This window comes from Zootoca vivipara, chromosome 6 (genome assembly GCF_965207765.1).
Source record: "Zootoca vivipara chromosome 6, rZooViv2.hap1.1, whole genome shotgun sequence".
NCBI classification, from domain to species: Eukaryota; Metazoa; Chordata; class Lepidosauria; order Squamata; family Lacertidae; genus Zootoca; species Zootoca vivipara.
Window position 1 is genome coordinate 12171574 of NC_142589.1, and position 144179 is coordinate 12315752.

The 144179-nt window shown below is 44.4% G+C and overlaps 3 protein-coding genes and 1 long non-coding RNA gene across 16 annotated transcripts; 2 read left to right on the forward strand and 2 right to left on the reverse strand.

Moving 5' to 3' along the window:
- Positions 1 to 46682: 46682 nt before the first annotated feature.
- CORT (cortistatin) lies at positions 46683 to 49536 on the forward strand. Its single transcript, XM_035121048.3, has 2 exons — positions 46683 to 46842; positions 49312 to 49536. The coding sequence occupies exons 1-2, from the start codon at positions 46741 to 46743 to the stop codon at positions 49534 to 49536; spliced, it is 327 nt and encodes a 108-aa protein (XP_034976939.1). The 5' UTR covers positions 46683 to 46740.
- Positions 49537 to 58894: 9358 nt separating this feature from the next.
- Positions 58895 to 98802, reverse strand: TARDBP (TAR DNA binding protein). Of its 13 annotated transcripts, none has more exons than XR_015950440.1 (10): positions 98663 to 98802; positions 95556 to 95809; positions 94294 to 94457; positions 92791 to 92931; positions 91269 to 91439; positions 90239 to 90341; positions 89065 to 89242; positions 87353 to 87450; positions 60023 to 60101; positions 58895 to 59296 (listed from the first exon to the last, which is right to left on the reverse strand). XR_015950440.1 is itself a non-coding variant. In XM_035121044.3 (8 exons), exons 2-8 carry the CDS (start codon positions 95791 to 95793, stop codon positions 59266 to 59268), a joined length of 927 nt encoding a protein of 308 aa, XP_034976935.1. In that variant the 5' UTR covers positions 95794 to 95809; positions 98663 to 98802; the 3' UTR covers positions 58895 to 59265. The 13 variants fall into 13 exon arrangements, 3 of the variants coding, with proteins under 3 accessions (XP_034976935.1, XP_034976934.1, XP_088527664.1); XR_015950436.1 differs by having other exon boundaries at positions 90224 to 90341; XR_015950433.1 differs by having other exon boundaries at positions 89065 to 90341.
- On the forward strand, positions 63551 to 86139 carry MASP2 (MBL associated serine protease 2). Its single transcript, XM_035121039.3, has 11 exons — positions 63551 to 63987; positions 65107 to 65329; positions 66090 to 66267; positions 66985 to 67116; positions 73219 to 73415; positions 74531 to 74678; positions 75947 to 76065; positions 77929 to 78007; positions 80982 to 81119; positions 82086 to 82160; positions 84885 to 86139. Exons 1-11 carry the CDS (start codon positions 63983 to 63985, stop codon positions 85661 to 85663), a joined length of 2073 nt encoding a protein of 690 aa, XP_034976930.3. The 5' UTR covers positions 63551 to 63982; the 3' UTR covers positions 85664 to 86139.
- Positions 98803 to 128785: 29983 nt separating the features above from the next.
- Positions 128786 to 131591, reverse strand: LOC148685254 (uncharacterized). Its single transcript, XR_015950368.1, has 3 exons — positions 131496 to 131591; positions 131044 to 131115; positions 128786 to 130526 (listed from the first exon to the last, which is right to left on the reverse strand). It is a non-coding gene; the product is annotated as an uncharacterized LOC148685254 (long non-coding RNA).
- Positions 131592 to 144179: the final 12588 nt, after the last annotated feature.

Consider the following 144179-nt stretch of genomic DNA (forward strand, 5'->3'; position numbering starts at 1 on the left):
AGTCTCTCTAATGCTTTTGGTAGTGATTCCAAAGGATTTTCTACTGTTAAAACTAAATCATCTGCAAATGGCTTCAGTTTATATGCCCTCGTTCCAATTGTGATGCCAGCATTTAGTATTTCTGACCATGGGATCTCACCCAGAACAGTGGTGAGGGAAATGCACCCTTTTTGTGCTCAGAATGTCAGAGGGATTTCCTGGGAACTGGGAGGGAATGAGGTTCCTTGTGGCTTTAACAGATATGTGTGTCTGGGAGAAATTAACAGGTTATGCTTTTCTTTTAGGAGATTCAGTTCTGGAGAAAAGGTCCACCTGTCCTCAATCTGTCTACAAGGTATAAAAACTATCAGTGTGGATAGACACAGGGATATTTTTGGGCCCCCAATGCACCTTAAAAGGAAACTCAACTTTGAATATGACATGAAGCATTTGCAAATTCTCTGCACATCTCTGCCCTCTTTTTAGAGTATGTTGGAGGGCCCAGTATATGGGTGCACCTCTAGATAGACATCTTGTAGGTTCACATTCAAAGACACTAAACAACAGGATTCAAGGCCATGATTTATTTGCAGTTGCTGGTTTTTGACAGGTCCCTTGAGGCAACTGGGGTGACTGCCCATGAAATCTGGATTCAGGGCTAAAGGAAGATGGGAGTGGAGTGGAGGTATCAAGCAGTGAATGTGTGCCTTTGAGATCTTTTGGTGAACCTGCTGAGCATCTGGGTTGAACCCAATCTGCTTCTCAGTTTTCTTCAGCCACAGCCACCTCTTCATCTGTGAAAAGAAAGTAGAGGGCAGGCGATTCATTACTCTGAAAGATCAGCCCTCAAAAAGGCAGGAATCATAGAATTAGAGATCTGAGAGGGACTTTGGAAGTCATTGAGTCCAGTGCAGTCCCTTTCATTATAAGCAACCCCAACATGTGGCTTTCTAAAAAAGGGAGGGCAGACTAGCTCTCTCACTCCCAAACATGACTCTGTAAGGATTCGGCCCATGGTAACACTGTATTTAACATCAGGAATTACTAAAATCTACCCTCTGGTAACTTAAGCCATAAGACCAACTCCTCTCCTCTGGGGCAGCAAAGGATGATTTTTTGCCATTTTCCAATTGACAGCCCTCCAGGGAGGTAAAGAGTGCTCTCCTCTCCTCTCCCCCTTCACCCTTCCCTTCTCAAGGCTAACCCAACTCTGTATTGTTTACCTGCATTCAATGTTAGTCATAGTTCAAGTAAGGCCATTGAAATTAATGAAAATGCCTAACTTACGTCCATCATTTCCAATGGCTCAGATCGGAATAGAACTCAGTTGGATATAACCTTTCATTGCTATACCATTTCCACCTAGGGCATTTTTCTGGGGTCTCTGCTCATCCTTATTGCTTGCCCTCCCCCAAACTCATCCCGAGTCCTCTACTGATTGCCTTCTCATCTTCCTAGAGCAGCATTCACCTTGTTGAATATTTGAGCAAAAGACAGGCATTCAGCAGGTCAGTAACTTCCCATCATAGATACTTCTTTGTTAGCAAAGTTACACCTGCTGAATTCTTGCCTGCTACAATTAAAGGATGTGGGTGGCGCTGTAGGTTAAACCACAGAGCCTAGGGCTTGCCGATCAGAAGGTCAGCGTTCAAATCCCTGGGACAGGGTGAGCTCCCGCTGCAAAACCTTCCCCTGCTCTGCCATGAGCCCTCAAGACAAAGATGTGCAGTGCCCCATGAATGGTGTTGATTTCATTTTTCAATGAGGAATGACTTTTAAAAAATTCATTGAAGGAGAAAGGAAGGTTTACAAAACACAGAGACTATCCAAAAAGATCACCATCCTTTTGCCCCATCCCCCACAATCTTCTGGTCCATACCAACCATTTCTGCGCTTTCTGTCTCCTTCCGGAAATGTTTCCTCAGCACACCAACATATGTTTCCATGCTGGAAATAGAAAAAGATGCAGCTTAAGATCTGAGTATGAATCTCCAGCACATATTTAAAATGACTGAACATCTATGAAGCTTCCTCCACCGCAAAAACTGTGCCTCTGAATCCTGCTTTGATTGTTTGGATATCAGCCGAAAAAACTATCCTTAAAAATTCTTTAGGGGAATTCATGACACTAAGAACATGACTAAATAGATTCTATGAATCTAAGCCAACTTTTTTCAGTGAGTGTCCTCTGAGGTGGATGTAGGCTTACAGTGAAGACGTCGTCCATCATTGATGAGCAAGAAATCAACATCCATCGAATTAGTTGGTATGCAGGGGGATTAGCCACGATCTTACATGGATGCAGAGTGGTTGATTGTACAATGGCACGAGCCTTCCAGAATGTACAAAGTGCCCTCCAGATGTTTCAGACTACAGCTCCAGCCAGCATGACCAACAGCCAGAGGTGGTGTAGGATCCAAGAATCTGAAGGGCATCAGGTTAGGGAACCTGGATCACACTAATAACAGTAATCATCATGATAATAAAAGAGAATAAAGAATAGCTTCCTGCTTTGAGTGGCTCTAAAACCAGGAGAGCCTCTATATGTTTTCCCTGCTGAGAAATTTCCAGAAGGTCAACTCTATACTGTACATTTCCCCTGCTAAGAAATTTCCAGAAGGTCAACTGGGTGCCATTTCCTGTGTCCCTGACCCTCCACCCTCTTTGAACTGCTCCTTGTGGGATGCCAGCCTTCCTTCATTTAGGATATTATGATCTGCTACACACCAGTCTGCCATGCCTCTCCAGGTACAAGGATGTGTTCTGAAAAGATTTGCTTTCCCTTTCATACTTACGGACATATTTGTACAGGCCATTCGACCCGGGCAATCAAGAGCCCTTGCACAGCAAATGAGTGCCATAACAGACAGCAAGATCACAAGATGCTTCATGATGGATGGAGTGGGTACTGGCTTTGATCAACTGAAAGGAGAAGGGGGAGGAACTTGTAATTATATTTTTACTGAGCTCTAGAAAACATACACTAAGCAAGAAGCAATAGAAGCCACTAGAACAATATCTACAGAAGCTTTTAGAGTTGTACTACAAAGTATAATTATCACAAAACATCCAAGGAAGTGAATCAAAATCAGAGAATAGTAGAGCTGGAAGGGACCCCAAGGATCATCCAATCCTCTGCAATTCAGGAATCTCAACTAAATCATACTTGACAGATGATTTAGACTAAGACTTAGAGCACATCTATGATATGAGCAAATGTTCTTGAGGAGCCTGTAGGCTACTGAGAGATGCCCTCCACTGTGCAGCTGGACTCATTGGAGGTTGTAGTCAATGTTCATTCTTGTTCACGTAAGTTGGCCAACATACTGTATCAGATTTGTCTTTAGAAACTTACTCCTCAATCCTCCGGATTCGGATTAATTAATATTTCTGAGAATGCCACGCCCCATGTTTTGTCCAGCCACCCAACCCTTCATAGAAAGTCCAGCTGACTTCCAGCAGCTCTCTATCTCTAGCAGTGCCATTGCTCCCCCAAAGGGCCTTCAGGCCAGAGGGACAGAGCTGAGAGTCACCAGGAAATTGAATCATTCAAAGTGCTAGTGCTGGATCAGGTGGAGAGAGTTTCCTAAACAGGCAGCATCCCCTGAACTGACCTGATGCTGTGCAACTGTCACACTGAGCTTAAAAAACCTGGCCTGGGCTGCTCTTCTGCTTACCTAAACTCCAGGGAGAGTCAAAGTAACGTTTAATCTGCAGAACAAAACACAACAAGGGGTTGGCAAAATGGAGAAACTTTTTGTTGCAGAGAATCACAATCCTAATTGCTGCTGAAAACAGGAACCATAAGGAAACACACAAACACCCTCTTTTGAATGTTTTTTAAAGATTTTCTTGGATTAGTACCGTATATACATCAGGCAGGTTCTCTTTCTTTTCATTTATTAGTTTTCATTGGCATTGGGAGGCGTTAGTGGGGCTAGGGCATGGTTGATGGCCCCCTTCTTTAAAAAAAATACTGACCCTCTTCTGGTGAATTCTCAGACAGACATGCAGACAAAAATTGACTAGGTGCTTCCCTAAGCAAAAGGGACCATCTTTCATTAAGGAGTATCAACAAAGGCAAACTTAAAAAGAAGCATACATAACATATTTAAATAAGAAGATGTTTGAAAGATATGCTGTTATCCACACATTTAAAACACAATTATACATATAGTTCCATGATAAAATCATTTTCAGATTAAAAGAAAGGCCACTAATAAACACATCTGGCATTTGTTGTTGTTTAGTTGTTTAGTCGTGTCCGTCTCTTCGTGACCCCATGAACCAGAGCATGTCAGGCACTCCTGTCTTCCACTGCCTCCCGCAGCTTGGTCAAACTCATGTTCGTAGCTTCGAGAACACTGTCCAACCATCTTCTCCTCTGTCGTCCCGTTCTCCTTGTGTCCTCAAGGAGAAAACTGCCATAAAACCAAACACTCCACCAAGGAGATACTGGCCCAAATTTCCTCAACCCTCAGAGGATTTCTGTCTGCAATTTCATTTTCCAGGTATTTCTGGTGGTGATGGCAAAGAGAAAATGGGATTCTTACCAAGCTATTGGTCTTTTACTCTTCCTCCCAGGATGGAAAAAGCTCTCTTTCAGAGAAGTCAAGGGATGCTTTGAGCAAAAGAACCCCTCTTTGGCTGGTTTAAATAGCCAAGCGATTGGTTGGTATCTATACTTGAAATCAAGATTAAGATGCTCATTGAAGTTTGGAATTCACACCCTCTTTCCGCCAGGGACAAGGCATTACAGGGCACAGGGAGTTACTTCCCCAATGCATTTAATAATTTTCATCACCTCATTGGTTCTCCAATGACAAGAGACGTTAGTCATGCAACTCTGTCCTTGAGCACAAGGTGGGGGTTAATATTCTCCCACCAATTCACAAATTGTTTCAAATGCAGCACGAGGCACCCCTGATCTGAAGTGGGAGATTAGTGGGGAATTGTGAAGATGATGTCAGGAGGTTACGAGTTGGTGTTTGGGGCTTCAAAGTCCTGCATTGGAGAGTTTCCCCTGCCCCTTTCCAAAAGCCCTTTGCTTCTCATTGAAGCTCAGCACTAGGGGCTTCCAGAGGGCCACCGAACAGCTGAGCCAGTGTGGTGTAAAGGTTAAGAGTGGTAGACTCATAATCTGGGGAACTGGGCTCGAGTCTCCGCTCCTCCACATGCAGCTGCTGTGTGACCTTGGGCTGGTCACACTTCTTTGAAGTCTCTCAGCCCCACTCACCTCACAGAGTGTTTGTTGTGGGTGGGGAAGGGAAAGGAGAATGTTAGCCGCTTTGAGACTCCTTCGGCTAGTGATAAAGTGGGATATCAAATCCAAACTCTTCTTCTTCTGATCAGAGACCCCTTTTGGCCCTGCCCAGCCACCTTTGCGCCTGACCACACCTGACCTCAATAGGATGTCAGGTGATCGGGAAGTGTGTGCAGTTTGCCCAGAATTGTCTGGTGGGCGAAATGGGAAGGTCTGCTGGCCTCCTTGGGGCCTCCTTGGCGCTGGCACAATAATGTTTAGAAGAGAAACACACGTTTTGTGGCATGGGATGAGATAGCAAAATACCCTGCAAAGTTTAAAGTGAACAAGTAGGGAAGAGCATGATGCAGGCACACAAGGATGCTTTATAAAGGCAAGATAGGCCCAATCTCTGTGTGAACTTTGTTGGAGGCAATTGGGAAGAAGCCTCCCCGAATGTTTCACCTGCAGGAGACCCCTCATCAAACTGTCATTGGAAGGCACCAAGGAGTCCATGCCTGTGGGCTTCCTGGAGGCATCCAACCGATCCCATGATGGAATGTAGGTTCCAGTTTATCCATGCTCTCCTCAGTGCTTCCCTTCACCACCATTGAGTGTCAGGAAATGCCCTGCTCAATCCGTGAACAGCTCCAACCAGTCCAGGCTCTGATACCCAACAGAGATTGGAGGGGGAAATGGATACACTGGAACATACATTCCAGCATTGGGGGGGGGATGGTTAAGTTGAACCATGTGTTCCAGCTTATCAATATTCATCTTTAACTGTGTATCCCAGAGCTAGACGCCATCCAAGAGGTCATCTTGGTCACCCTCCTCTGCACACATTCCAGCTTATCAATATTCTTCTTGAACTTCCTGAACTAGACACAGAACTCTTAGTGTGGTCTGGTCAAGGAAACATAGAGAAGTGCTATGACTTCCTGTTATGTATTGAGCTTTCAATTTCTCTGCTGCAGCAGCACGCTGTTGACTCTAGTTAAGCTTGTTGTCTACTAAGACCCTGAGATCCTTTTCACCTGCACTACTGGCAAACCAGGTGCTCCCTGCATCTCATGTTTGTGCAGCTGGTTATTCCTGCCAAAGTGTAGAACCTTAGATTTGTCCCTATTTAAATTCTTTTTGTTAGTGTTCGGCCATGTTTGCCAATCAGTTAAGATCATTTTGAATCCTGATTCTGTCTTCCTTGGCATTCTACCTCCCAGTTTGGTGTTGTCGGCAAATCTGATGAGCATCCCCTAAGTTCCTCCCCAAAAGTCATTTATAAATATATTGATCAACAACATGCCCAGGACAGAACCCTGTGGCAGCCAGGCATTGCCCTTTTCCCAGGATGATGAGGAAGCATTTGTTTGGTCAGTCAACCAGCTACAAATCCACCTGACAGTTACTTTATTCGGCCCAACATTTACCAGTTTCTCCACAAAAATATCATCGGTGATTTTGTCCAAAAGCTTACTAGAATCAAGATACACTATGTCCATAGCATTGCACTGATCCACCAAGCAGATAACTATTAAGAAATGGAAAGAAATATATGAGGAATGGAAAGAAGCTCGCTTTCAGAGAACTCAAGGGATGTCTTCAGCAGAAGAACCCACCTTTGGCTGGTTTAAATAGCCAAAAAAATCGTATCATAATTGTAATCAAGATTCAGATGCTCATTGAAGTTTGGAACTCACACACTCTTTCCGCCAGGAACAAGACATTACAGGGCAGAGGGGGTTACTTCCCCAAAGTACTTATCATTTCTCTTCACCTCATTGGTCCTCCAATGACCAAGAGAGATTAGTCATGCAAGTCTGTCCCTAAGTACAAGGTGAGGGCTAATATCCCCCCCCCTATTTATGATATTTCAAATGTAGCATGAGGCACCCCTTATGTGAAGGGGGGATTAGTGAGGATTTGCACGTATGATCATTTCCCTTTTATTTCCATTGCTTTCATACTACTTTTTGTATCTGCGTTCATCATCTGATGCCCTTCTCTGCGTGCCTCCCCCATGTGAGGTTCTGAGGGTGGGAACACGAGAATGGGCCTTCTCTGTAGTGGCTCCCCAAGGTTTGTCTGGCACCTTCATTATATATATTTTAGGCGCTGTGCCAAAAGGTCCCTCTTCAAGAAGGCCTTTAGCGGATCAATATTCTACAGCCTTTTTACATTTATCTGTGGGAAGGTGAGTTTATTGTTTTGCAGTTTTGTTTTACTTATTTACTGGTTTTTAACCCTGTATTTTATTCTGTGAATTGCCCTTAGATCTTACAATGAAGGGTGGTATATAAATCTAATCAATAAATTATAATAATAACAATAATGTTACTGGTTTCTGCAGCCACAGCAGGCACTGTGATTCTCCAGCGGCTTGGCTTTACAAGTGATTTGAATGTGTTGTTTGGCCTTTGGGGTGCAGAACCAACAATGAGAAGACCTTTAGACCAGCAAGTCATGGGAGGCTCCCGATCATGTCTCCCTGGTTGAGTCAGCACCAACCTTTGGCAATAGTATTTGTTTTGATTTTCTGTAGAGATAACAATTGCTTGGCTATGGAACCCAGCACTTTGGTCTTCCAAAGGGCCACTGATCAGCTGATAGTTGGACCCCTTTTGGACACACCCAGCCACCTTTGCACCTGCCGACATCTGACCGCCACAGCATTCCACTGATCTACCAAGCTTACTCATGGTGGATCTTAGTAATAACAATATATTTTTCTAAGACCAACCATATGACTATCTGTTCTAGGAACTTTCTCGCTACCAACATAATGCTGACCGTTCGGTATTTACATGTGTCTTTCTGAAGATGGAGATAACGTTTGCCCACCTCAAGGATCCCACATGTCAAAACTCAAAGAATATAGACAGAAGAATATAGAGAATACAGACTGACATTACTTAAAGTTGAGATCATCCTTCTCTCTGTCATCAATAACATTCCCAAATCTTCTTCATGCAGAGGACCTACTACTTGCGTTTTCTTCTTCCAGCTTGAAACATAACCCCAAAACTGTTATTATTATTGTTCTTAACCTCTATTGCAAGCTTGAAGTCATTCTTAGCTTTAGCCCACCGGACTTTCTCCATGCGACTGTTGGCTACTCCATCGCGATTTCCCCCTTTTCCAATTTCTTATACATGCCTTTCTTAATTCTCATCTCATCTGTAATTTCCTTATGAATCCATCCTGATTTCTTTCTATGCCTCCCACTTCTTTCTTGTCAGAATTGCCTGCATTCGTGTTCTCAGTAGTTCACCTTTAAGAAATTCCCATCTATCTTGGACTCCCTTCTATTTAAGTACAATGTTAGCTGGGTTTCCGAACGTAAACCATTCCAGAAAACCGTTCGCATTCTGAAACATTTGAAATCTAAGCTGCGGTTTCCCAGCTGACAGGACTAAACGGGCTACAGTATCATGCATTTAGCAGAAGCCATGTGGCATGTTCGACTTCCGAGGCATGTTTGAAAACTGAAGCATTTACTTCTTGGTTAATGGCATTCGAAAACCAAAATATTCGCCAACAGAATGTGGCCTTTTCTACCTTTTACATACCCTGTTTCCCTGAAAATAAGACATACCCATAAAATAGGCCATAGCGGGATTCCTAAGCATTTGCGCAATATAAGCCATACCCCGAAAATGAGACATAATGATAGGCACAGTCCTGGAGGGCGCCAAGGAAGAGGTGAGGCTGGACGCGTAATAAAAATAAGGCCTTCCCTTGAAACTAAGCCATAGTGTGTCTTCTTGAAGAAAAATAAATATAAGACAGTGTCTTATTTTCAGGAAAACACAGTAGTGCATGTGCAAGGTTTTGGGCAAGTGCCATGTGGATAGGTTCTCTTTCCTTTCAGTTATTAGTTTTCGTTGGCATCGGGAAGCGTTGGGGGGGCTAGGGCATGGTCGATGGCCCCCTTCTTTAAAGAGAATACTGACCCTCTTCTGGTGAATTCTCAGACAGGCATGCAGACAGAAATTGACTTGGTGCTTCCCTAAGCAAAAGGGACCATCTAAAACCATTCATTAAGGAGTATCAATAAAGGCAAACATTAAAAAGAAGTATGCTCAACATATTTAAATAGAAAGATGTTTAAGTAATATGCTGTGAATCACTCATTTAAACACAATTATGCATAAAGTAACATGATGAAAGCATTTTCAGAATAAAAGAAAGGCCACTAATAAACACATCTGGCATTTGGGAGATTCTGGACCAAATTCCCTCGTCCGTCAGAGCACCTCTGCCTGCAATTTCTGTTTTCCAGGTATTTCTGGGGAACAGCTGGGACAGCACTGGGTTGAATCTAACTGCTGCAGGGGAATGAGAAAACGGGATTCTTACCAAGCTAGTGGTCTTTCACTCTTTCCCCAGGGATGGAAATAAGTTGGCTTTCAGAGAAGTCAGGAGATGTGTTGAGCAGAAGAATCTACCTGTAGCTCGTTTAAATAGCCAAACAATCAGTATCTTAATCTTAATCAAAATTAAGATGCTCATTGACGTTTGGAACTCACACTTGTTCCGCCAGGGACGTTACAGGGCACAGGGAGTTACTTCCCCAATGCACTTAACATTTCTCATCACCTCATTGGTTCTCCAATGACAAAAGACGTTAGTCATACAACTCTGTCCTTGAGTACAAGTTGGGGAAGTGATCGGAAGTGGGAGATTAGTGGGGAATTGTGAGGGTGATGTCAGGAGGTTACAAGCTGGCTTTGGGGGCTTCCAAGTCCTGCATTGGGGATTTCCCCCTTCCCCTTTCCAAAAGCCCTTTCCTTCACACTGAAGCTCAGCACTTGGGGCTTCCAACGGGACACGGATCAGCTGATGCTTGCTCCAGAGACCCCTTTTGCCCCCGCACAGCCACCTTTGTGCCTGCCCCCACCTGACCTCAGATTGAATGTCAGGTGATTGGGAAACTTCCCAGAATTCTCTGATGCTAATGAAACAACCCCTGTGTTGCAGACTTGAGTCAAAGTACCAAAAAAAAGAGGCAACACGTCGACCAATTCCAACTGGTGAAATGTCTGTTTTTATCTTCATAAACTATAACGACTTGCGAGACAGTGATCCAAGGTAATCATACTGTTTCGGTTTGGTCCTCTTCAGTTTTTTAACTACAAAAAATAAATAAAATATATATCATTAATTATGTCATACATTATATTAAGGCCAATGGCCAGCATGAACATGAGTCTATACAGTCCACAATATCTTAACATTGAAAAAATACAGACAAATACAAAAATAAAACATACCTTAGTGTTTGTATACAATCTGCGGAACAGGGGTCATACACATTTGTAAATGAAAATCTTAATATACAGTTCCACCACAGGTAACACCCTGGTTAATCAAGGCTATTGGAATTTTTAAAGTTACATGCAACCTCACGATCCTGAAAGTAATATAATTAGATGAAACAATTCAAATCCAACTCAGAGTTCAATCCTTCTGAATGAAGTGTTTTGAACATAAAAATGAATTGTGATTCTTTTTGTCATAATAATTTTACATAGTCATGTTTAGCATTCACCTTCCTCCTGTTAATCCACAATACAGTGTAAAGCAAGTCCGAGTCTGAATGATTGTTAGCTAAAAAATGCTCAACCAGGGGTGCTTCCCAAACCGCATTCCTAATTCCTAGTTCTTAAGACAATTAAATTGAAGTCCTATCAAAGGAAAATCCGAGCAACCTGGCACATTCCAAAGGATGTGCCAGTGCTTCCGTATCAGTCTAATGATTCCGTATCAATCTACCCTGTTTCTCATATTTTAAGACATTCCCATAAAATAAGCCATAGCAGGATTTTTAAGCATTCAAGGAATATAAGCCATACCCCGAAAATAAGACATAGTGATAGGCGCAGCAGCAATGCCAGCCGCGGCAGGAGGAGGAGGAAAAAAATAAGACATCCCTTGAAAATAAGACATAGTGTGTTTTTTTGTGGAAAAAATAAATATAAGACGTGTCTTATAATATGAGAAGCACGGTAATTGTGAAGAAGGCGCAGCAGAGACTGTATTTTTTGAGAATTTTAAGGAAAAACCATCTCCCCCAAAAGCTGCTGCTTGCCTTCTATCACTGTGCCATACAGAGCGTGCTCACGTACGGTTTATGTGTGTGGTACGGAAGCTGTACTTCCCAGGACAGAGCAGGGCTGTGCAGAATTATTAAAACAGCAGAGAGCATTATTGGCTGCTCACTCACCACCTTAGAACAAATCTACACCACCAGGTGCCATAGAAAAGCACTAGATATATCAAGAGATCCAACGCACCCTGGTCACCATTTCTTTCAGCTCCTGCCATCGGGACGGAGATATAGAACAATGCAGGCAAGAACGAGCCGTCTCAGGAACAGTTTCTTCTCTAGAGCGATTTTGGCCTTAAATGGAAAGCCTGGACTTTGAAGTCATCTTATTTTACTTGTTATTTTGTATTATATTTACTGTTTTTAAAATTTTGGATTATGCGGAATGCTTTATCGGAGTGGATGTAGCAACCGAGTAATTTCGTTGTTCCCGCAAGGGGACAATGACAATAAAGATATCTTATCTTATCTTATCTTATCTTAATTGTCTTAAGAACTTATTAGTGCATACTGACATCAACAGACCATCTTTTGATTTACAAATTCTCCCTTATCCTTCCCGTAAACCGATAATATTTTAATCTGTTTACAATGTGTCTTCAAATAGGCTATAAATTTATCCCATTCTATTTAAAGAAGTCTCTCTTCTAGATTTCTTATTCTTCCAATGAGTTTTGCCATTTCTGCATATTCCCTTAATTTTAATTGCCAATCTTCCTTGAGAGCCACAATGTTCTGGTGAACATCTAGATGATGTCCATGGGTCCCTTCCGGGCATGTGATTCTGTACACAATGAAGATTAGAATCTAGAAGAAGAAGCTGGACCAGTCAAACCATCTTTAAATATGTGACTCACAGGTATTAAGTGATATCTCTCCTTACAAAGGGTTGTCCTTTTGGTACTTACCGAAGATCAGCTGCTGAGGGAGAAGATATGAGTGACATTTCAAGGGCTGAGAATGACAAGGACCTCAAGTTCTGATGGGAGCTTGGAGCAGGTTGGTTTGGACTGGTAGATTGTTCGGAATGGGATACAAGGGTGATGAGTTCACTGGATAATCCCCATGCATCCGTAAATCTTCTGTCACCTCCCATGATTAAAATTGAGGCCAAAAATTGTTCCTTGAAATTCTAAAGGGCAAGAGTGCATCTCACGGGGTTAAGTTATTGGTGGGGGGTGATTTTGATGGAATGCTAGGGGGCAATGTGTGGTGGTAAAAGCAGTGAGACAGTGGATCCAATTCCCTAAGGATGGATGTTTGGGGATGGGAGGGCGAGTCTGCACATAGTCTGGTTGACCAGCTGTGAGTGAGGGTATCATGCTACAGATTTCTGCCATGGGAAAGCATTAGACTAAAAGTCCCTCCCAGATCTCAAATTCTGTGGTTGCTGCTTGCTTGGTAGAGAATGTTTCAGCTGATCTCTTTGAGGTCTGTCTCCCCTCCCCTCTTCTTTCTCCTCACAGGTGAAGAGGAGAGTCTGGTCATGGAAAACTGAAAAGCAGACTGGAATCAGCCCAAATGCCAAGCAGGTTCACCAAAATATCTCAAAGGCCAAATGCATGCCACTTCTGCTCCCGTATTCCTTTAACCTAGAACCCAGATTTCATGGGTGCCCCAAACAACACCCCCATTGCCTCAGAGGACCTGCCAGAACCATGAAGTTGCAAATAAATCATGATCTTCAAACCTGCCTTTTGGTGTATTGAATTTAAACCTACAATATGTCTGTCCAGGAGTGCCAACAGGTTTTTCTGGACCCAATATGTGGGTTGGGCCCTTGAACCCACTCCCACATCAGGACACAGATTTTCCTCAAATTTGCTTTTCCTTCGTGTCATATGGAGGTGGTCAGGGGAGGTGGACCACAAGTTCCTAATTGGGCCCATTGGCATAGCTGTCAACCCTCCCTTTTTTGCGGGAAACTGCCTTATTCCAAGCCACAGCTGTCAACCTTCCCTTTTTTGCTGGAAATTCCCTTATTCCAGTGCCGTTTCCTGCTGCTATCGTGGATTGTTAGATATACCGTAGACGAGGCATAGGCAACCTTGGCTCTCCAGATGTTTTGGAACTACAACTCCCATGATTCCTAGCTAACAAGGTCAGTGGTCAGGGATCATGGGAGTTGCAGTTCCAAAACATCTGGAGAGCCAAGGTTGCCTATGCCTGCCATAGACTGTCCCTAGGACAGGTGAGGCTGCTGATCCCTTAGTTTCAAATCCGAAAGTTGACAGCTATGCCCATTTTGGGCATCCCCTCTGGGTCATCAGACCATTCTGAGCATGTCACATCCAGCTGTCAATCACTTGACATCACATATGCACTTTTATTCTGTGTAACTTCCCCAAGGAGCCCAGGGAGAGCATCTCCTTCCCTCCCTTGCTCTCCAACTCCCTCTCCCACTCGCTTGGCCAATCCCTTGCCCTTCTTTCCTCTTTCATTGATACCCCTGTGAGATTAGGCTAAGGGCAGCAGGAGATTAGGCTGAGGGCTGACAATTGTGCATCCTTCTTTTCTTGAGGTCTCCTTCTGCTCTGGCTGGTCTCCTGCACTCCTGGTTGGTTGGCTGTGTGCTAATTCAGAAAGAAAGGACCATGCGCTGGTGATGTGGCTTGAAGCAGGGTGGTGATGTGGGGACAGAACTGGGGAGGAGCAGATCTGAACCGAATTCCGTATCCCTCTAACACCACAGCTACACCACAGAACTTTGCATCTGCTCCACAGAATCTCCTTAACATTGATTGCCTACTGCAGGTACCCATGAAAGAGTTCTAGAACAGGCAACTTGAAACGTACTTTGTAAAATGGGCAGAATGGGTGTGTGCATCAGGTGGGTTGGAAACTTTTGCAATCCCACCTACCATTGAACCCAACATGTTTTGACTCCCTCCCATTTGACTTTAGGCACTGTCACTGGAACTTATCCCCATCATAAGTTGAGAGTCACCTGTACCTCCAAATGAGACATGACATCTGCTGAGGAGGTCTCATTCCAAACAGCAATGCAATTTAACAGACAAACCATAACACAGGTAGAATCAATAGCCAGGACAACCTTGGCAAGATGGGGATGATATGGGGTGTCTGTTACAGAAAGTTTTTGCAGCTTCATTGGGCCAGGAATCGGGTTTGTTCCCTGCCTTGTGGTGCTTGAATGAGCTGGAAATTGTCTCCACTTTGCTGCACACAGGGAAATCCAGCAGAACTGAGAACACATTGTCTTCTTCCTTGTCACCAAAGAGAGGAGCAGAGGCTGTGTTGATAGATACCCCATGGACTGCAGGTGGGGGAGGACCTTGGGGTGAAGGAAGACTCCAGCCCTCGATCCTATACATTGCCCCTCTGCCTGCCTTAAGTGCCCATGAGGAGAGCTGCTCAACAGCTCCCAGCCAATTCATGGACTCTCCTTGGTGCCTGCCAATCACAGGTTGGTGGGGGGTCTCCTCCAGGTGATGCATTCAATTGGGGCTTCCTTGCAATTTCCTTCCACAAAGCTCACACAGAGGTCAGAGGATATCTGGCATTTATTAAGCATCCCACTGTGGTCTAAACCATGTCACCTTTTGCAGGGCATTTTCACCACAGCTGTCAAGTTTTCCCTTTTCTCGAGAGGAAGTCTATTCAGCATATTGGAATTTCCCTTTTAAAAAAGGAGAACTTGACGGCTATGATTTTCACATTGCAGTTCTATCCACTAAAAGTACATTTCTTTTCTAAAAGTTGTGTATGTGTGTGTTTGTGTGCCAGGGCAAGAGCAAGGGCAAGGGAACATACATTCCAGCTTATTGATATTCTTCTTTAACTGTGTTGTCCCAAACTAGACACCGTACTAGAGATCATCTTGGTCACCCTCCTCTGTGCACATTCCAGCATATCAATATGTTTCTTGAACTTCATGAGCTAGGCACAGTACTCTAAGTGTTGTCTGACCAAGGAAAGATAGAGCAGTACTATGACTTCCCTTGATCGGGAATATTGCACACAAGGATATCATTCACTTTTTCTGCTGCAGCATCACACTGTTGATTCATGTTAAGCTTGTTGTCTGTCTTCCTTGGCATTCTCCCTCCCAGTTTGGTGTCGTCGGTAAATCTGTTGAGCATGCCCTGGGTCCCTTCCCAAAAGTCTTATTTATTTATTTATTATAACAAAGAAAAAAGGGGGGGGGAGAAAATACAAAACAATACATAACACTGTACACAATACTATATGCAGACTTATATACCTATTTTCCGCAATAAATTCTAAAAAGATGATAGCAAAAGACTAAGAAGTGGGAAAAAAGAAGGAAAGGTGGATAAATAGACGTATGATATACAAAGGGAGAAAGGAAGGAAGGAAGGAAGGAAGGAAGGAAGGAAGGAAGGAAGGAAGGAAGGAAGGAAGGAAGGAAGGAAGGAAGGAAGGAAGGAAGGATAGAAAAAGAGAAGAAGAAGAGAAGAAAGGAAAGAGAAAATGGTAAGTTACTTCTCTTCACCAAAAACCGTTCTGTATTCATACTTCAGTCACTTCAATATATATATCTTATTTAAACTCTTAGTAAAGGACTTCCACCGCTTTCCCGCACAGTTCTTAGCTATCTTATTCGAAAAAGCATCTGTCATTCATTAATTTCTTTTCCTTATACAGTACTCTTTCCTGATCTGTCAATTTTTGGGGTTCTCTATATTCTTCACAAGGTTAATCTAGACACAACCAAATTTTTGTACTTCAGCCCTGTTTGCATAAATATTCATTCAAGCATTCCCATTTTTTTCTGAATTACAGTCTTTGGTTTTTGCCTCATTAAGTCTGTCAGTTTTGCTAACTCCAAGTACTTGCATAATTTACTTAACCATTCCCCCTTTGTTGGAATATAATTTCCTTTCCAATGGCTTGCTACTCACGTTCTCGCTGCCATTGTTGTGTACATAAAGATATTAATTTTATCTCTGAGGATATCATTACTCAAAATTCCTAATAAATATGCTTCTGCCCTTTTGGTATATGATGTTTTTATCAATTTTTTAATCTCTTCATGAATCATATCCCAAAAATTCTTGATTTCTGGACAGGTCCCCACATACCGGTATGATATAGTGTACCAGTCATTCTTTTTTTAAAAAAATAATTTTTATTAGTTTTACAAACAAAAGGCAATAATCTTTAGTTTTACACAATAAAGTACAACAAGACATACATTTCTTATTCTCTCGTCCTCTTCCACCCCACCCCCCCAGGCCCCCTCCTGCCACGAGAGGTTCCCATGAAGGCTGGACGGTCGAAGGTGTTTCATTTTATAGCCGGGTTTTATCTCCTCCCCCCTTCCCCCCCAGAGCCCCCCCTGCCACCAGTGCGCCCCAGGTCGATGAGAGAAGACAGAGGAGGACAACTGCCCAACTATCTATCCAGACATGTCTTTTGACCAAAAACAGAAATAAAAAGACTCTCCCCCTTGATTTTCATAGCTTCTCAAAATCATAATCATTCTATTGCATTTCCAGCATTTGTTACTAACTGATTTTTATTTTTTTTATTTTTTTGCCAATCTTGTTGTTTAGTCGTGTCCGACTCTTCGTGACCCCATGGACCATAGCACGCCAGGCACTCCTGTCTTGAACTGCCTCCCACAGTTTGGTCAAACTCATGTTCGTAGCTCTGAGAACACTGTCCAACCATCTCATCCTCTGTTGTCCCCTTCTCCTAGTGCCCTCAATCTTTCCCAACATCAGGGTCTTTTCCAAGGATTCTTCTCTTCTCATGAGGTGGCCAAAGTATTGGAGCCTCAGCTTCACGATCTGTCCTTCCAGTGAGCACTCAGGGCTGATTTCCTTAAGAATGGATAGGTTTGATCTTCTTGCAGTCCATTGGACTCTCAAGAGTCTCCTCCAGCACCATAATTCAAAAGCATCAATTCTTCGGCGATCAGCCTTCTTTATGGTCCAGCTCTCACTTCCACACATCACTACTGGGAAAACCATGGCTTTAACTATACGGACCTTTGTCGGCAAGGTGATGTCTCTGCTTTTTAAGATGCTGTCTAGGTTTGTCATTGCTTTTCTCCCAAGAAGCAGGCGTCTTTTAATTTCGTGACTGCTGTCACCACCTGCAGTGATAAAGGAGCCCAAGAAAGTAAAATCTCTCACTGCCTCCATTTCTTCCCCTTCTATTTGCCAGGAGGTGATGGGACCAGTGGCCATGATCTTGGTTTTTTTGATGTTGAGCTTCAGACCATATTTTGCGCTCTCCTCTTTCACCCTCATTAAAAGGTTCTTTAATTCCTCCTCGCTTTCTGCCATCAAGGTTGTGTCATCTGCATATCTGAGGTTGTTGATATTTCTTCCGGCAATCTTAATTCCGGCTTGGGATTCATCTAGTCCAGCCTTTCGCATGATGAATTCTGCATATAAGTTAAATAAGCAGGGAGACAATATACAACCTTGTCGTACTCCTTTCCCAATTTTGAACCAACCAGTTGTTCCATATCCAGTTCTAACTGTAGCTTCTTGTCCCACATAGAGATTTCTCAGGAGACAGATGAGGTGATCAGGCACTCCCATTTCTTTAAGAACTTGCCATAGTTTGCTGTGGTCGACACAGTCAAAGGCTTTTGCATAGTCAATGAAGCAGAAGTAGACGTTTTTCTGGAACTCTCTAGCTTTCTCCATAATCCAGCGCATGTTTGCTATTTGGTCTCTGGTTCCTCTGCCCTTTCGAAATCCAGCTTGCACTTCTGGGAGTTCTCGGTCCACATACTGCCTAAGCCTGCCTTGTAGAATTTTAAGCATAACCTTGCTAGCGTGTGAAATGAGCGCAATTGTGCGGTAGTTGGAGCATTCTTTGGCACTGCGCTTCTTTGGAATTGGGATGTAGACTGATCTTCTCCAATCCTCTGGCCATTGCTGAGTTTTCCAAACTTACTGGCATATTGGGTGTAGCACCTTTGCCAATCTATCTGGTGCCAAATACCACCTGTGATGCATCTTCATATAATTCTCCCTTAATAGGTAACAGGCTGTGAAAATTATATTTTTTGTCCAGAATTTTTTCCAGTCTTTATATTCAGTTGTGTAACCTAAATCTCGTTCCCACTTTTGTATATTCTTTCCTTTAACTTCTTGTTCTGAATCAACATTATCTAATAATCTATACATTTTTGGAGAGTGTTTTTTGATTATTCTGAAGAACTTCTTTTTCTAGTTTTGATATTTTATTCCTAAACCCCCGGTCTTTATATCTTTCTCGTATGTAGCTTTAAAATAAAATATTCTAGCCAGTTTATTCCCATTATTTTAAGTTCTTCATATTCTTTTAATTTAATGTTTTCATTCGTTCCTTTTACCAAATCTCTGTAAATTGGCCAGAAAGTTTTCATGTTATATTTTGATGTCGAGGTTGCCTACCTCGACATGGGGAAGTCTACCATGGAGTTATTTCTATAATTCTCTCTTTTCTTCTCTCTCATACCTCAAATAAGGCCTTTCTCACTAGAGGATTTGTGAATCATTCATGCATTTGTATTTTTCCGTAAAATAGATATCCATGCCAACCATAAATTTTGTCCCAGCCCTCCAATTCCAAGATTTCAGTATTTTTTAATAGCATCCACTCTTTCAGCCAACTCCAGCAGGCCGCTTCAAAATATCTTCTTAAATCCGGGACCTCAAAACCCTCGGATTTTTTTGGCCCCATCATTGTTTCTAATTTTATTCTGGCTTTTTTCCCTTGCCAAATAAAATTGGCAAGGTCTTTTTGCCAGTCTTTCAAATATTTTGTCCCAATTATTATTGGGATAGTTTGGAATAAAAATAAAATTTTCGGTAATATCACCATTTTTATCATTGATACTTTTCCCCATATTGAAATTTTTAATCTTTTCCATTTTCCTATATTTCCTTTAATTTATTTCCATTTTTTAATATAATTAACTTAAAACTTGCCACTTGGCCAAATTCATTTAGTCTCTCTAATACTTTTGGTAGTGATTCCAAAGGATTTTCTACTGTTAAAACTAAATCATCTGCAAATGGCTTCAGTTTATATGCCCTAGTTCCAATTGTGATGCCAGGACTTAGTATTTCTGACCATGGGATCTCACCCAGAACAGTGGTGAGGGAAATGCACCCTTTTTGTGCTCAGAATGTCAGAGGGATTTCCTGGGAACTGGGAGGAAATGAGGTTCCTTGTGGCTTTAACAGATATGTGTGTCTGGGAGAAATTAACAGGTTATGCTTTTCTTTTAGGAGATTCAGTTCTGGAGAAAAGGTCCACCTGTCCTCAATCTGTCTACAAGGAATGAAAACTATCAGTGTGGATAGACACAGGGATATTTTTGGGCCCCCAATGCACCTTAAAAGGAAACTCAACTTTGAATATGACATGAAGCATTTGCAAATTCTCTGCACATCTCTGCCCTCTTTTTAGAGTATGTTGGAGGGCCCAGTATATGGGTGCACCTCTAGATAGACATCTTGTAGGTTCACATTCAAAGACACTAAACAACAGGATTCAAGGCCATGATTTATTTGCAGTTGCTGGTTTTTGACAGGTCCCTTGGGGCAACTGGGGTGACTGCCCATGAAATCTGGATTCAGGGCTAAAGGAAGACGGGAGTGGAGTGGAGGTATCAAGCAGTGAATGTGTGCCTTTGAGATCTTTTGGTGAACCTGCTGAGCATCTGGGTTGAACCCAATTTGCTTCTCAGTTTTCTTCAGCCATAGCCTCCTCTGCATCTGTGAAAAGAAAGTAGAGGGCTGGCGATTCATTACTCTGAAAGATCAGCCCTCAAAAAGGCAGGAATCATAGAATTAGAGATCTGAGAGGGACTTTGGAAGTCATTGAGTCCAGTCCCTTTCATTATAAGCAACTCCAACATGTGGCTTTCTAAAAAAGGGAGGGCAGACTTGCTCTCTCACTCTCCCTGGGACAGGGTGAGCTCCTGCTGCTCGGTCCCAGCTCCTGCCAACCTAGCAGTTCGAAAGCATGTCAAAGTGCAAGTAGATAAATAGGTACCACAAAAGCAGGAAGGTAAACAGCATTTCTGTGTGCTGCTCTGGTTCGCCAGAAGCGGCTTTGTCGTGCTGGCCACATGACCTGGAAGCTGTACGCCAGCTCCCTCGGCCAATAATGTGAGATTAGCGCCGCAACCCCAGAGTCAGTCTCGATTGGACCTAATGGTCAGGGGTCCCTTTACCTTTACCTTTACAATTAAAGGAACAGGAGCACCTGGCATGAACAGAACAGCCAAAACAGTCAGCCATCTTGACCAGGAAGTTGCCAACAGGGTGCCGGGGCCTAGGTGTCCTCTTTCCTGGCCCAAATCATGCTTGAAAGGAGAATTCTACTGAAGCCCATAGAATGTGTTGCAGTGTGCAGGTGGCCTTCATTTGTGTGTAATGCCTGCAAAACCTTCCCCTGCTCTGCCATGAGCCCTCAAGATGTGCAGCGCCCCATGAATGGTGTTGATTTCATTTTTCAATGAGGAAGGACTTTCTAAAAATTCATTGGAGGAGAAAGGAAAGTTGACAAAACACAGAGACTATCCAAAAAGATCACCATCCTTTTGCCCCATCCCCCACAATCTTCTGGTCCATACCAACCATTTCTGCGCTTTCTGTCTCCTGCCGGAAAAGTTTCCCCATCACACCAACATGTGTTTCCGCTCTGGAAATAGAAAAAGATGCAGCTAAAGATCTGAGTATGAATCTCCAGCACATATTTAAAAAGACTGAACATCTATGAAGCTTCCTCCACCGCAAGAACTGTGCCTCTGAATCCTGCATTGATTGTTTGGATATCAGCCGAAAAAACTATCCTTAAAAATTCTTTAGGGGAATTCATGACACTTAGAACATGACTAAATAGATTCTATGAATCTAAGCCCACTATTTTCAGTGAGTGTCCTCTGAGGTGGATGTAGGCTTACAGTGAAGACGTCGTACATCATTGATGAGCAAGAAATCTGCATCCATCGAATTAGTTGGTATGCAGGGGGATTAGCCACAATCTTACACAAATGCAGAGTGGTTGATTGTACAATGGCACGAGCCTTCCAGAATGTACAAAGTGCCCTCCAGATGTTTCAGACTACAGCTCCAGCCAGCTTGACCAACAGCCAGAGGTGGTGTAGGATCCAAGAATCTGAAGGGCATCAGGTTAGGGAACCTGGATCACACTAATAACAGTAATCATAATAGCTTGCTGCTTTGAGAATAGCTTCCTGCTTTGAGTGGCTCTAAAACCAGGAGAGGCTCTATATGTTTCCCCTGCTGAGAAATTTCCAGAAGGTCAACTGGGTGCCATTTCCTCTGCAAGCAGGCCTTTAGCGGATCAATATTCTACAGCCTTTTTAAATGTATCTGTGGGAAGGTGAGTTTATGGTTTTGCAGTTTGATTTACTTATTTACTGGTTTTTAACCCTGTATTTTATTCTGTGAATTGCCCTGAGATCTTACAATGAAGGGTGGTATATGAATCTAATCAATAAATTATAATAATAACAATAATGATACTGGTTTCTGCAGCCACAGCAGGCACTGTGATTCTCCAGCAGCTTGGCTTTACAAGTGATGTGAATGTGTTGTTTGGCCTTTGGGGTGCAGAACCAACAATGAGAAGACCTTTAGACCAGCAAGTCATGGGAGGCTCCCGAACATGTCTCCCTGGTTGAGTCAGCACCAACCTTTGGCAATAGTATTTGTTTTGATTTTCTATAGAGATAACAATTGCTTGGCTATGGAACCCAGCACTTTGGTCTTCCAAAGGGCCACTGATCAGCTGATAGTTGGACCCCTTTTGGACCCACCCAGCCACCTTTGCACCTGCCGACACCTGACCTCCGCAGCATTCCACTGATCTACCAAGCGTACAACTATTAAGAAACTCGTGGTGGATCTTAGTAATCACAATATATTTTTCTAAGACCAACCATATGACTATCTGTTCTAGGAACTTTCTCGCTACCAACATAATGCTGACCGTTCGGTATTTACATGTGTCTTTCGGAAGATGGAGATAACGTTTGCCCGCCTCAAGGATCCCACCTGTCCTCCAAGAAATCTCTCTTTAAAGAAGGGGGCCATCGACCATGCATTTATGCATAAAGTAACATGATGAAAGCATTTTCAGAATAAAAGAAAGGCCACTAATAAACACATCTGGCATTTGGGAGATTTTGGACCAAATTCCCTCGTCCGTCAGAGCACCTCTGCCTGCAATTTCTGTTTTCCAGGTATTTCTGGGGAACAGCTGGGACAGCACTGGGTTGAATCTAACTGCTGCAGGGGAATGAGAAAACGGGATTCTTACCAAGCTAGTGGTCTTTCACTCTTTCCCCAGGGATGGAAATAAGTTGGCTTTCAGAGAAGTCAGGAGATGTGTTGAGCAGAAGAACCTACCTGTAGCTCGTTTAAATAGCCAAACTATCAGTATCTTAATCTTAATCAAAATTAAGATGTTCCGCCAGGGACGTTACAGGGCACAGGGAGTTACTTCCCCAATGCACTTAACATTTCTCATCACCTCATTGGTTCTTGCCTTTCTTTCCTCTTTCATTGATACCCCTGTGAAATTAGGCTGAGGGCAGCAGGATATTAGGCTGAGGGCTGACAGTTGTGCTCCCTTCTTGTCTTGAGGTCTCCTTCTGCTCTGGCTGGTCTCCTGCACTCCTGTTACAGTTTAAGAGAGAATTATATGAAACTTCATTATCGCTGGTACCTGACCCCAGGCAGGTTAGCTAAAATAAATAAAGTTTTGAATAACAAATGTTGGAGGTGCCAGAACACGATTGGCACACTGTTCCACATGTGGTGCACCTGCCCAGTAATTCAAAGGTTTTGGGAAATGGTGCATGTAGAAATTCAAAAACTAATAAAAATATCATTTGTTAAAAAAGCAGAGTCATATCTCTTAGGAATTATAGGAGGTGATATTCCACGTGATAAAGTTAACATCTTTTTATATGCATCAACGGCCGCTAGAATAACAATTGCCAAAATCTGGAAAGATACATCTACACAAACAAAAGGGGAATGGTTAAGCAAAGTATGTGAATACCTAGAGTTGGCGAAACTTACAGCTATAATAAGACAGAAACCAAAAGAGAGGATCAAAAAGCAATGGGAATGTCTTAATGACTATTTAAAGAAGACGGAAATAGGGAACAGAATATGGTTATGTTTAGACTGACCTTGAGGGATATGGAAAGGAAGAAGATAATGTTAACAGATTAATTGACATATGTGAAATATATTATATATTATATAATCCAAGACCGGGGGGGGGGGGGGGAGTGAACTGTAGATTACTGTGTGGAAAGCGGTGGAAGTGTATCCTGCAGTGGATTCTTTTGCTGTATTCTTCATTGTATTTTCATCGTTTTTCTTTACTTCTCTTCTTTTATTATTTTTCTTATTTGTTTTACTTTTTCTTTATGTTTACTATTCTATATTTCAATTCTTTAAAGTGTATATATTCTTTATTTCTTACTTCATATACAGTTATATTATTTACATTTATATTATTTGTATGTATGTATTTGTAATGTAATTATTGTATGATTTTTTAAAATGTAATTTTATGATGTATAAATCGTTGCTGAAATAAATAAAATTTAAAAAATAATAATAATAAAAAGCTCTGCTGAACCAAGAATCAAGATACACTATGTCCACAGCATTCCACTGATCCACCAAGCTGATAACTATTAAGAAATGGAAAGAAATGTATAAGGGATGGAAAGAAGCTCACTTTCAGAGAACTCAAGGGATGTCTTGAGCAGAAGAACCCACCTTTGTCTGGTTTGAATAGTCAAACAATTGGTATCTTAATCATAATCAAGATTAAGATGTTCATTGATGTTTGGAACTCACACACTCTTTCCGCCAGGGACAAGGCATTGCAGGACACAGGGTTACTTCCCCAAAGCACTTATCATTTCTCTTCACCTCATTGGTTCTCCAATGACAAAGAGACGTTAGTCATGAAATTCTGTCCCTAAGTACAAGGTGGGGGCTAATATCCCCCCATTTATGATATTTCAAATGTAGCATGAGGCACCCTTATGTGAAGGGGGGAAATAGTGAGGATTTGCAGGTATGATCATTTCCCTTTTATTTCCATTACTTTCATACCACTTTTTGTATCTGTGTTCATCATCTGAGTTCTTCATCAGCTCTGCTGAATGAAGTTGATTGCGTCTCAGTTTTTTTTTGGGGGGGGGGTGGAATCCTGCGATGTGTTTAACTTTGTACTCTGCTGACTACACGTTGGGATTAGCTCTGGATCGATATGGAGCAGCATCATGAAAGGGCCTGCTACTTCACCTAAAGATAAGGTAATGACTTTGAATGTGACATGAAGCATATGCAAATTCTCGGCACATCTGTGTCCTCTTTTCAGAGTGTGTTGGAGGGCTGAGTATGTGGGTGCACCTCTAGATAGACATATTGTAGGTTCACATTCAAAACACAAAACAAGAGGATTCAAGGCCATGATTTATTTGCAATTTGCTGGATTTTGACAGGTCCCTTCAGGCAACTGGGGTTATTGCCCAGGAAATCTGGGTTCAGGGCTAAAGGAAGACGGGAGTGGAGTGGAGGTGTCAGGCCGTGAAGATGTGACTTTGAGATCTTTTGATGAACCTGCTGAGCAACTGGGTTGTGTGCAATCTTTTCAGGTTTCTATCGCTTTTCATCACTGAGGAGAAAGTAGAGGGCACGGGATTCATTCATCTGAGCGGCCAGTTACCAAGAAGGCAGGAATCACAGAATTTGAGAGCTGTGAGGGACTTTGGAAGTTATTTAGTTAGTCCAGCCTCATCCCAACACAGGAGTCTTGAAACTCCCCAAGATGTGGCTGTCTGGACAATTTGCAGCCTTGTTTTCTCACTCCAAAACACCACTCTGTTTTGATTGAGTCCATTGTCCCACTGATTTTACTATCAGGAATTGCCTCCAAATATTCCCCCCAAATCAACCCTCCTGTAACTTATGCCTGCAAGATCCATGCCTCCCCTTTGGCCAGGAAACAATGATTTTTTGCAATCTTCCAACTGAGAGCCTAGAGGACGAGGATAAATTGAGATGAGCAGAGCAGTGCAAACAGATGGCCACATTCATCAAGATGCTACCATGCCTGGGTTCTGGTGTCCTTTCCAACGCCCAACAGTATGCTGAAAGGACATTTCTGCTGAAGCCCAAAGAATGGATTGAAGTGTGCCGGTGGCCTCTGTGAGTGTGTTATGCCTGCAACACTTTACCCTGCTCTCTCATGTGCCTTCAGGACAAGTATATTTGGCGACTCATGATCAGGACCAGAAGGGTGGTGCTGATCTCATTTCTCAATGTGGAAGGGCACTTTTGTTAATATTATTATTATTCACTGGAGGAGAAAGGAGATATGCCAAAGCATGGAGACTATCCCAAAAGCTTACTATTGTTTTACCCCATCAACCTACAATCTTCCAGCCAAAACCAACCTTTTTCCACGTTCTCTGTATGTTACCTTCGCCATCAAGCAAATAGTACTTATCTGCACACCAACATAGGTCTGGAGGCTAGAGATAGAAAGAGACACATCTTAAGTCCTGAAAATGTAGGTTTACAGTGGATATAAATTTACAGTGAAGACTGATGAGCAAGAAATGGACACCCATCGAAATAATTGGTTTGCAGATGGATTAGCCACAATCTTACACTGAAGTCGAGTGGTTGATTGTGCAATGGCACCAGCCCTCCGGAAAGCACAAAATGCCCTCAAGATGTTTCGCGCTATGGCTCCAAACAGCTTAGCCAACAGCCAGAGGTGTTGTTGGATCCAAAGAATCTGAAGAGCACCCGGCAAGAGAGCATGGCCAAACTAATAGCAGTAATCACAATCGATGATAACAGAAAATAGTAGAGAATGGAGAATAGCTTCCTGCTTTGAGCACACATATGTCATGAAGACGGAGTCTACCTGGAGCTCAACAAATCCCTACTATTGTCCTTTTCTTAGCTTTGAAACCAGGAGAGCCTCTGTACCATTTTGCTGCTGCAAAAGTTCCTGAAGGCCAACTGACTCCAGTTTCCGGAGTCTCTGAGCCTCTACCCTATTTGAACGTCTCCTTGCGGGACTCTGGCCTTCTTTTGTTTTGGATTTTATAATCTGCTACACACCAGTCTGCCATGCCTCTCCACAGTGCTGTCCTTCTAGAAAAAGAAGTGCCAGAACTCACCAAGAAGACCTCCCTTGTTCTCTTATAGTGGCAATGGCACCCACCTGAGAGGTGCCGAAACTGAGTTCTGGTGAGTTGTTGTTATTATTTATTTATTTATACCCCACCAATCTGGCTGGGTTTCCCCTGCCACTCTGGGCGGCTTCCAACAAATACCAAAATACATTAAAATATCACAGATTAAAAACTTCCCTAAACAGGGCTGCCTTTAGGTGTTTTCTAAATGTCAGGTAGTTGTTTATCTCCTTGACCTCTGATGGAAGGGCGTTCCACAGGGCGGGCGTCACTACCGAAAAGGCCCTCTGCCTGGTTCCCTGTAGCTTTGCTTCTCACAGTGAGGGAATCGCCAGAAGGATCTGGATCTCAGTGTCCAGGCTGAACAATGGGGGTGGAGACGCTCCTTCAGGTATATAGGACCGAGGCCACTTAGGGCTTTAAAGGTCAGCACCAACACTTTGAATTGTGCTCGGAAACGTACTGGGAGCCAATATAGGTCTCTTAGGACTGGTGTTATGTGGTCTCGGCGGCCGCTCCCAGTCACCAGTCTAGCTGCCGCATTCTGGATTAATTGCAGTTTCCGAGTAACCTTCAAAGGTAGCCCCACCTAGAGCGCATTGCAGTAGTCCAAACGGGAGATAACTAGAGCATGCACCACTCTGGCGAGACAGTCTGCAGGCAGGTAGGGTCTCAGCCCATGTACCAGATGGACCTGGTAGACAGCCGTCCTGGACACAGAATTAACCTCCATGACAGCTGTGAGTCCAAAATGACTCCCAGGCTGTGCACCTGGTCCTTCAAGGGCACAGTTATACCATTCAGGACGAGGGAGTCCCCCACACCCACCCGCCCCCTTTTCCCACCAAAACAGTACTTCTGTCTTGTCAGGATTCAACCTTAATCTGTTAGCCGCCATCCATTCTCCAACCGCCTCCAGACACTCACACAGGACATTCACTGCCTTCACTGGTTCCGATTTGAAAGAGAGATAGAGTTGGGTGTCATCCATATACTGATGAACACCCAGCCCAAACCCCCTGATGATCTTTCCCAGCAACTTCATATAGATGTTAAAAAGCATGGGGGAGAGGACGGAACCCTGAGGCACCCCACAAGTGAGAGCCCAGGGGTCTGAACACTCATCCCCCATCACCACTTTCTGAACACGGCATAGGAGGAAGGAGCGGAACCACTGTATGATAGTCCCCCCAGCTCCCAACCCCTCTAGACAGTTCAGAAGGATGTTATGGTTGATTGTATCAAAGGCCGCTGAGAGATCCAGCAGAACTAGGAAACAACTCTCAAATGTGGCCCTAGCCCTCCCTGATCATCAACCAGCGTGACCAAGGCAGTTTCAGTCCCCTGAAAAGGCATGAATCCCCATTCGAAGGGATCCAAATGGTCCGCATCCTCCAGGCGTGCTTGGAGTTGTTCAGCAACCACTCGCTCAAGTTCTTGTTAAAAAGGTTCCTGTTAAAAAAGACACCTGGCTCCTCAAGTACAAGGATGTCCCCACCAAGCATGTGAAAGGATCTCTTTTGCTTTTCATACTTACAGGTGGACTTGTACAGCCCAATTCCTCCCCCCCCCTCACATGTTATATTTGGCACACAGTTCACGAGTGCCAGAACAGACAGCAAGATCACAAGACGCTTCATGATGGATGGAGCTGGTGTTGGTGCTGACTTTGGATAATCTGAAAGGAGAAGCAGGAGGAACTTGTAATTATATTTTGACTGAGATTCAGAAAACAATAAACAAGGAGCAATGGAAGCCATGAGAGTAACATCTCCAACAGCATTTAGGATAATATCACAAAACATCTGAGGACGTGAATCAGAATCAAAGAATTGTAGAGCTGGAAGGGACCCCAAGGATCATCCAATCTTCTGCAATGCAGGAATCTCAACTAAATCATATTTGACTAATGATTTAGTGTAAGATGCAGAGCACATCTCTGATATGAGCAAATGTTCTTGAGCAGCATGTAGGATACTGAGAAATGCCCTCCACTGTGCAGCCTGACTCATTGGAGGTTGTAGTCAATGTCCATTCTTGTTTGTACAAAGAGTAGAAGGCAAATACGCTGTATCAGATTTGTCTTTAGAAACTTACTCCTCAATCCACCTGATTCCGGTAAGCTAATCTTTCTGAGAATGCCACATCCTATGTTTTGTCCAGCCAGCCCGCCTTTCAAAGAAAATCCAGCTGACTTCCACTGGCTCTCTAGCTCTAGCAGCGCCATTGCTCCCCAAAGAGCCTTCAGGCCAGAGGGACTGAGCTGAGAGTCACCAGGAGATTGAATCATTCAAAGTGCTAGTGCTGGATCAGGTGGAGAGCGATTCCTAAACAGGCAGCACCCCCTGTGCAAGGGTCGCCTGTGCAAGGGTCGCCAACTGACCGTAAAAGATCTGGCCAGGGCTGCTCCTCTGCTTACCTAAACTCCAGGGAGAGTGAAAGCAACATCTTATCTGCAGAACAAAACACACTAAGGGGTTGACCCCTTGTTGCTGGAGAGAAGCTCAGTTCCAATTGCTGCTAAAAACAGGAACCGTAAAAAAAACCCCACCCCGCTTTTCAATGTTTTTATTAAAGATTTTTTGGGGTTAGTGAAAACATAATTTCTGTTTTCAGATCATAAAGTCTGTTTTGCAGTTCAGTGATATTCTTTGTGAGACTTTAATGTATTCAGCATAAGTTGGGAGAGAGATGAAGGGGTAGTGAATCTTCCTTCTTTTACATAGTGTATGAGCAAGGTGTTGGGTAAGCATCATGTGGATAGTTTCCCTTAATTTTCATTAATTATTTTTCGTTGGCATTGGGGGACCTAGGACATGGTTGATGGCCCCTTCCATAAAGAAAAGACTGACCCACTTCTGGTGAATTCTCAGACAGGCATGCAGACAGAAATTGACTTGGAGCTTCCCTAACAAGAGGGACCATCTAAAACCATTCATTAAGGAGTATCAATAGAGGCAAACATTAAAAAGAAGTATGCTTAACATATTTAAATAAAAAGATGTTTAAGCAATATGTTGTGTGTCAGAGATGGCTGTGGCTACTCTTGAGTAAAGACGCTCCACTCCGTCTTGTCTTTCAGAGTTTTATTGTGCATACTATTTACAGTGCAAGAACATCAGCAAAGATGACTTCTCAGTCCATGTCAGAACCCTGCAATGGCTTCTTGCGGGTTTTCATCCAGCATAAAAGCCTGGGCACCCCAAAGCGCCGCCCCCTGGCCCTACGGGTGCGCGTGTGCCTCAGTTCGGGCATCTCTGTGCTCCTCCTCCCCTACCCCTCTCTCAAACCGGCGCTGGGGCTCTGGTACATGAGATAGCCCTCTCTCCACTCCGCTAACTTCCCCATTCCTTTCTCCTGACTCGCTGCTTGTGCTGACGCTGGGCAAGAAGCTGGTGAGGATGATTGGTGGGGGCTCTCTGTAGAGAGACCCCCTGACACTGTGAATCACTCATTTAAATAGAAAGATGTTTAAGTAATATGCTGTGAATCACATGCATAAGGTTACATGATAAAATCATTTTCAGATTAAAAGAAAACTAATAAACACATTTATTTAACTTATATGCAGAATTCATCATGCGAAAGGCTGGACTAGATGAATCCCAAGCCGGAATTAAGATTGCCGGAAGAAATATCAACAACCTCAGATATGCAGATGACACAACCTTGATGGCAGAAAGCGAGGAGGAATTAAAGAACCTTTTAATGAGGGTGAAAGAGGAGAGCGCAAAATATGGTCTGAAGCTCAACATCAAAAAACCAAGATCATGGCCACTGGTCCCATCACCTCCTGGCAAATAGAAGGGGAAGAAATGGAGGCAGTGAGAGATTTTACTTTCTTGGGCTCCTTGATCACTGCAGATGGTGACAGCAGTCACGAAATTAAAAGACGCCTGCTTCTTGGGAGAAAAGCAATGACAAACCTAGACAGCATCTTAAAAAGCAGAGACATCACCTTGCCGACAAAGGTCCGTATAGTTAAAGCTATGGTTTTCCCAGTAGTGATGTATGGAAGTGAGAGCTGGACCATAAAGAAGGCTGATCGCCGAAGAATTGATGCTTTTGAATTATGGTGCTGGAGGAGACTCTTGAGAGTCCCATGGACTGCAAGAAGATCAAACCTATCAATTCTTAAGGAAATCAGCCCTGAGTGCTCCCTGGAAGGACAGATCGTGAAGCTGAGGCTCCAATACTTTGGCCACCTCATGAGAAGAGAAGAATCCTTGGAAAAGACCCTGATGTTGGGAAAGATTGAGGGCACTAGGAGAAGGGGACGACAGAGGACAAGATGGTTGGACAGTGTTCTCGAAGCTACGAACATGAGTTTGACCAAACTGCGGGAGGCAGTGCAAGACAGGAGTGCCTGGCGTGCTCTGGTCCATGGGGTCACGAAGAGTCGGACACGACTAAACGACTAAACAACAACAACAATAAACACATCTGGCATTTGAAAAGTGCCGTAAAAACCAGCACTCCCCACAAGAGATTCTGGCCCAAATTTCCTTATCCGTCAGAGCACCTCTGCCTGCGATTTCTGTTTTCCAGGTATTTCTGTGGAACAGCCAGGACAGCACTGCGTTGAATCTAACTGCTGCAGGGATGGAAAGAAGTTGGCTTTCAGAGAAGTCAGGAGATGTGTTGAGCAGAAGAACCCACCTGTAGCTCGATTAAATAGCCAAACAATCAGTATCTTAATCTTAATCAAAATTAAGATGCTCATTGACGTTTGGAACTCACACACTCGTTCCGCCAGGGACAAGACGTTACAGGGCACAGGGAGTTACTTCCCCAATGCACTTAACATTTCTCATCACCTCATTGGTTCTCCAATGACAAGAGACGTTAGTCATGCAACTCTGTCCTTGAGTACAAGTTGGTGGGGGTTAATATTCCCCCACCAATTTTTGATGTTTCAAAATGCAGCATGAGGCACCCCTGATCGGAAGTGGGAGATTAGTGGGGAATTGTGAAGATGATGTCAGGAGGTTACAAGCTGGCTTTGGGGGCTTCCAAGTCCTGCATTGGGGAGTTTCCCCTTCCCCTTTCCAAAAGCCCTTTGCTTCACACTGAAGCTCAACAATTGGGGCTTCCAACCGGACACGGATGAGCTGATAGTTGGTGCTTGCTCCAGAGACCCCTTTTGCCCCCGCCCAGCCACCTTTACGCCTCCCCCACCTAACCTCAGATTGGATGTCAGGTGATTGGGAAGCTTGCCCAGAAATGTCTGATGGGCAAAATGGGGAGGTCTGGTGGGCCTCCTTGGGGCTGAAGTTTAAGCATCCTTGCCATGGCACAATAAGGGGCAATAAGAAACACATGTTTTGCAGCAAGAAATCAATGTCAAAATACCCTGCAAATGTTTTGCCTGAAGGAGTGTGGAATAGGAAGATGCAGGAACACTCTGCAAAAATATATATTCATAAGGAATGCAGGATGAATGCTCCTTGTCGTGTAACATCAACACAACATGCACACCAAGGATGTGTCATAAAGGCCAGATATGCCCAATCTCTGTGTAGAGCATGATATAACAAATGCCACCCCTGATCTGAAGAGGGAGATTAGCGGGGATTTGCATGTGTGATCATTTTTCTTTTATTTCCATTACTTTGATACTACTTTTTGTATCTGTGTTCATCATCTGAGGCCCTTCTCTGTGTGCCTCCCCCATGTGAGGTTCTGAGGGTGGGAACACGAGAATGGGCCTTCTCTGTAGTGGCTCCCCAAGGTTTGCCTGGCACCTTCATTATATATTTTTAGGCGCCGGGCCAAAAGGTTCCTCTTCAAGCAGGCCATTAGCAGATTAATATTCTACAGCCTTTTAAATGTATCTGTGGGAAGGTGAGTTTGTTTTGCTGTTTTGATTTACTTATTTACTGTTTTTTAATCCTGTATTTCATTCTGTGAACTGCCCTGAGATCTTACAACGAAGGGTCAGGGCCGGCTCTAGGTAGAGCCCCGGTGGCGCCCTGTGAGGGGGGGGGCGCCGGAGGAGGGGCGCCGGAGCAATCAGCACCAGGGCGCGCGACCTGCTTGAGACTGCCCTGCGAATGGTGGTATATAAATCTAATCAGATGATGATGATGATGGTGTTACTGGTTTCTGCAACCACAGCTGGCACTGTGATTCTCCAGCGGCTTAGCTTTCGTCCCGGACAGATGCCAGCAAGTGATGTGAATGTATTCTTTGGCCCTTGGGGTGCAGAACCAACAATTAGAAGGCTTTTAGGCCAGCAAGTCATGGGAGGCTCCCGAACATGTCCCCCTGGTTGAGTGAGCACCAACCTTTGGCAATATTATTTGTTTAGATTTTCTGCAGAGATAACAATTGCTTTACTTGGGAATCCAGCCAAAGGTGCATTTACTTGTTTGAGAAGTCTGCTGGCTTCTACCAAAGCAGTTGTGTTTAATCCCTAGAGAGACAGCACTTGCTTGGTAAGAAATCCTTCCTTCCTTCTGCTTGCTCAACTAGTGATGTGCTGAAAATTCCTCCTGCCTTCCACCCATCCCTATCCCAAACATTCCTCAGAACTGCTGAGAAAAGGAAATCGCATTAGAAAACAAAGGGAAGACGATATTATGATTATGATTATATGATTATGATTATTATTTTGCAAAATCCTCATGGGTGGGGTGCAAGGCTTTCATGTCCTTACTTTAAAAGTGGCCCAGTGGCGTTTGGTGAGCCTCCTTTTCTTCGTTCTGCAACCCCTTTTATAATGCTGTGGTGTTTTTATTGATTTTATTATCTGTATTTTGTTTTAATTCTATTGCAGTTTAATATCATATGTTTTAGTTCTCCATATTTTATTTGTGTTTTGCATTTTTATCTGTAAACTGCATTGAGTCCCGGTCTTGGGGGAGGGGGGGAGGTGAGATGCAAATCATCAAATGAAGACTCCCCCCGCCTCTCCCTCTTAGCTTCCTTTCAGCCGATCTGAGGCAGGATCCAGTTCCATCCACTATGGAGCATCTGATGATCTTGGTATTTGTTCTGGCTGTCATCTGCAGTGTAAGGACTCTGGTTACCCCAGCGCCAGTGACGTTGAAAGAGAAGAAGTCAGTAAGTATGAAATAACCAACCAACATTTTCCTTGAGAGGCACAATATTCTTTTTCAAATATAATTTTATTTTTCAGTTTCAGGTTTTACAAATATTTTGACAAGAAAAACAGAATCTTTCCGAATAAAATTTACCTTCTCGACTTCCCTCCTCTCCTTTCTGCCTTTATTTATTTCATATATTTGTATTACTGCATATCCAATTCAAATATATTTACAAATTCTCCCTTATCCTTCCCGTAAACCGATAATATTTTAATCTGTTTACAATGTGTCTTCAAATAGGCTATAAATTTATCCCATTCTATTTAAAGAAGTCTCTCTTCTAGATTTCTTATTCTTCCAATGAGTTTTGCCATTTCTGCATATTCCCTTAATTTTAATTGCCAATCTTCCTTGAGAGCCACAATGTTCTGGTGAACATCTAGATGATGTCCGTGGGTCCCTTCCAGGCATGTGATTCTGTACACAGTAAAGTTTAGAATCTAGAAGAAGAAGCTGAACCAGTCAAACCATCTGTAAATATGTGACTCACAGGGATTAAGTGATATCTCTCCCTACAAAGGGTTGTCCTTTTGGTACTTACCGAAGATCAGCTGCTGAGGGAGAAGATATGAGTGACATTTCAAGGGCTGAGAATGACAAGGACCTCAAGTTCTGATGGGAGCTTGGAGCAGGTTGGTTTGGACTGGTAGATTGTGTGGGATGGGATACACGGGTGATGAGTTCACTGGATAATCCCCATGGGTCCGTAAATCTTCTGTCACCTCCCATGATTAAAATTGAGGCCAAAAATTGTTCCTTGAAATTCTAAAGGGCAAGAGTGCATCTCATGGGGTTAAGTTATTGGTGGGGGGTGATTTTGATGGAATGCTAGGGGGCAATGTGTGGTGGTAAAAGCAGTGAGACAGTGGATCCAATTCCCTAAGGATGGATGTTTGGGGATGGGAGGGCGAGTCTGCACATAGTCTGGTTGACCAGCTGTGAGTGAGGGTATCATGCTACAGATTTCTGCCATGGGAAAGCATTAGACTAAAAGTCCCTCCCAGATCTCAAATTCTGTGATTGCTGCTTGCTTGGTAGAGAATTTTTCAGCTGATCTCTTTGAGGTCTGTCTCCCCTCCCCTCTTCTTTCTCCTCACAGGTGAAGAGGAGAGTCTGGTCATGGAAAACTGAATAGCAGACTGGAATCAACCCAAATGCCAAGCAGGTTCACCAAAATATCTCAAAGGCCTAATGCCACTTCTGCTCCCTTTAACCTAGAACCCAGATTTCATGGGCACCCCAAACAACACCCCCATTGCCCCAGAGGACCTGCAAGAACCATGAAGTTGCAAATAAATCATGATCTTCAAACCTGCCTTTTGGTGTATTGAATTTAAACCTACAATATGTCTGTCCAGGAGTGCCAACAGGTTTTTCTGGCCCCAATATGTGGGTTGGGCCCTTGAACCCACTCCCACATCAAGACACAGATTTTCCTCAAATTTGCTTGTCCTTCATGTCATATGGAGCAGGTCAGGGGAGGTGAATCACAAGTTCCTAATTTGGCCCATTCGGCATCCCCTCTGGGTCAGTCAGGTCATTCTGAGTATGTCACACCCAGCTGTCAATCACTTGACATCACATATGCACTTTTATTCTGCCTAACTTCCCCAAGGAGCCCAGAGAGAGCAATTTGAAAAGCAGAGCAACGCAAAAACATTCTAAAACAGTGAAAATATCACCCAGTCCTCCAATGCCCTGGTATGCTATGAGCCCCAAGCTTGTGGGTGGGGCAGTTCCCTTTCTCTCTGTTTATGCCAGGCATCCCCAAACTGCGGCCCTCCAGATGTTTTGGGCTACAACTCCCATGTTCCCTAGCTAACAGGACCAGTGGTTGGGGAAGATGGGAATTGTAGTCCAAAACATCTGGAGGGCCGAAGTTTGGGGATGCCTGGTTTATGCCATCTCCGTCCCTCCCTTGCTCTCCAACTCCCTCTCCCACTCACTAAGCCCTTCTTTCCTCTTTCATTGATACCCCTGTGAAATTAGGCTAAGGGCAGCAGGAGATTAGGCTGAGGGCTGACAATTGTGCATCCTTCTTTTCTTGAGGTCTCCTTCTGCTCTGACTGGTCTCCTGCACTCCTGGTTGGTTGGCTGTGTGCTAATTCAGAAAGAAAGGACCATACGCTGGTGATGTGGCTTGAAGCAGGGTGGTGATGTGGGGACAGAACTGGGGAGGAGCAGATCTGAACCGAATTCCGTATCCCTCTAACACCACAGCTACACCACAGAACTTTGCATCTGCTCCACAGACTCTCCTTAACATTGATTGCCTACTGCAGGTACCCATGAAAGAGTTCTAGAACAGTCAACTTGAAACGTACTTTGTAAAATGGGCAGAATGGGTGTGGGCATCAGGTGGGTTGGAAACGTTTGCAATCCCACCTACCATTGAACCCAACATGTTTTGACTCCCTCCCATTTGACTTTAGGCACTGTCACTGGAACTTATCCCCATCATAAGTTGAGAGTCACCTGTACCTCCAAATGAGACATGTCATCTGCTGAGGAGGTCTCATTCCAAACAGCAATGCAATTTAACAGACAAACCATAACACAGGTAGAATCAATAGCCAGGACAACCTTGGCAAGATGGGGATGATATGGGGCGTCTGTTACAGAAAGTTTTTGCAGCTTCATTGGGCCAGGAATGGGGTTTGTTCTCTGCCTTGTGGTGCTTGAATGAGCTGGAAATTGTCTCCACTTTGCTGCACACAGGGAAATCCAGCAGAACTGAGAACACATTGTCTTCTTCCTTGTCACCAAACAGAGGAGCAGAGGCTGTGTTGATAGATGCCCCATGGACTGCAGGTGGGGGAGGACCTTGGGGTGAAGGAAGACTCCAGCCCTGGATCCTATCCATTGCCCCTCTGCCCGCCTTAAGTGCCCATGAGGAGAGCTGCTCAACAGCTCCTGGCCACTACATGGACTCTCCTTGGTGCCGCCAATCACAGGTTGATGGGGGTCTCCTCCAGGTGATGCATTCAGTTGAGGCTTTCTCCCAATTTCCTTCCACAAAGCTCACACAGAGGTCAGATGATATCTGGCATTTATTAAGCATCCCTACAGGGGATGCTGTGTGGACAGTGCATGACAATTAGCATTCATCCCACATTCCTTCCCTTTTTTTTTTTTGCAGGGTATTTCTACACTTTCCATTTCCATTATTTGTCCATGTCACACTTTGCAGGGCATTTTCACGTTGCAGTTATAGCCACTAAAAGTGCATTTGTTTTCTAAAAGTTGTGTGCTTGTGTGTGGGTACCAGGGCAAGGGCAAGGGTGGCTACCCTCCAGTATGGAAAGACATGTGAATCTGACCTTTGAAGAGTTTGCAAGTAAACAATTTTTAACTGTGGAAGGAACTTTGGAAGGAACTTGGTAGGGGGTATTTTAAAGGTCTAACAGCCCTTTTCATGCTTGACTTTGCTGTATATTTTGCTATTTTAAATCTCTGTTGGTATTCTCTTGCCAAAGACCTGGATCTAGGCATTCAAGGAATGCTCACTTTTATTATTTTAACAAGAATCTTTTTTTAAAAAAAAAGCCAGCAGCAACAACACTGAAAACATACTGTACATCACAGGTGTCAAAGACCAGGGTAATAAGAATAATAAGAATAAGGGAAGGGAGTTCCACATCTTAAGGGCTGCCACAGAGAAGGCCCTTTCCCAGGCCACCACCCCACAAACCTCTGAGGGTGGTGGAACTACTGATACCAAGAGGGCCCCACTGCAACTGAGAGTTTCTGTAGGGAAGGAGGCAGTATTTCAAGTATTTGGAGCCTGAATCATTTAGGGCTTTAAACACTAACATGTGCACCTTGAATTGAGCATGGAAATGAACCACCAAACCAATGCAGCTGTTGTCAGATGGGAGTTATATGTGATTTAAACAGAACTCCAGCCTGTAATCTGGACACTGCATTTGGTTACACCCTCAACCCAGCCTCTGTCTAATGCTCCTGTCCTTATTATTTTTAAACCTGCATGTCAAATGAGAAAAAAATGCATTCAACTTGCTCATCTCGTCAACAAGAGCTTTCTTCCTCTCTTTTGGGAGGGGGAGTGAAGCAGCTCTCTCCAAGGTGCTGAAACGCTGTAATTTCAAAGACTGCCATCACATTGCCTTTGGGGCATCTTAACTGTGGGAGTCTCTTATCTTGACACTGCTGTGGAATGGAACAGGAGGCAATATGCGACACAACTGCACAAATCTGACTCTAGACTAGGGCTGGCTAGATTGACATCTGGTACAAAATAACATCATATCACAAAATCAGCATCACATTTAGTAGAAAGTTTTACCTCCAGTCTACTCAGTGCTTCAAATACTCTTCTTTTCAACCTTGTTTCACTGTGTTAAAGGATGGATGTTTGCATTTTCATGTTTGTTATAATTCATAAATGGCTCAGAACCCTGCTTTGCCATCAAGTGATATATACATTCATAAATTTATTGATTTATTTCATCTACCAAAATTTATATATGGCTTGGCTGTAAAAAAAATAAACAAGCCTCTAGGCAATTTGCAACAATATGAAATAAAACATTAAAGTTATTGATTAAAACAGGTATTAAAGATATCTAAAAGATTATTAAAATCGACAGTGGCTAAAAACAATAACAATGCAGCAACAACGGCAACAATAACCCACCATGTATCCTTTATATTTCTGGATAAAGGTAAAGAGACCCTTGACCGTTAGGTCCAGTCGCGGACGACTCTGGGGTTGTGGCCGAGGGAGCTGGCATACAACTTCCGGGCATGACTAAGCCGCTTCTGGCGAAACCAGAGCAGCGCACGGAAACGCCATTTACCTTCCCACTAGAGAAACTATTTATCTACTTGCACTTTGATGTGCTTTCGAACTGCTAGGTTGGCAGGAGCTCACCCCATCGCGGGGATTCGAACCCCCGACCTTCTGATCGGCAAGCCCTAGGTTCTGTGGTTTAGACCACACCGCCACCTGCGTCCTAGACATCTGGAAAGGCTTGCCTTTTTTAAAAAAGTTTTAGGTGCTGAATAAAACACTGTGAAGGAACCTGCCATGTGTCAATGGGCAGGGAGTTTCAAAGTGCAAGTGCTGCCACACTAAAAGATTGGTTTCTTACAACTGTAACAGTAATAATTTTGGGTTTTGTCCAACCAAATCTTACGCTGAAGCCCATTTAAATTAATGGGCATAAGTTAGCCATGGTCCATAAACTTCAGTGTGTTTACTCTGAGTACGATCAAAACTGAATACAGCCCCTTCTTAGCAATGATTCCCAAAGTCTTCATTCCTTATGGGTAGCATATTTTTTATATGCATTGAGCAATCCAATTATTTCCCCCCTGCTTAGCTGGGAGGCAAATTTGCAGTTGGTCACCCAGAGTTCCCCTTTGCTGACTCAAACAATAAGCTTGAAGGTAAGCCTTGCAATTAATTAAATATGCTAATTAACCCGCAGCCCTTCATCATGCCCGTTATTACGGGGAAAGGCGGGGTTCTCCAGAATCGCACAGCGTAGCTATGCAGTTGTGAACGAGCGAGCTTCCTGGTGCGTTGATGTCTCGGGAATTGGCATGCGAGAGGGATTCCCCGTAGCACACGGGTCGTGGCAGAGTTCCACATGACACATTCAGCCAAGCCAGAGGAAGGACTGAATGCTATGGCAGTGAGAGCACATCTCCATGCTTTAGCTGAAGGCTAGAAAAGACAGCAAATATACATAGGATGATATATGCTTCCTTTTCATATAACAGGCTCAGTATTATCAATAATAATAATAATAATATTTATTTTGTTTTTCAAATTAAAATTTTACAGAGATATATCAAACATAAATCATAAAAAAACAAGATTCCCAGGAATCTCCTGGACTTCCATCCACCCCTTTGGGGGGGTCCTATTATTTATCATTTCCTTCTGCATCTTTTATGATAGTCCAAAATCTTTTACATCTCCATTGTATCCAGAATTCACCCTTAAACTACAAGTGATATTCCAATCCAACTAACGGTTTTAACTGTTTACAATGGTCTTTAGGATAGGCTATACATTTTTCCCATTCCTTATTAAAATTTTGGTCTTCCTGATTTCTGATTCTTCCCGTCATTTTAGCCATTTCAGCATAGTACATCAACTTCATCTGCCATTCTTCTCTGGTGGGGATTTTGTCTTCTTTCCATTTCTGGGCCAATAACATCCACGCAGCCGTGGTTGCATACATAAATAGTCTTTTATGCTCCCTTGGGATTTCGGTACCAGGCCCAGTATTGTCTACATTGACTGGCAGCAGCTCGCCAATGATTCTTCCACAGCACTACCTGGCTGCAGACTACAGGTAGGTAGCCGTGTTGGTCTGAGTCGAAGCAAAATAAAAAAATTCCTTCAGTAGCACCTTAAAGACCAACTAAGTTTATATTTTGGTATGAGCTTTCGTGTGCATGCACACTTCTTCAGATACACGAAGAAGTGTGCATGCACACGAAAGCTCATACCAAAATATAAACTTAGTTGGTCTTTAAGGTGCTACTGAAGGAATTTTTTTATTTGGCTGCAGACTTTTAGCCTACCCAAGGGATAAGGCACCAGCAGTCTCCAGCCAGCGCCATATAGGTGACACTGACTGGTAGCAGCAATCCAGGGGATCAGACTGGGGTGCTGAAATGCTGAGGGTTGAACAGGAGACGTTCTGCATGCAAGGCAGGTGGTCTACCACTGAGCTCTGGCTCTTCCTTGAGGAGGCGTGTGCTGAATCAGACCATTGGTCCATCTAGGTCAGTTCTGTCTACCCTGGTTGGTGGCAGCTATCCAGGATTTCTGATCCTTATCCCAGCCTTACCTGGCAAAGCCAGAGATTGAGCCTAGGGCCTTTTACAAGCAAAGCAGAGGCTCTGCCACCGAGGCACAGTCCTTTCTCTGAATAAAGGAGGCTGCCTCCTCCTACCTACCTGAGTCCACCATTGGGTTTGCAGGAAATGTGGGTCGCCAAGAAGGCTGCAGAGTCCAAACCACCAGCGAGGCGGTTTATAGAAGGAAAGGCAGGACATTCACAAACACCCCTTGGCCATTTTGAAAGTAAGGCAAGTGCAACAAAAACTTTGCACCCACCCATAATAATTTCGCCAACATTTCCTTTCCCCTTTGATGGTTTCGGAATGCAACCTATTTTAACAGCAGTTGCTGGGCGGAGGTAGGGTTGCCACATTTCAAAAAGTAAAAGCCAGGGCACTCCTGGTTTTAGACAAACCCCAAAGTTGTTGAGCCAAAGAAATGTGATTTTTTAAAATAAAATAAAATAAAATTGACTTGCCTAAGATCCAGGACAAAGTGTCGCCTTTCGGAAATTACGTCTTTGAAATCCCTATGCAGAGGGTTGCAGAAGAAGGAGAATGCCGAGAGAAGTCTTTGGGCACAGCACTGTACTCCATCAATCCTCCTCTCCTGTGTACCTGTCATCCAGTAGCCACTTGCCTCCATAGGCTCTCGGTGGTAAGCAGAAGGCTCGTGCCACCAGCTCTTCTGAAAGACCACCTCCATCAGGGTCCTCTTGCTGCTCAGCTGGTTTCCATCTCAGCTGTTCATTACAAGAACTGCTATTTTACTTTAAGAATTGGTGCTTGAGTTTGATTTTTTTTTCCTCCCTGTCTCTCTTTCCTTTCATGCTGTGCCCTTTAGATAGTAAAACTGCAGAGAATTGTTTTGCTCAATTGCAGGTAGGCTGGTCTGGGAGTCTTTTTGGCTGAAGAGTCCAATTTAAGTGCTCTAAACAAATACCTTGTTAAGTGAAGGATCTTTCAGAAGCACAACTAACCCCCCCTTCAGACTTCTCTGGTTGGGACACAGCCAGATGAGCAGGCACAATATCAGGACTGGTGCCCCACTCACTGCAAGCAGATTAAGGTTTTGCACATGGAATAACTCTCAGAAGGCACTGCAATATCGTGTGTGTGTGTGTGTGTGTGTGTGTGTGTGTGTGTGTGTGTGTGTAAAGAAACTCAATTTAACATCCTACTGGGACATCTTAGGTAACTTCCTCTCATTTCCAGGCCTCCAGTTATTGAGTATTTTTAATATTTACATTGCAATCACGAAAAGGGCAATATTCTTTAAAACCTCTATTTATATGCAAGTGCAATTTGCTTTCATACACTCTCTTTTAATAATTAAAAAAACAATAACTTCAGCAGCCGTGCCTTGGATATCATTTGCTTCATTTTACAACAGGAAGCACAGTAGTAATTTTATAAATAAAAATAAAAAAATAAAAAGGTGTCATCATGGTGCAGATGAGGAGGGAAGCAGGGGCCAGTGGGGTGTTCATGGGTGCAGAAAAACAAACCTAGGCATTGCTCTCAAAAGATTTCCAGCCTAAGGGGGAGATTGACAGATTATAGAGCCTTTGTTGCACATTAAAGGGAGATGGTTTGAATTGTATATGGGTGTTATGTACTGAGCTGAATCCTAGAACAATAGGATTCAGAATCAGCGGGAGCTGATATATGTATATGGGGGTATATGGGGGTCCCAAACTAAGGCCGGCCCCATTCACCCTCCGGGACTTCCAGAAACGTAAGGTCCCTACTATGGGGGTGGGGACCTTCAGGGTGCAATATCGAGGGCGAAAGCAACAATTGGACTTGCTGGTAGTTAAGGGCCCCTACGTTAGCTTACTGGGACTGGCATGGTTTGGACCTCTGGGGCTAGCCGTTACCGGGGTGAACCGCACTAGCTTACAAGTGGACGTGGACGCCATATGCAAAGAGTTTCCAGGGGTTTTCGATGGGGCATTGGGACGATATACAGGACCCCCCATTGCCCTACAGCTGGACCCCGCTGTACGACCCATCAGGCACAAGGCCCGCCGGGTCCCGTTCGCCCTGAAACCCCGCATAGACGAGGAATTGGACCGGCTCGTGGAGCAAGGAGTGCTGGAGCCGGTGCCCAACGCCCCCTGGGAAACTCCAATTGTCACACCCGTCAAGCCTAACGGTTCGGTCCGCATCTGTGCAGACTACAAATGCACCATAAACAAGGCTCTCACGGCCCATGCATACCCAGTGCCAGTGGTCAGCCATGTCCTCGCCACCCTGGCTGGGTCAAAAATCTTTGGCAAACTGGACTTGGCCCAAGCGTATCAACAGTTGCCTGTGGACGAAGCCACAGCAGAGGCTCAGACGATTGTGACGCACAGAGGGGCATTCAGAGTTAAGCGGCTGCAATTTGGCGTTAGCGTGGCACCAGGCATATTCCAGAATCTAATGGACTCTCTCCTTAAAGGGATTCCTGGCGTCACCCCCTTCTTCGATGATGTACTGATCGCCGGGCCCACACCAGAGGAATTTGAGGACCGCCTCCGCTCCGTCCTGCACCGTTTCCAGACGGCGGGCCTCAAGGTGAAGCGGGAAAAGTGTTTACTGGGAGTGCCGCAGGTGGACTTTCTGGGATTTAAGGTGGACGCAGAAGGGGTCCATCCAACCGGTGACAAGGTACGGGCCATCTGTGAGGCCCCAGCGCCCAAGAGCAAGCCCGAACTTCAGTCATTCTTGGGACTATTGAACTTTTACCATGCCTTCCTTCCCCATAAGGCAGCGGTAGCGGAGCCCCTACACAGACTCCTAGATAAAAGGGCCCCTTGGGCGTGGGGCCAGCGACAAAGGGCCGCATTCCAGGCAGTCAAGGACTTGCTCGTCTCGAACTCGGTCTTAGCACACTTCGACGAGAGGCTGCCAGTGGTGCTGGCATGCGACGCCTCTCCCTATGGCATCGGCGCTGTCCTGGGACACCAACTCCCGGATGGAAGAGAGGTGCCGGTGGCATACTTCTCCCAGACGCTTGCTGCAGCCGAACGAAACTACTCACAGATTGACAAGGAGGGTCTGGCAATCGTGAAGGGCGTAAAAAAATTCCATGATTTCTTGTACGGGCGGCCCTTTACCATAGTGACTGACCACAAGCCGTTGCTTGGCCTGTTTGCCCCTGAGAAGCAGACCCCCCAAGTGTTGTCTCCACGTGTCCTCAGGTGGTCAATTTTCCTTGCCGGCTACCAGTATGCACTAATCCACCGCCCTGGGAAGGCGATGGGCCACGCAGACGCCCTCAGCAGGCTACCACTACCAGAAACAGGCCCCGACCCAGCGCCTGCACAAGAGGTTATGACCCTGGAGCTGCTTCCCGACCGACCCATTCAGGCACAAGAAGTTGCGCACCATTCCACAAAAGATAGGGTCATCTCCCGGGTCCTGGACTGGGTGTGGCGAGGATGGCCCAGCAGCAGCCCCGGGCCAGAATTCGCTGGCTACACAAACCGCAAACATGAACTGTCGGCCCACAAGGGGTGCCTGTTATGGGGAAGCAGGGTCCTCACAGCAAAAGGGTCCTCACAGCCCTACACGAGACACACCCAGGGGTAGTGAGGATGAAGGCCCTTGCCAGGAGTTATGTGTGGTGGCCGGGGATTGACAGAGAGATAGAGGCCTGGGTCCAACACTGCCAGACCTGCCAAGAATCCCGCCCGGATCCCCCAAGGGCCCCAGTCCAGCCCTGGGAGTCCGCCCGACATCCATGGTCACGCTTGCACGTGGACTTCGCTGGCCCCTTCCAGGGAAAAACATTCTTCATAGTGGTGGATTCCTACACCAAATGGCTGGAGGTCGCACTGGTACCATCCACTTCTACGGCGGCAGCCATCCGGGTACTACGTAAGCTGTTTGCGACCCACGGGCTCCCTGACACCCTCGTCTCGGACAATGGAACCGCATTCACGTCAGAGGAGTTCCAGACCTTCACAGCGCAGAACGCCATCCGCCACATCCGCTCAGCACCATTCCACCCTGCCACCAATGGCCAAGCGGAGCGCATGGTGCGGACCACCAAGGACAGCCTCCGCCGCATGACACAAGGGGACTGGGAATACCGCCTTGCCGCATTTCTTCTAGCACAGCACAGCACCCCAAGCACAACGACGGGCCGGAGCCCAGCTGAATTACTAATGGGCCGGCGCCTTGCAACTAGACTGGACCGACTTCACCCCGACAGAGCTCAGGATGAGGTAGTGGTGGGGAAAGGCAGGAACCCCCGGACATTTGTGGCCCAGGACCCAGTGTATGCAAAGAATTTTGGGGCAGGCCCAGCATGGGTACCCGCCACAGTCACCAAGGTGACCGGTCCCGTGTCGTACGAGGTACTAACGGAAGGGGGGCAATGTTGGCGCCGCCACTGCGACCAGCTACGACGACGATTCCCAGGAGGAACCCGGGAGGAGAGCGGGACAGAGGGGTCCCAAGGGGACAGCAGGGCAGTGAGGCCTGTAGAGCGAGAGGGGTGGGCAGGGGAAGCAGAAGCAGTAGGCACAGAGGGGCGCCCCGAGGCTGGAAGGACACCGGAACCAGAGCTACAACCTAGTGGTTCAGTGGCGCCAGACCAGACAGCCCTGGCACAGCCAGCAGCCTCGGAACACGAGCCAGAACCAGAACCCCTGACCAAGGAACACCCCAGGCCACAACGCACACGGAGGCGGCCAGCAGACCTTGGGGACTACGAATGCAACTTCCCGGGCAGGACTGGAACTTAGAGGGGAGGGGTGTTATGTACTGAGCTGAATCCTAGAACAATAGGATTCAGAATCAGCGGGAGCTACCCAATCCAACTCCAGGTGGAAGTGAATCCGCAACCTGATTGGTCTGCTGGAGCAGCCAATCAGGCGGCTGGCAGAAGTGAATCTGCTACCTGATTGGCCTGTAGGAGCAGCCAATCAGGCTGCAGGCAGAAGTCAATCCATAATATAATTGGCCCACAGGTGTAGCCCTGAAGTAGCCAATCACGCAAGGCCCATTGTGTAAATAATGTATATAAGCAGATGGTTTGGGGAAAAGAGCCATTCGTCTTCTCTTCTCCTCCTTGATGACTATGAGCTGAATAAAGAGCATGAAATTCACTCTTGACTCCGAGTATATTTCAATGGGCTTAAAGCTGTCTTCCCCAACCAACCTCCTTCCCTGGCCAGATCTTTTGGACTACTGCCTCCATCCGCCCCAGCCAGCACAAGCATCTGGAGGGTGCCTGATTACCTAAGGCTGATGCAAAATAATGAAATATGTTTTTCTCAGGAAGAAGAAGAAGAGAAGAGGAGTTTGGATTTGATATCCCGCTTTATCACTACCCGAAGGAGTCTCTAAGCAGCTAACATTCTTCTTTCCCTTCCTCCCCCACAACAAACACTCTGTGAGGTGGGGGGGGCTGAGAGACTTCAAAGAAGTGTGACTAGCCCAAGGTCACCCAGCAGCTGCATGTGGAGGAGCAGAGACGCGAACCCGGTTCACCACTACACCACACTGGTGGAGAGCGTTGTGCTGTGTCCCATTGGTGTAGTAGTGGGGGCACCTGCCCTTCTTCTGATAGGAAATGCTGTGCAGGGGGGGGGGCAAAGAAATGAGGGTTGAGGGGGGTCAGTTGGGGGTGAGTGAGAAATGTCCCTACAGTGGTACCTCTGGTTACAAACGCTTCAGGCTAGAAATGCTTCAGGTGACAGACTCTGGTAACCTGGAAGTAGTACCTCAAGTTAAGAACTTTACTTCACGATGAGAACAGAAATCGTGCGGGGGTGGTGCAGTGGCAGCGGGAGGCCTCATTAGCTAAAGTGGTACCTCAGGTAAAGAACAGTTTCGGGTTAAGAACGGACCTTCGGAACGAATTAAGTTCTTAACCAGAGGTGCCACTGTATTTTCATCTGAGCAGTATTGGAGGGCATGGCTATGCGAACTCTTTCCAACTTCAGATGTATTTTAGGAGAGGCTAAGTAAAATAAAATGATTGCACATCTCCCTCTGTTGTTGTTGTTGTTGTTTTCCCTTATTCTTTCAATTCAAAATGTGCCCCTGGACTTGTCTTCCCTCCGGATCACTAGTCTTCACCCACGGAGAGGCTCGTGCTGACTATCCACCAAAGTGCCATTGGATTTGACTGCCTGCGTCACTCAGGCACCGCTCAGGGAGGGCTTTATAAAAAGCAGGTGCTGCATCCCACTCTTGAGGACAAGACCAGACTAGGGAACAGCTCTGTCCCTCTCAGCCTTAGAACCAAGGAGATTCCAGGGGAACCTCCGCCATGCAGCTGGTGGCCAGGCTCATCGCTGTTCTGCTGCTGGTGTGGAGCATGAGAGCATCCGCCTTGCCCGGGGAGGATAAGTTTTCTGTACAGAGCAGCAGGGTGAGTTGAAAAAGGACAGCTTTCCTTAAAAAAATTCTAGGGTTTTGTGCAGAAGACTTTTGATGTTTCTGGTGCTTTAAAAGATGGGCAAAGCCGCCTGGTGGAGGAGAGGAGACTGTACACAAGAGGGAGGCTTTTGGAGGGGATGGAAAGGGAATGGGAGAACGCACAGATGTAAATAATGGAGAGATCTGAGGAATAAAGAAAGTGAACAAAAGGGGAGTAAGTTAAATAGCAAAGAAGGGTGTTTTTTTTTCAAGGTTGTTATCTTTTTTCTTGAGTACATAATACCAAACTCAAACTAAGGACTAGCTGCGGAATGCAGAGAGAACGAAATATTTTGCAGTGCAACCCCAGAGTTCTGCCTGGCTCAATCAACAGGACTTATTCCCAGGTAAGTGGAGGCTGGATTGCAGCCTAAAAGGCAAGGAAGGAGAGGAGAAGAAACAGAAAGAAGGAGAGGGAAGGTGAGTGGGTCCATCAAAGCAAAAGAGAGGAGAGAAGGGCTTTTAGTTAAATGCATGCCTCTTGTTTAGAAAGGATGTCAACAGTGGCAAAACAGTCCTCTGGGGAGGTGCTGCAGCTGAGTGGAGTTCCCAGGTTCAATCTCCGGCATCTCCAGGAAGGGCTGGGAATATCCCCTGCCTGAAACCCTGGATAACTTCTGCCAGTCAGTGTAGACAATACTGAGCGAGACAGACCAAAGGTCTGATTCAAGATAAGGTGGTGTTCTCCTAATGGCTGCTGTTTGTTTGCTCCTTTTCCTGACCAAAATCCAACAGGCGTGGTTCCCCCCAAAAATTGTTTAGAGAGGTGGGGACTACACCTGTTACATTTCTCCCTGTGGTTAAATGCACTGCTAGGAAGTGTGTAGGAAGGGGGGGGGTACACAGTACAGCCCTAAACATGTCAACTCAAATGTCCTATTGAATTCAATAGGGTTTGCTCTCAGGTGTTTGAGATTGCAACCGTAATTTACGAAGGCACAAAGGGCTAAAATAAAAATTGACTCACATATACTGAGGGTAGTGATATTAGCTTACTGTTGTGTGACAGGGAACGAGCTAAGCTATTATTATTTCAATTTTAAATACCTTTTTCACTGTTACGCTGCACAATTTAGCTCTGACTCTTATGAGCTAGCATCTTTATTTGATCAGGGAGATTAAACCACTAGGCAGTGAAGCCTGCATTCCATTTCCCTTCCACCCCACATGCATTCTTTGCTAAGCGCAAGTCTATGAGCCCTTAACAGCAGGGTTGAAATGCAGAAAACCCATCTATGTAGCTTCCTGGGGCCATTGCCTGTGTCGAATCCCTGTCTGCTGTACTGTTCAGAAATTTTATTTATGTTTCTAAAAACCATTTGCATGTTTCTTCTCAGTCCAAAAAAGCAGCCCCCACCAAAGTGGCTCAAGTGAGGTGGGGGGAATGGATATATTCTATAGGATAAAACCAGAAACAGGATAAAACAAGCAAAGCATGAATATCAGGCACAAACGTCAAAGGAAGCTAAAAGCGAGGGGGGGGATGAAGTCTTGAGGGAGGGCTGTAGCTCAGTGGTTAGAGCAGAGCTTTTCAAACTAGAGCATCTGCTTTACATGCAGAAGGGCCCCAGCATCGATGCCTGGCATCACCAGGTAGGCCTGGCCCCTTGTCTGAAATTGCTTGAGAGCTGCTGCCAGTCAGTGCAGACAATACTGAGCTAGGCAGGCCAAGGATCTCACTTGGTATAAGGCAGCACCCAATGTTTCTGTGTCATCAGGGAAGGGCCATAGCTCATGCTTTGCTTGCAGAAGGTCCCAGGTTAAATCTGTGGCATCTCCAGGTATATCCTCTGCCTGGAGAGATGCTGCCAGTCAGTGCAGGCAGTACTGAGCTAGAGGGACCAACAGTCTGATGTAGTATTGCAAAAGGCTGCAGTTCAATAGTAGAGCACCTGCCTTGCATTAAGAAGGTTTCAGATTCTACCCTGGCACCTCCAGTTTAAAAATATCAGGCAGAAGGAGAAGTGAGCATCTGGTTGATGACTATTATGAGAATATATTTCAATCCCACCTTCCTTCCAAGTAGCCATACCTGGTTCGTCTCCCCACCCTATTTCATCCTCACAACAACCCTGTGAGGGGGGTTAGGCTGAGAGAAGACAGGTAACCTAGTGAGATTCATGAGCAAGTGGGAATTCGAACCCAGGTCGCTCACGGTCTTAGTCCAGCACTCAAACCACTACACCGCACTGGCTCTCAGCCTTTGTATGACCTGGCTGACCTTTCTGAGAACTGGGTGCCAGACTGTGATGGATCTTTGGTCTGATCCAGCAGCCAGACGCTTCTTATGTTCTCCATGTATTTTATTTCCGACGGTGACTCTCTGTTTTTAAAACACCTTTACACTATCCGGCAAGGGGGGGGGACTCACTTTCCTGCTTTCTCTTTGCCCTCTGCCCTACTGCTTGCTTTGTGATTGCAGGAGCAAACCAAAGCCCGAAAAGGTCTGATCCTGAAAATGCTGGCAGATCTACTGGACGGGGTGGACGTGGGCCGTGATGGGACGGCTTCCTCCGATGCGGAAGACCTGCTCGAAAGCAAACTGGAGGAAGAGCCCTCCATGCTGGGGAGGTTGCCGCAGCTCACCCAGAGGGATCGCAAAGCCCCCTGTAAAAACTTCTTCTGGAAAACTTTCACTGCTTGCTAACAACACCAGCACCAAGCACTCATTCCCTAGCCTTCCCCTTGTCTTTGCTCTTGGATCGGGGGGCGTGGCTCCAACTCTTCTCTCGCTGTGTAGGGTTGCCAACTTGGTGGCAGGGGTGGGTGGAGATTCATAGGCCTGGCCTGCTCCTGTCCCTTTAAGAGAGGTTTGATCTGCAGCTCTTCCACCTCCCCCCTAGTCCCTCTTTCCTTTTGTGCTATGTATTTAAGACTGTAAGCCTGAGGGCAGGGATTGCCTTGTTCTAATTAGTTCTATGAAAGCTGTTCTTGGAAGCCTTCTTGGCTGGACAATGCTCTAAAAAAATAACAATGATAATAAATTGTGTCCAACATTAACTCCGCCCAGAGCAGCTCTAATTTGCACTTTCCAAAACAATGTGTGACCCAAAACACAGTCGTCTTTCAAAATACGCACTTCCCTGAATTTTGGAAATGCAGTTCTCCAGCCAAGAATTCTTGCAAATACATTATATTGGGGCAAAGTGTGCATTTAAAAATGTGTTATGTTACTGGGGAATAAGCATATAAAAATATTAGGGACAATGCCTAAACTGGATTTCTTTTAGCTGGCATGCAGCAGAAAATAACCGGCCACATGTCAGTCTCTGCAGATCAAACAGGACTGTTGAAAGGGACATGGAAACAAGGGAGCAGTTGAGACACAGGCCCTTCCCCACACTGTGCATCATTGTTTTGAAAAGCATCTGTCCATCTTTTGCTCTCTCACTTTTTTTTAAGAAATAAAAAATCTTCATCAAATGTTTCAAACTTTTGGTTTCATGATGGTTCCATCCACAAATAAAGCATGACCTATAGGTGCTTTGGGAATATGACCTGATATTTGTTTTTTTCTTATTTTTCCTTACTACCGCGGCATGACCTTCGAAAGCCTGCTTCCCGGCTTGGATTCCGGACGGATCAAAATGCACAGAGTATAATGATAACATTTGCTCCCATGAGATGGCTTTAAAAGACATGACAAATTCATGGAGGAGGGAAAGGCTATCAGCTCTGGCTATGCTCTACTTTCCAAGGCAGTTGGACTCCATTTGTCTCACAGGACAATGGAGTACGCTTCTGCAGGTGAAGCCAAACTGCTGCATTAGCAGCACCAAAGTGACCTTCCTGGGGTGTGGGCCTGGGCAGTGTGTATGAAGGTCCTGGGCTGCTCAGACAACAAGACCCCCTCTCGGCCTCACTGATGTGGTCCAAAGGAAAGCAGAGCCATACATTTGGCACCAGCTAGGCTGCAGGACTTGCTGGGAGGAGGCGTACAATCATCTTAGGGACTCCACTCCAGATTTGTGAAGGTTTATGCATTAGTCTTTTCTTCTCCCGAAGATATCCCTCAAGGCAGCAGAGGTTTAGGATCAGAGTTTTCCTTCTTCTATTAGGGCTTTCCTTACCTTAAGGAAATCAGCCCTGAGTGCTCCCTGGAAGGACAGATGCTGAAGCTGAGGCTCCAATACTTTGGCCACCTCATGAGAAGAGAAGAATCCTTGGGAAAGACTCTGATGTTGGGAAAGATTGAGGGCACTAGGAGAAGGAGACGACAGAGGACGAGATGGTTGGACAGTGTTCTCGAAGCTACAAACATGAGTTTGACCAAATTGCGGGAGGCAGTGCAAGACAGGAGTGCCTGGCGTGCTCTGGTCCATGGGGTCACGAAGAGTCGGACACGACTAAACGACTAAACAACAACATTAGGGCTTTCTTCCCAGGTTGATGAGACCCATCTGCCCCCCACTTCCCTCTACAGCATGTTGGTCTTGTCCGCTCAATTCTCCAGAGACTGTCTTCACGTGCAGGGGAAGTCCCTAACTCAGAGAGTGTTTGAAACCCATCAGATACCCCTCACCTGGTTTAGCCGGCCACTCAAAGACATTCCCAGGGTGTGGCCACTGTCACATGCTAACAGCTTCTTGGAGCCATAGGTGAGTGAGAGCTGAGTGCAGGGTGATGGCCTAAAGTGGACCAACTACCCCAGAAGGAGCACAATGCGTCCCCCACCAGAGTTACTATCCCTCCCCTAACATCCCATACTGCCTCTGAATACTAGTCGCAGGGAGCTGTTGCACTTATGTGCTGCTTTCAGGCTTCCCAGAAGAGGCACCTGGTTGGCCACTGTGAAAATAGACTGCTGGAACCGGCAGCCAGGCTCTTCTTAAGTTCTTAAGTTGGCTGGCTTTTCTGAGCCTCTCCAGACAGAAGGCTGAAAGAGATTGCTCGTCCTCCCCCATGCTTGGGAGAAGGGCCTTCCAAGGTAGCTACCAGAAATAAATGGACCCTCCTTAGCCATAGGCAGCCCACCTCCAAATTCCAGTTGTTGGGAATCACAAGTATAGTGTTAGTTACAGGTAGGTAGCCGTGTTGGTCTGAGTCGAAGCAAAATAAAAAAATTCCTTCAGTAGCACCTTAAAGACCAACTAAGTTTATATTTTGGTATGAGCTTTCGTGTGCATGCACACTTCTTCAGATACGTATAGTGTTAGTGTGACAAAGTTTCATCTTTCCCAACATCTGGGTTGCAGCTGCAAAGAGCTGCAAAAATACATAGTGTAGGGACTTTCAAAGCATATCCCGAGGACTAGGAAGAGGGAGGGATGGAAGAACACATTTTCAGCCATGGCTGGGATAACTTCTGGCCCTCCTGATATTGCAAAACCCGCCATCCCTGACCATGCTGGCTGGGGTTAATTGGAACTGTAAAGGGTGTGCTTATTTCACATGCATTTAAGCTCCAATTATCACTGTGGGTTAAACCACTGAGCCTAGGGCTTGCTGATCAGAAGGTCGGCGGTTCGAATCCCCACGACGGGGTGAGCTCCCATTGCTCGGTCCCAGCTCCTGCCAACCTAGCAGTTCGAAAGCACGTCAAAGTGCAAGTAGATAATAGGTACTGTTACAGTGGGAAGGGAAATGGTGTTTCCGTGTGCTGCTCTGGTTCGCCGGAAGCGGCTTTGTCATGCTGGCCACAGGACCTGGAAGCTGTACACCGGCTCCCTTGGCGAGATAAGCGCCGCAACCCCAGAGTCGGTCACGACTGGACCCAATGGTCAGGGGTCCCTTTACCTTTATCACTGACTGTAATTTTTGTATTCCATTGCCATTCATCTCCCACCTGAGTTTGCAATCAAAGTGAACGATACTGATGCCAACAAAGGAAACACACAGAATGTTAATTCACTGCGGACAATGAAGCAGCAGCTGAAGACAAAGGACATTACACACACACACACACACACACACACACACACACACACACACACCAACAGCAGCAGCAGCATCCCCACCACTTTTCCCTTGTCCCTATCATGCTTGCCTAAAAACCTACACAGAAACCAGTGCAAGGATGGGAACGCTCTCCAGCAGCCTCCTCCTGAGAGGCACAGCCAGAATCTTCAGCAGTCAACGATGCATCAAAAAAGCAGCCTGACAACCAGCAAAGTGCCAATGAGAAATGTGCCCTTTGCAAAGGAAGATGGGTGGTGTGTGTGAGGGGAGGTGGTCACATTAGTAGGAATTGCTCATCAGCCGAGGGTGAGGTCAGGAGCCTTGCAGCCAACGCAGATGACACTGAAGGTGACGGAAGCCTTGTGCCGACCCACCCCTCCCTTTGCCCAGTGCTGGGCCATAGGGCTTTTGCATAGTCAGCCTAGTTTCATGTGAAGAGAAAATGCTGAAGAATTTTTATTTATTTTTTAATATGCACTCCCAAGTTGCTTTCATTTTCAAAGTGAATTTCTCCAGATCATTGAACAGTTATAGCTCCCGTTGGTAGAGCATGATTCTCTTCATCTCAGAGTTGTGGGTTCGAGGACCACATTGGGCAAAAGATTCCTGCATTACAGGGGGTTGGACTAGATGGCCCTTGTGGTCCCTTCCCACTCTACAATTCTATTATTCTAAGAAAACTCAGCTAGTATCAGGTTAAATGTTTTTAGAAGCATTTAAATATGTAAGGGGACTGAACATAGAAATATAGGAAGCTGCCTTATCCCGAGTCAGTCCATTGGCTCCATCTAACTCAATAATGTCAATTTTGACCGGCAGCAGCTCCCCTGAGTTTCAGACAAAGGAGTCTCTCCTAGCCCTACCTAGAGATGCTGGTTATTGAACCCGGGACTTTTTGCATGCAAAGCAGATGCTCTGCCACTGAGCTATTACCCTTCCCTGAGAAAAGACTTCCTCTCTCCCCATCACTGTATCCATTTCCAAACTCGTCATAGTCCCAGGTGAGCAAACGAATTACCAAAATTATAGGGGAGGGGGGCCAAGAATCTGATCTCTAACCTGTGCTTCAGCACAAGGCCTGCGAGAGGGCAGACTACCTGACCCACCCACCACTGGGAGCTGGCAGAGTGGGGAAAGCTGCCTGCTTGCAGAAACAGAAAATCCAGGCCAACACTGAGCCGGGATTCAGCTGGCAAGGATGTGGGTTGGTGAAATCCAGGAAGGGCTGAGCTGGGGAAGGCTGTGTAGTGTCCCCAGGAATGCAGCTTGAATCACAGGCGAGGGATCCAAAGGGAAGTGCACAACAAAGACATAAACTTCTGCAGCTTGTGAACGCAGCAGGATGGAGGGAGGGTGGAAGGGCGCCCCTTCGCGTTATTTTTCCCCCAGTATCATGGCTGGAGAGCCGGATCTGAATAGCAAAAGGCTTTCCAGATGACACAGGAGTCTCCCTTTTGCGGGAGCAGGAGAAAACAAGAGACTTGGGTTATTACCGAAGTCATCCTGCTGATCTGTTCTCGAAGCTACGAACATGAGTTTGACCAAACTGCGGGAGGCAGTGCAAGACAGGAGTGCCTGGCGTGCTATGGTCCATGGGGTCACGAAGAGTCGGACACGACTAAACAACAACAACCTGCTGATCTGAAAGGCTGCACGCAGAGCGAGCTCCAGGCATGATATAAGACCAGAAGAGGAGCCCTGCTGGATCAGCTCGGAGGTCCAGCATCCTAGTCTCAAAGCAGCCAATCGTGGGGTGGCCCAGAAGCAGAAGCAGAGTACAACCGCAGTGCCCCTGCCTGCTGCTTGATGCTCCTTAAAAGTCATAAGAACCTAAGAAGAGGCTGGTCGATCAGGTCAAGAGAACATCGGAGTCCAGCTTCCTGTTCCCACAGTGGCCCACTAAATACCTCCTGAAAGCCCAGAGGCAGAGCATGAAGGCAAGAGCCCCTCTCCCACAGATACCCATAAGAAGAGCCCAGTTGGCCCATCTAATCCAGCATCCTGTTCTCAGAGCAGCCAGCCAAATGCCCCCCAAGGGAAGCCATCAAGCAGGACCTGAGTGGAGGGTCACAGATACCCCCATCCTTACCCTAGAGAGACTCATTCCCGAGGGTAACCATATTAGATTTCTGCAGCGAGCACAAACACCTTTTTGCCTCTCAAGGAGCAAAAAGCTTATTCCTCCCTGTGTATGCATGTTTGCTCCTTTGGATAGTGGAAAGAGGGTGGAAAGAGGGTGTCATTTTCTACCAGGGATGGGACAAAGGGGGGGTTTGGAAAAAGAGAAGAGGAGAAGAAGCAGCTAGACCATCATTCTTGTTGACACCAGATTAATCTCTCCCCGCTTCTCATCTGGGCTCTACTTAACAGCACCGTAATGACCAGAAATTGCCTCTGACAAATCAGTGGTGAAGTTTGCCTAGTCGCAGCTGCCATGCCAATGGACGAGTCATTATTCTTTCAATTTAGCCCCCTGATGCCTCTTAGCATGCCTTTCGGGCTCCCTACATGGTGCTCCTTAGCCTAGCTTGCAGGGCAACTGCCCAAGGCTGACCCCCTCCACCCACACCCTGGAGAATGGCCTAATGAGAATGAATGGAAAGCCCTTTCACAGCAAATGGGAAGCAGATGACTCAAAATGGCTTTTTCTCTTGGCCACTTTAAAACCGGGAGAGGGGGGAGGGGGCGGGAGGCAAAACTATTCACACCATAGATTTGAAGCACTCAGATACCACTTTAACCAGCAATGGCCTCCCGCCCACCCCCTGAATTCTGGGAGCTGCAGTTTGTAAAGGTGCTGAGAGTTGTTCAGAGGCCCCCTATTCCCCCACCATACCCTCCAACATTTCTCTGCTGAAAACAGGGACGGCCTAAGGAAAAGTGGGACATTCCGGGATCAAATCAGAAACTGGGGTGGCTTCTGTAAATCCGGGACTGTCCCTGGTAAAATAGGAATACTTGGAGGGTCTGCCACCCCAGAGCTACAATTCCCATAGTGGTTTAACAATCAATCCCTCTTCATGGGGAACTCTGGAGACTGTAGCTCCATGAGGGTCTCCTAAGAAAAGCACAAACCCTCACCTATGGATCATAGCTGCCAAGTTATCCCTTTTTAAAGGGATTTTCCCTTATGCTGAATAGGCTTCCTCGCGAGAAAAGGGAAAACTTGGCAGCTATGCTATGGATTTGTATTAATATGACTAGCTCATCACCAATGAAGTTTTACTCAGCATAGACCCACTGAAATAAAAGGAACTAAGTGAGGACACATTCACCCCATACATTTAAGGCACTATACCACGTGTTCTCGAAGCTACGAACATGAGTTTGACCAAACTGCGGGAGGCAGTGGAAGACAGGAGTGCCTGGCGTGCTCTGGTCCATGGGGTCACGAAGAGTCAGACATGACTAAACGACTAAACAACAACAACAACAACACGTTAAACAGCCATAGTTCCCTGCTCCCACAAAACAAAACAATCCTGGGAGCTGTGGTTTATCAAAGGTGCTGAGAGTTGAGGAGACACCTATTCCCTGGAAAGAGGGATTGACTATTAAACTAGTCTAGCTGCTAGTCTAGGGAGCCATGGCTGTTCAAAGCGGTATCGTAGTGCTTTAAAAGCATGGGGTGAGTGTGTCCTGAGTTCCTCAAGCGTCCCTAGATTGCTCAGCTCCCACAAATCCTTTTGGCAGTCCAGCAAGCAGCACCTAGCACATGCCTAGCACAGGCTCCTTTTCAACAGCAACGGGATCAACAGTCATTTTGTGACACAGAATCCCCAATAGCTACGGAGTTGAAGCCCATCTTATTCCTCCTGCCTGTGACACTTCATTTTCATCATATATATTCCCTGGGAAAACTTCTGCATCGAAGGTGCAAAATTGCAATTATACACTTCAGAAGTTGTTTTGAGCAGCAGCAAAGTGTGTGTGTTGGGCGGAGGGGGGGGGGACGATGGCTCTCAAATCTTTCAGATTCCATTATGGTCCTTCTGTGAAAACACATCGACTCCCATTAGAGAGATGCCACTCACCCACAGAACCTCCATTTCAAGGCTGAGAAAAGTGATTAAGAAAACTTGAAAGAAACAGCCTCTTTCTCAGCCAGTCTGGATCTCCTCCTTGACCTGCCAAATGAAGGTGGTGAGTGGTAGGGTAGTGGAACTTTCAGAAGTGCAGAGCCCCTTGAGGGTGATTTTAATATTTAAATGCCGCCCATCTGACTGGATTGCCACAGCCACATACCCTTACAGGCGAAGCCAAGACCAGTCCTGCCATTAGGCAGTGAGATGATTGCCTCAGGTGGCATATGCTGGGAGATGGTGGTGCTCCTCAACTCTTCATCCTGAGCTCATTAACCATACCTTTCTGTTGGAGAAGAGAGCGGTGTCTTGCATCTTGCCCTCCACCTCCAACTTGCTGATCTCCCCTCAGGGGCAGTCCAGTGCCATGCTCCTAGTATTGAAGTAGGATACACAACTATAGGTGCGAGTGGGGGGGGGGTGTCATTCTTTCCTTTGCCTCAGGCAGCAAAATGTATTGGGCTGGTCTTGACTGCACCCTTTCATAACTGCACCCCCTTCTAAGATTATACAACCTTCAAAAATTATACAATATTCTTAGAATTATACAATAACTAGGGATGCATTGCAACAATCAAAGCAGATCGCCACGTGTTGCCTTTCGGCTACAGCTTTTATTTTTCTCTGCGCACACATAGGCAAATGATTCTGAGTGCCCCAATATCTTCTTCTGTTGTGAATTAATTTGTGTTTTCCATTAAATGCCATTGTGCATAGCAGAACTCACACATCATTTTCTTGAAACTGAAGGATCCTGTGTTTTCAGTGTCCTTAATTGCTTAGCTTTGGAGCAAAGCTTTGTTCTAACTCTTCCTCAGTGTTTTCTCTGCACACCTATTCCCCTCCCAGAGCTACAATTCCTAGAGTTCCCTGTGAAGAGGGTTTGATTCTTAAATCACTCTAGGAACTGTAGCTCTGGCAGGGGAATAGGGGGCTCCTAACAACTCTCAGCACCCTTAACAGACTACAACTCCTAGAAATAGGTGGAGCAATGGAATGTATCCAATGCTAGCCTTGCTTAAAAGCAGGCCCATCAAAGCTAATAGACATGGCTAATTTAGTTCAATTAACCTCAGGGGTTCTACTCTGAGAAGGACTTAGTTGGATACAACCAAGTTGCAGGCGGGCGGGCGGGAGTGTGGGAGTGAGTGATATGAAATCAGGCACAAGTGTTAGTCTGAATCCTACCTCCTTTGAAATTTTGCACTACATAGCCTGGCTTCTCAGGCAGTGATCTATAGAGTTTGCACATGAAGTATTTATGTGACCATCAGGTACTTGGCACTCCAAGGCACATCTTCCACATGCTTCAATGTTACGACTTGCTATCAAAAGCATCCATCTGTTTAAAACCTGGATGCCAAGTCTGGTGTGGAAGCCAAGTCAACAAATCAAATGCAAGTGTGATGTTTGCTCCTCTGCTCCACTTTATGATGATGGAACGATTGGGATGAAAGCTTGCAGAGCTGGATTCTGACTTACAGTAGCAGATCATAAGAGTACAAGGCTTAATTTGAGTCCCCATGAACTCAGAACCCAGAGGAGAGACAGGACAGGCTCAGTTTCTAGAGTCTGCAAGCGCTCTGCTATCTTGGTTGCGTCTAGAAAGGGCAGAGATTTCAGTAAAAATATATAGAGGATTTAAACTACATCGGGAGGGAGGAGTTAGAAACAGAATCAATAGCAAACCCCTACCTCAATAACAACTCGACAGTTTGGAAAATCTGGAGTAAAAAAAATAATGCACATCAATCTCTGACTTTTGTCTTCTGGGTTTCTGGGAGTTTCCTGTTGTTATTCTGTCTCTCACAGCTACAACAAACCTACCATTAAAGTTATGGACTGGTCATTTCTTCATCAGAGGGCAAACGGGCAAATTTAGCAGGGGGTCAAATACTTTTCCCCCCTCCCTGTAATTCTAAAGCTAACAAGCTGTTAGAAACCTTGTTAAGGAATAATACAATTACCAGGTTTCAATTACATCAAGTCGAACATTTTATAACAATACCCAGTAACAAGCCGAGCCACTAGACCTCCTCTCAACTTGTGAGACATTTATTGCTCAGCAGACCACAAAGAATGGAAAGGGTACAGTTTCAGCAATCTATAACATTTTGTTGGGTGAAAGTATAAGCATTCACAATGGATTTTAAGTCGTCTGGGAACAGGAGTTACAACTAAACACTGATGAAACTTTATAGAGGTGTAGAAGGGGAAAGGCGCCATTTAAATCTGTCTCTGCCAGTTGAGAGAGAATGCCTTAAAAACAGTGTTCCTCTGGGACCTCATTCCCCACACTCTGAGCAGAATAAACAATATGCTTTCCCCCCCGGCATTGGAAGGAGGTGTGGGGAGCAAGGTGGGGAACGAGGTATACCTTTTTCCATATGTGGTAGTCATACAATGGCATTCTTCCATTCCGGAATGCTGTATGTGAAGAAATCAACAAAGTCGCCAGTCAGTCACTGCAGCTATATCCACAACTAGCTTTGCTGCTTATATTTGATGGTAATCTAAATCAGCAATACACAAAGACTTGGTACTCTGTTAACTGCTGTAAGACTTTTTATGGCCCCAAATGAGAAAGTCCTTGAACTGAACACGCTATTCCCGGTCCCCCAACTTTGGAAATGTCATTATCTGCATGGGACCTTCCATGTTAGTTTCCACCATCACCACCACTACCCAGTTTGTGTGCGGTTTGCATGTGTGAGCGGAGACTGTGAGCGATGATGGAATGCAAAAGAGACAAAGTTTCGCATTGCAAGTTTCCTACACTAGAGTGGTATAGTGCTTGCAATGTTTGACTAAGACCTGAGAGACTGTGGTTCTAAGTCCCCTACTCAGCCATGAAGCTGGGTGACCTTAGCCCAGCCTCTCTTAACCCTAAACTTATAGGGTTGTTGTGAGGATAAAATGGGGAGAGGAAAAACATGTATGCCTTTTTGAGCTCCTGGAAGGAAAGGTGGAATATAAATACAATGAATGAATGAATGAATGAATGAATGAATGAATGAATGAATGAATGAATGAATGAATGAAACAAAACTGGTGCCAATAAGCGTGGAGATCAGCACTAACACATAAACCAAAAGCACTAATCAAATGAACAGAGGCAAGCACATTTCAGAAGACTTGTTATTGCTTTATTACTTGTGCAAATAGGGAAGAAAATAGTTGGCAGCCACTGGCAGCTCATGGACAACTTTGGCTGGGAGATCAGGGGCGATTCCTGTAAAAACACAAAGAGATGCACATGAATTTCTAAACTGAACTTTTGACGCAACAAGGTCATGCCAATGTTACATTGTAAGTCCCTCTCTCATAATGTGTTGTTGCTGTCAATGTTACAATTCAGATAAAAACATCCTCCCCCCCAAAAAAAATTTTTTTTACTATGTTCTGTATTTAATGTAGACCCGTTGAAATTAATGGGCATGACTAACTTAGGTATATTAGTTTCAAAGTGTCTATCTGAGTAAAATTTAGATACAACCCAGTATCTGCCCAAAAACCCACAACTGAAAACTGCATCCTTTCACAAAAATATTGTATATGGGCTCTATTAGCTTCCCCCCCCATCACTAGTTGCCTTTCAAAAGTAATGCAATGCTACAAACAGCAAAAGCAAATAAATGAATCAAAACCCAATATAGCAAGACACGCAAAATAAAATTTAAAATGTGCTTAGAAATGTACTTTGAGAAAAAAACATTTGAAACACTTTCTTTTTAAAGGAAATGTCTTTATTGCTTCAACAACAGAACAGAATAACAAAACTTAAAATGCCCACATATCTCATTGCAAATGTTACAAATTCACAGATTATTGTATTGTCGAGGGCTGATGGGAGTTGTAGTTCAGAACATCTGGAGGGCACCGGGTTGCGAAAGGCTGCTTTAGGCATGAAAATTATCTGGAAATGTATTCCTCTGTATGCTTGTAACGGAATCTTCTGCTTATCATCGGCATCATTATTACGGTAGCGATCAGTTCTCAAATATTTTCTCTCTGGTGAAAAATATCAACTTACTTCTCCGAGTTGAAGGGCAGAGGAGGCTGGCACAAATCTGCAGGTGACAGGCAGTGTTTGCTGCCTCACAAAACAGACACCTCGGATAACAAGGGCTGACTGTGATAAGCTGGAAGTGTAATTACAGGATATCTCGGTGCAATTCATCTTTGGAGCAAGGCGGTAGCTGTCACTGTAAGTCAGAATCTCTCTCCATCGGACCTTCTGAGCATGTGGGCGTAGAGAGGAAACAGGCGATAATGCACAAGAGATTATGTTCAAGTAATTAGAAACGTGGCCTCTGTAAATAAGAAGGGGTGTGGGGAGAGTGGCGGAGGAGCACCTGCTTTGCATGCAGAAGGTCCCAGGTTCAATCCACAGCATATCCAAGTAGGAGTGGGGAAGTCTCCTGCCTTAAACCCTGGAGAACCATTGCTACAAGTCAGGAAAGGCAATACTGAGGTGGACGGATCTACTCAAAGCATGGCAGCTTTTTGACATCTCAGGGGAAGGATCATAGGTGTCCTGCAGATCACACTTTGCACATAAAAGGTCTGTGGTTTGATCACCAGCATCTCCATGTAATGTCCACTGAAGAGCCACTGCCAGTCATTCAGGCAAATGGATCAATGGTCTGACTTGGTATAAGACAGGTTCCAGTGTTTATTGGACGTATCCACCGCTCAATGGTAGAACATCTCCTTTGCAGGCAGAAAGCCCCAGATTCAATCTCCAACATCTCCAAACAAGACCTTGGTCATCCTTGACTATTGGCCACAATGACTGGGGATGATGGGAGTTGTAGTACATCAACATCTGGAATGTACCAGGCTAGAGAGGACTGCCACAGGGATGTGGAGCCTCTGACATGCAAGAGAAATAGACTAACATATCCATCCCTACTCAGTATAAGGCAGAACTAATATTTTCACTTTACCTTTTCTTTTGTAAGTATGTACGCATATAGACATGTAATTATGCTTAATTTCCAGCTAGATTTGTGATCAATGGTGAATAAAGTAGTTAGTACATTACATGTAAAAAGGAACTGTTAATATTTACACTGTCTACTCAGTTTTCAAAACCCAGATCATAGCTATACATTGCCAGTATCACTGCATAGTTCCTTATTAGTTCTAGCTTAATACCAACTGATAGCCCCAAATACTACCAAGTACACTACAAGCATAATGTAGTAAAGTGTCATATAGGCCAAGATTATAAATGCAATCATTGGACGTAACAACCCATTAATACTGTTTTAGTTAGCTTGAAGAAATTATGGCAGTTAGTATCTATTCCATATCTGATCGTCAAAAAGTTTATAAATCAGGCCCAATCACCCTTAAAGCATTGGGAAGGGAGCTCCCTGCTACCTTGTAACTGAATGTGCTCTGTATCTTTTGCCATTTCAACAATATCCCAGGGTTTAACCAACCCATTTTTAATGATGGTGTTACACTGCTCCTATGCTTTGTAGCCTTAAGACTTTTTGCAGCTGATCAGAGGTTCCATACTAGTTCATCATGTTCTTTATTTACTGTCTTTCAAATACACTGTCAGCACATAATTAGGGGACCTAGTGCAGAATTGGGGAAACCTTTTTTCAGGCTGAAGGCCACATTCTGTTCTGGGCAATGCTCTGGGGGGGCCACATGTCAAGCAGTGGGTGGGGCTAGAGGCAAAAGGAGGTGGAGCGACAAATGTAAATGCTACCTTCATACAACAGGCTAGTCTCTAAACACACATACACACAAATCCCCCTCTGTCCTCCTTCCAGGCAAGCAGGAGGCATTATCAAAGTTCAGGGACACATGTCCACTCGTGGAGGGTGTGAAGCTGAGGCAGTGAGGAGCATGGCCTGAGGTTAATTTTCAGGCAGGTTTGCCCTGTGTAGGAGAAATTAGCCATGGTTTGCATCCAATCTTGGGTCATACGCAGAGCAGACCAATTGAAAATAATGGACATGACTTAGTTCCGTCCATTTCAATGGATCTGCTCTGAACCGGTGCGGTGTAGTGGTTAGGGTGCTGGACTAGGACCTGGAAGTCCAGGGTTCAAATCCTCACTCGGCCAAAAAGCTAGCTGGGGTGTCCTTGGCCTGGCCACTCCTTCTCAGTCTAACCTACCTCACAGGGCTGTTGAGGGGATTACTTGAGGAGGGGGGAAACCACATACACCACACTTGGGCTCTGTGGAGAGAGAAAAGAGAAGATACAAATGTGATAACTAACTAACTAACTCACAGCTGGATTCAATCCCTTTCTTCCTTTTTCTCAATTCAGGGGCTGAAAGTACTCTGTTTAAAATAGTTAAACATGCAAAGTCTGCCTTCCAGTTGTGAAGAGCACAGCTGAGGCTACACAATCAGCTTCGCCTCCCCTATTGCCCATTAAAACAGAAAAGTCATGGTGGTTGAAAAGATCAGGGCTTTATTCCCAGGCTGCGTGAAGGGAGTCAACTTCTTGGGTGTAAGTGCACAGAGAATCAGATGTCAGGTATATTTGTCTCTTTTCCTTCATTTTTTTTTCTTTTGCTTTTCCTGTACAGTACTTGGTTGCAGAAGATTGGATATATTTCTCCCTGTATTTACCCACATTGCACAAGAATGGGGAAAACCCGGCTGGCGAAACACAGCTGCTATTGCCTCATACGCCTCTGCTCTTGTCGTCTCTCAACCAACCACCAGAACAAATAACATCTCTCCCCACCTTTTTACCCTTCTGACTCTGCTTTCCACTCCAACACAAACAGTGCTCAGCTCAACTTTTCTCTGAAAACTTTTTAAACTCGGCACTTGCCCTTCGACTGTGTCCTACCTGAACTTTTCATTTTCTAAGAGAGAGAGAGAGAGAACAGATTGAGGAGTGCACATGCTTACTTCCAACTATCAATCATGTTTCATGGAACCTATTGGGAAAGGGAAAGGGAGCCTGATGGGAAAGGAAGAGATAAAGGTTGGAGTTCAAAAGAAAGATAAATAACTGCTGAACAAACAGAAGGGTGGTTTGGTGTGTGTTTTCCCCCCAAACAGTGCAAACATACAAGAGACAGCTGTTGATTCAAGAACACAAAAGGACATAAAGAGGGGCATTGCAAGAATGAGGTAAGTTCTATCCTAGATGTAATTTTGACAGCAAAGTGGAATTGATTCTTGTAGGATTGCCAAAAAATTATGAGACAATCAGGACTTTGCAGTCTGCTCTGTAGCAAATTGAAGTATGGGTTGCACGGTTTAAATTCACTCAGATTTCTTGGGCAAACCCTTAATCTGAGAATCCTGCAGAGCAGTGGTCTGTTTCTTGAAGTGAAGGGATGGACTGTATCTCTGCTGTAAGAAGCACACTAAAGAAAGATCCAATTTCGCAGCTCAGCATGCAGTTTGCAAAACGGAACTGGTAGTTCAAATCTTTTTGTTATCATTATAAACATAGTTCATCAGAACCCACTGACCAGATGTTTACTTAAGAAATAACCGACATAGCTCCTTTTTTTGTGAAGTAGAAGCCTATTAATAGCTACTACTGGTCATGAAAATTATGGTGTATGCATCTGAACACCAGATTCCCCACAGTTGGGAGACTTGTTGCTGTTGTGCTTAGGCCCTGCTTTGGGGGCTGATCCAGAAATCAGGTTCTTTTAATATTCTTATTGCTCACCAAGTTGGGCCCTTCTGCTTTTTTTTTAAAATCATAGTCACAAAACAATAGAACAATATTTCAACTTACAGAAGGGCAATATATGGCAAAAACGATAGGTTTGGTGGCAGTTGTAGTCCAACATGTTGGCTACTCCTGGTGTAAACAGTTCCAAAGAAATGCACGTGCATATAAGGAATGAGGAGCAAATCCATTTGGTTCACATTTTAATTGTTCTATAGATTTCACAGGTCTGTAGGTCGGGGCACTGCATTTTGGGCAGCCACCATGGGTGAGAGCTTAGCTCAGCTTCCACTTAAAGCAGCACTGCTAAAAGGCTGCCGGGGGGGGGTGGCAGGGAGGGTGAGTGGGGGGTTGTTGCTGCCATTGCAAGAAAATACTGCATGGTCATGTGCCCATGAAGGGCCCTGCAGCAGCACCATGCTGGGGAGCCCCTGAAGTCCGTTGTCAACTCTGCCGAAGTCTGGGTACAATTGTACGGTGTTGATAGGCCAACCTATTTGGATGTGCATCTTGGGTTGAGTCAGTTTAGCCTCACCACTCTTTCTTCATTGTCTCCCCTGCAGACTTTGCCTCTTCCTCTTCACCTTTTCCCATGGGGTGCTCAGTGACCTCGTCCATCTGGAGAAAATGTATGGAAGGATTGCATCCCCCGACTTCCCGAACGTATACCCCAATGGCAAGGAGAGGACGTGGAACATTACTGTGCCCCCTGGCTATGGTATCCGCCTCTACTTTACCCACTTCAATCTAGAGCTTTCCTACCAGTGTGAATATGACTATGTGAAGGTATGTGACGTCACAGACATGTGAGCATGCTTTTAACAGGTAGTGTCAGGATTGCTGCTCAGGAAGCTCATTCAATTCAGACCCAAGCAAGCAACCAAAGTGATATCCTTCAAGCCTGGTTAATTTCCAGAGGACTCTTGCTTTCTCTGATATCTTGAGTTCTTGCAAATTCATCCCCCTTCAGGAGCACCCTCTTTGTGTGCAGAAGGTCCCAGGTTCAATCCCAAGCAACATGTCCAGGCAGAATTTGCCTTGCCATCTGTAAGTGTAGATTATTCCATGCTGTATGGTCCAATAATCTAACTCAACTTCTTCATGCAGCACGTATTTAAACTGTGGAACTCGGTCCCGCAGGAAGCAGTAATGACCAACCTGGATGGCTTTAAAAGAGGATTGGGCAACTTCATGGAGGTGGTCATCAATGGCTACTAGCTATGCTGTTTATGCTCAATCTCCATGGTCAGTGGGAGCAATGCTTCTGGATACAAGCTGCTGGAGACTACAGGAAGGTGCTCTCATGCTCAGGTCCTCCTTGGTTTCCCACAGGCATCTGGTTGGCTACTGAGAACAGGATGCTAGACTAGATAGGGCATTGGTCTGATCCAGTAGGCTCTTATGTTCTTATAGTACAAGGCAGCTTCCCATTTTCCTGGGATAACCACTGGCAGGTCCACTTAAGGGCAGGCAAAGAATCAGCAAAAAGGCAGTATCATTGCATTTATATATAGGTATGTATCTCATTCATCTCCCTGCTTTCCAGTTGCATTCAGGAGGGACAGTCTTGGCCACCCTGTGCGGACATCAGAGTACAGACACCGAGGAAGCCCCAGAGGACAAGACATACCACTCCATCAACAACAACCTAGCTGTGACCTTCCGATCAGACTACTCCAATGAGAAAGAATTCACCGGCTTTGAGGCCTTTTATGCTGCTGAAGGTGAGAGGTTGGAGGTGACATTCCTCTTCCATTCAAGCAAGGCAGAACGGGCATGTCAACGGCAAGAGGTCATCATAGCAGTGGTAGAGCACATGCACTGCATTTAGGAGGTCCCATGTTCAGTCCTCAGCATCTCCAGGAAGGACTAGAATTTTCTTCTTGAAACCCTAGAGTTTCACTGGCATCTTTAGGTAGGGTTGGAAGAGACACCAATATGAAATCCCAGATTTCATCAGCGTAGATTTCATCAGTTCGTCAGTGTAGACAATACTGAGCTAGATGGACCAATGACATGACTCAGAATTCAGTACTCAGACCCAGCTTTGGGTGTTTGTATATTTTTCTTTGCCCAGAAGAGGCCTGATTCTGGCATTACCCCATTTCCAAAGGGACCTGAGACACTATTCTCATGTGGTCCGAGACGAAAAGATGCATGCACCATGTTTTCCAGGGCTAATGCAGATCTAAACGTGCAAAAAATGCCTCAACTACATACATTTTACAGAGTAGACCCATTGAAATTAAAGGCCATTAGCCATGTCAGCCCTTAGTGGGGCTGGCATTAGGTGCAGTCCTTGGTCTTTGCACCTGTGGCACCATCTCAGCCCCTGCGTCACATGTGTCCACACCCGCTCCCAGAAATCCCACACCAAAATGGTTGCAACTTGCTTTGGGAGAGCTACATCCAAGCCCCTGTTTCTCCTCCCTTTCCTCCAGACATTGATGAGTGTGGACAGCTCCCTGACAGCGAGCCACTTTGCGATCATCGTTGCCACAATTACCTGGGCGGCTTCTACTGCAGCTGTAAAATCGGCTACCGTCTACACAAAGACAAAAGGACCTGTACAGGTGAGTCTCTTGGAAGCTGGTGAGAGATGCTTACAAGAGGGGTTTAAAAAAAAAACACAACCTGTTTCCTTGATCAGCTTAAGTTAGAGCTGTGCTTTAATGTATTTAGGTACTTGCCGGTTGTTTACTTGTTTTGTTTAAAATTAAGGTGAGGAACTTTAGACCTGGGGGCTAAATGTGGCCCTCTTGGCTGTTCTGTCTGGCCCTTCAAATTTTCCCTACACCTCTCACTGGCCCTGCCTTGCACAGCAAGTATATTTGCGTGGCTGGGATGTATTGTTGGATTCTGATAATGCCTTTTGCTTGACAGGATGGATAGAGACTGGGGTGTGTGAATATGTCTATAACCTGGCCTACTGTACTAAAGTCAAACATACAGTTGTTGCTCCACCCACTTTTGCCTCCAGCCCTGTGTGGCCCCTGGAGGGTTGCTCAGAAGGAAATGTGGCCCTCAGACTGAAAAGGGGTTTTCCACCCCAGTTTCAAAATTGTTATATGGTGCCCCCCAGCAGAGCTTCCAAGGCGCTCCACAAAATTCAAATAAACTAGCACAAATAAAATCTTAGCATTTAGAAAGAAAATACATGAAACTACACTAAAACCCACAGGTGCATTACCAGTTCCATTTTTGTTTTATAAATCTAGTTTCTAGGCCTTAAGACTGTAGGGATATTTTGAATACCTGAGGTCCAGAAAAAGAGCTTTGAATTGTGTCGGGAAACCAATCAGCAGCCAATAAGTTACATCTTACAACAGCCCTATGTTTTAAGTCTGCAGTATGCTAGGTGCAGTCTTTGATTTTTCTGCCACCCACTCAGGAAGCTTCACTAGCTCTTTTTTCTCTTTCCTTACTTCTCCCTCTCCTCCCTTCTTTATTTTCCAGCATGAAATAAATAAATTCGCTTCTTCGCGGCTTAGGGAGAGATGGAGCTAGACGTGTCAACATTCCCTCCTGAACTGCCTGTAGCCTCGTGCACAATCATACGGAGCGTTATGCTTGATCCGTGACTAGCTTGTGTCCTCTTCCTCTTCCTCCTGCCTAGCACTGTCTTCTGCAGCAAATAAAATGGCTTTCTGTGTTTCTCCCAAGCTTTCTGCAAACCTTTCCTCTGCAGCCTCCAAAAGAACATAGGAAGTTGTAATATACTGAGCCAGACCCATTGGTCCATCTAAGTTAGTATGGCTTACACTTACGGCTGTTCTCCACTGTCTCAGACAGGGAGTCTCTCCCAGGCATACCTGGCACTCTCTTCCAGGAGCTATGATTCAGAGGCAGACTGCCTCCAACAGTGGAGATGGAATGCAGCCATGGTTAGCAGACATTGTTTGCCAAACTTTTAAAGTCCATGGGCACACTGGAATTTTTGACTGCCTTGGGCATCACTTTTCTCCCCCCCCCCTCCCCTGGATAAGCCACCCTACAAAGAGACAAGTGTACAAGTACAACTTCATTTCCCCAAGAGATCTGGGTAAAAGTTGTATCCAGTAGAATTAATCTAAGCCTTGAAAAACACAAGGAGCCAAAAAAAGGAAGTGGGAAAGGGCATCATTTTTTCAACTTCCTCTTTTGCATGCAGGTGGTCCCAAGTTCAACCTCTGGCATCTCCAGCTAAAACAGGGGTGGTGAACCTGTGGCCTTGTTGGGTCCAGCAGTTAGGGATGATGGGAGTTGTAGTCCAACACCAGCTGGAGGGCATGAGATTCCCCTATCTGTGTTAAAAGGATCAGATTAACGGAAATACTATTCTGATGTCCTGGAGGGTCCACTGCAAGCTGGAGTAAGTTAATGCTCGCCTATATGAACAAAAAGTCTGGTCTAAGGAAGCTTCTGAGTAGCAGTGACCCTTTTAAAAATGTAAAATGTGATCATTTTAAAACTTTGCTCCTTTTCATGAATTGGTCTTCAGGGCAACAGGTGGAGAATCATGTCTTTAAACAGAAGCGCACACACATAGAAAAGTAGCATGTCAAGGAGAAGCCTTTTATATGCACCAGCTATCTATATCAGACAGATAATTTAAACATGGAAGTTCTCCCTGCCTGCAATGAAATGGCAAAAGCCATGCACGTCACCCACCCACTCCCACTTTGCTTCCACTCTTCAAACTCACAGCAACTTCCCAGTTACTCACTAATGTAATTCACAGCCTACTGTTAATTTTGGACCTAATGATCCAGCCATCATGAGTTCACCAGTTGAGGCGGGCTCCTTCCTCAGAGTTCAAGTCTCTCGTGGGCAGTATAGCGTTACTCTAATAAAAATATAGGCCTAAGTGTAATTGAACACTCTCCCGGTGCCCCTAAAGCCCAGCTAGAGTTTACAGCCGAGGACGGCATGAAAAATTGTCCCATTCCTCCTGCGCAAGCCATTTTTTCTTTTTCCTTTAAAAAAACTGCTTTATAGATTTTTCTCGCCTGAAGATCTGTGAAATAAAAATACAGCCCTTAATAAAGGCAGCTCCCTGTGGCCATATCCAAAGAGCTATAAAACATAGGAGAGTCAGTTCAAGCCGTTCCATTGTCATGACCGCAATAAGCTGTCTGTTCTCACTGCGTAACAGCCGGGGAGAGCTCGTCCCACTTTGTCCCATCAATTGTGACAAGGAGTGCTCTACAGAGCATGGCAACATGAGCATCACAGGCAAATATGGGGAATGCTGTGACACCACTTGTGCCAACTGGGTAATATCTGTGATGTCCCTGCCTTATTAGTGCCGGTTAAAGAATGACTGTGCTGGAACAGGCATGTATTGCACAATTGCTACAAACTATGATGGCTATGTTCTAACGCCACTGTCAGAGGTAGAATACCCTCTGAATACCGGATGGTGGGAATCCCAAGTGGTGAGAGCTGATGTTGCACTCAGGACCTGCTTGCAGGCTTCCTATTAGAGCATCTAGTTGGCCACTGTGAGAACAGGATGCTGGACTACATGTGGTTCAGGCCTTCAGGGCTCTACTTATTATCAGTATTGTCTACACTGACTGGCCAGTGACTTCTTTAAGGTCTGGCTGGAGAGGCTTTCAACCCTACCTGAAGATGCTAGGCATTGAACCTGAGGCCCCCGGAAAGTTGCACAGAACAGAATGCAGCCCTCAGGGTGAAAAAAGAGATTCCCAAACACTGCACTAAATCCTCTTGTGATGTTGGCAGCATATTTGAAAGTCACAGTAAAGAAAGAACTGTCTGACTGTCGACTGTCAGAAAGTCAGAGACAAAACAGAAGCTAACACCAGCATTTAAAATGTGGTTGGGTAAAGCTTGTTGAAATGGCACAAGTTGCAGAATACATGCAGTTACGCAATAGCAGGGGGGGGGGATCTCAGAAAGTTTGAAGGACTATTGGGCCTTATTTACAAACGCTATGATGAATAGATATGGATTAGATATCAACTGCTACAATTCATTGAAACTAATTCAAAGCAGTATTAATGAGTTGCTATGAAGGCCAGTGTTTGCACTTACAGATTTCAGTGCATATCTGCATTGTGCCAAGTTGCTGGAGGAGCTACACCCCTACCAACAAGAAAATGCAACTTTTTCTTTCCAAGGTTATATGGTTAAGGGGGAAAGAAGCAAAATAGAGGGAGTGGGGGGGGGAGAGAAGAGGCTTAGTACTTGAATGCCTTTCTGATTTTGAGTCATCTCGAGCTGCACCACTGCGAAGGCAAAAAATATTCCTGGCCTACGTGTCAACCCCTCGCTCCATCCTCCTCCATAAATCAGCAAGGAGGTTGCTGCAGATCAGATTCAGAACCTGCAGCTGCCTGGCCCTAGCCAAGTACCAGGCGCTGTCAACAAGCAAGAGTTCCTTCAGGCACTTGGTAACCGATCAATCCTGCCTGCTGTGTCCAGCGGGAGATGCCATGGCTCTGAGCATGCCAGCCAGAGTTACAGCTGGATTTTGCAGAGCAAGGATGATTTCCACTCCTACACACGCCTGGCGACCAAGAGAGCCGCTGAGGGGCGGGTTGTATTTTTGAAAACTTTGGGAAGGAAACAGGGAGGGCAGCTGCCATCAGAATTGCACATGTAAACCAGAGTTGGGGAACCTTTGGCCTTCCAAATGTTGCTGGTCTCCAACTCCCATCAACAACCCCCTGCCTGCCAGCATGGCCAATGGATCAGAGATGATGCAAGCTGTAGTCAGACCAAGATTTCCCCCCCACACCCCTGATGTAAAGAGAAGGCTTTAGGAACTGCATTATAGAGTAAGACCACTGGCCCATCTCAGTGCTGTCTACACTGAATGGCAATGGCACTGTGGAGTTTCAGACGGGGGGGGGGTCTCTCTCTGTCTACCTGGAGATGCCAGGGATTGAACCTGAGGCCTTCTGCAGCCAGAGCAGGTGCTCTGCTACTGAGCTACAGCCCTTCCCCTTTAAACAAGTGGAAGGCCGATTCAAAGATGACAGCCACATAGGTAGCAGGGTTTGCAGCTATAGGTGCTGGTAGCTGGTGCCCAGCTGGAAAAGGTGTACCAGAGGTCAATTAAATTGGTCAAAGAATTAAAGCACCTTCCCTACATGGGAGATGCTAAAAGCATCTGGAGCATTTTAGTTTAGGGAAACTTTGAGCAAAGTCGGATAGCCCAGGTCCACCATCGTTGGAGCTGATGGTGTAGATCACAACTCCCACCTGGCAGTCGTGCTCCAAGCCAATTGGAAAGCACAAGTTTGGCAGAGGCTGCTGTAAGTGTTTTTAGAATTATGAAACTTTTCTCCTCCCCTCCCATTTTAAGATTTGGATTGGGATGTGCTCAATCAACTGATAGGCAATAAACTGGGGGTAGGGAAAGTGACATCCTTCGCACAACTTACGGAACTCGCCACCAAAAGGTGTTGCAGCAATGGCCATTGGTTAAATTGATTTTTTTTAAAGGTTTAGGTAAGAACTAACTGAAACCCCATTGAGAAGCAGTATATTTCTACCCTGTGCTAAGGCCAAAATGAGGAGGACTGCTTGATATGCCACACAGCACAGCTATCTCAGCAAACGCTTAGTTATCTTATTGCTACTGACTGTTTGGCATGGGGTTATTTATGTGTTCGTTGTATGTTTTGTTGAGGGGGTAGGAAAATAGGGAGACTAAATTTCAATTAGGGAGAGGGTCCCTAGCTCAGTGATAAAAGGATCTGGTTTGTATGCAGGAGGTCCGAAATTCAATCTGCAACCTCAGCAATTTAAAAGATCGGCAAATAGATGATGGGAAAGGGTGGCTGGGGAAGCCCAGCCAGATGGGCAGGGTAGAAATTATTATTATTATTATTATTATTATTATTATTATTATTATTATATTCTCTGCCTGAGACCCTGGAGAATCGCTGCCAGTCAGAGTTGACAAGACTGAGCTAGATTATCTAGTCACCATTATTAAAGAATTTATAAATAATCATTTACCGGTACCTGCATCTCAAGGTGATTTCCAAATATACCATTAAAACAGATGAAATTGTTTGAAAAGCAGTACAAGAACAACTAGATTTCAGAAATTCATCAGACCTGCTATAATACTGAGGCCTAGCCCAATTCTTCAGAATTGAATTAACAAGTTCATAGCTTTCTCCCCTTTTCCTTACATTGAACAATTATTTGCTTATTGTGGGGTCTTCAGATGTTGTTAGACTACAGCTCTCATTAACTCCAGTCAGTGTGGCCAATACTTAGGGATTTATTATTTTTACTGCCTTTCATCATAAAATAGCAAGGCAGCTTTCCAAATGAAATCAAAACAATGTAACTCTCAGATATTTTTAAAAAGGAATGGTACATATCCAGGAACTCCCCAAAGAACTAGCACTAAAAATCAGTGCTTGGGCATGCCTTCAAGATTAAGGGAAAATGAGAGTTGTAGTCTGATAAAATCTGGTGGGCATTAAATTCCTTGTGTTCAAAACACATTCGGAATCCTTGAATACATTTGTACAAATGCATTTGAACTGATGGAAGACACCATGGGGGGGGGGTGTGCAGGCAACAGAAAAGCAGGGTAAAAATGGCCTTATTAACAAACTGCTCTTTTGATAAATAACTTTATAAATGCATTTGCTTTCCTGAGAAGAATTTGGGATTTATTTATTTTCTCTCTCTTCACTTTTCAGCCAATTGCGTAGATAAGGTGCTGACTGCAAGATCTGGAGAGATTTCCAGTCCACTTTACCCCAACCCATATCCCAAACTCTCCCAGTGCAATTATGAGATCCAGGTGGAAGATGGATACATGATCGTCATTGAATTTGTGGGAAGCTTTGATGTAGAGACCCACCCAGAAGTGGAATGCCCCTATGACATCCTTAAGGTCAGTTGGAGCTGCTCAGCACGTCTTCTACTACTAAAGAAACTTGTTTTCTGTACAGTCGGCACCAGTTAAGTTGCATCCAATGCTAGTAGTCCTATTCAGAACAGGCCCAATGAAATTAATGGGCATGGCTAACTTAGGCCCAATCAGTTTCAATGGGTCTACTCTGAGTAGGACCTGGCTGGATACAATCCTACACCAATAAAGAGCTGAGGACACTGCAATGCCCCAATGCATGGCAGCAAATTGCAGTTACTTCTGGGGGCACCTAACTGGAATGCTTGAACTGTTGTCGGATTTCACATCCATCTCCCATTCCAAAGAATTCAGATACTCTTAGATCCACACTAAATCCCCATCCAAATAAAATACTATCCCATGTACTGAGAAAGTTGAAGTTGGTTGCATGTATTTATGGACCAGGTAGCTACAAAATTGACTTGGGGTAGATGGCTAAACTGGTACTTTGTGCCTCCAGCCCAATATCTACTCTAGCTGGTAGTGGCTCTCCAGGGCAGCAGCCCCCAAGCATTCCCCTCTTGGAAGCCCAAGTTATGTCCTACCATAAAGTATACCCTGGACCCTTTAAGCTAGTCTGCTGTCCCCTCGGGGGGAGGGGGGATACTGTCCCACTGCCAGTGTTTCAAGATTTGGGTGACAAAACAGGAAGTTTCTATATTTGGAACTAGTAGTCTCATCCCCGGAGTTGCTCAGGAACTTTAACAAGAAAAAAGAAAAGAAAAAAACACAAAAAATCAGTGCAGGTTTGAAGGGCTCAGTCTGCCATCTTAATTCAAAACAGGCACCCAATTTTATCTAATGTAAAACCCTGCTCATTAATCTCAGGAACCATCGTTCAAAACTTGGTTATGATATCTTAAGAGGTGCCCAAATGCATAGCGAACAAGCCACTTTCCAAAATAAACAGTAGATCAAAACGGGGGAGGGGGGATACTATCCTTTGCCTCTAGCAAGAAAGTACTACTGGGTCACCCCTGACTGCCTGACAACAGCTGTGGGCCTCTTGAGGCATGGAACTTAAGAGCCAAACAGCTGGTACTTGATCAGCCCATGATGGAAGAAAGGTTGGGATGTTTCCCCTTTCACTGTTTCAGATCAAAACATCCAAGCAAGAATTTGGTCCATTCTGTGGGGACACCCTCCCTATGAAAATTGAAACCCATAGCAACACCGTCAACATCCAGTTCACCACGGACCTCTCTGGAGATCACACAGGATGGAAAATCAGATATACCACAACAGGTAAGATTATCACTTTTAACCAAAGAGCAGGCAGCAGTAAAAGTTCTATTGGGTACACATATCATTTCCTGGCTCCTAGGGTTCCCCTGGGAATGGGAGCTCTGTGAGGGGGCTGAGTTATGGTCCTCCAGCTCTGGGGCACAAGGATGCCAAGCTGCAGGAAGCCAAAGGGTCCTCAGGAAGCTGCTTCTTATTAGCTGTTGGCCAACTGGTTCAGTACTATCTACCATTGTGACTGGTAAGACAGGAGGTAGGGATACCAGCAGTAAGTGCCAATGGCAGGCAGAGCCACCTGCTAACTAGCTGTACGTAAGGAGGAAGGCAGGTGTGGGCTGACTGAGAGCAGACCGAAGCTGTTGGGGCTGGGCCCTAATAGATCAGCTTCCACTATCTGTTATCAGCTCTCCAGGCTCTCAGGAAGATGTAGTTACCCATCATGGATGTTTTAATAATGCCAGCTGGAGACTTGTCTCATCCCTGCGCCTTCTAAGGATGCTCATTTTCCTCCCCAGTTCTTTAACTATCAACTGGTATAGGACCTAAAGAAGTTGTCCTATATCCAGTGCTATTTTTCTAGAAAAGAGGTGCCAGAACTCACCATCAATGCCTTCCTTGTTCTCTTAAAATGGAAATGGCACCCACCTGAGTTGCCAGAACCTACCTAAGAGGTATCAGAACTGAGTTCCCCCCAAGTTCTGGCTGTAAACCCCCCTGGCTGTAAACCCAGTCAGAGTTTATCAAGATTAGTAATATCTATGTTGGGTGGCAATAGTTCTCCAGGGCATGCCCAGGAATGAACCTGGAACCTTCTGAATACGAACCACGTGTTACATAACTGAGCTAGGTCCTTCCCTACACAGTCCAAAGTCCATCTAGCTCACTATTGTCTAATCTGAGTACTGTAGTGGGCAAGCTCCAGCAGGGCTCTTATTATTTATATTTGCTCCTGCATTTTTTGAATTACAGCTCCCACCATCTCTGACCATTGAGTCATGCTGGTGTGGTTGATGGAGTCCAACAACAGCTCAAGGGCCACAGGGGAGCCGCAATCCAGAGCTAGGTGGACTAATGCTCTTCTAAGGCACCTTCCTATTCACAACACAAGCAACCACAGGAACAAATTAGCCACTATTTCAACTATGGGATTAAGCAGGATGTAGTGTGAGAACACCACCTCCCCCACATATTAGTATGGAGGCAGGAGATTTGAATTCACTTTGACAGGAAATGGCAAAAGGATTTTGTTGTTGTTGTTCAACGTTCTGCAGCACTGCCATGCCCCAACCCTGAAGCGCCACCCAATGGCCACATCTATCCAGCGCAAGAAAAATATATTATGAAAGAGTCCTACAATCTCTCCTGCGATATCGGCTACGCACTCTTGGAAGTAGGTAAAACCATCTCTTGCGGTGCACACATGAGCATATGGGTATACTATTCATCTGAGGAACCAAAGCAGTTTTATGTACTCACAGCAAATATGACTCTCTGAGTGCCATGGCCAAAACAACGTGAGGGAACGCCAGCCTTGGGAGAGGGGGAGAATACTTAGTGGGCAACTGGGGGTGGAAAATCAGGGGGTATGGAATGGAGTATCCTGGAAGAGAGCATGGCTGGCTAGATAGCATATCTGCACCTAAGACTGATGCATAAAGGCTTGCACTGGCTGCACGTTACCAGGCAAGGTTCAAGTTTCTTGCACTAATTTGCAAGGCCCTTAGCAACTTGGATCCAGGATACCTCAAGGACCGCCTGATCTCTTATATCCCTCCCAGATCTCACGAGATATTTTGGGGAAATCGCTGTTAGCTGGTCTCCCCGTGGCTCCAGGGCCGTAGCTAGGGGGTGGCAAGGTGGGCCCTTGCTAGGGGCGCAGGCAAGGGGTTGCACAAAATCAGCTAAAAATATGTCCATTACTATGTCTATAAATAAAAATATTGATTGTTGCCTCGTAAGAAAAGGTTTTTAATAGAGGGTGAACTGAAAGGGGGGGTTGGAGGAGAGGCGGAAAGAAGAGCTAAATTGTCAGTGGCTAGGGGGCCCAATCTGGACAGTTCTGCCAAGGGTGCAAGATCAGCTCTGAATGACTCAGAGGAAAAGCTTGCAACTATCGCAAGTCACACATTTAGTATTGTGGGCCCAAACCTATGCAACTCCCACTGTGGCTGAGTTTGGACAGGCTCTCCCCTGCTGAACAAAAGGCACTTGACAAACCCCCTCTAAGTGTTTGTCATATTGATCCAACCAAAGCATATTTAGAGTAGAGCCATTGGTTCTAATCAGTGCTTTTTCCGGGGGGGGGGGGTTTACACTGGTGGGCAGTATTTCAATACGAGTAGGAAAATGAAAGTACCCCTAAACATTTGGGAGGAACACTGGTTCTAATACAGGCATCCCCAAACTTCGGCCCTCCAGATGTTTTGGACTACAATTCCCATCATCCCTGACCACTGGTCCTGTTAGCTAGGGCAGTGTTTCCCAACCAGTGTGCCTCCAGATGTTTTGGGACTACAACTCCCATCATCCCTAGCTAGCAAGACCAGTGGTCAGGAATGATGGGAGTTGTAGTCCCAAAACATCTGGAGGCACACTGGTTGGGAAACACTGAGCTAGGGATCATGGGAGTTGTAGGCCAAAACATCTGGAGGGCCACAGTTTGGGGATGCGTGTTCTAATGGGTCTACTCTGCATTAGGGGTGGGCAAATACTGTTTTCTGTTTCTCATTTTTTCAGTGTTAAGTTTCAGTTGGTGATTAATTTAAAGGCCATTGGAACATTCATCAGCATTTAAGTATGAATTTCCCAATACACACATTTTTTTTAATGCAATTAAACCCAAATGTGCATTTTGCAAAGTTATTTTCCTAATGCAACGTGTTCCTTTGCATTATTTTTTAGTAATTAGTGTATAAGCACCCTTTACATTAGTCTGTGCATTTTATTGGCTGGAGAACTACATTCCATAATTCAGGGAATTTAAAGGAGAGCCATGTTTCAGTTCACATAGTGCTTCAGAAAGTGCAAATCAAGTAAGTCTGCCATTAAATGAAAAGTGAATCAAAATTCTCTCTGAACCCTATCTTGGACATAACACTGAATATCACCCATTACTGAAAACTAACGGCAAACACATTCTCGCAGGCTGAACTAGCATATTTCCCCACCAGGGAAAATCCATTTGGGCTGTCAAAGCTATGATTGTTTTCAAGAAAATAAATAGGATTTCTGTTTTCCTCTTTCCCTCCCACAGAATGAGATGGTTGTGGAATCCTTCATGGCGACGTGTCAAAAGGACGGTTCTTGGAACAAGCCAATGGCTCAATGCATCAGTAAGTCAATGTGAAGGAGTGGGTGGGTGGAGGTCTTTGGATTTGTAATATTCTGATGGATTACTGGTTTAATTATTTCTTGTGGGAATCCATATTGTGTTTGACAGAATGAAGCAGTCTTGCACACAAAAAAAGCGTGGGAGGCAAAGCATGTTTGAATCAGAGCAGAATAAAATTTGTTTTAATTGGAATATTCTCAGTGGGAGTACAGATCAACAGGCACCCAAAATTCAGCTGTAGAGTTGCTGTCAGGGCTTTTAAATTTTCCATCGTTTTCTTCTGGCAGGGCTCCTACGCTTTTAATGGAAAAACCTGAATTTTTCCACTTGTTTTTCTTCTTTGATTTTAATATCCAAAAGCCACCTTGGAGATGGGAAAAAGTAGGAAGTTGTAAACTATTTTATTGACAATATTTATAGGCTGCCCAGGAACAATAGTTCTCATTGCAGCTCCAAAATGTTTTATATTTTAAATACTTTATGTAGGCTTGCCATATGTCTGAAAAATTCCTGACATGTCCTATTTTGGGGGATAAAAATGACGTCGGGGGAATTTTGCAGCATCAGCAACATGATGGGAAAAGCAGCAGAAAGAGCTCAAAAAGTTTAAAGGTAAAGGGACCCCTGACCGTTAGGTCCAGTCGCAGACGACTCTGGGGTTGCGGCACTCATCTTGCTTTACTGGCCAAGGGAGCCGGCGTACAGCTTCCGGGTCATGTGGCCAGCATGACTAAGCTGCTTCTGGCGAACCAGAGCAGTGCACGGAAACACCGTTTACCTTCCCGCTGTAGTGGTACCTATTTATCTACCGTTACTTGCATTTTGACGTGCTTTCGAACTGCTAAGTGGGCAGGAGCAGGGACCGAGCAACGGGAGCTCACTCCATCGCGGGGATTCGAGCTGCCGACCTTCTGATCGGAAGCCCTAGGCTCCGTGGTTTAGACCACAGCGCCACTTGATGTTAGGTTTCCCCAAAAAAAAGCTCCAAAAAGCAGGTGTCAGGAATTTTACTTTTTGAAACATGGCAACCCTACTTTATGAACTGCAGCCTTAAGAATGAAGAAATCCAAAGATTTTGGGTCTTTAGAATATATCAGCGGATTCCCCTTTGCATTTGAATTCTACTGGTTCAGTTGCTCTGTAAGGACAGGACTCCGGGGTAGACATCAAGGGCACAATTCAGCAAAATGAGCAGGAATAGACAGAGGTTTCTCGAATTCCCATCCAGAGCATGATAAACAAGAATTGAGGCAAACAGGCCCCACCACCAGCACCTGGGTCAACATGGGCACACTAAGAACCACTAAGGCTAACATTGATTGCCATATATTTCCCCCCAAAATGTTTTATAGTTGAGGCAGCCCTCTGGGCATGTGCATGGATGAGTATAGATACTTTAAAATATGTTTTAGCCCTCCCATCAACAAAATGGCTGTTTATTCAAGTTGAACGTGATTAGCATGAGAGCAGAAGCAGCCAGCTCCTCCATTTTATTCCTGTAGTCATGATGGTGCTCACTGCAGCAAGTTTAAACTACATGTGCTCAGTGTTCCATTAGGTTTGGAAAACTTTTTTAAAAAATCATAATCAGAGATGTAGGTGTTGTTGCAAAGCATGAAATGGCAGTGGAGAAATGTTAAGTGTGTACTTCAAGACATGACCCTTCAATTGAGAGTCTTGTAAGATCATTGGGCAGTAAGCAATGAAGGAGTTCCATTAGCCTCCTCCCCTCTTGCTGACTAGCACTTCGCCCAGTGAGAGCAGCAGCAGTGAGTCAGGTGAGGGGAATCAGGAACTGAGCGGGACGGAGATGTCAGGGCTCAGCGATGTTGGAGAGCCCCTGCGCCGCCAGGACCAAGAGGTGCAGGGGAACAGGCAGCCTCTTCCAGTGCCCGAATTAAGGCGCGTCACCAAAAGAAAGGTCAGGAGGAGGCGTTTCAGGGTGCCCAAACTCTTATGCTGGTCCCGGAGCCGGAAACGTCCACTTCCGGATTCTGCGAGTGACTGAGACGTCATGTTCTTTGCCATCTCTGCACTGTAAATACTATGCCAGGCATCCCCAAACTTCGGCCCTCCAGATGTTTTGGACTACAATTCCTATCTTCCCCAACCACTGGTCCTGTTAGCTAGGGATCATGGGAGTTGTAGGCCAAAACATCTGGAGGGCCGCAGTTTGGGGATGCCTGTACTATGCACAATAAAACTCTTAAAGACAGAGCAGTCTTGGACGTTGTTACTCAACAGTAGCCACAACAGCACCCTTACAGGTAACTTTAGACAATGGACCCTAGGGGTAGTATCTAACTGTACCACTTTCTTCAGAAGACTTTTAATCTATTTAACTTGGATGTGTAGCTCACACTGCAGAGAACAGTCTGCAATGCTAAAGGATGTGCTTGCAAGAATACAATGGTCCCACAAGCTACGCTCACTCACACACGCTGGAGGTCTACTTTTGAATTCAAGGGTTGACCTGATAACGTGGTAAGTGCATCTGTGAACCCACCACAAGTGTAGGGAGTGAATGCTCACATAAAATGTGTTTGTGAAATTGCATTTTTACTAGCACCAGTTCATACTGTACTGGTAAGATACAGGTTGAGTTAAAAACATAGGAAGCCACCTGATAGTACTTCTGTTTATCCATGTAGCTGAAGATTCAAGCAAGGATATTTTTTGTCAACTGCTATCTGATTACTTGCACTAGGACAGCTTGCCTCTATACAGCATCCTCCAGAGGTTCTGAACTACAATTCCCATCAGCCCTGATCAACACAATATGGGAGCTGTAGTCCAAAACATCCATAAGGTAGCTAAGATGCAGAAGGCTGTTCCAGATACTAGGGATTGAATGCACATACAAAGCAGGTAACCTGCTACTGAGCTTTGGTTCTTTACCAGTCTAGCTAGTCCTAGGTTTCCCTCACCCAGTCTTACAAAGCATTTTAAAACTGTTGCTGCTCCATTCTTTTCAGTTGTTGACTGTGGTCCAGCCGAGGACACAGCAAACGGTGCACTTGTGTACATCACAGGACCTGATAGAACTACATATCAAACTGAGATCAAATACAAATGCGAGAGCCCCTACTATGCTCTGAAAGCAGGATATTCTGGTAAGAGAAATGAGTTTTAGGGAGCATGGCCTTGATACACACATCTTTAAATGTAAACCCCATTGTCCCAAATGGGACAATCACACTACGGTAGGACCTACTGCACCATTCTTGTTTAGCCAGTCAGTATCCTGAAAGAGGTCATGTGTTCTATCTCCCCCTGCAGTCAGCCAGCATTCCATGCCCACTGAGCCTTCTTCATTGGGCTGTTTTACGGTGATTTTCCATTTAGAGCAGGCATCCCCAAACTTCGGCCCTCCAGATGTTTTGGACTACAATTCCCATCTTCCCCGACCACTGGTCCTGTTAGCTAGGGATCATGGGAGTTGTAGGCCAAAACATCTGGAGGGCCGCAGTTTGGGAATGCCTGATTTAGAGCTTTCTCCTCGGTTTCTGCCTACTTCTCCAAACATTTAGTCCTAACAAGCCTCCAGCTACCTCCTTCTCTTGAGCTTGTATGGTGTCATTTTGGCTACCAGTAAATCAATACTTGAGAGCAGAGTTCTCTATTGGCCTTTTATGATATTGCATCAGAGTTTAGTCATGCCTCTTGACTGAAAAGCAAAGGGCCATAAATGTATTTGTAATGGGCTCAACAGTGGCTGACATTTGCATGCATACCCTCTACCCAGCAAGTGGTTGTGCTGCTATGATGTCACAGCATGTTCACACACATAATCCAGTGTCACTGCAGCATACCTGAGTATTCCTCAACCAAGCAACTCAAACAAGACACCTCACAGGGTTTAGGGAAGATAACGGGTAGGAAATAGATTTACACACACAGGAACAGCAAAATGTCTGAAAGAGCTGGATTTTTCAGTGATTTGACAAAGCCAGCTGTATATTGGGGGCGCATTTAACAACATTTATATACCTCTTGATTGTAGTAAAACCTCCAAGTGGTTTTATTGTAAAGTGCTTTGCTCTGTGCAGACATCTCAACTACTTAACTTTTTAATGTAGGCAGGTACATGTGCACCCCTGATGGCTACTGGAGAGATTCCATGGGAAACAAAGCACCTCCTGGATGTGAACCAGGTAATGTATGAAACCACAGGTTCCCCACTCCTGCCATACATAGCCAGACAATCCTTCACATGATAAATGGCCTGGAAACATCTTGTTCTCACCCCCTCTCCAAATTCACTTCAAAAGTCAGAATATTTTTGACTGATATTGAATGTATGAAGTACTGTATCCCATTTTGTCACCCTCCCTCCCGCCTCAGTTTTGACCAGGAATGGAGAACCTGTGGTTCTCTTCAGCCCCATCCAGCATAGCCAACAGCCAGGGACAGTGGAAGTTACAGCAGCTAGAGGACCTCAGGTTCCCCATTCCTGACTTTTGTCTTCACAGAATTTAAAATGGTGCAAAGTAGCATTTGTACCCTATTCTACCCATCAGCCCCCGTTCTCTTAACCCGTCCAGAGCTAGAGGTCCAACATCTGGAGGGCTGCATCTTCCCCATTCTTGACCAAGGACCATGCCATGTCCCAAAAGAGAAAGCTACAGCCGTGAGTTAAGAGGGAGATGTTGCAGGCCATCTAGCCTAGTGCAGAAGATCAAAAGGTAAAGCATCTTTAACAGATGGCTGCCTGGCCTCTATATGAAAGACTTCCAGCAAGGGAGAATCCATACCCCTCCAGGGAACTGGTTCCATTTTTAAATTGCTTGTACCATCAAAGAGCAGTTGCTTAATGTTCAATTAAAATCTACCCGCCAGTATAACATAATACCATTAGATCTAGCCTTGCCCTCTAGGGTAACCAAGAACAAATCTCCACTCTTCTATACAACCCTTCAAGGTATCTGAAGAGAGCTATCATGTTCCACTCAGGTGGAATATAGACCATATAAACACTGTGAAAATGCTTTTTAAAAAAAAGTTTTGAAAAAAATATATTGAATTTGCCATAGCTTGCCATCACCATCTAGTGTCACATTTCTATAATGCAGTTTACAACACACTCAAAATGTTATATTTGCAGCTGTATGTATAGCGGACTCCATAGTCTTCTGCTGTTCAGGCTAAAAAGTATTCAGTTACCAAACAGTTCTAGGTAATACAATTTTTCCCCTGCAAAAAGGGAGAATGGCCTCTCTTAAATTGTTTGTGTGCCACCTTTCATTTCAAAGCAATGCCAAAGAGATCTACAACAAAATGAATAGCATATATCAAAAACATAATGAAAAAGTCATCACCAAAACTGCAGTAAAACACCCATTGCAATCAGTTAATTAAAGTAGCCAAAAATGCCAGGAACTGGCATTAACACGATAAGGATGTTACTACCAACAGGAACACACAAAAATCAGTATCTCCCTTATCGCCAAGAGATTATTCTACAAAGTAGATGCCACAATGGAATTAGCCCTTATTTTACATACTACAGTGGTACCTCTGTTTACAAATGCTTCTGGTTATGAACGCTTCAGGTTACGAGCTCTGCTAATCCAGAAGTAGCTGCTCCTGGTTGCGAACTTTGCCCCAGGATGCGAAAGCGCGCTTCAGGATAAGAACGGTTTCAGCTTAAGAACAGACCTCCAGAACAAATTAAGTTTGTAACCAGAGGTACCACTGTACTGCAAAATTGACAGCTTGAGGCTGGGTTTTTTGTTTTGTTTTCAGGCATACTGCATCTTTTAAATGAGATCAACCTTCCACAACTTGCTGCCCTCCAGATGTTTTGCACTACAGCTCCCATCAGCCCCAGTCAATCTGGACAAGGGTCAGGGATTGTGGGAGTTGTAAATTCAAAATGGAAACGTGGGATTACCATGAAGTGTTCTTCTGGTCAGCAGGGAGAGCAGAAAATGCAAGATATGATTAAATCCTCTTCTAAAAGACAGAATCAACAACAGACAAGAGTTTACTGTGGCCCTCAGGAAGAGGGAACCTATTCCCCAGTCCTATCTTGGCCATAGCTTTGAGGAGAAAACCTCCACACACTAACTACAACAAACACAAATTAAAACCAGAAGAGAAACAAAAATGAAAGTCAGAAAATGCCAAGACCCTAAATAAAGAGGAACTGTGTACTGTAAATTTGAGCATATAAGGCAATTTACGTTACATGAAGTTTAACTCAGATCTATATATTTCACTGACTTCTTTGCCTGCAGAGGTTCTGAGATTTAAGCCCCAACACATCCAAGTAGATATGAGAAGCCTCCTGACAGAAACCCTAGAGTCACTATCAGACAATGAAGGTCTATACTAGACTAGACGTAGGGAAACTGTTTTAGGCTAATGACCATGTAACCTTTGGGTGGGTGCACTCTCATTTTGACCCCTGGCCTTGATACTCATCCCTGCTCCAGGCAATATTGAGTTAAATGGACCAAATGTCCAGCTGCACACAAGGCATAAATATTATTCCTATGAAAATATCCCAAACCCACACATGATGCAGCCCTCCCACAATTGTGTTGAACACAGGTAGGGAAAACACCAGGGTTGACTACTCCAACTCAGAAGCTCCCAGCATAGGGTAAACTAGCCTGTTAAGAAATTGGCCTGACATGCCAGTCTTCTCTGGGCAGAAAATTTGAAAAGGATAGAGCACAGGCTGTCCCTCACCCACCCAACCTACTCCCCCCTTTAGATCAGGCTACCGTTCTACAGCTGTTCACTTCAAATTCAGGACTTCTTTCAGAAACACATGCATTTAGAACTATAAGCAATATTCTTGAGTTAAAAGTCTTACTTCTCTAATGACACCCTAACACTATTCGCTCTCTCTTCCTCCCCCCCCCCTCAAGTTTGTGGAGTCCAAACTTCAAAAACTCTGAAGCGCATCTTTGGTGGAAAGAGGGCACTGCCTGGCCAGTTCCCTTGGCAAGTTCTGATCACTGATGGACAAGGAGCAACTGGGGGTGGAGCTCTTTTGTACGATAACTGGATCTTAACAGCTGCCCACGTCATCCCAGATTCAGCAGCTGCTTCGTCCTTGATGCTGAAATTGGGGCTTCTAAGAAAGAGAAGTACTCGCTACCACCAGGCCTGGGCAGAATCTGCTTTTGTGCATCCAGGGTTTACCAACGATGGCATCAATTTCAACAATGATATTGCTTTGATCAAACTGAAGCACAAAGTCCCCATTAATGCAAACATCACTCCCATTTGCTTGCCAAGACAAAGCAGCAGGTTCCACATAAACACAACCAACACTGGTGTAGTAGCTGGGTGGGGAAGAACAGAGAAAGGGATGCCGTCACACCACCTGATGTACACTGAGCTAGATGTGGTTGATCCAGAGAAGTGTAAAGCTGCTTATGCAAACCAGACTTTGGAGGGGAAGCAACTAGTGTTGACAGAAAACATGTTCTGTGCTGGATACGAACAAGGAGGAAGAGATTCCTGTAGTGGTGATAGTGGTGGGTCACTGGTGTTTTTTGATGCCGAGACAAAGAGGTGGTTTGCAGGCGGCATTGTGTCCTGGGGTCCTACAGAGTGTGGTTCTGCAGAGCTGTATGGCGTATATACTAAAGTGATCAACTACATTTCATGGATTGAAGACATCATTTCCCAAAATTCTTGATTATTTTTTACCATTTCATTTGTATCACGTTACCAAGAAAAGCTTTACATAAAATTACAATTACACAAGAAATAAAAAAATAGCACATTAACTGGGACTTAAATTTTAGGTAAATATCCCCAAGATCAAGCAGTAAAAGCTTCCAGGTTATTCAATGTGCAGCAGAAACCTGTGCATGTTTACTCAAAATCATATGCTACCGAGGGAATTCAGTGTTGTCAGCTACCGAGGCAGGGAAGGTGTTAGGAGATTCATTCCCCGTCTGCAGTCATAGGGTTATTGTGTATCGTATGACCGTACGAGTTTTCATTCCCACAGAGTGGAAGTGACGTAGACAGGATGTTTGTCTTACTGTGTTCCTAAGTAGGACTGTTGTTCCTTTGTTCTTTCTCTTTACTGGCTGTTATGCCAAAGAGAGGGAGCCATGATGTAGAGCTCCCAGTTTGTTTATATGTAAATAAAGCAGTTAAGCCTTATTTACTGACTTGTGTGTTGTTCCTCAAGTTTGTGAGAGCAATCGCATATTTGGCCTGTGGGACCAGTCTAACAGCTGGCCCCCCGAGATGGCCGAATTCCTGACAGAAGGCAGCATGTATTCAAAGAAAATGAAACACACTCCATGTAATATATTGATCATCTAGAACCAGATGGTTCATAGAGGTGGTAAAAGAATCCAGTCCCTAAAGTCACTTAGTATCTCTTAGTGACATGCTCGAAGATTTTAAGTTGTGTTTTTTCTACCACTTCAATTGCCACTGACAATACTACCTTCTACAAATTCCTCCACTCATTGTCCAAACTGCAGGCATTGGTCCTAATGGTATTAAACTTCCTTCCGTAGCCCAATCTTAATCACCAGCCGAGGCCTTGGTTTTCTGTTTTGTCAATCTACATCTAGTACTGTAGCTCCCCAAAATTATGCAAACTCTGACAAAGCTGTAGCACCCATGGAACCCCCCTGTGCCCTACCTACTACTGAGATGATTTCAGAAACTATTCTGTTCTTATAAGCAAGATGTACTGACAGCCAAAACAGATACATACAGCTCAGAGGAATAGGACAAGACCCCCAGAGGTGCTGTTTAATCAGCTGCAACATTACATTTGCAACTGCTGAGACCAAAGCATTCCAAGACTCAATTCACACCCACACAAATTTGGACTGCAAGAAGAAATTGTCAACACTACATCTATTTGAGTAGCATCGCCTCAGTAATTAAGAGATGCTCAGTAGGTAACCGAAACACACAAACACATTTGCTCACATAGGGCCTTTGTTAAATTACTATGCTGTTTATTACTAAATGAAGCTCATTAGCAATATAATCCTTCTAGCAGTGTTAAACTGACTGTGCTCCTTATTTGACACTTTAAATCACATTAGCATAATAGATACAAGTCTATTGAAAGTTAAAGCAAAACAAGACTCCAGACACTCAAGTTATGAGAATACCTTTTATTAACTTGCTTTAACACACTGGTGGAAATAAAAATTAAAGATATGAATAATGTTTCTTAATACACTTAGGTATTAATACATTTAGGTATCTGAGGGAGGGGAGAGAAGAACCCTTAGTGATCTAATGGGATTAAAATATCACAGCATGTGTTCCCCCTTGGCCCTAAACTTTTTTTAAAAAAAACAAGTTAAAAAAAATTTAAACCATGCCAGTGATGTATTAAACTTACCCTTATGATCCTTCCCGAGATGACAGTTTAGCCTTTGGAGGTCCGAGAATACCATATTAAGTGTTACTCAGCAGCAGTAGCTGGTATTATTGCAAGTGCTAAAATGCAAAATTCAGATGGTACAGAGTTTGGCAATGGATGTGACTTAGGTGCAGAAAAGGTTAATCAATTTACTCAAGAATATCTGTTCTCTGGAATAGTCAGATTTGTTTTACAATGAGAGGCAGGTGCTGGAGTATATGTGGATTTTAGCATTAAACAGCAATGCCAGTATGAACACCCAACAACACGTTTTAAGTGTCCACATCAGTCTTTTAAAAAGAAAGAATATAAACTGCAGATTGAAGGGGAAAATGGAAGCTAACTTTCCAGGGTTTGGGGGAAATTCACAATGAAACAGCACTATACCAGTTTTCCAGAGTCTGCAAAATGGAAGCTGTAAAATTTAAATCAAGTAATGGAATGACCCTCGTGATTTAACAAATTTTTAGGACTACTGAGTCGACAAACTTGTCGATTCTGCTCCTTCACACAGGAAAACCTAACACTTCTACTAACACATGGTTAAGTGGATGTCCTTTATGGTGAAACCAACTGAGGACTTAATACTGTAACCCACCAATTCAGTCACATAAACAGAATACACTGGAGCCTCAATACCACAGGTATGCTGAGAGTTTTGGCTCTTGTCTCCAACACTCAGTCTTCTAAAGGGAACTGATCAGGGATGGGATACCTCATTTGGCAGAACCGGATTTCAGATGTGTATCATCACAAAATGCTACGCAGATGGGACTTGAGTGGAGCTACAGGGTTCAACTACATTGATGGAACAGCAAACTTAAAACAGCAAATAATTTTTTACAACAGTTTTATCCCAACATAAGATATAAAAAATGAAGTTAACTGCTATGAACTCTTTGCATTTGGGGGCTGTCAAACACACACACATATTACTTAAATCAGTTTTATTTAAGAATGTCCTACATTGACAAATCTTATAAAAAGCATCCAAACACAGAACTGCAGCAAACAGCATTCATATGGATATCTTACAGACAGAAAAAAAAAATCTTCCACCCATAAGGGAACCCCCAAGCTCGGAAGTGAGCTCTGCTACAAAAAAAAAAAAAGACCCACAAAGCACACAAGCTGGATGTTCCCATCAAAAGCCCCACCTTCAGTTCACGTTACCACACTTACAGGATCATTAAACAGAAAAGAACACACACCATACAGCATTCACAGCAGAGTTGACATAAAGGAGAAAAAATATATATACAGATATTCATTTCACTTAACACATCCAACTAATCGGTTAACTAAGTAAAAAGCCCCCCCACTTAAGTTCTTCCGGATCACGATGTCCTTCTGAATGAAAGAAAAACACTCGTACGTCCGCTCCCAATGCTCTCTCCGCACACTCTCACCAAAGCCACAGGATCGAGGGACATCGTGCCAAGAATTTTTGTTTTTATTTTTAAAAAATCCCAAAATGCACCACCAGGTCTCTCTCTTGCATGCGCCTCCTCCTTTTTCTCGCACATACCAAGCCCTCACATGCCTCGGCACCACCAATCCAATCCAATCCCACACAAGGTTTTTCAAAAGTTCAAACAAGCCTTCTGGTTCCATCTCACAGCCTTGCGTTCATAGCGTTGAATACGACTCCATGAAATAAAAAGAGTAGCGGATAAAAATGGAACACCCACCGTCTTAAGACGTAGCATGTGCAGTGTGATGAAGGAGTCTTGGATGAGGAAAGCATGGAGACAGGAGTATTCCTAAGGCAGGTTTTTTTTTAACTGCACTGCTTTCAATGAAGTGCTTCTTCCATACACATTTGAAATGAGATGAACTGCAAGGATTAAATGAGGTCTTCATACCGTACTTTAGTATGAGGAGGGGAGACAGTGTTAAAAGGAAAAAAAGCCGACACCAACATTGCATTCTCCACACAGGACATTTGGGGGAGGGGGAGGGAGAGAAAGAGAGAGAAAAATTCTTATGGCGGGGGATCAAATTAAATTTTTAAAGAAAAAAAAACTAACAAGGAAAGGATGCTGTTTCTGAAAAATGGCTTCCATTTTTGAAACATGCAAAGATCTCAGCTGACTAGGAAATGAGGAATCAAATTTTTACGAATTCCTATCAAATTGCAGAGCGTCTGTTTACCAGTCAGGCGAACAGCAGTTCACTTTCAAACCACTCAATATCCCAACTCATGTATTCCAACTCATTGTAACAAAACCTATAAAACTCCATTTAATCTTACTTTTATTCCCCATTAGAAAAGAAAAATTTGTCAAAAATATTGTTGAAATATACTACACGCTGAACAAATTTGGATTTTTTTTGTTTAGTTTTGTTTCAGTATATGCATCTTATAATATACTTACCAGGAGCTCTAGAAAAAAAATCTGATTTCCCACCACAGAGTCAGTTATTAGGTTGCCTACATTCCCCAGCCAGATGATTTGGATTCCATGCTTGAGCCAAAACCTCCATTAAAACCACTGCTAGAGCCTGTATTTGATGAGCCCCACCCTATTGCTGCACCCGAGTTAGAGCCTCCGTAAGAGTTACTCCCTGAACTGAAGCCCTGGCTCTGCTCCCTCTGCATGTTGCCTTGTGGCTGGTTGTTCCCCGATGGCCCAGACTGGTTTTGCTGGCTAGCTAGCATGCCCATCATCCCCCAACTGCTTTGGAGCGCTGCCTGAGCTGCTGCCATCATGGCTGGGTTGATACTAAAGGCTCCAAAGTTCATCCCACCACCCATGTTACTGCCCTGGTTGTTCCCCAACCCTCCACCTCCACCACCTCCCCCCCGGTTAGGAAATCCACCCTGATTCCCAAAGCCTCCTGGATTACCACCAAATCTTCCACCTCTTTCTAGTTGTCTACTGCTATTATGCTTAGGTTCAGCATTGGATATATGGACGCTGATTCCTTTTATGATCAAGTCCTCGCCACAAAGGGACTGGGCAACCTATAAGAAATAAGGTATACAAACTGAGTAACTTTGAAAACAAAAATCAGGCACAAGTAACTTTAAGCAGAAGCAACATACAAAACTATAGGGCTTAATTTTATGTACACGGCACCACTTCAAAAGTAATATTGGTCCCCTCATTGCAATGGACAATTCAGTTCTCTTAAAGAATGATGCTGTAGAACGAGAACATTCCATTTTAAGTGCCCTGGACCTCTTTACTGTTTCTGCTCAATATGAACAGCCAAGGAAAGAAGCAGCACATTTGCTCACATCAACATTGTATAGTTTACTGTTCAGTAAGATTACTTTGCACAGACTTGTAAACAGTGACTCAACAGGTGGTCTGTGGCAAGAACATACTGCTTCTCAGCAACAAGCCGAACAAAAGGTTCTGAAACTACGAGTTTTTTTCCTCTTCTCCCCTCAGTCTCCTTTCAATCAGTTGGTGTGCTACAAATGTGTAATATGTATACTTAGACAATTAAGCTAGTAAGCTTAGAGACTACTAATTCTACTGGACAAGGCTTGCCTCGTGTCTAGCTCTGCAACTGAACACTGAGACAAGCTGGAGCAGTATCCAGCTGCATCTGTTAAGCAAGTCAGTGAACAGGGGTACCTCCAAGGTTAAGCTTCCCAAATTTCCAACTTAAGAGTGAAAGTGATATGCACCCAATAGGAATGCTATTAATAGAATCATAGAACTGTAGACTTGGAAAGGGTCATCTAGTCCAACCCTCCGCAATGCAGGAATCTCAGCTAAAGTATTTATGAAAGATGGCCATCCAATAAGACAACAATTTTTTATCACTCATAAGCCTGCTGCACTTAAGTTTTTATACACAATAAGTAAACGGAAAATGAGCAATGATTAAGAACAAGTTGGCCACACATCAGTGAAAAATCAGGGCCCTGGATGAATACCTGATCATCAGCAAACGTAACAAAGGCAAAAGCTCTGAAGGGTTTGGGGATGAAGACATCAACCACTTCTCCATACTGGGAAAAAAACTGACGGAGCTCATCTGCAGTCATGTCGTCGGTGCAACGCCCAACAAACACCTTCCTGCTACGCAAAGGTTCATCTGGACTTTGCTGGTGTCAATGCAGAACAAAAGACTTTAATTAATACAAATGTTTTTGCCTAGCTATTGTAATAACCAACAATCCAATGCACAGTTGTACAAACTAGACCAGGGGTAGGTAACCTAAGGCCCGTGGGCCGGATGCAGCCCAATCGCCTTCTCAATCCGGCCCACAGACAGTCCAGGAATCAGCGTGTTTTTACATGAGTAGAATGTGTCCTTTTATTTAAAATGCATCTCTGGGTTATTTGTGGAGCCTGCCTGGTGTTTTTACATGAGTAGAATGTGTGCTTTTATTTAAAATGCTCCTCTGGGTTATTTGTGGGCATAAGAATTCATTCATTTCCCCCCCCCCAAAATAATATAGTCCAGTCCACCACATGGTCTGAGGGACAGTGGACCGGTTGCTGACCCCTGCACAAGACAGATTTTCCGGCTAAAAAACAGACAGAAACTAACCATGAAACCCATTCTAGATACTATAACTGTATCTTTTGATGCTCCAATGTATAGTAACATAGGATTAGAAACAGACTTGCAAACAAGGAATGTTACAATCTAAACACAGAACTTGTGTCAAGCTTAGAAGACAGAGTTAATTATACTGTAAACATTGAGAAACTGGGAGAAGCAGCACAGCCATTTCTTGTTTCATCTGCACTCCTAGACAAACACTGCAAGAGATTAACATGACACGCTGGCTGAAATGGTAAGAACACTTCCTTGAAGTTCTATTTCAGAAGTGGGGAACCTCAGGCTTGGAGATCAAATCAAGCCTGGTCCTGGAGATCTCACCATGCCATACCCGTACTTGGCAGCCCATATCCTTCATCAGCCTTGCTTTGCACCCAAAACTGAGCATTTTTACTCGGCTGAAATGTGCGCTTCAACTCTTGATAATGCCTTTTGTTTGCCTGGAATACAGGAGGCTCTGTGAGATGTGTAGAAACTAGCCCATTGAAAAAGGCAACATTAGAATACTGTACCCAGGCTGCATTTGCCACTAACCCCTCCTACCACAAGAATGTGGCCCCTGAAAAGTTGCTCAGGTGGTCTGAAAAAGGTTCCTAAGCCCTGTTCTGTATGGAACAGTGAGTGACTAGCCAGAACCCAAAGAACTATTTCAGGTGTAATCAAAGGCACTTGTTTGCTGTTCCTCTTTAACTGATTTTGAAAAGTGCCATCAGTTTCAAAAGTGATCTGCTATGTGGCATGGAGTGATGATGCTTATGCAGTATTTTGAACCCCAGCCAATGTATTTAGAACCAAAGAGAATCTCATTTTATATATTATTTGGGACTCGTTCTTGACAAGTTTGGCTTTACATACTTACAAAGCCTAGAACAAGTTACATTTAGTACCTTAGAATTTGGAAGTTTGCAGTCGCACCATCTTCCATCTATCATGTGGCGCTGAGACATGACTTTCACCTGGGTTTCATAGTCAGTGAATCTTACAAAACCAAACCCTTTTGAGTGGCCAGTTTTGATGTCCTTCTTAACCTGGAGTTAAGAGAAGAGATTACATGGCTAGAACAATCACAATGCGCTGGCATTTATGTACTAATTCTATTCAGCTATTTTATAGACTGAATTTCAAAATGTAGTGCAAAAAAAAGTTCAAAATATTTCATCCTGCTTTAATCACCTTCCCTTGCTAACAGCTACAGCATAGAAACCAGGTTCCTCTGTCCCTCCTCAACAATCTTTCTATCTGGCTACAGCAGAGGGAGACAATGGAGAAGGGGCCACTCCATCAGCTCTACTGAGAAACCAGCTCAGCTTGGCTCTTTCTGGACTGTTTCCATTCAAGCTGATCATTATATGAGCTTTGTAACTTTAAGAAGTGGTGTCCAAATTGGCTAGTTTGCCTCTTCCTTCCTCATTCATTGTTACCTTGAATCATGCATTTTATACTGTAAGCCTGAGGGGAAAGAACTGGCTTGTTTGTTACAAATCTTATGTAAGCTGCTCTGAGCTTCTCTGACTGAAGAACAGGGTATAAAAAGCTTCAAATAATGTTATTTTGACAATCAAAAAGTTAAATCATGGTGTGCAAATTTCCATTCAAGCAGAAAGGTTATATTTGTGGCATATGCCATTTAACTTTCAAGGTTCACACACAAACACATGACTCGGATTTAGACGAACAAGTCCAGCTACCAGCATGAAAAAGGTCAGAACTATTCATTTTCACCACATTGAATTCAACTGACAAAACTCAATACTAAAACAGACTAAAACCAGGAATTGAGCCAAATTCTGAAACATTTATAGCCGTTCAGTCCCATTGCCTTGCCTCAGAGGACAACACCAAGGAAATCAGATGTCTGAGGATAGGAAATGGCACCTCAACAATTCTGTTACCAAAAAGAAATTTCTGTTCTCGATACCAGGTTGGGATGCAATTTTCATTGTGAAATTTTTAGAAGTCGTTTTGAGAGCCTCTCAGCACTATAAAGTGGGAGATAAGTATTCTAAGGTAAATAAATGTACAACATCTTAATATATTTGAATTAGGCAATCCAGCACTTCAGAGAACTTAGGCAGGGTGCCAAGTTGAAAGGGAAGAAAATAGGAAATCGCTAACTTCACCATTTTTGCAGTGGGTCAAGCAATATCTGCTTAAGAAACTCCGACACACAACAGTAGTTGCACTTCTATGGTTCAACTAATTGTGGCTCATACCTGTCGCCAGCCTAAATGCAAACGGAAGGAACAGACTGCATTCTCTTCCTCCTCTGCATAACCAGAAGCAATGGTCAGTTGTTTTACTTAGGGACAGCACAGCATTCATGATAGGGAGTACAACAGTTACCCTACAGTCCAATGACATAACTGTTTATGGGAAAGAAAGCTAGATACCTGCACCATAAGAACTTCTCCGAATGTGCTGAAGTACTCCTTCAGGTCTTGTTCAGTCGTTTTCCACGGAAGACCCAGAACTATCAAATCTGATGTTTTCTGTACTGCTCTTTTCACCTTAACAGCTGATGAGGCATCTGCCTCATCCATTTTCCTCTTGTTGTCTAAAGATAGATGTGTCCATCAAACAGTCAGCACTTTTAAAAATAACTAAACAAATAATCCCATTAGTTGCAATGAAACATTTTAGTGGAGCAGATCATTCTAGAGCTACATGCTGCCCAATCCTAAATTTACTCAGAAGCCAACTCATTAGAGTTCAATGTAGGGCTTTTTAAATGTTTCCCTTAAAATGCATGTACTCAGAAGTACCACTGTGTTCAATGAGGCTAATTCCCTAGTAACCGTGTTTAGGATTCCAGCCTTAAAGTGTATTTGCTATAAATACACCAATTGCTCCCACTTGCATTTTGGGGGAAGTCTTATATTAATCCTTTTCACCTTTTAAAGTGCTGCCACCGGCAACTTGTATCTAAAAGATTTGGGGGGGGACGTATACTACTATTTTATTATTAAAAAGGCAAAGGTAACGGGACCCCTGACCATTAGGTCCAGTCGTGACTGACTCTGGGGTTGCGCGGTCATCTCGCATTATTGGCCGAGGGAGCCGGCGTACAGCTTCCAAGTCATGTGGCCAGCATGACAAAGCCGCTTCTGGCAAACCAGAGCAGCACATGGAAACACCGTTTACCTTCCCACTGTAGCGGTTCCTATTTATCTACTTGCATTCTGATGTACTTTCGAACTGCTAGGTTGGCAGGAATTATTATTACTATTATTATTATTATCATCATCATTATTATATTTATATACTGCCCTTCCTAAACATCACAAGAAAAAATAATAATTTAGTTGATCAATGTGGGGTATAAAAAATAAAAGTTGCCCAATTGCCTAACAATTTGAGCAACTTATAGGGATTTAGAATTCTAGGGCAAAATAAGTAGGTAGCTGTGTTGGTCTTCAGATACCTGAAGAAGTGTGCATGCACACGAAAGCTCATACCAATAACAAACTTAGTTGGTCTCTAAGGTGCTACTGGGAGGAATTTTTTATTTTGTTTAGACTACGGCAGACCAACACGGCTACCTACCTTGTAAAAGAAAATAAATTATCCATATATAGGTTTTTATTTTCAAAAATAATCCATGCTTCTTTCTTTTTTAAAAGCAAAATAAATCACATACAAACAAAGCACACACCTTTGGGATAGTTAACAACATACACCAGATTTCCCCAGCCATTATCCGGTGCATGCAGAATTCCTTCCACTAATCGGACCCCTCTCATACACTGAGACACGGGGTTCCTGTAACGCAGACCACATGCTCCTGGAAACTGAGCAGTAACTGTGGAGAGCAAGACAGTCCCATCATCCTCTGAAGGAATCTCAATGGGTTCCTCATTTTCATCTTCGGTAACCCGAATGTATTCTGACATTTCTGCCGTGGTGTTGCTAAAGAATAAAAAAAGAGAGAAGCGAGTAATATCTAGTTTTTAAAAACTGTAATTGTTGGTAGTAACAAGTTACTGTAGAAGTGGTTTACTATATGTACGCCTCTCTGAAGGAAATGAAGGAAATGTCCCTCCATTTCCCCAATTAAGCAGTACAGATAAACAATTATTATAGTTCTGTGGTAGAGCACATGCCTCACAAGCAGAAGGTCCCAGGTCAGTCTGTAGAATCTCCAGCCAAAACAACATGGTATTAGGTTATGTAATAAGACCTCTACCTGAAAGACTAGAGAGTCACTATCACTCAAATCTACTTTTGAGCTAGATTTGCAAATAGTCTGAACTGGTGTAAGAGAGCTTCCCGTATTCTTATACACATTGTGAGTTATAGCCACCGAAGTCTTACTCAGAGTAGACCCACTGAAATTAACGGATGAGAGTTGGTCGTGTCCATTGAGTGAATCTGCCAGCTCTTATTTTATTCTGCTTTACAGATGAAAATTGTCTCCAAAATCAGTTCATATCAATCAGTAATCTTCAGATCCTGATCTCATCTTACAAATGGAAATAAAATTAAAAACAAACAAGAGAAACGTATAGAAATGAGCTGAGCAAAGCCAAAGGAAAATGGCAAGTAGTACAAGCATTTATATCTAGTTTAAGAGGTTCAACTACCTTGTGGCCTCTGCCACAGCACTTTCTCTCACTTCAGCAGTCCCAAGGCAAGTGGTAGTTGGAGAAGAGTTCCTCCTGCCAGGGAGGGAGGAGCTCTCTGTAATTAATTATTGTCTCCAGCAGATGGCTGGGGCCAGAATGACCTCATGTGTTTTCTCTAAAGTACAGAATACACCACCTTTCATTGGCCTTACTCCTGTCTAATGGCAGAATCCAGAATGTGCTTCCCCCTTCAAAAAATATTAGAAAACAAGGATGAATATCCCTAGAAAAGTTATTTTTGGAATTGTCAAATTGAAAGGGATTCTAATGATCATCTAGTCCAACCCCCTGCAATGCAGGAATCTCCACTAAAACAGCCATGACAGATGGCCATCCAACCTCTGCTTAAAAATCTCAATGGAGTCTACCACCTTCCGAGGAAGTCCGTAGCTCTTACTGTCAGAAAGTTCTCCTTTCTTGTAATCTGAAGCATGTAGAATACTTTGAGATCATTAGAGGGAATGCACCTTTATTTGTTTCAAGTTGTGCATTTTTGTATATTTTATTGAGATTAGAGGAAATGCACCTTTGTTTCAAGTTGTGCATTTGTTGTATATGTTATTGCTTATAAGCCTAAGATAGCTCTGTTAGTAGAGCATAGGACTCTTCATTTCAGGGTCATGGGTTCGAGCCTCACACTGGGCAAAATATTTCTGCATGCAGGGGGTGGGACTAGATGACCCTAGTGGTCCCTTCCAACTTGACAATCCTATAATTTTATGAAACCCACCCTGGGATGTACAGATGGGGTGGGTTACTCTTTTAAAAAGAAAAAGAAATCCAGCCAAATGGGCAGGGTATAAGTAATAAATTTGTTGTTATAAAATAAAGGTAAAGGGGCCCCTGACCATCAGGTCCAGTCGTGTCCGACTCTGGGGTTGCGGCGCTCATCTCGCTCTATAGGCCGAGGGAGTCAGCATTTGTCCGCAGACAGCTTCCGGGTCATGTGGCCAGCATGACAAAGCTGCTTCTGGCGAACCAGAGCAGCGCACGGAAATGCCGTTTACCTTGCCGCCGGAGCAGTCCCTATTTATCTACTTGCATTTTGATGTGCTTTCGAACTGCTAGGTGGGCAGGAGCTGACCCCATTGCAGGGATTCGAACCGCCAACCTTCTGATCAGCAAGCCCTAGACTCTGTGGTTTAACCCACAGCGCCACCTGGGTCCCTGTTATAAAATAGTAACCTATAAATTATTATTATAAAGTAGGAACCTATAAATTAACATAATAAATAACCACCACGACAAATATTGGGAGTTAGAAATAAATCATTATCCACACCTAACAAAATTATAATTGCAGTAAAAAAAATCTACATCAGTAACATCAGGATTTAATATATTTAAGAACACATTTGTTGCATCGTTTTTGTGATATGCTCAAGATATACCTCTTTAACCTGGCCCAACCTTCTCTCTTGATTGCAGTGTATTTTAACATTTTTGATATTTTATTTTTAAATTATTGTAACCCATCCTGAGACCTCATTGTGTAACATGGGTAAGAATAAGAAATCATCAACATAATATTAACACTTACTTCCGAGTAAAAACACACAGAACATTCAGCTGTAAAGACGTGATAAATATGCTTGCCCTTAAGAAAGACTGTGCTTAGAATTAATAATAAACGCAATGTTTACAATTAATAATTAAGATTGTGCTTGCCATTATTAAGATAACGCTTTCTATTAATACTAAATAAAAATCTTACCAATAAATTTAATGCTTACCACTACCGATAATAAAGATTATATTTGGTATTATTAATACTGTAAAGAATAAATAATAAAGGATCGACTCTCCCCTCCCCCAGCGCGTTTAACAGGAAAACCCTCTGCGCTCGTTTACTCTGAGGTAAGCTGCGCTGCGGCCAACGGCCTTTATACACGTATGTGTGTGCACACACTGTATATTTATATATGTGCTTCGAATCGTCCTGAGCCTAGTTTATTCCACGAAAGATACACCGTGTACGACAACGGCCCTCACCACGTTTCACCGCTCACTTTCCCGGCCTTCCCGCGCTAGGCCCGAAAGCCATTCTGAGGCCTCCGCTAGGCCACCTCGGCCCACCCCTAAGCCAGCTCAGGAGCGGGGCCCAAGTTTCTCTCAGCCTCCGATCCCGCTCGCTTACCGTCGGCGCGAGGCCTGAGGGAACAACCGACCAAAGGACGACGACGACGACGGCGCCGGTGACTTCCAGCCCCTGCGTGTGCCGCGCGAGGAAGAGGAGGGGGACTTTCGGATTTCCGCGGATTTTCCCTCCCTGCCGACAAAATGGCGGCGCCCTCCTTCCCCTCAAAAGCAAGAGGCTCGAAGGCGCGTTGTCGGAACGGTCCATCCTGACCGCGCGGGGAGGCGACAGGGGTCTTTTCGAGACGCTGAGAAGTTATCCGCTTCGAGGAGAACTCCGTAGACTGCAAATAGGGCTTTCGGATTGCAAATGTGTTGCTTTTCCAGCCCGTGCTTATCGGGGGCGGCCCCGTTTAAATAATGTGTTCGAGAGGAAAGTGGATGGCATTCCCCTTCCTCTAGCCATAAACCGAGAGTGGTATGGTCCACTCGGCTGCGTACCGCGCATGCGCTCGAGGAAATTGTGAGCTAAGGAAAGGGAGGAGGAAAAAGGAGACCCGAGCAAAGCTCGCTGGGTAGCGGTAGTTGGTAGTGCGAGTGCGCAGGAGTTGTCAGCGAAGCGTGAGAGAAAACGGTTGCCGGGGCGGGGGAGGGAAAAGCTATGTTGAAGCGCATGCGCAATAGCCGCAGCGTTTCTGTGAGGTAATTAACCCCCCCCCCAAAAAGAGTTACTTTTTGTTGTCCAAAGTTGATTTTGAGGTATTTTGTTCTGTTTCTCCTCAGCACCAGACAGGCCAGGAAACCTCTTTCAAAACCCTTGAGGAGTTTACACAAGTAGAGACGTTACTTATATTAGCTGCCTCATAAACTTGATACAGGCAAGGAACAGATTCAAAAGTAATTGATACAGTAACATGCAACATTTAAAATAACTGCATTTCCGTTTATTTGTTCATTCTTCCAAAACAGCAAATAATAAATCTCCTCCTCCACTGATCCATCAATGAAAATAGCTCCTTTAGTTGCAAGTTACATCTGGCAGGGACATCCCAGAAAGCATTTTTCACCCAACTATAATGGTCCCAGCTCCTGCCAACCTAGCAGTTCAAAAGCACGTCAAAGTGCAAGTAGGTAAATAGGTACCACTACAGCGGGAAGATGAACGGCGTTTCCGTGTGCTGCTCTGGTTCGCCAGAAGTGGCTTTGTCATGCTGGCCACATGACCTGGAAGCTGTACGCCGGCTCCCTCAGCCATTAACGTGAGATGAGCGCCGCAACCCTAGAGTCGGTCACAACTGGTCAGGGGTCCCTTTACCTTTACTTTACAATGGATTCTAATGCATCCTGTCGGGGGGAGGGGAGTGCACACTCTCTGGATTCTGTGGTTTTACATATTGGGACATAATAACAACCCAACACCTGTTCCTTAGCAGTTCTTAAAATAGGTAAATACAACCTCAAATGAACAACAACACATGACCTGGGTCACGATGTATTTAACAAAAATAAAGCCAAAATGGAGAAGCCATGTGTGAAGAACTAAGCTACATTCAGTAGCTCGCAGAACTGCCTTTAGCAGCAATAACTCAAAGCAATTGTTTTCTGTATGAGTAAAAAAATATTTTTATTAAAGATTTTCTTAAGTAAATAATATTTTAAAGTCATAACAAAAACGATTACAGTACTTCAAATTATCACTACTAAAGGTGGTTCTACAAGCTACTGAATGTAACTTAGTTCTTCACACATGGCATGACTTTTATCAGACGTTCACCTCGTTGTGTGGAGGCATTTTGGTCCACTCTTCTTTACAAAGTCGCTTCAGTTTATTGATGTTTGCTCATATGAAAAGTGTGTTTTCAGTGCTGGAAAAATCGGGATCCTCTCTAACTATATTACTATGAAGAGGAGACCCGAGGGTCCCATCATGCTCAGAAGCCCTTCCTCCTCTTTGTAATATGAGGTGTTACTCAGAGGTGAATGGAAAGCAATCATAAAATGCTCAAAGGAGCCCTTTTCTTTATAATTTGGTTCCAAAGCTCTGAAGTCTTTGCTTTGAAAAGGGGGGGGAGGGGAGGGGTGAGCCATGTAGTGTCCATGTAGAAGCTCAAATTGTAAATTTTTGCAAAACTTTGTTGCCACTGTGGGCACATTTCACATATACACATCAAATTTTGTTCTGTAAACATTTCCTCCCCCTTTTTCCACAGCATGCGACAGAAGCAATCTCTGTCTAAGGAAGATGGTAGTGAGAGGACCTGGCAGTGAGAGGAGCCAACTAACAACACTTCAGAAGAGAAGTTTTCACACAGGTCACACATCTTCCCAAAAGGTAGCAGGCACTCTCTGCATTTCAGCTTCTTCTAGTCTGTACTTAAATAATAACAACAGAAAGGGGGAGATCAACAACAGTTTGGCTTCAAATGTGCACACACACTGCATGGCAATTCATGTTTTGTACTGATCTTAACCTTTCTTCAGAGTATTTTTTTTAGTAACACAATTTTAATACTACAAAACAATCCCCTCCTCACCTCAGAGAGGAGACAAGGGGAGTCTAAAGTAAAATAAAAGACACACCAAAAACATGAATCTGTCCACAGCCCATCAGAAAGTATCAAAAATCAAGTCCACAATGTTTGTCACAGCCAGAAGGTTGTGCATATTTTGTGTTTCTTGTTTGCTTGCATAAACAATAAAAAAAGTGCCAGCCTGCCACGATAGAATCTTTTTATTTTGTTCCTTAGCCAGGCATAGTTAGTTTGTTAGTTTTTCCACCAAAGTGACTTACAAAACCATCTTATACCAGTTAGCTAACATAGCACTTGTTAGGTCCTTCCAATATTGAGCAACAACTAGCTGGGCAGCTTCAAGAGGATCAGTTATTAAAGGTTTGAAATGCCAATCCCCACGGTTCTTTTGAAAAATGTTTTCTGCATTTCTGGAGATTCCAATTGTTGCTGTCAAGTCATTTTAATAATTTCTGCAAAAGTTGCAGTCTAAAAATGACACTTTTTCACAAGTCCACATTAAGCTCGACTTTTGAGTTCTTTTAACAATTGTTCCGCAGTACCATTGCTTTCTTCTTCACCATATCCTCAACCTACCATTTTAAGCTGAGCAATTAAGACAAACTAATTCTCTTGGCCTAACAGCACTGCTGGGCACACAAATATGTGCTTTGCCAGCTTACCCTCATGCCATGGAGAGAGTTCAGAGAGTGTCCGCTGGGTATAAACAAAAGCAGCACTTGTAGCCGCCAAGTGTGCTCAGCTAAGTTCACCCGCCAGCACAGTACATAACACACTTCAATAATGATTTGTTGCCCCAGGTTAAATGTGCCTGTGTGGGCAAGCAAGCACAGTGTAATGATTAGCCACCAACCCTCATAAAGGTTACACTGGAGTGGCAAAGGAGCTCTAATGGGCATCTTAATATAGCTTTGCGCTAAAGAGGTTAGCTACAGGTAACTTCCTAGCATGGCATATTTGACTCTTTAGTTCACTCTTGGTTTTTCTCACATATGAAGTAGAGCTAACACCTTTCCAAGGGTTCACTAATAAAATGATTATAGCCTGGGGAATGTGGAGATGAAAAATGGGCATACGCTTGGGGCTTCTGGGTTGTAGCTCTGCTCACCTTCAACATCTAGCCTCCCCTGCGCTGCACTCTTTCCTATGGCTGACCTACCCAAAATCTAAAAAGGAACTACCAGCATTCAAAGTTCCTCCTTCTTTCTCTTGTTAATTAGTTAAAGCGGTTTACATAAAATTTTAGATAAACATTAGGATTACCTACTTCAGACTAAGTGAATGACTCAGGCAGTGCAGGGGTCGGTGTGCACGAGGTGTGGAGGCAGAAAGCAGTCCTCACTAGGACTGCTGCAAGCACACTCTCTTCTTCAGCCATTAGCTCCCTCAGCACAGCAAGATATAAGCAGCTAAAAGATCCCAGTCTAAATAACATATAAGAGCTGGCAATTACCACAGCAGGAGAGCGACAGCAGAGCTGCTCCAGCGCAGCTGTTTTCTCATTAAAAGCAGAAAGTCATTTGCACTCAGGGACTCATAGCAGCAGCAACATCAACAAAGAGGCCAGGAATAAATGTCTCTTAGTTTTCCCTGTAAAGGGGGAAGGGTGAATGTTGTCCAAGTGGGCAAACAGTGATTATTAGAGACTTTTTTAATGGTCTGGATGGAGCCCTGTGTTGTTGTTGGTTTTTCTCTCATACAAGGCTGTTCTTTGTGCAGGAACACTGATGAGCCACCAAGGAACCTTGGTTCATTGTCCACACAACATTGTAAAATGTTTGCAGGTGATTGGCAATGCCTGCAATCCCCCTTTTGACCTAGCCATACCTTTACCTGCTCCACCCCAGATGTCATGTATGATATTGGGTGTAGGGTAAGTAGGTGTGGCTTGGCCAAAATGGCCTTGGTGGGTCAAATGTGGAGTCCTTGTAGACCTAGTTAAGCCCACAAGCCAGATGTTCCCCACCCTGTTATACTAGTTTCCCAACTTTGTTATAGTTATTACTGTGGGTGTTCAGTCCTAATCCTCACTACCTATCCAAGAACAACACTGCAGTGAAGGCTTGGCTAGAAGCTGCAGTGGAGTGAGTTCCATAAGTTACCCAGACAGCAAGGGTTTGTGGCAGCATCTTCTCTCTCTCTCTCTGCAACTTCAGCTGCCGACCAAAAATGCCCAGAAGCAGTTCATCAGGTGGATGTCCTGAACCCCAACATACCCAGAGTTATGTCCTGATAGTGCACACAGTCCCAAGGGCAACACTAGAGAGTAGCCAGACTGTCCAAATGATAAAATACCAGTCCAGGTCCAATACAACAAGCAAGGTTCAATCTGCAGCATCAGGTTCCCACCTCTACAGAAGATCCAGGGTTGGAACACCTGGGGTCAGTCCTGAAGTCCAGTGGAGTTCCCTAAACAGCCAAGCTGTGGTACATTAACAGGGAAAGTTGAGCAGAAACAGAGTCTCTGACTTGCTTCCAATCTTGATTGCTGCAAATGAGTTTGCTCCAGCTGAGCAACTCTGCCTTGCCACTTGATGAAGCATATGATCCTCACCTGCTCTCAGCTTAATCCACCTGAGTAACCACAAGACTCCATCAGACCTAACAGCCCCCATGATCTCTGCCTGGTCCACTAGTGAGCTGGACTGTGTTCTTTTGCCTGCCCCCCCCCTTGGCGATCACTTGTAATCGAGTAAGATTGTCTTCCATAAACACGGTTTTAACAATGGATCCGTAAGTGGCTGTGGAGGCCAATTCTGGATCCACACGTCCTTCCACAGTGGGGACATTGGTTTCCAGGCAGGAGTTGATCATGGTGTGGATTTGCCAAGCATGCCTTCCTCTTAGCACATTTCTCCCTTGCGTCCTGAGATCGAGTTTCTTCAAAGCCCATGACACCTTTGGTAAAGGCTGTTCTCCAATCAGAGCGCTCGCAGGCCAGTGTTTCCCAGTTGTCAGTGTTGATACTACATTTTTTAAGAACCAGGCAGAGGGCCTTCTTGGTAGTGGCACCCACCCTGTGGAATGCCCTCCCACCAGAGGTCAAAGAGAACAACAATTACCAGACCTTTAGAAGGCATCTCAAGGCAGCCCTGTTTAGGGAAGCTTTTAATGTTTGATTTCTGTATTCCAATAATGTTTTATTGGAAGCTGCCCAGAGTGGCTGGGGGAACCCGGCCAGATGGGTGGGGTATAAATAATAAATTATTATTATTATTATTATTATTATTATTTGCCATGAGACAGTCTTTAAACCTATTTTGTTGACCACCAGCGTTACGCTTTCCATTTTTAAGTTCGGAATAGAGTAATTGATTTGGAAGATGATCATCAGGCATCTGCACAACATGACCAGTCCAACGAAGTTGATGTTGAAGAATCATTGCTTCAACACTGGTGATCTTTGCTTCTTCCAGTACACTGATACTAGTTCGCCTGCCTTCCCAAGTGATGTGTAAAATTTTTTGGAGACACCGTTGATGGAATCTTTCGAGGAGTTGGAGATGGCGTTTATAAGTGGTCCATGTTTCACAAGCATATAGTAAGGTTGGTAGTACAATAGCTTTGTAAACAAGCATTTTGGTTTCCCTTTGAATGTCCCGATCCTCAAACACTCTGCACTTCAATCGGGAGAAAGCCGCACTCGCAGAGCTCAGGCGATGCTGGATTTCGGCATCAATGTTGGCCCTTGTGGAAATGTTGGCCTAGGTAGGAGAAGTGATCAACATTTTCCAACGTTACACCACTGAGTTGGATTTGTGGCGCTGCAAAGGGGTTATTTTGTACTTGGTTTGCACTTTGGTTTTTTGGATGTTGAGTGATAGGCCAAGCTTTTCGTAAGCTTCTGCAAAGGTATTTAGGATGGTTTGGAGGTCATACTCTGAGCGTGCACACACTACATTGTCATCAGCATACTGAAGCTCTATGACGGAAGTTACGGTAACCTTACTTTTTGCTTTCAGCCTGCTCAGATTGAAGAGCTTTCCATCTGTTCGATATATAATTTCTACTCCGGTGGGGAGCTTCCTGTCAACAAAGTGTAGGATCATGGCAATGAAAATAATGAATAGAGTTGGGGCAATAACACAACCCTGTTTAACACCTGATACCACTGTGAATGGTTCACTTTGAGAGTCATTGTTATCTGCAATTGTTGCTGTCATATCATGCAGGAGCCGAATGATGTTTACAAATTTATCTGGGCAGCCAATTTTCAGAAGGACAGTCCACAGGGCATTACGATTTACAGTGTCGAAAGCCTTAGTCAGGTCAATTAATGCCATATACAAGGGTTGGTTTTGCTCTCTGCATTTTTCTTGAAGCTGTCGAGCAGTGAAAATCATGTTCACTGTCCCCCTAGAAGGCCAAAAACCATTTTGGGATTCAAGAAGGGTCACCTCGGATATTGTTACCAGATGGTTTGCTAAGATCCTTGCAAGAATTTTGCCGGCTGCAGCTAATAGAGAGATGCCTCAATAGTTTCCATAATCAGTTCTGTCACCTTTTTAAAAGATATTGATAATTTTGGCATCCCTAAAGTCTGCTGGGATTTCTTCTCTTTCCCAGATTTTTTCGATGAGCTTGTGAAGTTGTTGTGTGTTCAATTCTGCCCACTTTGAAGATTTTGGCAGGTATCCCATCCATAGCTACCAAGTCTCCCGTTTTCCCCGGGAAACCCCGTTTTTAAAAGCCGTTTCCCGCTGTCATCCTGAATGGCAAAATATCCTGTAATTCCCCCGGATTTCTTCCGGTGCCGCTCTGCTGGTGTCTGGGCACCAGAAATCGGGCACCGCCGGCGCCGGAAGTTGCTGATCCCGTATTTTTCTAACCGGGACTTGGCAGCTATGATCCCATCAGGTCCACTGGCTTTGTTGTTTTTCATTTGGTGAATAACTGTACACAACTCTCCCAGATTTGGAGATACTGCAAGCTCATCTCTAACTCCTGGAGTGCATTTCCACTGTTCCTGATGTCTCAGAGACCCCTATGTTTGCAGAGTTGGGGGCACCTCTGGTTCTGGTGATGTGCCTCTCTCCCCTGGCTTCCCTGAACTATCAGTTGCTGCTGCAACATCTTCTGATGCCCCGTGAGTACCTCCTAAGTCCCCAACCTGCCCTCCCACATCTTTAGCTTGTCTCAGTGTGTACCAATCATGGCTACACCCTTCACCAGGATCCTCTTCCCCTTCCTCAGTGTCCCGTCAGTTCATGACAGTGGCCCTAAGCATAGTCAGTAGGTGGGGAGTGATTGTATATGGATGAAGACGGTCCCCTAACAGCCCTTTAGTCCAGGCCATGGACAAAATCTGGCTTGGGTGAAGAGTCTTTGTGTCACCAAGCACAACGCAGTTGTCAGTACACAAGCCCCACACTGGCAAGTCTATGCAAACCCTGAAATGTCTGGAGACATCATCAGCTCCTCATCAGGTGATCAAACAAGGGTCGCACAGAAATGTTTACACTTGTGGTGTTCATAAACATTGACATAGCTCCAGTATGATACTTCCAGAATTAAACATCTCCTTTGAAATGAAGTTATAGACTTCTTCTGAACACATACAGAGTATCTTTCACTCGCCACTCAGTGCCCTCCACATCTGGGTGCTACAAGGGTAGAGGTGACCAGGTAGCCAAAGAATGACCCCTAACATCTCTTCTTCTTAGAAATGTGCACCTCATCCCTAGAAGACACTCAAGACCACTGGGTTTAAAAATAAAACCAAAGTACATGATAGCCATGAAAGCTACATCCTTTTAAAAATGCCCAACAGCCATGGAGAGTGTTCATTGCTGCTATAAAGTCATTTTGCTGGAGAACCTTGTCTATAATTCTACCCAAGTTAGATAGTCCTGGATAGTAAACAGTTATGTTCGCCACCATTCCCCATGCACCTATTGTGAGGAGGTAATTTCAGCTTCTTCCTTAGAATCAAATTACAGAAGCCATTACCTTCTCTTTTTTATGTGTAATGATGGTCCACAGTCTCTTTGAGGAGCAGAGTTGTTGCTTCCAACCCCCATCTCTCCCCCAAGCCAAGCATAAAAGAGCTGTAAGGAGACAGCATGCATACAAAGAGCAACCCTGACCCCTGCAGGGCAATTGTCGATAATATGATTGGCCAGGACTGCATATAAGCTATTCACACAGTAAGAGAAATGTTTCCTCAATGCAGAAAGAGGAATCAGCATTTGGGGGACTTCATTCAGGATGAGTGTCAGCACAAGACAACTGCTGGCTCCCTTCTGTCTCTTTGCAGCTTGTGGGTCTGAGATATAACGGCTCTGAACATGGATGTTTCATTTGGCTATCATAGCAGGCAGCACTAGCCTCAGGGTTTGGCATTGTTGGGTACCTGTTGAAGCCCATACCCAGCGAAGTGGCCTACTGCTGACCCACCAGAACCTCCTGATCTATATTTCTCTGTGTTTGCTGCCCTCTCCAAATGTGCAAGCAAAAACATCTGGAAAGCAGTTCTTGCCTTGGCCTCTTTTTAGGGCAGTGGTGCTGATTTAGAATCAATGCAGAGGGAGAGGGCAAATGAATGGGCAGTGGTGACAGTGGCAAAGAGGTGGGCCTACCAAGAGCATTTTGGCCAATCCCATCACCACCCCTGAATTGAATGTGGAGGAGGAGCACAGGAGACAAGAAAGCGAAAGGGGCAAAATGTATAGAACCAATGGGTGGTATCCAGTGTTAGGCCTACTCAGAGTAGACTCATTGAAATTAGTGGGTATGTCTAACTTAAATTCATTAATTACAATCGGTCTACTCTGAGGAAGATTTAGTTTGATATAACCCCATGGCAAACAAATGGCGTTTTGGGTGGAAGATGGACTGCAGCAGAATGGAAACAGGGCAGAACAGAAAATGGTGCCTTATTGCATCCCAAAATGGCAAGCCCTGGGGAGTAGGACATGAGGAAAACCTACTCAGTGAAAACCCATACAGTGGAGGATAAGCTGAGATGGGAATGACTTGCCCATGGTTCCCTAGCGAGTTGGGGGCAGAGACAACATTTGAACCAATAACTTCTGGAGTCATAGCTCAGCTTTTTAGCCATTATGAAATACCATCCCTCATTAAAAATGAACACATCCTCTTTGGCTTTATCCAAACAATCCAATTTGTTTATAATTCATTCCAGTCAAGTTGCTAATTCCTGGCATTTGACTCAGCCAATATTGGGGGGGGGGGTAATACTTGTAGAAAGGGACCAGATGATATCGCCCTGTACTACATTGTTTCATGCTTCAGTCCTTGAGTTGTCTGAGGAGATTTATTGGTAGTTCCTGGATAGCTCACCTCTCTCTGCGCAAACTGTAAATGATGAGGTCCCTAAGATGCATGAGAACATAAGATGAACCTGCTGGATCAGGCCAATGGCCCATCTAGTCCAGCATCCTTTTCCCATGGTGGCCAACCAGATGCCTGTGGGAAGCCCACAAGCTGGGCATGAGCACAACAGCACTCTGTCCAACTACACTTCTCAGCAACTGGTCTTCAGAGGCATGATGCCTGTGACAGTGGAGATGGAATGCAGCCGTTGTGGCTTGTGGCCATTGATAGCCATGTCCTCCATGATTTTGTGTAATCCTCTTTTAAAGCCATCCAAGTTGGTGGCCATCTCTGCCTCCTGAATCTTCTAGCATTCAGCTTAATCAGATATCCAGATGTTTTAGTGGTATTAGAGAGGAGGGGAACTTTCCCTTATCTACTTTCTCCACGCCATGCATAAATTTTATAAATTTTTATCGTGTCTCATCTTACATTTTCGCTAAGCTGAAAAGTCCCAGATGCTGCAACCTTTCCTCATAGGGGAGTCACTCCACCCCATTCATCCTTTTGGTTGCCTTTTCCTGAACCTTTTCCAACTCTACAATAGCCTTTTTGAGTTGAGGTGACCAGAGTTGGATTATGGTACTCCTGCTCTAGACTGAGCAAGGGTCCTAATAGATATGGGGGCACGGGACCATGCCACAAATTTGCATAGCATTGCATGTGTTTATTTATATGTATAGGTGCAAATTTATGCCAGCCTTTAGAGGGAAACCACCCAGCAAGCAAATGACAAACAGAAACAAAGTTTTAAAAATACAGGGTTTAGATGTTTAGGATTGCAGCTTTGGACTGCAATGCATAAGAACATAAGAAGAGCTGTACAACCAAACACTCATCCAATCTTACTTCTTGTTTCTGACAGCAAGCCAAACACATGTCACAAGCAGGACATTTCATTTCATGTCATTTCTAAAAGTATGTATATGGAACCTTTTTAGGCATAGGTGGCTCTCAATATCGTAAAAACACAATAAACATACAGTATAAAAATAACTACCGGTAAAACAAAAAAGGCAGAAACATTGCCCCTCCCCTTTTTAAAGGCCTGTTAAGCCTTAGTTAGAAATAGCGGTCCTAAATCATTGGGATTTTGAAACCCATATAAAAATGCACAGCATAGGGATCTTGAGCACTGTGAGGGGAAATAATTGTATATTGTGGGGGCCACCATAGGAAAGGGCTTGTCTCTCATGCCTACCAACCAAGTTGACCCCATGGTAGACATGAGGACAATAGCCCTTTCTCGCTGTTTCTCAATCTGTGTTATTTAGCGCATACGCACCAGCTCCTAGGGACTGAGCCACTCTTGACGCCCCCATTTTTTAAGGAGGCCAGCCCCCTCAATGTTCAGAGGGTGTTTGGCTCCACCTCTTGGCTCCTTGCGGCATCAGGACACTGCACAATGTGAGGACATTGCATCAGGCCCCCTCAATCATCTTGGGAAGAGGGCTTCTCTAAGAATGGGAAATGTTTATTATGTATTTACAAAAGTATTATAAACAGGTTAATACATTGGCAGAATTTTAAGGGTTTTAAAAATAATACAGGAAAGTTGAGGTAGAAAAATAATTTGGAATAAAAATGATATGCAGTTGAAAAAGAAATTTAAAGAACCAGGAGAGGGGAGTGAGGGAAGTCAAGGGATTCGCAGAATCCCATTTTATGGATTAGATATCGCTTTTGTGTATATTTTTCTTTGTTTGTGGTTTGTTGTTGTTTGTTTTTTATTTTTGTTATTTTTGTTGAAAATTTAATAAAAATATTATTTAAAAAAAGAGAAGATGACTCTTCTGATTCAGAGGCAAGCTGCCTCTGGTCTTAGAGGCAGTACCTTTAGCCATGATGACTACTATTAATAGCTTTATCTGCCTACAGTTACATAAACCTCACTGAGTTCAATGAGACTTACTTTGGAGTATGTGTGCATAGGATTGTGCTCCGAGTCTCTCTTGGTCCTTTGATCCCACCACAAATCTGTGGGATTCTCACTTTGGACATGAGGGGGCAGTGTTAACTGTTGTATGACTCCACCGCTGGAGGAAATTCCTTTTAATACTGATATTGAGGAAGGAGTAGTTTGTTATCTTTTACTAATCCAAAGTTTTATATGGCAAAACATAGAATGCCATTTTCTTTTCCAAAACAGCACCCTCCACACATGCTTTTCGTGCCAACAGGGTCAAATCTCAGAGGACTGGCCTTTGGAAGGATCATGGGGGTAATATCAGTCGAAACTGGGACTGTTGGCTCTTGCAGAAAATGAATATTATTGTGGTAGTTATGAATGCAGATTTAGGAGGTTGCTGCTGCTGTATTGAGAGCTTCATAATAAGTTTTAATGTTCACTGAGGGGACCATAAAACATAAGGATGAACATTTCCATATTTGAAAATGTCCTTGATTGGCAGTTTTATTATCTCTGAAAGGTGCATAGCTTTCAACACAATCAGCTTGTGGGTTTTGTTTTTGTTTTTTTACTTATTCTTTGTTTTTTGCTTTTTCAAAAGCGAAAATGATTTTGCTGCTTAAGTCATGCACACAGCTAATTGTATTTTAATAAGTCTCTTAAAATCACTCTGCATTTCTTTTATATCCTAATATTAGATCAAGTGATTGCTGGGAGACACTAGAGGACACTGAAATTTATGAGGGTGAGAAAGAGAGCACTGTAATGAAGCTTTAGTGGCAAAAAAAACCCAGTGCCAAACTATTGATGCAATAGTGATACTTTGTGGCTTGGATCAAGACCCAAGTATTCCTCCAAGAGCTGACTCATGCACTAACACACCTATCCAACTCACATCTCTGACTCAGAAAATGGACACTCTCTAACACAGAAAATGGCTTCCTTCCACCATATCTGGAATTGCCTCGTTTTCCATATATTCCGTATATTCCAGGCTTGCAAATAGCCACTAGTAACAACTAAGAATGTCAGTTCTTTCTAGCAGCTGAACATCAAGGGAGTTTTGTAAAGAGGAAGGGACTTTGTTTGTTTCAGGCAGATGGGTGCCAGAACATGGTAACATAATTTAGTTTCAAATAAGTCGCATCGCTGCATATGCCCAGGTAGGATAGCAAAAGTATTTGCGGATTTATTTGTAAGGCTGGCATCTGCTAGCCAAGGGGAGTGGGGACCTGGAATGCCTCCCTTTAGTGTCCCACTCCCCCCGCCGCCCCACAAGCAAGCTGGTAATGTATGTGCATCTACCACTAAGCATATAGGATTCTGCTTTCACTTCTTGCCACTTCCCAACATATGCTGAGAGCTGAATCCTATGTGTGGGGGCAGCATATACATGGGCTGGGGGACCTCCGCACAGAGATTTCCCCAAAGCCGCCAGCTTCCCAACTGGGTCTGCTAATAGCTCCTTAACATTAGCTACTGTTCCAAAGCAATTTGTTATACTGTAGCCGGTTAATTTCTCACTTGGAAACTGGTTCCTATATGACTGGTTTATCTTCTAACTTATTCTATCACTAGATACTGCTACTTCTTTTCTTCTTGTACAGGCTGCTGGCTTGAATGAATATTGTTGCCTGATACTGGATGGCTAACCCTACAGTACTATTGCCTGAGATGTTATGAATATAGTGGGCCTGCTTATTCAGCATTCATCCTGATTTGTTTGCAGAAAGCTTACATAGTTGTTAGATTATGTCTGAGCTTTATTGAGCATTCATTCTGATTCGTTTACAGGGCAGTTATATGACAAAGAGCATTCATCATCTTGATTTGCTTGGGTCATGTTTACACATCTTCATTTGTTCATTAATCATTCGTTCATCCCACACTTTTAAGTGCATCTCCCCAACACTTTCCCTATTGCAAAAAATCTAGTGGCTGGTTGTTGTTTTTTAAGCACTTGAATCCACTTCACTTTGCTTAAATCCCTCCTGCAAAATAGTGACAGTCCGGAGGCACTCAGGTCAGATCCACACCATACATATAAAGCACTCACATACCACTATCAGTTATGGCTTCCTCTAAAAGAAGCCTGGGAACTGTAGTTTGTTAAGGGTGCTGACTGCGCAGAGCTACAATTCCCAGCATTCTTAACAAACTACAGTTCCAAGGATTCTCCATATAAGAATGCTTGATACGTGTTGTTTAGATGTGACCGCCTCAGTGCCATCTATGTGCAATGGCATTTACAGAATACAAGAAGACAGGGCCCTGTCTTGAGTAGCTTACAATTTAACATTAGATTCAGGAGAAACAACAGAGGAAGGAGAGAAAAGTGAAGGCAGGAGTAAGCCAAGAATACCTGGTGGTTTCATTTGCTCACTTTGTTTCATTTCATGCTGAGTGCTAAAGGCTTCATGGAAAAGCTGGGTTTTGAGGAGGGACCTGTAGGAAACAAGAGAGTGACATCACACAGGTGTTCTGTGAGGCCGTTCCAAGCATGCCAGTCATTCATATCCTGCTTGTGGGCTTCCATCTGTCTGGCCACTGTTTAGAACAGAACAGGGACAGCCTACCCATAAGGCAAGATGAGGTGACCGCCTCATGCAGCAGGATCCAGAGGGGCATCAGATCCCAATGTAGATCTTTATTCCCTATTTGTTCCTAACATAGATCTTCACTCGCCGCTTCTTCTCTGGTGGGATGGGAGCATCATTTTGCGGTTTGCCTCAGGTACCAAAATGTCTTGGGGCTGCCCTGGAACACAATGCTGCAGTAGATGGACATTTGGTCTGATCCAGCATAACTCTTGGGTTACATCCATGCCATACGTTGAAAGCACATTGGTCCCCCTGAAGAGTCCTGGGAATTGTAGCTCTGAGGGGTACAATCAAGGATTCTTTGAGGGAAGCTATGCACTAGTCCCAGGTACAGGCAGGGATGTATCAGGACATAAGTGTGGGGGTGGGGGCAGACATGTTGCCCTATGACCTCTGGGTCCTTGCAGTACACAGGCCCTTTGTCCAGCACCCATTACCTGTCATAATGATGGACAGATATATTTCTGTGGCACTTTTTTTAAACACATTTCCCAAGGCAGTTATCTTCCCATATAGCTAGAAAGCCGTAGACCTAATTTGATCATTTCATCTGGTGTCTGTGGCCTAGGTTGTCTGAAAGTCTCCTTGGGACAAGCATGAACAAAGGCATATACATCTATATATAGAAATACATAGATGGATCTCAAATATATTTCCTTAGTTCCACAAAAAACCAAGAGATGGAGATGTTCGTGAAAGGTCCCCTTTCTCAACAGCAGGCTCCTGGGAGGCACATGTTCCTCTCAAAGTTCTGTGTCGGAAGTAAATGTCCAGCTATTTAGCCCCTTTTTCATGTGGTTCCTTTAATCCCCCAGATTGGGTTACGGAGCCATTTTACAGTTTCAGTTTTACAAAGCAAAAACCTTCCTTTAATGTTGGCATTTTTGAAGAAAAAAGGCTTCAATCAAAACATGTGGGACTGGGTTCCCCCCCTCTCCTTTTTTACATTCACCAGATGTGACATGTGGAAAGGGAATGAGCTAAAATGTGGCGTCCAGGTCCTGCCTCAGTGACGAGATAGGAAAGGGGAAACTTAACAGGTTTTTGCAAAAGGTCCCCTGTTCATTCTTGGGCTGCAATCGAAGGCACACTTATTTGGGGGTGGGGGGAGCTGCCAATAACAGCCAGATTTCAGATTCAGAGGCCTGCAAGATTCCCCCCCCTCCATATAGGCTGCAGCACAGTGATAATAGAGCTCAAGGATAATAGAGCTGCAAGGTTCAATCTCTAGCATCCCCAAGTAAGGCTGAGAAAAGACTCCTGTCTGAAACTGGAAAACCACTGCCAGACAGTGTAGACAGCATAGAGCTAAATGGATCCATAGTTTGACATAGTTCTAAGAACATAAGAAGAACCAGGCTTCTGGATCAGGCCAAAGACCCATCTATTCCAGCATTTTATTCTCACAGTGGTCAAGCAGATACCTGGGGGGAGCCCACAAGAAGGACTATAGAATAGTTCAGGCAGTAGAGCAGGGGTCAGCAAACTTTTTCAGCAGGGGGCCGGTCCACTGTCCCTCAGACCTTGTGGGGGGGGGCGGACTATATTTTGGAAAAGAAAAAGAAAAAAGAACGAATTCCTGTGCCCCACACATAACCCAGAGATGCATTTTAAATAAAAGCACACATTCTACTCATGTAAAAACACCAGGCAGGCTCCACAAATAACCCAGAGATGAATTTTAAATAAAAGGACACATTCTACTTATGTAAAAACATGCTGATTCCCGGACCGTCCGCGGGCCAGATTTAGAAGGCAATTGGGCCAGATCCGGCCCCCGGGCCTTAGTTTGCCTGCCCATGCGGTAGAGCACAAGACTCTAAATTCTGTGGTTTATGCACTTGTTTGAGGATTGCTTTCTTCTGCCTGTCCTGAATCTTTCAGCAGCTTCTTATGTTCCTATAGAGCCAAATAATTTGCACTGTGAGATAGGCTAAACTTAACTTCTAGTTGGCTGTACCAGGGTTTGCCCATATACCTGTTGTACACAGTAGGTGCTGCCACCTCACTCCTACGGCATCCCTTTGGGCACCCATTTGCTTTCTTCTCTATAGGTTAATGGCTACCAATCACACCTACCAGACAACTTTTTGATGACAGGAAAAACCTGCCAACCATTCTTAAATGTGGGTGACCTGCCTCCCCAACCCCCACTCAGTGTCTCAGCAGAGCGTAGAGACATAACGATGCACAGTTGTGCACACTTCAGGCCTCCTGCAATGCAGGCTCTCCTTCCACAAACTCCACATTCCGTATCAACTGGCATTTTGCTAGGAAATGATAGAAATAGTAGCTAGAATCTTATCCCTCTCTGCTCTTATGCACGTGATCTCTCTCTATGACAGCTCTGCAAAAATCTTGGGACCCGCTCTATTTTCTCTGCCATTTAAAAAGCAGAAGAAACAAGTGATTTTTCCTCCCTTCCTGGGGCTTGTTGTGGTTGGAGGGTGGTGGGGGAATTGAAAACAAAAGTGGCACCAATCTCTGTTGGGTCCCCATCTTGTCCAGTCTCCTTTACATCCACCCTTCCTTTTCTGTTACATTTCCTTGAAGTTGTGCCTCCCCAGAGAAGCAAGGGGGATTGCAGAGTTTTGTGGCACTTGGGGGAAGAGAGAGAGAGAGACTTGGAAGGAAAAGGAAAAGAGAATTGCAGCTGCAATGTTAAGAATGAGAAGCTAATCAAAGGCAGCCCAGGCGGGCACTCCTTTCATCTCCCGTCTTCAAAGAGGCACAAACAAATACTGATTGTGTGCCATGCAACAGCCTCTGTGGCAGTGCTGCTGACAACCTCCCCATCCCCTTAAGATGGCACCCACTTCCATAAGCACATACACCATTTCTAATATTATCGCTATTAGTCATTATTGCATTTTATTATATAACACTGTACAGTGCTATTTTAAAGCACAGCATGGGGTCTGGGTGCAGAAAGGCTCCTTCTTCAAGGCACTTAACATACAGTACATATTTTGCCATGTGGGGTGAAAATGAGCGGGGAGGACAACAAGCAAAGGAGTTGTCAATCAATCAATCAATCAATCAATCAATCAAGTTTATTGTATTAACCAAAGGTCATAACAATTTCAACCATTACAATTTGCCACACGACAAACTATACCATACAGCATGCAACAATTACATAAAGAAAGGGAGTCAGAATTCGTAAATATCATCTGTTCGCACATACCTAGCTTAACTTCCATTAGACCTCTGAATCGCCAGCACAACTTGTTGCAATACTGTCTAGCTCTCTCTTTCTAACCTTTCTTGCAGCCAGAGCATGAAGTGCCACTCTGTGTGTCACAAATCTCTTAGTGTAACACACACAAAAATGAACCATTTTCTGACATAGTAAATCCTGCTTCCTGGAGTTAGCAAAGGTTTCAGGAATCAGTATAAAAGACAGATTAACAAGTAGCATATGATGTCCTCCACCTGAGGTTAGCCACATTTGCAGAGTCTGTCATCATATGGAACCCTATAGTAGCGGCCATCCAAAACTGATGTGGGCATCACTTGGAATCTGAGCTCCATGAAAGCATTTCTTTAATGTGGCAGGCATGAGTTTGATGCAAGGGAGTTGTGGGGATGAATGGGAGAATCGAGGGCAGCAAGTGATAGATAGATGCAAGCCAATGCAATGTGCATTTAAGCTCAATTTCAGTCCTGTGCCTTGGTCTCAGCTTGGAATTTTTAGTTTCTCATTTCCCTTGGCTTGAGATTTGGATTTCAGCTTTGGTTGCTGTGTTGCAGTGGGGAGGGGCAGCCTTGCTCTCACCCAGTTACCTATTTGGGGGGGCGGCGGTAACCGTGACCTTTTTGGCAGTGTTAACAGTAGCTGTGGTGGCCTTTCTCCCCCAGCAAGGTCAGCCACCCACAAAAGCCTCTGAAGGCCTCTTCTGTACAAACCAAGATTAGATCCATGTGTTGGCTTCTTTCTAATGAGGAACGCCTGCCTTAGCTGGGGAAGAATTCAATTAGGAGGCTGGAACAGCTATTGATAGGGGTGGGGGTAGAAATGTGCACTGGAGTGTTTGGAGCCGAGGAATTACATGCATGCACAGAGCATGGAGTAATCTGGGCAGAGAAATCTGCTCCCATAGAGAGCCCATCCTATCTCTTCCACTTTCAACTCCCGCCCTCCCCCAGCCCCCGCCCCACCAGCACACACAACAAGGCACCAATTAGACCGTTCTACTCGTGGAAAGCCACAGCGTCGGTCTCCCTTTATTATGGACAGTAGCAGGAAACTGGCAGATTGGAACCAAATGGGAGGCCTGACTCATACCAGATGCAGCCTTTGCAGAGTGCTGTGGGGAGGATGCAGCAGAGAAAAGGGAAGAGGCTTTAGAAAGAGAGCAATTTCACTTTGACATATCTGCTGGCACTGAGGAGGATGCAGAAGAGGGTGCCAACAGTTTTTCAAAGGTGGTCCAGTCACGCCACCCCAGCTGAAGAGATAGAGTGGATGCTCAGCAGCCAGACCTCAGTACAGAAGAGGCCAGATATTTCAGGCAATAAAAAGGCATCTTCAGGAACTGTGTACCCTTGTGTTCGGAAAGCAATTTGCTATTCTTGTATAAGAGTTTTAGACTGTGATCCTATACCCCTGGAGTCCCCAACATGGCATATGTTGGAACCATGGTACCCTCAGACAGTTCTGCTGGCACCTGCCAAGGCCCAGTTTTTAATTATTATTATGCTTTTTGGTCATTGTTGCTTGGTGGATGGGTTGCCTGTTTTTTGGTGGTCTGTATCTTATCTGCTGTGTAGATGTTGTCTGTTTCTTCAGAGAGCAACACAATTTTTCCTTCTTCAAAATGGGCATTTGGTGGTCCTTGTAATAGTTTATTAGATTTCAAGATATGCCCTGTCAAGCACATTCTGGGGGACCTCTCCTATACCCACTTATCTGGGTATGATCTCTACTGGACTCCATCAGACTTCTGAGTAAATATTAATGTGATTGAACTGTTAGAGGAGCAATGGACAGGACCCAGAGGGACAGGGTTTACTTTATTTTAATTCATAAAAATATTTATACCCCAAACTTTCCCTTAATACCCAATCAAAGGGGGCTTACAATAAATATTAAAATAAGACACAAGAAGAAAATAAATAATTCACAATTTTAGAAAGACAAGAGGGAGAACAGATGTAAAAAAAAGGAGAACAGAGGATCAACAAAGCAGCAATCAGCTCAGCAAGCCAAATCCCTACTGGGGAAGAAAAGCCTTTGCAAGATGGTAAAAAATGGCCAGAGAGGGGCAAGGCAGGCCATAAGTGGGACTAAAAAGAAGGCTTTCTCCTGTACCCTTGCCAAATGCAACGCTCATATTGGTGGGACATGAAGGAGAGCTTCTCCAGTATAAAAGGGTCAACTCACATGGGAAGTGGTAGTCTCTTATGTGCCCTAACCCTCAGTTAAGAGGCAAAATCAAGACTATGAACTGAATTGTAGTTTGGGGTGGTTAATGAGAAGCATGTTAGCTGCCCACATAGACCCCACACCAGCTTTTAATAGGGCATCTGGTTGACCACTCTGAGGACGATACAGGACTTGATGGGCCATTGGCTTGATCCAGTAGGGCTCTTCTTATGTTCTTACCCAGTGAGTCTGGGTTGCTACTCAATGCAGCAAGTTGCTCCAACTGAGGGTTCAAGTCTGGATCAACAGTTATAAAGGGTCAATGAGAAACCCCTGCTGGGTCACTGTGTCCCACAGAGCATTGTCCTTTCTGGCCCTTAAAAGGGTGATGCTGCAGCAAAGGATGAAGCAGCCACTGAAACCTCCAACCTGCAGCCTTGGTGGTGCAGGGAGTAGGGAACCTGGAATGTACTGTCTGAGTTGCCTGCTTTGACTCCCCTGGTGTATTACACTGGTGTAGTGTGGACAATGCTGCCTGAAATTTTAGTTATCTGTGTCCTTCCCTTCCTCAAAGAACCCCAGAGCAGCAGCTTTCAGATTCCCTGTGGTAGGTGAAGCTTAGCAGGGGAGCAGCGACTCAGTCCTGAGTCTTCCATATCCAAGTCTTACTCTAGCCACTGCACCACACTGACTCTCAGCATTGGAAACAGCCGGTTCCCCAGGATTCCGTGGCTGGAGCGAGCACTTTAATGTCACAGAGAATCTTGGGTAGCCTGTGGATAAGGCCTGTAATTTAAAGGCATGGCAGATTATCAATAAAGCTATTAGAGAAGGGAGGGTACTGTCTAGCCCAGAAAGTCATTCCTTGCCTCATGTACCTCCACCACCAGCCAAACGAGACAGTAGTTCAGGAAGGATCTATAGGAAGCAATTATGGTGGCCACCTGTCCCTGGAAGTGGGGGAAGAGAAAGGGTGGCAGGCTTCAACCATCATTTATTGAAATTTATGTTAAAAAGTGCCTTTCCTGCTGCTGAGCCTGGGTGAATCCCGGCAGGTGATCTCGATCTTCAAATGTGAGTGGTTTTCTACATGGGGAAGTATTTCTGGATGAACGTATGTGACAATCACCCAGGGGGCTGTTTTCCTGGGAAACTGCTGTGTCCCCAACACAACTTTTTCAATAGAATGGGGGCGGGGGGGGGCAAAGGGAAATGAGATACGCAAAGGATATGTACAGAGATTCCTCTCTTGCACACAAGTGGTGCGGGCGGGAATGTGAGGAACACAACCCTAAAGCTACATCCAGTGCATATTGCCAGAGACCTTGTCAGCACCCTTGTGTTTTACAATTGTATTTGATCCACTTGGGGTGGGAGGGTTAAGTCTCAGGCATGTTTTAGATTACGCCAGTTGGGATGTGGTGTCGACAGGACTCAATGAGGCTTACTGCAGAACCTTGTTAGCCTGTTTTCCCAGGCACAATCCCACCCAGAGACGGCATTTGCTAGCTGGCAAAACAAGCCCAGCGCAGAAATTGTGCAAAACTCTGTGGTTGCTGCACAGTGGCTATCCAAGGGACTCTGTTGAGGTCAGCACATCATTGCAACAGCTGTGGCAAACCAAAAGATTGTCTCTGTTCTCGTGTGTGCAGTGAGAATGGGCCGGGGCATTGCTAGACATACTTTATGGAGGCTAAAGCCATAAATTTCCTTTTAAGAGCTGACGTCCCTGCACAGAGCTGGCCCTGGCAATAGAGCCACTTTGCTTATAGTGCAGCCAGCTATCAGGCTCTTCCACTTTTCTTCCATCCCCATCGCTTAGACTTTAACTTCCTCTTTTGCCTCCAGGGGTGGAAATTTCACTTGCTTTCCTCCATAACTAAACACATGACAATATTCACTATGCCACGTTGGCCAAGGCAAGGAATCTCTTCCCTGGAATTCTTAACCCTGGACCAGTTCTGAATGGCAGAGATTAACATTCAAAGAGATCCATGCAGTCCCCCCGATGGGAAGGCAAATCTGAGCGTGGGATGGTCATGTCAGGAATAAGAGAAGTCAGGGTTTTAAGGACTCTACAAAAATAGGCAGAACATCTTTGGGGGACAGCAAAACCAGGGCTGGAGGGCTGAGGATGACAGCTAGATAATTCATTCTGCATGTTAAATCCTCTCTTTGGGGTAAAGTCACATCACATCTGCTAAAAATGCTTCTTTGAGAAAGGGTGTATTAGATTATTATTCTTTTAAACCAGGTTTCTTGTAGATGTGTGTGCATATGCTAGCAAATCCAGTGAGTGCCTCATAAAAGGATTTCTAGAAAGCACCAAAAAAAAACTGGGTAGATTTATCTCCAAAGGGGAGAAACAGTTTGTGGTCACACACTCATAGGACTTTGCTGGGGCCTTGCATTTTTGTTTGCAGTGTTTCCAGCGGCTCTACCTTATAACCAGATTCCTCAGTGAGAACGTATATTTGGGACAAAAGCAAATTTCAGTCAGTTCGGGAGAACTCATCTCATTTTTTTCTCCTTTGGTTCCTGAAAACATGCTATTATTAATTAAAGAGCACAAATACTGGAGCGGGGGGGGGGGGTTGCACCCGCCTTTCGTTCTCTGGCCTCAGCCGCATGTCTCTCTCCTTTCGTCTCCTCTTGCTAAATTTTTCAGTGTTTTTAACATCAGACTGATGTTAGGTATAATTACCAACTTTGCACCAAAATTATATTTGACATGGCTTGTGTGGGGAAATTAGAGCATTTCAGAGACCGCAAATTCACCTGGGAAGACGAGCCAAGCAAAGACAAGGCGGCACAGAGTGGAAGTAATTTGAATATTACATGTGCCCTCCTGAAAATGCCAAAATCATTTAAATTGCTAGAAAGGATATTTTCCCTAATTAACCGTGTGTGCTGGAGGGTTCATAACAGCGCTGGGGAGACAGAGGCTGGACCAACCAAGCAGAGATGGCACACACACCGCAGGGGGCAGCAGAGTAGTGGTTGCGGTGGGAGGGAATGGGGGGCGTCCTCCCATGAAACTGTGGCGAGTTAATTGCCACCCTACAGCTGTTTGCTCTTCCAAACAGATACTTGGTTCTACAGGGAACATGTCACACTCCTAGCAACATATTCAGGGGTGGAGGGCTGTCCGGTCCAACCTGCCGGCCGCAATGCACATTCATCGAAACATCCAGCCAATGCAAGATGGTGGCGTTTGGCTGCCGTTAAGCACAGCAGAGCAAGAGGCAGGCCGATCTGACCCCCAGGGGCAAAAGACCTGTATAGCTAAGCCCCCCACTGTGACCTCCATCTCCTGCAGCTCTAAAACAGTCAAGCTTTCTGGAGGTTTCCCTTGCCTGCGGCTGTGAAAACCGCACTGGGTCTTTGCGCTCCCTCTAATGTGAGGGCTTCCACCTGCGATGAGATCCATCTCCCCTCCTGCCATTGCAGCTCCTGTGGTTTCGGCTTCGTTACATATTCATCTTTCTAATGCAATGATTAGCTTGTGGGGAAGGGGGGTGGAAATTAATAAGGATGCTCTGATTAGCTCCTTACAGCGTTGTTGTTGTGCGTGTGTGTTATAAAGGGCCTTGTTAACTGGGTTCAAGAAGACCATTGCGGGCAGAGAGGTTTTCCAGAAGAGCTGCTTACACTGGTAGCAGGGACCTTAGCTGGGGGGGGGGGGGAATGCACAACAAGCTTATGGTTTATATATGTTGTGTTCACAGCACCAGTATTCCCCCCCTTTGTTTTCTCCAAAGGTGTTTACAAGGAAATGCTGACTCAGGGTTTATCCACACTTCCTCTTATCCTGCTGCTTCTCGCCCCCGTCCGCCCCGCCCCCCTCGGAAACCGCTCATTTAAACTCAGTCTGGGCTAACAACAATTTGGGTTTTCTCTAGGATTAGTTGATTAGAAATGTCATCAAATTTCTGCGCAAATGGTGTCAACAAGGTGGTCCAGTCACACATTTGGGCTTGGCGAATTCGGTTTGTGTAGGCGTCTGAGTCTCTATCAGCCTCCACAGGCCCGGCTCTAGGGGTAGTCTCGGTGTTGTGGGGCACCAGGGCGGGGGCGCCCAACCTGCTTGAGATGGCCCTGAGCCTCCATAACTGCTTCCACTTTCCTGCCCTTTTGCAAGTGAGTGTTCATTAGTCTGAGGACTTGCCTGAGTCCTGAGATATTGAGCCTTCAATTTACTCTTTTAAAAGTAAATGTGCAGACTTGCTATTAAAACCTTGAAAGCCTATAGTTGTCCCTCAATGTGATTTTCACCCCAACATGTTCAGAAACATAAGATCATGTCACCATACCCTCCAACATTTCTCCGATGAAAATAGGGAGAGATTATTATTATTATTATTATTATTATTATTATTATTATTACCCACTCATCTGACTAGCTTGCCCCAGCCACTTCCAAGATATATGAAAACATAATAAAACATTAAACATTTTTTTTTAAAAAAATTGCTATACAAGGCTGCCTTCAGATGTCTTCTAAAGGTTGTATAGTTACTTATTTCCTTGGCTCGGAGGTTGCATAACTCCATACCCATTTCTCTCATGAAAATAGGGACATTTTAAGAAAAGTGGGACATTCTGGGATCAAATAAGAAACTGGGAGGCTGCTATAAATTCAGGACTGTCCCTGGAAAATAAGGACATTTGAAGGGTCTGTCTCAATGTGATTTTCACCCTGCTGTGTTCAGAGACATAAGATTATGCCGCCATTTAGCTTTGCAGCTAGCCACCCCCCCCCCGGTTTTCTCCAGGATTGATGTTTGCTCCAATTTAGAGCTAAATAGTGGGTTTTCCCTGGGAAAGGAGTGGGGTCAGGGGGAAACTACTTGGGCCATTGTCTAGAAAGCACAGCTCAAGCAGAAACCCACTTGAATCTGTGATTTCTAGGCACAGGACAAGTGGAAGTGTGAACGATCCCTCAGTTGAAGCAACATTCCAGGTGGAGCTGGGTTTGGCCCAGGAGGACCTAGCTTCCCACACAATGTTCTTCACTGGGAACATGAGGCCTATTCAACCTCTCACCTAGCATGTGAAGCAACAGCCTGAGGTGCTTCCTTGCAAGGTGATTTAGTGGTGGTGGTGGAGAGTCCATCAGTGGCAGTAGCAGCCCATATCCTGGAACAGAGTGAAGAGATCTGCTGCCAGCTGTGGGCTAAGTTAGATCTGCAACTAGGCAAAGTTCCATTTTCTGCTGCAGCACCCTCTGCAGGGATGGCAGAGAAAGACTCAGTTTGCAGTTAAAGGCAAACCACCTCATTCACACTTCCCAAAGCAATAGGCAAAATTGTATTCGAAATTTGCACAGCTCTGAATTTTGCAGAGCTGTTCTCCAGCCAAGTAAAGCATACAAAAATGTGTGTGCCAGGGCAACATATCACTAGAAATGCATTTATTAGTGAAAACAACATTAAAAATGCATTATGTTAGGACAAATTTCATACAAAAATGTGCATGATAGGGAAAAGGTAGCATTAAAATGCTGGTTCGTTTTCACAAATACTTTTTATTTCTTAAAAAATACAAACGGAATTTAAGATTGGAAAAATTAGAAACTGGGAGAAACCAGCATTGACAATGTCACCCATCCATAGCTCCTTGCCAGTGGATCTGCTCATGGGGAAATGTCCATAATTCTGCTCCTTGAGGATATGAACTTCATCACTGTAAAGAGCAGCACCAGAATATTCTGAGAGGAGGAACTAGGAAGGTCAACCAAGACCTCCTCCTCCCATTAAAGGACTGCCTGCAGCATTAAGGCGCCACTTTCTTATTCATTTATTTACTTATTTGTTGCATTTATATCCCACGTTTTTCTCTAAGGAGCTCAAGGTAGTGCTCATGGCTCTTCCCACCTTGTTTTACCTCCCCTTCCCCCCCCCCAACAACCCTGTGAGGCAGGTTAGGCTGAGAGGCTGTGACTGTCGCATGCTCACACCTAATGAGCTTTATAGCCGAGTGGGGATTCAAATCCTGGCCTGATGCGTCCTTGTCCAACACTCTGAGCACCACAACACACTGGCTTAAGTGGTGTACAGGGAATCTTTTTTTCAGCATGGTTACACTGGAGTTAATGTGATATAATCTCCACCCAGTGCTGATCATAGCTGCCAAGTTATCCCTTTTTTTAACGGATTTTCCCTTATGCTGAATAGGCTTCCTCGCGAGAAAAGGGAAAACTTGGCAGCTATGGTGCTGATCTAAAAATGTACTTACTTCACCAAAGTCCATGCACCTATCATCAGCAGCATTTTTTAAGGATCTTCCTTATATTATAATTTGTTTTAACTGATTTTATGTTGTTGTTTTTTACATTGTTGCAACCCACCCTACAACCTCATGGTGAACTTCAGTTAAGAAATCTATATGGTGATGTTGATAATCTGGTTGCATTCAACTACATCCAACTCAAGAGTAGACCTTTTAACATTCGTGGACCTAAATTAGCCGTGCCAATTAATTTCAGTGGGTCTACTCTGTGTAGGATTAGCATTGGGTACAAAAGATCATTACAGGTATTACTTGTCACCCAATAGCAAAGTTCTATGGGTGGCTTACAATAACGACCCCTTGGCTTTCATCATTGCCCCCACAAAATATTTGAATTAATGAGAAAAACCTTGGATATGATTAGGCTTGCCTCTTCCCAGCTACAAAGAGATTATTAAATGTGGCCCAAGACAGAGTGAGATTCTAGAGCACGGAATTCCAAGTACTGTATCACTTATTTACAAATTCCTTGGCGGTCCCCCTCCCTAATAACCCATGTAACTGCTAGCTTCTATTCCTGACATGCTAGAGAAGGGGAGGCAGGAAGATTAGCGCGCCCTGCCGAGTGACATTTCCCTTGTTCAGTTGAGGTGTGATTATTGGGTGATAATTACACCCTTTGCCTCGACTGCTCCCCACCTCCCTCCAGACTAGGCATCTTTGTTGTTTCCCCACTTCCTCCTGTAGGCAAAGACCTTTCATCCCACAATGGATGAGGGTCAAGAAGATACAGAGATGGCCAAACTAGTCTTCTTCTCTGTTTATTCTCAACTTTATTTCCTTAACCCAGAACTCCCTGCCTCTTCCCTTCCCTTCCCTCCTTCTTCCCCAGTTCCTCTCTTTGAGCACCTTGGGCAACAGAGCTATCTCAAGGGACAAACTTGTGAATGCAAAAGGGGGAAGGGGATAACTCTTATGATGGAACCACCCAGGCTTGGAAGAGCAGAGCACAAATATTAACTCTGCTGTTGGCTTGTGCTGGGTGGCAAAATCACTCCCTTCCCCGTATGTAAACTGGACAGCAAAGTGGTGCCATTATTATGGCAGAGAGAATTGCTGCTGCCACCCACCCCTCCCCATTCAAGTTCTGGCTCTTTAGGAGCTATGCCACAGTCAGTATGTGACTGTCCCGTCCCCCCTCCAACTACTGAATCTCCATGCTGGGGAAATATACACCTGTTGAATTTCTGTCCGTCATGCAGCCGGAGACAGAAGATAATTTTCTCCCAGTGATTGAAGACTGCTTGGAAGAGGGATTGCATCCAACTAAATTTTACTTTGAGTAGACCCATTGAAATGAATGGACTAAATTAGCCATGTCCATCAACTTCACTGGGTCTGCTTTGAGTAGGATTAGCACAGGATACAACCCAGGGTCCACAGCCCCTTATGTAGCATGCACTTTCCGCACTTCTACTTCTGCTCGAACCAGGTGTTTTTACTGCTTCTGAAACCTGTTCTTTCGCAGGGAGGCAAAAATAAAAACAGGTAAATCTGCACTATGGGAAGCAGAAGCTCTTTGAAACCACTTCTAACCAACTCCCTTGATACCCATGGTCTGTCTCAAGCCTCTGTCAGGGAAGTAAGCACAATTAAGTTAACGATTGTGCGGCATCGGGAACATTGGAAGCCGTATAAATTATGAACTATTTATTGCCATCTCTATAAATGATAACATTAGTATTAGTATGAATAAGCCCACTGCATCTGCAGTTATCTCATGCTGCCTGCAAGAACTGTACTGTTCTATCACAGCACTAGGTGGCGCCAGGAACCCTTCCGCAGACAGAAGACACTTTTCAAGAACTTTCTACTCTCCTTTGTAGATAGCCGGCTGTTGATCAGTAGACAAGAGTGATCTGTAAATGTTGAGGATGCTTCCAGAATGGGGCTTTTAACACTACCCCAAACCAGTCATTTCACTTCCGTTAGCAGCTATATGCTTTCCTCATTTTTGGCTGGCATGGCACTTTCCTTGCAGCAGTGGGGCCTGCAACAAAATGTTGCAACATTGAGTACTGCTGGTTAGAGTTCCAGTTACTCCATTGCATTTGCCCTCTCACCTCTTTCCCACCACCCCCAATTCTCTCCTAGAGTTCTTCCCCCCAAAAGAATATTTGCAGTTCTGCAAACCCTGAAGTTCCTTGAAGGTTGCTGGTGCCTCTCTCTTGTGTGAGGGTGGTGCCATTTTGGGTACATAGGCAACCAACACTCACAGTGAGAACATCAGAAATACAAGGAATTCTACCTCTCACTGTGTTCCGTTCACATTAGTTGGTGCATCACCATCTTACGGTTGGGTAAGGAATGATGCACCTGAGCATGACACTTTAGAAGCATACTTTAAGACCTGTTTTTAAAACATTGCATTAAAATGATTTCTCACATACATTTTTTAACAAATTCATGCAATAGCACTTAATTGTAATTCATCATAGAGTTGTTTAACTTTTTGGGGGAAATGTTGGTTACAATTGCTGCATGGCGAACACACGTTTCCCCCAGCCTTTTGCAAAGAAATGAACCACAATTTAGTAATCACTATTTGTGCAGATATTTTAATTTTTTCAGTGCAGGTGGCAAAGCATCTGGGGGCAAATTAAAACCAATGCAAAAGCAGGAGGAAACACAATATGATGTGTGATGATGAAATCATAGAGTTGCCTTGTCAAAAGTGACTGAACAAGGAGTGGCCATATCTAGTGTGGAGGCTAGGGTTGCCAGACTCAATAGAGGACAGAACTTCTGTGCCTTTAATTGCCCTGCTCTCTTTTGAGTCTGGAAACCTTAAAGAGAAACCAGCAGACCCTTTGCTTTGAAATTAAACAAAGGGTCTGCTGGTTTCTCTTTAAGGTTTCCAGACTCAAAAGAGAGCAGGGCAGTTAAAGGCACAGAAGTCCTGTCCTCTATTGAGTCTGGCAACCCTAGTGGAGGCACTCTTTGATTATGAGGAAAGCATGACTTATTTCATTGATCATGCCCCTCCTGCTGCTTTTCCTTAATCATTTGGGCAAAGAAAGAGGGTTACACTAAAGAGAAGGACCTCTGAGATCAGCTGTCTTGGCTCACCACCTATTCCAAAGGGGAGGGGATTGATTAATTTAAATGCAGTATGCCAATTTTAAAATTGCCCACTGATTACTATTAGCCAGAGCTAAGGGATAGTGGTGGTGGAAATCACACACACATATAACCTTATACAATGGGTTAGTAGAATAAAAACAACAATTGTAATGCGTGTGTGTGTGTGTTTTCTATAAAGTCACTTCCGACGTAGAAGGAGGTGAGGTTGTGGGCGGGCCACGAGCCCGAGCACGTGCTGGGAGAATGGGGTGCCATTCTCCCAGCCCATTGGCTGGCTCCCAGACGCGGTGCTCCCTTGGCGTGTCCAATCTCGACACTCCAGGGGGGTGTGGCTCGCTAATTTAAGCGAGCGCGCGGCTGGGATTCAGTCTCTTTTTTCCTGACCCCAGCCGCCACGTTTTTTCCCGCCCACCCTCCCATTAGGCAGGGCCCTTCCTTTCGAAATTGCTTTGAATTGGCTCTTGATTTGGCTCTTGATTTGGCTCTTGATTTGGCTCTTAATTTGGCTCTGGAATTGCTTTTGAATTGGCCTTTGAATTGGCTTTTGAATTGGCTCTGGCCTGGTGGTTTTCGCCTACTTCGTAGCAACTCGTCACAACTTTGGTTTTCGGTGGTAGGCATTGGATTATCTCTGAAAGGTTACAGGTGGGGGGGAGGTTGCTGCCATCACCTCCCCCAAAATGCTGAAGGGTACTCCCTTAAGGAGTCCGGGGCGTGGCCAAGTCCGAAGCCGTGGTAGGTGAGGGCCAAAAGGCACGCCCCCTAGCGGTGGCCCCAGGGTGAGTCCTAGTTGATGTGCATTGCAGGACTCCCCAACGGTGGTTAACCCTTCTCAGACTGCCAGCAGAGCGGGCTGGAGTCGGATATAGACGGTTAGGTTCAATGCCTATGCCAATACCTCTCTACATCCGTAATCAATAAAGTTGTGGCCTTTAACGCCCATTAACCTTATGCAATTTGTCCAGTGTCCTTATTTACTCTGGGAGGGATCGGGGTATCGCCACACAATACACATATATATTTGCAAAACAAAAAAACAAAAACACAGACTTATGACCAGACACATGAATCTGACAGGGAATAAAAATAGGCTGATCTTTCCATCCCTAATTTGGGCAGTACATGGCCTATGGATCAGTGAAGCCAGGATGGGAGATGGAATAGGATTCACTGTAAAATCTTTTAATGCAGCACCTGTAGTATATAGTGGGGAACCTTTTGTTGGACTTTGGTATTGTTGGACTGCAACCCCCACCAGCCATAATCACTGGCTCTTGCTGATGGAAGCTGTAGTTTGGCAACATCTGGCGAGCCAATGATTCCCCACCTCTCGTATATAGGATACTAACCATTTTGAACCGGTGAAGTGCAAACCTGAGCAGCAGAATAAAGACATGTGAAACTGAGCGAGCAGGAAGCAGAAAAGGGTGTGAGTCCTCGACTGTGGGTAGTTTAAATAGCCCAAGCCACACACCCTGACTGACCGGATTGGTTGGCCCAAGGGATGACGCGGCCAAGGACTCCCAATGGTGCAGGGGCTATCCCGTCCCGTGCACACGAATCAGGCTTGTGACCAGCCCACAATGTCATCCCTCTGAGAACTGGAAATGGCTTTTTCAACCAAGGTTGGCTCCTAAAATGCTTAAAATCCATCGTAAGATCCTGGATAAGAGATATAGTGAAGGAGTTGTGGTTGGCAGAGGAGATGGTACCAGTGTTTGCAGCTCACAATTTTTGTTGCTCCTCTTCTTCTTTTCTTTCTTCTCCTTCCAGTCTGAGTTGCCCTTGCTATAGTCTACTTGGCTAGTTCATTCCTTTTATTTGTTTTTATTAAGTCTTGTACACTAGTCCAGTACACCAGGTTCACATGATCACCGGCTTGGATAAGATTAGCATTCTTTCTGCATACCCTGTTTTACTTTATTTATTTATTGGAAAGAGTGGGTGGTGAATGAGCTGTGGGAACAAAGTGACCCAAACAATCATCTAGTCCAACCCCAAGCACCGAAGCAAGATCCTGCTTGTCCAAATGTTCCTCACATAAAACTAATGATTACTTTGGTTAAGCAATATCACATAGAACAGAAGGAACATACTGTATCTGGTGTGCTGTTCAAGATAAGGGATATAATCAAGGATTTGCTTGCAGTGGAATATCATAGTGATTAGCGTGTCAGGCTCAGTCCTGTGCTGGGGATGTGCGGATGCAAATCCTCATTCAGCCATGAAGCCCTCACTTGGACCAGTCACTGTCTCTCACTCAGCCTCATCTTCCTCACAGGGTTGAGGATTAAGCAGTGTGGGAAGAACCACAGACATTACCCTGAGCTCCTGGGAGTAAGGATAGGATATGAATAAAATTAATCAGTGTAGAGTTTTATATTGGGCATGGAATTTCATGTACGGAGAATCTCAGTACCACTGTTTTTTAAAGCAAGTTTTCAGCCCTAATGGATTCCAATGTGGACTTGAAAATGTGTGGCCAATGTTTCCTGAAGCCTCAGAAATGAGGGCAGTGGCTGAAGAGAAGATTTTGTGAACAAAGTTTAGTGCCGGCCCTTCCATTAGACTAAGTAAGGCATTTGCCTCGGGCAGCAGGTCCTGAGACGGAGGCAGGGAAGCAGCAACAAGGTGTTGGGAGGACAGAGTTGTGCATGCCCTGTGAACTTGTTGCACCCAGGTGTGACTGAAGACACTGTTCCATCCCTGCTGCTGAAGATTCAATGGCTGGTCTGAATGGGAAGTGGATGCCAGTCATGACACAGATGGAGCGCTAGTGAAGGTTGCTGAAGTTATTTTCCCCTCCCCTTGAAGAGCAGAGCACAATTAGTACATGTAAAGAAGCACTGAAGTGCTAAATGCAATCAGTTTGAATAATATCAAAAGCCAGAGAATTCAGCTTTTTGTGGTATAAAATTTACATCATGCCAGTGCAGAATTCAACCGTATACATATATATATATATATATATATATATATATATATATATATATAGTGCATAATCTGGAACTGGAAACAATAAGCTGAATATCTATAATAGAACCAAAATACAGTCGTCTTTTTGCTCCATTTTTCTGGGCTCTTTAATTACATTCCCTCTGGGTTCCATCCTTCCTCTTGACATACATTCATCCTCCTCCCTTCCCTCAAAAAAGTACTTGTCCAGGCTCAATCTGTCCCCTACATATGTCCTCTGTGGCCCCGCCACATTATTCTTTATAATATAAAGTGACAAAGCTGAGGCTACCATGTACGGAAACGGCAAATAAAACTCCCCCTTTCCCAGAGGACACCTGGAAATGGTAGAAAATGAAAGGTACTCACTGACTGTTGTGGAGAAGAAGGGAGCGAGGGCTGGAATCCAGATGTTTGGAAGGCTTTGGATCCAGATGTCAGCTGAAATATTTAACGTGAACATTCTCGTTGTAGAAAGAGGAATCTTGCCGGTGGGCCCACCAGCCCTCTTTTTACTGCATTCCCAGGCTCTGCAGACTCTCTAAACTTCCTTGCATTTCAAAGAGAATTGGCACAATCGGTGCACACTGCTCTAGAATGGCTTTAAAAGACAGCAGTCCCAGCCCCCAAAATCCAGGGCACGAAAGCACCACCACCCCTCAGTGAATCCGTTCTCTGAACTCTGGAAAGCCAGAACTCTTCATACTCCTCATCTGCCTTTGCTCATTTCTTTTTGTTTTAAACCATTTATTTAAATGATAACAGAAAGCGGCACCACACACACACACACACACACACACTTTTGAGGATGGGCAACTTACTTTTTCAAAAGGCTCAGGGTACTCAATGGAGAGGAATACCTGACTTCTCCCGCCACCCATCTCCTCCACCTCCATCCAGCATCAAAAGCACTCCTCTCCACATAACTTTCCTCTTCTTACCTTTAATTGGCGGTGGCAGAAGCACCAGCAGAGGCACTGGCAAACTCAATTACTATATGTAAAATCAGGCTGTTATCTAGTGACTTACCTTGTAGACTTGTTGCAACGATGATGATGATGGCGATGAAGAACCGATAATATTGAACAGCTGCAGAATGGAATGGAGAGTACGGGGTGTGTGTGCATTTTTGTTATTATCTCTGCCTTTATTTCTGCCTTGCTGACACCCTATTTACCTGCAAAAGCTGGTCACATCATTTCCATAATGTATTTGCACTTTTTCAAGGCACTATTTCACATACATCAAAAGACAGTTTATTGATAAAGTTAATAAATAAACAAAAAGGTTGCTTCTGTTTTTGATACTGTTTGTGTTGCTTCTGCTTTTGATACTGTTTGTGTCTGCAAAAGTTTGGGGACAAATTCATGGCTTCATTTCCTGTCAGAGTGTGCCCCGTAACTCATTGCTGAAATCTTTTCATACCAGAAACATTTCAGCTTATTTTATCTTTTTGGTTCCACTTTTTGTTGCGCTGTAGTGGAAGAGTGCCCCTTTAGACAGCAATAATGTGGCAACATCAGGGAAGCATCACAGAACAGCTAAGAAAGCTGAATGATGTGTGGATGGTCCAGTATAAATCCACCATTAATGCAGTATCATCATGCCAATGGTGTTTTGCCAAGTACACCCACAAACACTTGTTTTTCCATTAAAGATAAATAAATAAATGAGGTGCTGTTACTCATATCTTGATAAAACTGCTGTGAGTACCAGTCACATCACATACATGCACATAAAAAATGCCAGTGGAAAAAAAATCTCCCACCAGTCTAGGGCCATTTCCGAGTATCTTGCTGGATACCCATCATATCCTAAGTATTATGAATAATTTATCACAGATTAAATTAATAAATAAAAGGCATCATGCATTTCCTAAATAAAAGGATACACCAAGAACAATCCCATTTGCTTCTCTTCTCCTGTAAGGTCTTTGGCGCTTTCACAGCAGCTCTCCCTTTCTCACCATCTCTCCTTCCCTCATCCCACGCCAAGTAATGAGAAGGGCAGCCGCTAAAATGCTGCGGAGACCCTTGCAAGTCTCTCATTCCATCATTTCCCCTAATACCTTTTTGATTATCTTAGTGGCCAACATTTATATTAAGGCTCCTCCAGCTTGCTACCTCCATATACTTTACGGTGGTTGTGTTGTGCTGTGTGTGTGTTGCTTTTTTGTTTTTGCATTTGCATTTTCTTTTTAAGATAAAAAATGACTGCTGATGTTTATGCCCCTGTAATACATTATGTATTATTTTGTTTTAAGCACTGTCTTTTGCAGGCTGACAGTAACAATAAAATGTGAGGATGGGATTCTTAATACAGACAGAGTAATGCTCACCGTGAATGCCACCCCTATCATTTCCCCTCCCCTTTCTGCTCTCCTAAGCACTTTTTGAAAGGCTCCCTTTTATAATCCAAATAAAATTAGAGCAAATACATCGATTTACTGGAAAAGAGGTATGTGTGTTTTCCCTACTCCCCTCCCCCATGTTAACTGGGTTGGGGAAGTTACTTCCCCCTCTTTAAGCCTTGGGTGGATTCTTTTTTTTTTTAAGTTGCAGAATACTAAACATTTTTGCCACCTTTGACCAAAACGTCCCCGTATGTATGAAATTCGTACCAATGATATGAATTTGAAAGGATCAAAATGTTTCATTTTACGTCCATAGTGATTCTCACAACAGCCCAGTATGATTCCCACCTTGGTGTTTATTCAGAACTCCAAAATGCAGCCAGCCTCCCAGTCATAGCTAGAGAAGGGAACAATTCTATCCAGTTCACATTTCAAGGAAACCTACACAATTCACGCTTTCCAAAACAATAGGCAGACACAAACATAGCCATACTTCTGAATTCGCTCTTCTCCGCATTTTTCCAGACAATTTCTCTTTTTAAAAAAGGCAATGTGTAAAAAAAATGCATACATTGGTGAAAATGACATCCCAAAATGCTTTATATCAGGGAAAACAGCTTTGCAAAATTGTGCAGATTTTGTATGTCATGCAAAAATGTGCATATTAGGATAAATACGCTATAAAATGCCGCTGAATTTTCATGAGGACCTTTGGGGGGGGGGAATTGCAAACTGATGTGGAAAACTGAACGTGAGTTGGGGAAAAATTAGAAACTGAGAGAAATGGAAACCAGCATCCTCACCCATGCCTACTTTGAGCACATTTATTCCAGGAGAGTTATTCCTCCCCCCCCAAAAAAAAACCCCACCCCTGACTCCCACCTCTTTGGCTGACTCTTCCCTGATTTTGTCACTTGCAGGCGCCTGCCTGTACTTCCACTTAAAAGCCATGAAGGATCTGATTCCGTTGAGGCTGCTTATTCTCTGTGTAATTTGGAAGCTTTCAGAATCTGGTCGCTGTGCTTTGGGGATTTTAAATTTCCGGGATATTCACTTAGTTAAGGAATGGAATAAAGTCTCGTCACACTGATTTAATGAGAGAGAGAAAAGAGACAAGGTTGAAATGGCAGAAATTAGGAGTGGGGTAGCGAGGGGGAAGCAATTTTCTTCGTAACACTCATGTTAAAATATTGATACAGGCACTTGGGCAGGGGAGAGAATTAAGTGGTCGGGCTTGCTTTGAAAATATAGTGGGGTTGATGAATTTTCTGTGGTGAAGGAACCACCAAGTCAGGGAACTTCTGCTGAAGAATTCACTCCAACCTTGAGTGATATGGAAGATAGCAAGGGGTTTTTTGTGGGTTTTTTACAGGGATAGTGGCTGAAATCTGAAATGGGCTCCTTTCCAAATCAGGCAGGGCTGCTGAGAAGGAGTAAGAAGCTACTCTCTGCTTCCCAGAAACCTCTCCTGACCTCCTTGGTTCACCATTCTCAAGACCAATGGGATCTGGAATACATCTGACTCATTCACTGGAGCATCCACATCCTGGGTGCATCCAGAAATTTGAATATTCTGAATATGCAGGCAGAGGCGTCTTTCCCATAGGGCTTAGTGGCTCGTTCCGCCAGGGCACCAGCCTCACAGGGGCGCTCCAGCAAGTGGGGGAGCTGTGCGGCTTTGCCAGCGGCCTTCCCTTTCCCTGCACGCCGCCAGATGGTTGGCGGGGCGCAACGAGCCACTAAGCACTATGGCTCCTCCTCTGCCTCCGCCTCCTCACCCTCAGCTGCAGAAATCCCCTTTTAAATAGATGTTTTAAAAGCCTCCACTCCAGTATCATAGAAGCTGCTTCTGCCAGCAAAAGGCCTCTTCTCATGCTTAATCCAGCCAACTCTAAACTTCATACAACACTCTTTTAAAGCCAAATATAAGACAGAGATTGGGGGGGGAGGCATTTCACATCAAAATTTGGCCTTTGCCAAATGAATTCCATAGGCACGTGTTTCAGCATTTGTTCAAGGGGAAGGGACTATGAAATAGAGTGAAGATGCCTATTCAGAATGAGGGCAGGAAGCATGGCCTCCACTCTGATGCTGTCATGAGGCCAAGTCTAATTGACAGTGTGATGACATGGCACAACTGGGCTCCCTTGGTTGTGCAGAATGTGCAAATAATACTAATAATAATTGCAGAGGATTTTATTGTAAATTGCATCTTATTGTAAACTGCCCAGAGAAGTGGTTGGATGGAAGGTATATAAATGTGACCAATTAATTAAGATTAGAGAAAGAGGTACTTTGCAATTTGAACAGGTGGTGCAAATTGGGGGTGGGGGCAGAATTATGCAGCAGAAAGTTTCCATGAAACATTTTGCCTCCTATTCTCTCTCTCTCTTTCACTTACACACACACACACACACACACACACACACACTGATATTTCAGAGATGAAAAATTTGCACAGGGCCTTAAAAAAATGATTATTTTAGCCAGGCATATGAGAGCTGAGACAATCTCAAATCTTGCAGTACAACCCTGTTGTCCCTTATCAAGTGCTAGGCTATGCACAAATCTAAAGACTGAACCCCTACCCTAAATAGCTTGAATGGTGTAGTGATGGGTTCCACACCATCTTCATGGCAGCCAAAGCATGGTCATTTGAATACAGAGAATTGTAATTTGCCTGCCTTGCCCATGTGACCCAAGCTGGGATTGCTATACTCGAGGTCTCCTTTTCAAATTAAAATGAAAAAAGGGATTTAATTTTAATGAGGCCTGTTTGCATGACTGTTTTGCCCCGGCCAGAAGCTGCCTGTGGCATGCACACAGCATGATCCCCCTTTGTGTCACTGCTGTACAATCAAACTCTTTCCAAGAGGGGATTCTTTACAAGCATTTCTGTGTCACTTTGAGAGTCCCCCAAGACCTTTGCCAATCCATTAAGAGCCCATGGAGCTGCACTGGGAAATAGAAAGAGAAAAGAAAAGTGGGATGAGGGAGGGAGGAAATGGTTGCAAGAGAAAAGATGCATTTGAGCAGCAATTCAGTGTCAAGCAGCCGCACTTGAAGATTTGCAGCTTTCTTGAGTATCAATGTCTGTGTGGAAGCTAAAACTTCCAAAAATTGTTTTATTTGGCAGGAGGCAGAGCTGACCTAGGACCTTTTCGAATTGCCTAGACCAGTGGTTCTCAAAGGATGTGGTGCACCACATTGGTGTGGCAGGAGAGGGCAGCAAGTGTGGCAGGAAGATTCAACGACAATCAAAGAAACATTTAAGCATTTCATTGTAGTATAGTATCAAGATAATTTTCTTTAACTTGCAGAATAGGAATAGATATCTTTTCGAAATCAGGCCCTGCCAGGAGTTGTTTCTTTTTGTTTTCCAACCTATTACGTATAAATTTTTAAAAATGTTGTGTTGCGAGGGAAATTTTTATTCTGAAAATGTGGCCTAGAGGAAAAAAGTTTGAGAACCAATGCCCTAGATGCTAGAATAAACATTTTAGCAGCCATCATCAAAAGTTTAAGTGCCAACTGGAGGAAAACACAGGAAGATGTGTCAGGATTCAAAGGGCTATTCCAGGGGAATAGGGGCGAAAATGCGCCTGGCGGCTACAATTCATTCACTCAGGAACTATGTCAGCCCTTGTGCTGATGAATGTTCGCTCTGGTCCAAATGGGCCAGCCATTTCAGCACAACAACTGTGGCACAGAACTAGCAGTGATTGCAAGTGCCAATCCATCATGCCTATATGTGACTCATCTTTGAACCATCTTTGTTCTGCTATCTGTTTTGGCACAGCCATCACTGGGCATGCTCCTGCTGAGAAGCACCCTTTTCTGCCTGTGCCTTAAGAGCAGTCTGAAGTCTTGTTGAGATGCCCACTAGCAAAGGTTAGGCTGGCACACGGGTCAAGGCTTTTTTTCAGTAATGGCCTCACAATTGTGGGAAATGGTCCCACATGATATTCAGGCCCCATCCCTGGATATTTTTTAACAGGTTTATAAACCTTGGCCTCCAGAAACTACCGGTATTAGCGACTAGGGATCTGATTATGCGGCCTGCTTTTGGTGGTTGTTTTATTCTGGATTACTAGTTTTAATAATATGACGTTGTATATAGAGATGTTTTTAAATGTTATTTGCTGCATTTTATATGAACTGCCTTGGGAAGAATTTTATTCTTGAACAGATGTGTAGATATATATTAAATAAATAAGAATTGCATGCTGGTCAAACCGAAGTCATAGTTTCTGCGACTTTAACTGCTGAGTAGCAAGTAGAAATTCAACATGAGCCACTTTTCCTGATTTGGAAACACAGTGATCTGTGAAGCTACACCTGCTGAACTTCTGCTTCTTGCTCAGCTGCCCCTGAAAAGCTGTCCATGTCAGCACTTGAGGGGAGCTTTCTGTGGATGGAGGGGACAACTGGAAAGCTTGTCACCAACCTCCAAATCTCTCTTGGGGGGGGACACTCAAAGAAGGGCCTTGGATGATAACCCTAGGCGCCTCAGGGAAGTTCATGTTATAACAGGTGTTACATTAGGTATTGGGGCCTCAAGCCAGCTGCACAAAAACTAATAAAGTATGTATATTATAATGCATTAAAAAGAAGTCTGTGCAAATAACATTAAAAAAAAAAAGTGTAAATCCACCTCCCCAAAAATCAGCAAAAAACCCCAGACCACCCTGATGCTGCTCTTCTTGACAATGAACTTCTACCAGTCATAGGCAAACAGGATTCAGAAAGAACCTTCTTCCATACAGAAACAGTTGGCAGTTGTGTGCCCATGGCCAAACTGGGCTTATAACTCAAGTTTTCTTTGAGAGCTTGAGTCCCTATTCTGTTCCTGGCCCCCTCTCCAATCACATCTAAACCTCCCCACTCTGCTGCTCCATCCAGATCATCACCTTATCCAAATCTATATGGTGAACAGCCTGCCCCCCTCTTCGTGCTAGCCCTGAGAGCAAAGAAAAACCTCTGCAGTGCAATTTCCAACCAAGAATTTCCTTCCTTTCTCTCTCTCTCTCTCTCTCTCTCTCTCTCTCTCTCTCTCTCTCTCTCTCTCTCTCTGTGTGTGTGTGTGTGTGTGTGTGTGTTTATGTGTTTCAAATAAATAAAAAAAAGCATTTTGGTTTTGTGCACTAAGCACTTTTGAGGGCAGCACGGGGCCCCGTAATACGGAGGTTTATAACCTCCTCGGCTAATGCTCTCTGACACTCTGTTTTGATATCATTACTACATTATACCCACCATTTTTGAGTGAAAAAATACAGTACTTAGAGAGTCGAAATTCATAAATAAATTCATGTCAAACCGCACTTAATATTGATTTTGTTAGTGTTCAGATTCAATAATAAGGTACTGCATGCATGAATATTTAAATATAATCATCATTTCTGCATCTCCTAATGGCCTCTGCTCTTCTACACTCAATTTAAACACAATTTAAAAACTATAATGTATTGAAAAATACTAGGATTTAGCAATAAATCACCATTGGGTAACTCCAAGCCTTTTATAGGAGGGCTCAATATCGGCTCCTCCAGGGACAGCACAATTAGATTCATGTTTTTAAACTTCTCAATTATCCATATACCATAATTTTATGTGAAAGTTTGTTTCCCTTCCTTCCCTCCTCCCCAACCCCTCACTATCTCTCACTCTCATCCTCCTCCCCCACTTTGCCCCATCCAGATTCTCTCCCTGTAGATCATGGATAAATCACTAAGTGTTCTCTTAGCCAGGTTAGTATAGTAAAAAGGAGTCAAAGGTCACAGTCCTTAAACTGAATTAGAGCCAGAGGCTGCTGGGGGAAGAGGCAAAAGCTGACTCACTCACATTTTGGGGACCGGGGGAGGAAATAAAAAGGGAAAGAACGACTCAAAATGAACTCAGTGCAAAGGAAGTGGAGAGCATTGTCCGCTTTAATATTTACTTTAAAAGCGATGCTAGTCTTTATCAAATAGACACTGAAGGAAGCTTGGAGAAGAATGTTTCTTGACCAGACTCTGGCCTGCTTGCCCATAGGCAGTGGCAGACTTTGGGCTCTCAAATTTCAGCGGTGTCCTGTGCGATGGTAAAATTTGGCACACGGCCTGCCTCTTGCGCTCTGTTCTACATCATTGTTTTTTAGTCCACTCCAAATGTCTCATGAGCAGCACTGCTTCTGGTCTGCTGCAGTTCAGCTTTTGCAAAAATGAAAAGAACCATCTCAACATTGTTTCACTGCCTGCGAATGTAATTATGTAACTGTTACGCAATAGCTAAGTGGCAGAGCACCTGCTTTGCAAGAGATCTCAAGTACCTGGCCTCTGAAACTCTGGCGTGTTGCTGCCAGCCAGTGTAGGCAGCACTGAGCAAATGCACCAAATGCAAGGCAGGTACCTATGTGTTTACGGCAGCCTAATTCAACCTTCTTCAACTTAGTGCCTTCTAGAAGTTCTTTGGCTACAAGCTCTCATCATCCCTGTGCTGGTTAGAGCTAATGGATGCTTACCTTCCAACATTCCTCAGATGAAAATGGGGGCATTTCTCACCCACCCACCCATTTTTTGGTCCCCTGCCCCCAGCAGAGCATTTCCTCTCAGAAGAAGTGTCAGTGCCGCTGCCACCATACCAACAGGACACAGCACAAACAGCCTCCACTTTCCTGGGATTCCAGGCTGATAAGTCACTTTCAGACTACCTTGCAGGGTTATTGTGGGCCTGAAATAAACTAGTCCCAATGAGCCGACGGGGTGGGGACATAGCTCAGCAGTAGGTCCAGCTCTCAATGTTGCTTCTGCCAGTTAGAGTAGATACTGGGACAGATGGGCAATAGTTGGATCCTCTGTATGCCACCTTGAACTTCTTGGGGGAATGGGGAGGTGATACAAATGTGGTGAAGGGACATGGGTGGCGCTGTGGTCTAAACCACTTAGCCTCTTGGGTTTGCCGATTGGAAGGTTGACGGTTTGAATCCTCTCAATGGTGGTGAGATTCCGTTGCTCTGTCCCAGCTTTTGCCAACCTAGCAGTTCGAAACCAAACCAGTGCAAGTAAATAAATAGGTACGCAACAGTGGGAAAGTAAATGGCGTTTTCATGTGCTCTGGCTTCCGTCATGGTGTTCCGTTGCGCCAGAAGTGGTTTAGTCATGCTGGCCACATGACATGGAAAGCTGTCTGTGGACAAACTCCGGCTCCCTCGGCCTGAAGTGAGATGAGCGCCACACTCCATAGTGCGGCTTTTGGCTGGACTCAACCATCTAGGGGTCCTTTACCTTTATCTTTACCTTTACCTACAAATGTTGCCTTTCCTCAGTCATCCATCGGTATCTTAAAACCCACTTCTATCTGATGCTCATATTTCCACTCCTCATTATAATTTCCTAATCTTTTTTCTTACAAGCCAGTCTCTTTCATTGTTATTTTTATGGTTTTCATACAGATTTAATGGAGCTGATATCTCATGTCAGAAGCATCACCGCCATTATCCCCTGACTGAGCCATGTCACGTCTTACATACAAGGTAAAATCTCTATTATTTTCAAATCTCAGTATGAGCTCCGTTTATATATTTGTTTCCACATATCTTAAAGCTAATAGAAGAGACCAAAAAGGGTGGGGTGGCTAACAAGAAAGATAACTCTATAAATGAAAATGAGACTTATCTGCATTTATGTATCTGGCCTTCTGCAGCATGTAAGCTAGTTGGGTCTCTGAGGGACACTTCTCACTTGGGTTTGAATGCACAGGGCAAAATGCACACACTTACGCATCAGTATAAAGAACTGTGTTTTCTGGCAGGAAACATGGGCATGGCAATTAGGAAAAGCTTGCCATGATCTTCCCTGTCTTTCATTAAGAAAAATGGCAATTTCAAATGCACATGTGTCATTCAGAGTTTGGCTGAAGACATGTGTAATTTTAGAGTCTGATATTTACTTGCTTGCTTACTTACTTTACCTACTTACTTCATTTATACCCTCCGCTCTGAGTGCCAATAAAGCTCTTAGAGCAACTTACCAAGAAAATCAGTTCTTAAGAGATTCCTCACTCTTGCGCTCACAGTCTAAGAAGCCATGACACAAAAGGAAAAATGGAATGGGAGGGAGGAGGGACAAGTGAGCTCAAACACAGGTTTTTTAAAGTTACCATTCTTACATTAAAATCAATGTCCAATCAAGAGATCTGGCTCTTTTGTCCCGGGTAAAAAGTAATCCCCATCCAGAAGTGCTCTTCCCTAGATCAGATCCAGGGCCAGAGCAAGTGACAATCCCCAAGCCAGGAAGACAAGGCAGTTCCTACCACTGCAGTAGGTTCAGTTTCGCCTACCCTGTATAGGGAAGTTTTTAATGTGTGATGTTTTACTGTGGTTTTATAATTTGCTGGAAGCCACCCAGTCAACCCAGTCAAATGGGTGGCATATAAATAAGTTGTTGTTGTTGTTGTTGTTGTTGTTGTTGTTTCACCCTGTCTGGTGCACACACAGATACACATGCAAACTTTGGTATGTGCACGAATACACATACATACACAAAGTGGTCCTTGGTAGAGGAAAATTGCAATGGTATTTCAGCTCATAGCAAAAGAAAATAGTGCCTCTGAGCATGTACAGTGTCTTTTCTTTACCATCAAAAATTAGCTAGCATGTATCTGGGATAAAGAATTGTGTTATCATTATTTTTATTCCTTCAGTAGCACCTTAAAGACCAACTAAGTTTATATTTTGGTATGAGCTTTCGTGTGCATGCACGAAAGCTCATACCAAAATATAAACTTAGTTGGTCTTTAAGGTGCTACTGAAGGAATTTTTTTATTTTGCTTCGACTCAGACCAACACGGCTACCTACCTGTAACTAGAACATTATTTTTATGCCACCCTTTGGGCAAAAGGGCCTGCAAGGTTAAAATCCAAATTCAAGTAATATACCCGGTAATAAAATGCCTCCACTGTCGGAGGCAGTGCAGAGAGGGCTCTGGTGCTCAGGTCCTGCTTGTGGGTTTCCCACAGGCATCAGATTGGCCACAGTGAGAGCAGGATGCTGGACTATTTAGGCCCCTGGCCTAATCCAGGAGTCTTGGCTTATGTTCTTAATACAATTCATAACAACATAATTAAAAAGAGCAATATCAGAAATATTTTTCTCAAAGCCAGAGATATATAAAGCACCAAGATAAAACCAATCAGCTCACCTAATGTGAAAAGCTTTGCACAAGCGAAAAGGGGGGGGAGAGAATAGTGTGACTCGCAATTGGTTACCCTTTAATGGTGCATGTAATCTGCAAGTTGGCTGCCTCACTCTACCTCATGATAGGGCTGGCCCTGCATGAGAGATCCTATATGGAAACAACCTGCAGGCGCTGCCCACATTTTCACAGGCCCCATGCTAGCTGAAAGCTTTATTTAATTTATTTCAATATAACACATATCTCTGCATCAGCCTTCCCCAGTCCCAAATCCTTGGTGACTTTCCAAAATGTAGTGATATCTTCTCACCTGACAAGCAGCAGCTTTTGAGCCTTCTCTGTGGTGGTGCCCCTCAGCTGTCCTAATGAGGTGTGTGTGGTCTCTTCCCTTACCTCCTTACAACAGATGGCAAAGGACATTTGTTATTACTTATTTTATCTGGCAAATCATTTGAGAAATAGATCTCAGGTAAGCCAAGCCTCTTGGGTTCTGTTTTGTAATGATTTGGGGGTTATGTCCTGGAACTCTGGAGACTTCAGGTGGTAGCACAGAGCAATTTTAATAGTGTGCTTTGTCACAGCAAGGGCAGCATAGGGATTTGTGTTTTAGGAAATCCCATGGCTTACACAGAGTAGACACATTGACGTTAATTAACATGATTAACTTTGGTGCATGAATTTCAGTGGGTCCACTCTGAGTTGGACTTAGTTCAATCCAACCACATGTGTGTACTGGGAGGGTGATGTGGATTAGGAAATATTTAAATTTTTTGCCTGCAACAAATCTTGCGTCAGCCCTCACATGTTACGTTGCTTGTGCAGTGGCTAATGCAGATTAGAAAACAGGGGAGAATACTTTGTCATTCATATATTCCTTCTCGTTGATGTAGGTTGCATGCATTCCCAGTACCGACTGATTTTAAGCAAAAAGTGATTTGAATTAAAGTTCTGGCCTTTAAACTGCATACACACCATACCTTCAAAGCACATGACTCCCCCGCCACCAAGAATTGTGGGACCTGTAGTTTGTAATGGTGCTGGGAATTGTTGCCATGAGAGGGGTAAACTACAGTTCCCAGAATTATTGGGTATGTGTGTGTACTTTAAATATATTTTAAACAGTGTGTATGCAGCCTATATGCAGACTCTGACCCTTAGTGATGCTGATGGTCAGCCCAGTCCTCCTTACTCTTGTCACTGGACAGTGACTCTTCAAGGATTTGAGCAAGGCTTTCCCCAGCTATGCTACACAGTATCCTGGGTAGTGAGATGCCAAGGACTGAACCAGATTTTGCACATGCCAAACGCATGCCCCACCACTGCGGCTTAGCACCTCTCTCCCCAGAGCCAAGGTCAATCAGATAATGCAAAATCCACTCACAGGAGTGACATTTGAACCAGTGAGCTGATAATGAAAAGGCAGTCTGTCAACCTCCGGTGAAGAAAAGGCGTTACCATCAGCCATCGCCACCCCATTATTGTCCTTCCATCACTGCAGTGGATACTGTGGGGTCACACTTCTCTGTGTGACTGGAGTTCCCTTCCCCCCCCCTAAGCCGCCCTTGAGGTTCCAAGGGACTTCCTCTTGCCTATGGTGGCGTGGCTATGAAAAATTGATCATCCTTTGTTACAGCTTCACTTCTGTCACTTTCCATCCCAGGGTCTGTTTTTTACGGAAAACAAGCTACATTCATCAAAAATGACAGAACACAGACTTAATGTAATCATGTATGGGAACATGAATTGCAAATGTGGAACACAAGCACTAAAATGTATTTTCCATTACCGCCACAAAATGAAATAATCATGAACATTTTCCCCAAGAATGAGAACACATGTAGAGCTACACTGACACCTCGGGAAGAAGGGGAAAGCTCCACCATCACACCCCAGATTTAGGTGAAGAGGTGCGCCTAATGGAGGCGTTTTGCTTTGAACATGGCGGTGGAGAAGGCGGCATCTGTGGGGATCACCCAGGATG

Excerpts from the sequence above, each read along its gene's own strand:
- CORT (XM_035121048.3), top strand. The coding sequence starts at position 46,741 with ATGCAGCTGGTGGCCAGGCTCATCGCTGTTCTGCTGCTGGTGTGGAGC. Across the intron at positions 46,843-49,311 it reads TTTCTGTACAGAGCAGCAGG|GAGCAAACCAAAGCCCGAAA; the intron begins GTGAGTTGAAAA and ends TTGTGATTGCAG.
- MASP2 (XM_035121039.3), top strand. Across the intron at positions 73,416-74,530 it reads GCCCCTATGACATCCTTAAG|ATCAAAACATCCAAGCAAGA; the intron begins GTCAGTTGGAGC and ends TCACTGTTTCAG. Across the intron at positions 82,161-84,884 it reads ACCTCCTGGATGTGAACCAG|TTTGTGGAGTCCAAACTTCA; the intron begins GTAATGTATGAA and ends CCCCCCCTCAAG.
- TARDBP (XM_088671538.1), bottom strand. The coding sequence starts at position 95,793 with ATGTCAGAATACATTCGGGTTACCGAAGATGAAAATGAGGAACCCATT. Across the intron at positions 92,932-94,293 it reads GAGAAGTTCTTATGGTGCAG|GTTAAGAAGGACATCAAAAC; the intron begins GTATCTAGCTTT and ends TCTTAACTCCAG. Across the intron at positions 91,440-92,790 it reads GCAAACTTCCAAATTCTAAG|CAAAGTCCAGATGAACCTTT; the intron begins GTACTAAATGTA and ends CATTGACACCAG.